At 35.8% G+C, this 122,066-nt stretch overlaps 1 long non-coding RNA gene across 1 annotated transcript; it reads left to right on the forward strand.

Moving 5' to 3' along the window:
• The first annotated feature begins 41,040 nt into the window (after positions 1 to 41,040).
• LOC124510044 (uncharacterized) lies at positions 41,041 to 120,035 on the forward strand. The gene is made up of 3 exons (XR_006961577.1): positions 41,041 to 41,211; positions 79,359 to 79,503; positions 119,046 to 120,035. It is a non-coding gene; the product is annotated as an uncharacterized LOC124510044 (long non-coding RNA).
• Positions 120,036 to 122,066: the final 2,031 nt, after the last annotated feature.

Here is a 122,066-nt window from a genome sequence, read left to right on the forward strand (position 1 = left end):
ACTGAATTTAATCTTCTTTTAAATGCAGCAAATGGGAGTGAAGGGCACTCATAGAAGAAGAGGGAATGATGAGGCATGTAAAGAGCTTTACAGGCCTTCCAGAAAACCCTTGGCTTTATTTCTTTTAAAGAAGTAAAGACAATCGTTGAGTTTTCTAATGTCCATGCAATGCTTGTAACTACTGTTTTTTGAGCCCCTGTCATGTAATCCTAATCAACACTGCAAGGGAAATGCTATTCCTATTTTACAGATGAAAAAACTCAAGCTTGAAGATTTTTCATGATTTGCAAATGTAATACATTAGATAAGGGACATCTCCAGGAAACAAAGCCGGTTTAACTGGGTTCAAAGCACATGCTTGGCCTTCTTCTCCATAATGTCTGTTTAAGAACTATTGTGTTTAAGTCTTTCAGGCTAACCTCGTCCGTGATGTTTTTCCAAACCTCATATTTTTTTCTTGTTTAGATTCTCTTAAGACATTACTCATTCAACACATAATGAATGATTGATCACCTGATACATGCTAGACACTGTGCTGGACCTGTTCTTCTGGCTTGGAAAATGCGTTCTATTTTTAATTCTCCGTAAGAAAATACTAAAGTTAACTTTTGTCGGTCGCAAATTCCTGTTCTTTCAGTATTTTTTGAAATATAGCAATATGAGATAATGAACATAATTTGAGAATACTCTGAATATTTATGACAAAGTCTAAAGAGTACATTTTACATTCCTAGTTGCCCAATTGTGATGCCATAAATCACAATTATATCAAATATTTTAGCCATAAAAAGGGATATATTTGTGTCTATAAGAAGGTAGCTTGTTTCTTCTAATAGAATGATCCTGACAATTTTATTATAAGCTTAGTTACATAAATGACTTTACCCCCCTTTTTCTGCTAATAAAATGCTTTTAGAAATAAATTACTTCAATTTGTGTGTAATGGATGAGGACATTAAGCACAATCTTGTGAACTGTTAATCATGCCTGCATGTCACTTATTTTTACCTAGGAATTATCTCATAAATTTTGAAATTGGGCACTGGCTACTAAGTTTAGCTATATTTCTCACTGTAAATCCATAATAAATGGATGTAGTATGCTAAATTAAATGATGAAAAATTGCTGCTTCTAAGGATCTCCTCTATCAACAGTTTTATAGTGTTTCATCCCAGTTGATACCCTGCTTAACCCAGAATCAAACTGGACTATGGATCTTGTTTCAATGAAGGAGACAGGACTGGTTGTAGGTATTTTTGTGTAGACAGAGGTTTAAAAACTATTGCAAGTATTGGAATAACGGGTGTTATGGGGGCCTTCCCAAAGTGATTGACAAAATACTGTGATTTACTGGATGAATTACTTCCAACAGAGCCAGGAAGGTGGGGAATCAGGAGGCTATGGACTACAGCTATTGAATGTGAAGATACACGGACTTTTTGCCATGATATGGGGATTAGAAAGCCAGAATCAGGTCCCAACCTCCACAACTGTTTAGGTCTTGGAAACAGAGTCTAGTCATTGCTGCTAAACTACCATTAACACCCAAGAAGATGGGCACTAGATTGATATGACAAAAATCCTGACCACCACTGTGGTCTCTCTCAACTTCCACAAAATTGACATTGGCATCTCCATGACTTGGCAACAGAAAACAGCCAAAACCATCAGTAAGTTGACTTCAGCCTCTTGGTGCATCTGAGTGGAGGAATCTAATTTTCACTACTAATACTGTTTTGTAGGGAGATGGGAAGGGTAAGTTTTATTCCATACTTTACAGAAAAGGCAAATACAGAGGGAGTGTTGAATACCAATTAACCCCATCTAGCAGAGATCCTGGTAACTAGTAAATCCTTCTAAGTAGTGAATGGAATAGTTTTTAAATAGCACTAATTAGAATAGTGTACTTATTGAAAAACAGTGTTATAAATTAGACAGGCTCCTTCAATGGCCCAGTCTCTGAGAAGTAGCCAAAAGTTTCTAAACTATTATATATGATTTGAAGAATGTGTGCTTTCATATACATAGGCTGGAATGTATTTAAAACCTTTAGGATTTTTTTGAAGATTTTTCTATTATACGTAAATGTTAGAATGGAAATAAGATCTTTTATTTTGTTTTAACTACAAAATATACGACTGTCTTGCTGCCAGGTTCTCTTCTGTCTCCCCATTTATTCCCCTTGCTTGAAATAACATTTATATATTTTGATTCCAAAATTAATATCTCCATCCCAAATCTCTCCTTTGCATATCAAATGTACAGGCCCAAATCATATTCAGCATTTCTTCTTATGTCATAGTCATGCCCTGAAAATAAAGATCTGATAATCTCACCAATTTAGGGTAAGAACCAGACCTATTCCTTTTATCTCAGTAACCATCTCAGTAAATGGTACCCCCTTCCATTCAATTGCAAAAGACAGACACCCTGAATTTCTCTCTTATACACTACATTAAACTCATCACCAATACACTATCCTCATCTGGCTAAAGGGTACTCTTGATTTACTATTCTAAACATACTTTTCCCCAAATTTTCCTCACCGCAATGAATGTGGAGCCAACTACATATGTTTGATTGCTCAGGTCAAAAGCTTAGGAGTCATCCCTGACACCTCTCTTTTTCTTATATCACGCATCCAATCCATCTGCACATCCAGAATGTTCTATCTCCAGAATATACTTCAAATCCCTTCATCATACCCAATTCTATGCCTTCTTCTAAGCATTCGTCATTTACCCCATGACCTAAAGAAATGGCCTCCAAACGTGTTTTCCATTTTCTGCTTTTGATCCCTCCAAACCATTCTCCATGCAGCCATTGCAAAGCCCTTGCCCCTACATGAACATTAAACTTAAAATCCATTAAATGGTCTTCGAAGCCTGGTATAATCCAACTTTGCCTACCTCTCTCATGCCTTCTCAGTCTTCTCTTCTCTTTCTCTACACCACAGTCACATTGGACTTGGAAAGTTCCTTAAAATGCATCCTTCTCTTTTCCAACTCCTTCTGTTCCCTTGATTTATGGCATCTAATCTTTCAGGGCCCAACCTTAACACTAGCTCCTCTTTGAGAACTTTCTTGACCTTCTTGTTTAAATTAGTTTCCGTCCCATTATTATATTCTTTTATTTCTTTCTGCTTAACTGTTCAGCATCTAGTTTCCTCATCTGACTTTATAAGTGCATATGGACAACTGCATAATATTAATCTTTTATCATTTATCCCTAGTGTCTATCATAGCAGCTAGAACAGAGTAACGACTCAATAATTATTTACCACAGTTTTTCTCTTTTTAAGTTTCTTCATTTATTTTGAGAGGGCATGAGTGGGGGAGGGGTGGAGAGAGAGAGAGAATCTCAAGCAGGTACCACGCTATCAATGCAGAGCCCACAATGGGGCTTGAACTCACAAAACTGAAATCCTGACCTGAGCCAAAATCAAGTGTCAAATGCTTACAGAACTGAGACACCCAGGGGCCCCCATCACAGTATTTTCTAAAATGAAATACCCACATCTGAAAGTATAAGCCTGATTTTCTATTGTTTTCTTAAGAATTAATATATCTATGTATATGCATGTGTGTGTGTATATATATATATGTACATTTATCATAAAATTCATCATAAAATTCATGCATGTTTACCAGAAATATAAAAATATTGATAAATAGAATAAACTAAAAATCACCTATAATCTCACCATCTAGAGATAACTTCCATCAAACATTATTGTCCTCACACATATACTTTAAGTACATCTTACAAAAATGAGATGACTTCAAATTGATTAATAAATGTTCACGCCTATCTAGAATATCTGTCAAAAAAGCAAGGAAGACACAAATGATAAAAGATAAGTTTAATTTCATCCATTTTAAGTAGCCAATATTTACTAAGATAAGTAACTTTATTAAATGCTTGTTATAGCAGGCATTGTGCTAAATGCTCTACAAACATGTTTCCCTTTAATCCTTAGAATTAACCCATGAAGTAGCTGTCCTTGATTATTCTTGTTTCGCTAGTGAAGAAATTGAGGCTTGGCGTATTGACGGAACTTGCTGAGATCACAGGGCAGGAATAAAAATGTTCATCTTCTTCCATGAATGCAACTTTTCACTTTTTGGACTAGACTTATCTAGAATGAATGTGATTCACATTTGCATTTTCTCAGGTGATAGGCATTTTAATCATCTAGAGTCTCAGAGTCTAGGTGTTCTTACAGAACTTATTTAGAAACTAAAGCAAGTTTTTAAAACAAAATTATTTCAGTCCCATTCAGTTAGTTAACATACAGTGTTATATTAGTTTCAAGTGTACCATATAGTAATTCAACACTTCAGCACATCACCCTGTGCTTGTCACAACATGTGCACTCCTTCACTGATTTCACCCACCCCCCTGCCCCTAGTAACCATCAGATTATTCTCAGTCGTTCAGAGTCTGAGGAACTGAAACAAGTTTTGGTCTCCTCTATGTCTCAATTCCCTCATCTGCAAACTGGCATGATGTTTTTTACACTTAAGTGTTACTGTGAAGGCAAAATGAGATAATACATGAGAGCCCCTAGAAATGGATAGAAGAACCACAAAATAGGGTTTTTATGTCAAAGGAAGGAAAAGGGAAAAAAAAAACCACATTCATTTGTGAGCCTGTGGTATAAAAAAAAATTGTCTTGAGAAACTTAAGTTAATTTTTTAATCCTCAAAACGACTCTGTTGGATATGTTTGAGTTGTTGCATTTTGATAGATGAGGAAATTGAAGCTTACAAAAGGAAACTGCACATAGTCAAAATGCTAACCAACAAGGCAGAATCAGTATTCTACACAGGCTCAGCTGACTCTAAGCTCTAGGGATGCCTGATGCTCTTTTGTTTATGAAAATGATTTGATGACAAATCCTAAAATTAATAATAATAATCAATAATACTTAATTTAAAAAATATCTGCCAATTAATTAACACTAACATGCATGCCCATAAACATGCATGCCTACCAGCCCCGCTCAGCCCCATTCATGTTTGTAAATTATGTATTTTGTTTATATACTTTTAAAGTCAAGCTATCTTGTAAGTCTTGCAGTATAAAATGTTTAAATTTTACATTTTAAAAAGTTATTTAAAAATGTATAAGTTTAGACTTACTCTACTTCAAGGAAAAAAAACACCCAATTTTGTGCAACACAGTTTCAGAGTTGTGAATATCACAAGGGCTGTGATGTGCCACACATACGTATAATTTGAAATCTTCCAAGAAGGGAGTATGACTTCATTGTAAATATTTTAAAACACTGTTCATACCAAAATGCAAGTATTATGACCTGGAATGCAAAATTAATATATATTTGAGAGCACAAGACTCTAAAGAACTTCTGGACTTCTGACTACCCAGTTGATTTTATGACCTGGAGAGAAAGGGGTACCCACTCACTTGCCTTCATGGTTAAGGCACTGAATTAGTCAGATTTCACAAGCTCACGCTGCATTACAAACAAGCTCAAAAACTCAGTGCTTTTCCGCAGTAGCTATTTATTGTTCACATTAGACACTGGCAGCTGCAGGTAGGCTGCTGTGTTTTTGCTTCTGGCTGTAAGGTTCAAGTTTGCTTTTCCCTTCACTTTCTGCTTTGGTAATTAGGCTGCAGGAGTAGCTTTGCTTAGCACATGGTAGAGGTATGTGACTTACTCTGCTTTGATAAACTCCTGCAGCCAGTGCCTGTGTATGAGGAGAATATCCCACCCGCTCCCATTCATTGGCCAAAACAAGCCACCAACACTGGTGGGAAAGAGATGCATAATTCTCTTGTAAGGAGAGGAGGGGGTGAAAAGTTGGGAAAAACAATTCAATCTCCTACAGGTACTTAGGAGGAAAATTTTTGGAAGTCATAACATACATTGTTTAATATTCACGGAAGCTGGTGAGACTTAATAAGAGATTAAGGAACAGAGTCTCAAGTATGTTTAGTGGCTTCCTAAATGCCAGGGTCTCCAACTGTCCATTTTCATAAGAATGTTCTTTCTAGTATACCATAGAGTAAATGGAATACTCATTTTTGTCTACCTTTTAGTACTTAGCACAGTTGCATGCCTATGATATTGGTTAGATTTGATAAAATATAGCTCATTCATTCATTTAGCCATCAAATATTTATTGACAGTTCATCTGTCAATAAAGTGAATGAAGTACTATGCTAGGTGCTGAGGATAAATCTGTGAATAAAAGAAAAGCACTCTGCTTTTGTTGAACTTTACATGAAGTGGGAAATATTCCATTTTTAAAATACAGGATTTTATCACTTTTTTAAACTCATATTTGAAATTTTCTGATGGATTTACATTAACATAAGTCTCTTTATCAATGGAAAGGAGTAGGAATGTTGTATACCATTGAATCGTAGGGAGTGATGAACTGGGATAAGAGCAGGATGTAGAATATGAGGCTTACGAAAAGAGCATCATGTTCTAGGATCCTTGGGGGTTCAGCCTTCAGAGTCATTTTCATAACTTATAGTATTTCCCCTGTCATTCTATCCCCTTCTATGTGAACCTTTAAAGTTTTAGTCTTTCCAGGAAAGGTGATTAGTATTTACTTTCAGATTCGTACACTTAAAATGGAAGATTAATGATCAATAAAGTAGTTAAATGTTGGTTGTGGTTTGCCTAGAAATGTCTTGTATGTCCTCAGGGAGGCAGCCTGAATCAATGGCTAAGAGCAAAGTGGAAACTCAGGTACTAATCACCACCTTGTTACTAAGGTGCCTTAGGGTCACTTGCTCCGTTGTGGAATCTTTAAATTGGGAAGTAAAGGATGGAGCATTTGTTAAAAGTTCTTAGGTACTATTGCTAAGGATTATAGGTAAAACAAATGGTCTTTGCGTGTTTCTACCTTTTTGTATGTCTTTTGCACTTTCTTTTCACCACACATTTGCTCTTTCTATATATTTCTTTGTACTGCCACTTGACCTCATACTTTTTTGTGGAGTCAAATTTTGGAAATAAATTACTCATGCTACTTGGTTCTGATGGTCATTAGTCAAACCAGTCATATTCAAAAATTTTACTAGGAATATTTCTAATAAATACTCAACTTAAGATAAAAATAATACAAAAAATTTTTCAAACTTTGAGTAATAAAATCACTTTTTATCTAAAAATCAAAATTTCAAGGAACTTTCAACTTAAGAGGATTTGGAGAAAGGGAGAGGGCAATAAGATTGTCTGAAATTTATTGCCGAAGTATCCCCTATGTCACCTGCATATATCTGCATCCATGCTCATCTTTCCCTCTTGTCTGAGAGGAAACATTTCCTCTCCCCCTACTCAAGGTCAAGTCCTCTTAGTGTTCATGCCATGCTGGCCAGCCCCTCCATTAACATTTCTTCTTTGCATGGGCCATTCTCCTCCTCTATAAGAAAATAAATGTAGGGGCGCCCAGGTGGCTCAGTCGGTTAAGTGTCTGACTTCGACTCAGGTCATGATCTCATGGTTCATGAGTTTGAGCCCCGTGATGGGCTCTGTGCTGACAGCTCAGAGCCTGGAGCCTGCTTCAGATTCTGTCTCCCTCTCTCTCTCTCTGCCCCTCCCACACTCGTGATCTGCCTGTCTTTCTCAAAAATAAATAAACATTATAAAAACAAGAAAAGAAATGCAATCAAATCACTATCATCTTTTTAAAAAATATCACATAAAACCAGGAAAATGTCAATACTGTCTATACTTCTATTCTCCGTATATTCCTTTTACAGCCAATCTTCCGTAACAGATCTTACCAATGTCAACAATGATCTGCTCCAGGGGCCTTCTCTGTTTCCCACATGGTGGAAAGCATAAGTGCGCAGGTATCCCCAGTATTAGAAGAGAGTACCTGACGTTGTCTTCCTGTAAGGTAGAAAGCTCTTGCTTTATATTTCACCTGAGAAATAAATGGAACTTTTGCATCATATTTGCACAGGTATCTATGTTTACTTAACTACAAAGATGATTCATACTTGTTATAGAATAGAAAAATGCTGTTAATATTATTTATCATGTCTTAAGATATATTTTGAAAACCAATTTTGAACACTCCACTGGATGCACACCTGAGTGGCTCAGTTGGTTGAATGTCTGACTTGGTTCAGGTCATGATATCACGCTTGTGAGTTCGAGCCCCACATGGGGCTCTGTGCTGACAGCTCAGAGCCTGGAGCCTGCTTCGGATTCTGTCTCCGTCTCTTTCTCTGCCCCTCCCCTGCTCATGCATGGTTTCTCTCTCTCTCTCTCTCTATCTCAAATATAAGTAAACATTAAAAAAAAAGTAAAAAAGTAAAAAAGTAAAAAAAAAAGCATTGTGGATCGAATTTTAAACATCCTTGGTGGCAGATTCTGTGCACCAAAGAGTATTAACGTGATTAATGCTGTTTAAGAATATAATTTGCTATTGGTTATTACTTAAGCTTTTTAAGTTCATCTTTCAAATTTTACTCCTATTTCTATATCTAGCTAATTTGAAGAGTAATTTAAATAGGGCCTCAATTGTTTGGTTTAATTTTTAGTCTTAATTAATTACACTCATCTAAACATTTTAAGCTCCATTTATGTTTATTATATTCTATTTCCTTTTAAAGTATTTCAAGGACACCTGGGTAGCTCAGTCAATTAAGCGCCTGACTCTTGATTTCATCTCAGGTCATGATCTCCTGGTTCATCAGAGTCAGATTCGAGCCCCATATGGGCTCTGCACTAACAGCACAGAACCTACTTGGGATTCTCTCTCTCTCTCTCTCTCTCTCTCTCTCTCTCTCTCTTTCCCTCTCTGTCTGGCCCTCCCCTGCTCTCTCTCTCTCTCTCTCAAAATAAATAAATATTAAAAAATAATAAAGTATTTCAATTGTGGAGTGCCTGGGTGGCTCAGTCAGTTGAGCATCTGACTCTTGGTTTCGGCTCAGGTTATGATCCCAGGGTTGTGGGATTGAGCCCTGAATCGGGCTCCATGCTGAGGGTGGAGCCTGCTTAAGATTCTGTCTCTCTGTCTTTCTGTCTCTCTCTCTCTCTCTCTCTCTCACTCTCCCTCCCCTTCTTCTCCTTTCACACACACGATCTCTCTTTAAAATTAAATAAAAAATCTTTAAAGTATTTGTTGTATAACCAGCAAACCACAAACAAAATCTATAAGCAGTGAATATTTTTTAAATATAATGAAAAAAGCCTATAAATGCGGTGAACCTTATGTTTTCTTAAATGTTTTTATATTAAATATGCACTAACACAATTTAATTTTAAAATCCTAAGTCTAAACCAATATTCAATGATACCTTTGAAACTGGTACCACAAGTTTGACTTGTTATAACAATAGGTTGAAAATTCTAAAATGGTATAAATACGTAAGAACATGTTTAGATTTTTTTCTTTTAATATTTTATTGCCAAAAGTTAACACCCTCAGTTGTACTATATTCAATTATTTCTAGGCTAACTGGTGAGGGGAAAAATTATTTCTACAGATACTGAATGCTCTCACCTAGAAGAACTAACAATGTAGCTTTAATGCTTCCCCAACCTTTATAACCTATCTGTTCTTTCTTCTTTGTTTACATGTATATATTTTAATTAATTTCTTGTTTCTTATCCTTTATTGTGTTTCTTTATCCATTCACAGTTTTCTTTATATTACTTATAATTTTTCTTACCAATATTATCTTACAGCCCTGATGGTGATTGCCTTTATAATTCTGTATTTATTTTCTGGAATATTGAAAGAGCATCTCAATAGAGTGAGAAAAAGCAAGCTATGAGATGGATTGAGAATGCAGGGCAGGATACACAATAGAAGAAAGCTGTTAGAAGTGATCTAGGAATCTGCCTAGGAGTTTCTGTTGTTTTGGTCCACATGTTAACTGTGCATGAGCAGAGGGAGATAATGTAAGGTCTGACAAAAGACAAGGGAGCTGTGAGCTGAACAGAGACCTTAGAGACCTCACCATGTTGGGAGGCGTAAGATTTCCAATGATCCAGAGTGTAGAGGACACATGGAACCATCCAAGCATTTAACTGGGTTCCCAGAATAGTTACATATTAGAAATAAGGCTACTGTAGTCCTAGGATGAAGTCTACTATAAAAAAACAACTGGCAAGCCTCAAAAAGATCAAGCTTATCTGCAAGTATAGTACCTGCCTTCCAGAACTAAATTCTTGGTGTCTTGAAAAGAAGACAATAATAGTCAGACTTCCAACAGTGTATCCGTAATACCTGCAAACAGTTTGAAATTACTAGACACGAGAAGAAATGGTAAAATGTGAGTCGCTAGCAGGCAATGGCTTTAAACCTTTTATTAAAATAAGTTTAAAATATAAAGAAGAAGATATACATAACAAGTGAAAAGATGAGGACTCTAAGTATAGTCATGGAAACTATAAAAATGAGCCAAATGCAAATCCTAGCACTGCAAAACACAATAACTGAAATGAAAAATTCACTAGGTGTGCTTAACAGCAGATTGACACTACAGAAGAAGAGATCACAATAGTAATTATGCAGTGCAGTAGTAATTATTCAAATTGAAACTCAGTGAGAAAAAAAGGCTAAAAAAAGAAAATGAGCAGAGCCTTAATAACCTGTGGGACAATAACAAGCAGTTTAACGTATATGAAATTGAATTCACAAAAGGGAAGAGAAGAGAGACTGGGGCAGAAAAAATTCAAAATATATAAAACATTCCACTTTTGGAATAGTAGTTGCAATAAAAGTCACTTACCACTTCCTCTCTTGTTCTGTCCATTTTTCTTGGAATATTGCCTCCCCTCCCCCTCAATAGAAAGCTTCCCCCTCTAGTTATTGTGGATAAAGAATTGCCAGAGAGTGTAATAGTTTTTCTTTTCCCTTCTTTCCCTTTCTCTTTTGTTTCTTATCATGTAGGGCCTCCTCTCTGGCTCATGTGATAATCTTTACCGAACTCCTGTTTTAATATGTCTAAGGCCAACATCCGACATGGCAACAGCAATTGAGGTTGCCATCTGATTAAATTTAAAATAGTCCATGACCCATTGCCATTTTCCAAAACTCATCTGCCTTTTGTGTTGGTTAAATTGGAGCATTCAAAGCCAATGTGACAGGAATCCCCACCTGTGCATTTTGCAAGTCTCTGATAGTGTCACTAATCCCTGTGATTTCCCTAGCTGCATAAAACTACTGTTGGTTTAATAGTTTGGTGAAGAGTGGGAGTTCCGGAAGCTTCCCTTTAGACTTGCATAATCAATCTATTGGTTGGAGAGCCAACATGAGGATTCTGCCAATTGCTGAAAATATCTATTTCAACTAAACACTGAGGAACTGAGGATGGGGCTATGAAATGAGTTTCAGGACCCAATGAGCTACTATAATGTGAGCTCAAATAAAAAGGCCATTATTAAAGGACCTTCAGAAGCACTGACATCTGACTGAGAGCCCATGGAGACATTCTGGATCCTCAGGAATCAAAACTACCTCAAATTCAGGGTCCTATAATATCTGAAATTTTTGATATTTTTGTTTTCCCAGTGCAAAATTGTGTGGTGACAAAAGCCAGTTTATTTGGGGGATAGTTGGTGGAAAATTTAGAATATGCACTTTGAATATTATTTCTGGGTCTTTCTTCAGGGTATTTAATTGAAGGAACCATGAATTGATCTGGAAATGGGGTGAGGGGTCAACAATTCTCTATTTTGGCATCTGATCCCGGGCTCTTTTACCAAGCGAATTTTTCCCTAATAAATTAAAAAAAAGAATATTTTTGTGGATTGCCTATTTCTTTCAACCCAAAAGGCCCTCTAATCAGTTATTCTATGCCAATGAGACCACTTTGGTGAGCAGGCTCATCCTGATGCCTATCCTGGTTACCAATCTCACCTGGTGTTAGTGTCTCACTGTCGCTACTTGGCATGATTGACCTCTGTCTTCATGTTGAAATCAACTACGGACTCTACCGTCAACATCTTTGGTATGTAAAACAAATTATTTTTCTAACATGATAATACACCCCTCTTGTCTCTTCTTTCTTTCTTTCTTTCTTTCTTTCTTTCTTTCTTTCTTTCTTTCTCTCTTTCTTTTTAGTGTCTGGATGAAGGAAAGGGTATCTAGGTCTTTTAAGAAGGAATACCTTCTAAAATCTTGGGTTTCTTTTCTACATTATTCAGGAAGTTTCTGGCATCTCAACTGTATTGGTCCACTTTTGAATCAAACCAAACTAGCAAACAATTCAAACTGGTCACAACTGCTTGTGCTATTATAAATAGATTCCCTGGTAAGTATATCAAAGTTTCTAAATGCAGCCTCCTTTAAAATTATTTCTCCCTTCTTTACTCTGTCAACTAAGAATTCATTCTCACATGTATTCCTCTAAGATTTCCCTATATAAATCAGCAAATTCTTGCATGTTTTTCCAAGAAGAGCTGGAGATCTGGCATTGCCTGTCTGCTTTAGTATCCATCCAAGTTCTTCTAGGTCTTCAAGTCATGGTTTATCAAAACCCCCAGATTCACACAAATATGTAGCTATAAATGGCAACCATGTTTATGCACACTGTTTTATGTGCTTTGTCTTGAAACCTAAGGACTGATGCTGTAGCCACTGCCAAATACACGGTCTGATGCAACATTTATAGCTTCCTCTTTATAGTTATCAATTAAATATTTGACCTTGTCGCTGTAAGGCATTTTAGAACCCATTATTCATCACTATATAAACAGTATAATCACCATTTCTAGTTTTCTTCATGTTTTTATCACCCCTGGTGTAACAAACGGTTTAATCCTGAGTTAAATTGCTGCAGCCTTTTCTTGCTCAGAAAGCAGAATCTTTCTGACCCGCAGAACAAGCTTTCAAAGTAGCTACTTCTCCCTTAACTCTCACTCTTTTCTTCATCTTATTTGAAAATATAAAATCCAACTTCACTTTTAAGACACATGAGTTTGTGTCATTTAGAGAAGGCCGTCCTTCTCCAAATCTCCATTACATCACATTCTTACCCTGTGCTCCAGTGCATACTTGCTGATTTAGGAAAGTACCATGCGCTTCCTTCTTCCTTACCTTTGAACATGCTGCCTCAGCTCTCTTGGGATGGTGGATGCCTGCTCACCTTTAATAATCTTACATAATGACATCCCCTGACCACCTTTTAATAGGCAAGCAGCATTGAACACACTCCTTTTAGGTAATGCCATGCTGTATTTCAATTATTTTGTTTATATCTTTGATCTCTCCCGGGTAAGTGCCTATAGTGCACTCGAAATATAGGTATAGAAGGAAATGGCTCAGAGGAAGTGGGTAAATAAGGATTAAGTAAACTTAAATAAGAAAATGAGGATTACACCTTTGTGAGATTTTAGCATTATTACAATAAACATTTTTTTTTTAAATTCAAGTAGAGCTTATTTAACTTCTGCTTACTTTCAAATTCTGAGATATGTTTTAGTCACTTCTGAAATCTAATTCAGTAGGGCACAAGAATGTTGGTAATGTCTTTTTATTATGATGGTTACTCTGTTTGGTATAGCCCCAGAGCCAGACTCCTTTTTCCGTGGAGGGCTTCAGGAAGTTGGCCTCTCTGTAATGCATAGAGGCTTTGTTGCTTTATGTGGGATAGCACATGTATCTATCCCCTTGTTGGCTGCTCCCTGTGGGATTTAGCCAATGCGGTCCACTGGGCAGAGATTGGAAACAGGAGCAGAAATCAGGGTGTTTTCTTGCCCTCTCTCTTCCTAATCCAGGCCACATTCCAGCAGTGGCTGGATCCTCCAAGATTACAGCTCTTGTCCAGTAGCCTTTACCCCTCCACATCAAAGTTCTCTGGGATGTTAACATAATGTCTTCTCTTTAACCCTTGAGGCCAAGGGTGATGAAGTCTTCTCACTTTTGCTAATCTCTGGCTGCTTCAACAAATATTGTTGGTTGTTTTAATTCTGCTCATATCATTTATTAGAGTCTTTTTAAACAATTTCAGTTATGTTCTGTTTCTAGCGTAAGCTGTCACTGACCGAGTTGCCAGTCTGCTTACTGGTTTGTGGTTCACCTTAGGCTAATAGAAAGGCTAATATAAGCCTTTACTTGTACTTCTTTAACACTAAAACACATTATTAATTTATCTCTTCGCTCCTAAAATGGGAGCAAATCTTAATGCAATTAATTTATTTATGACCTGGGGAGATATGAAAATAATTTATAACTCTTCCCCAAAAAATCATGACATCTTTCTCGGGATAGGCGAAAATGTAGATGAGGCTTTTTTCAAAATAATAAATCATAACTTTAGAATATATCTTTCAAAGCTTAAATTATGCTTCCTAAATTACTTTTTTTTCAGTGTTCAATTATGGCATATTTTCCAATTAAACATGATCAGTGAAAACTGTATATGCTCTATTACCCTTGTTGATGCTGATCAGTAGCAGGGTCAGTTAATATTCATGTTTAAAGGTTTATACCAGTAACTGTCTTTAATTTTAGAATATTAATAATTTCCAAAGCACATCAAAACTGTACTTTCTTTAACTGTACTTTCTTTCAAATAAGTGGGATTAGTGATCATTTGGAAACCACTCAGTACCTATGACCTGATAAAATGTACTGAACTTGGTTTTTGATCACTTAGATCAGGAAAGAAATTAATACAGTCAGTCCTTGCTTTTCATGGTAGTGTGGGACTGTAAACAGGACACACAAACAAAATGCACAAAACGATCCTAATAACCAATTGGATAATTGTGACTTTTCCATGATATTTAAAGTTTCTTTTTTCTAAAACATTAAGACCTCTTACTATTAGTGATTAACATATGGGGAAATGAAAATAGTAAAGTCAATATTTATTTAGAACACTGTAACGCAAAACATTAGAAATATTGATGAAGTGTTTAGCTTCATGGTAAACATCTTACGAAGAGTAGTTTAGATAGCGCGTGCCTCTTTCTTATAATGTAATGTATCACATAACATAATATACAGAGTGAGCATCTTTTCTATGACTTAGTGATTTGTCGTATTCCTTCCTCAGTTTGGATCCACCTCCTGCATTTTATCTTTTGCATGTTCAAAGTCATGAACTACCTCCAAGAATCCCTTTATTTTGCTGTTGTGGCCTCCTTGGGACATCTTTATCTTCTTTTGCCATCCTTCTCCTCCTTTTCAATTATGTTGATAAATTCATCCTCATGAAGCTCCTCTGGACGCATGGGTGGAGTCTCTTCCCATAGTCAGGTATTTCTTGTATTCTTCCATCTATTCAAATTTCACTGCAAGCATTATCAGTTTTCTTTTTTCTTTCTTTCTTTTTCTTTTTTAGTGAAATTCCATCTTTGTTGTCCAATTCCCTTTATTGCTTATTTGTTTCGTAAAATGTCACCTAGGTTTACCACTAGGAGACAAGGAGGCAACACCACTTCACACTTTCCTGTCTGTGTGTGAACAGGATAACAAGCGCACAGTGACCCATCACTGACAGACTCCGGAAGAGGTAGCAAACAGGTTTGGTCACTGGACATGATTCGCATCCATTGTTTACACGGGGATATTTGTGAACTAAAGAGCCAGCAGCAAAGAGTGTACTTTATGCAATCATTCACAGTGAATATGCTGTGGCAACTGAAATTTAAACCATGTCATTTGGAGGTGGGTGTTACATAACTAAACCACGGTAACTGAGACCGGTGCAGAGTGGAACCTTGAGGAATGAGGACTGCCTACATCAGTGTTTGAATTTTGATATGAGAAGACTCTTTTTCATTACTTAACACTGTTGAAGTCCTATTACCTACTGGATCTAGTTTGGTACAAAAGTCACAATGATTTGTGATTTCAGAGAAAATTTGTTCTGAAATGAAAACTAATTAATACCTTTTTCCTTCCTCCAACCAGATATTTTAGCAGGCTATACAACAGCTATTCCAGCAAATATTTTTAACCCCAGAACGAAAGACTGGCCTCATTTCCTCAATCCTTGTTTTGGACATTAATATAAATTTTATGTAGAAACTAGATGTGAAAATTGGAGGTAGTTTAGGATTTGCTCTCCAATCATACTTTATTCTGTTCCTTAACGATAATAAACTCAAACTAAAGTTGGAATTCTCAAGTCACTCACTAGAACCCAGAGAACAATTGCTTTCTAAATTCTGAATGGAGCAGAGAAATTTAGTAAGTTGTGAAATTAGAATCACATTCAGACTAGATTAAGCCAATTACTATTCTTTATTAGTTGGACATAAATTGTTTAAAATAAAAGCAAATTTCTAAATCAATTAAAGTATAAATGTATTAACCATACTTCCAAACATAATTTAAAACCAAAAGCCTAAATCAAGTATCAAAACATCAAAATCCAGGAACAGATGTTGTAATGACATTTTACTTACTGGAGTAAGACTATTAAATTTTATAGCTTCACATACGTCAGAAAGAAGTTGATTGCCTGAACCCTACTATTGTTGCTAGTGGTTTGTGTTCACGCACTAAAAAACCAAATGTTAATAGAAAGTTTCTTCCTCTGTTTATTAATTCATTCACTTGCTCACTCACTAATTCACTCATTTATTCATGTATTTATTCATTCCTTTAGTAAGTATTGCTAATGTTAACATCCCGTATGCTAAATACTGGAGATACAATAATTTCTTAAAAATCTGCAATTCTTTCCCTTAAGGGAGTTAATGCACTGAAGGATAGACAGATGTCTAGCAAGCAAATATATAGTAGGAAATATATTGTTTCTAACTCATGTGGGGAAAAAAGGGACAAAATGAGCTGAGAGAATAAAAGAGGGGAACAATTTAAATAGGATGGTCGGTAATGCCCCTCTGAGAAAGAGACATTTACACTTATGCTGAAACCTGAGGAAAAGATAGCACCTGCCTTACCAGTAGGGTGAAGTGCATTCTGCGCACATCAGAACCAAGTAAAATTACTGAGGTTAGATTTTAGTGCATCTACAAGTACGAAAGGCCAGTTGGCCAGAGGACAATAGGTAAGAGGTAGAAGGGAAAGTGGGTCAAGAAACTGTACATTAAGAACCTTGGAGTCATGGATTTTATTATATGTTCAAAAGGAATCCCTTGGAGGGGTTTCATAAGGAGCATGATATGAACTGATTTACCCTTACCTCATTAACTGGAGTGCATTGTAGGAGTAATCAAGAAGTGTAACAAGCATGTCCATAGTGAGGAAAGAGGGGACCGTGGAGTATAGCGCTATGTGATGTGCACTTGGGTCAATGTTGAGCTCCACATGCCAGTGTGATTTTAATAGGGACGATTCTAAAGCTGTTGAACTCAGAACTGGTGACAGTGACCCTGTGCTGAGTTCCTGGGTACAGCTTGCATCCTCGCGAGAAGGGAGAATCACTCAAGGTTTGGTTCCTCTTATTCATCTGTAGCTGCACATGGACCGTCAAATGTAACATTCTCTTACTGTGCTGCACCAGTTACAATCTATTACTGACTTCCGTTAGTGACGTCCCTGACTCTGATTTGTTGGCCTGTTCTTGTTTGTGTGCATGGATATGTGTGCCTCCTCCACTGCAGATCTTGCTTCCTGCAGCTGAGTCATGTCTCCCAGTTCCAAGTCCATCCCAGCCTAGTCTTCTTAACCCTTGCTAAACTCGGTCCCAAATATTAGAATTCACATGTTTTCCTGGATCCATTCAGAAGCGTCTGGGTAAGAAGTTCAGCTGTTGCCATTGAATGCTTGGGCACATTTGTGCTCCTTTCTCTGATTAGACCCCTTTAAAGAAAACGTAAACTAGCCTTGTCTATCTATCTGTTTATAGGTCAGTCTCCATTTCTCTCATTTTCTCTCTAAACTCTCCTTGATGATTTTATACTTTTCTGTAGCTTTAAATAACACATAAATATAGATTTTTCAATTTGTTATCTCCAGCCGAGATAATTCTAAGTGCCAGACTCATGCATCTCACTTGACATATCCTCATAAATGCCTCATAAGCATCTAAAAATTCACATGTTTATATTTGATCTTTCTCTCCCTCCAGTCTACCACTAAAAAAGCACCCACTTGCTCCCTCCTGAATGTTCTGTTTCAGAAATGACATCAACACAAGCCTGGAGGTTCGGAAGTCAGTTCTGACTCTTATTCACCTTCAGATCCATCAAAGAAAAATCTGAAAAATCTTTTGGTAGTATTGTCACAAATGATCTAGAATTTGTCCATTTTTATCCTTCTTACACCTACTGTCCCCATAATCTTCCATGGAATCTTACTTTGTCACAGTAACTTGCTAATTGATTTACCTGATTACACAGTTGCTTCCCTCCTATAAACCAAAGAAGAGACCTTACCTATGGTGCCTGATCTCCAGAGGCATAAGCAATCAAACACAGCAGGATTTCTATTTACATGGAATGCTTTCCTTTAGTTGATTCAAAATGTATTCAATGCTATAATTAATTCAGAAAGGAAGGAGCCACAAGGAGCCAAACTTGAAATTTCAACCATGTGGCCAGACATCCTGTGAGCCTATGAACATATAAACACTTTTACTTTTATTTTTTCCTTGAGTCTATCCAATACTGGCTGAAAGAGTTTCAAGCCTGAGCATAAAAATATCCTTATAATTATTGCATTTCAATTCTCACATTTGTTACATTTTTGTGTATTTTCAGAGCAGAAAGTGATAAAGTTGGGTATTTTCATTTCCTATGTTCATAGTTTGCGTGAACAACGTGAATCTCTAGATAAATAGCCAACATCAACAAAAAAAAAGATACCTTTTATCTGGAGGCATTATTTGTGAAGATACAGAAATCCAATTATTTATTCTTTACCTGTTAAGTCATAATCTAAGCCTAGTAAACTTAAAATCTTGCCATCAAAGCTACATTACTGTAAATAAACTTTTAAGGAACAAATTATATTTGATTAAAAAATGAGATAATAGGATTGTTTTATGGAGATAGAAGAAACAGACATGCATTCAAATAAGAACTTTAGAAGTCATCTCCCTCATCTGACACAATACAGGAAGCTGTTTGTTTGTTTCTTTCCCCTGGGGGTGGAGGCTGTTTTATTATTATTTTAAAACATGTGCAGTAGTTTTCAAACTTCTGCTTAAACTCCAAGTGACTTGATAATCATTACTGTTATAGTCCATTACATTTGCAAATCATTCAGATTACGGGAAAATCTATCACTCTCCCCCCCCCCCCCCCCAGAGTTTGGCCACTGACCTGCCCTTTAGAGCCATGTTGCAATCTGATTTCTCTTTCACGTGATCTCTCTCTTTTTCTTTAATGTTTATTTATTTTTGATATAGAGAGAGCATGAGTAGGGGAGGGGCAGAGAGGGAGACACAGAATCTGAAGAAGGCTCCAGGCTCAGAGCTGTCAGCACAGAGCCCAACGTGGGGCTTGAACCCGCAAACCGCAAGATCATGACCTGAGCCGAAGTCGGACACTTAACCGACTGAGCCACCCAGGCACCCCAACACATGAACTCTTTTGAGGAAAGCTCTTATTCTGTGTCTTATTGTGCAACTTTTTTTACTTCAACATAAGTTTTTGAGCTTCTTTTCAATCATTCCTCCTATGATTCTTCATCACTGTGTTCAACATTTTCTAGATATTTATTCTTGGCTACTATAAGAAATTCATATCAAATTTGCAAGTCTACAGTTTCCAGAATCCTTTCATGATCTACCCTTCAAAAAATTGTACAGGGGCGCCTGGGTGGCTCAACTGGTTAAGCATCTGGCTCTTGATTTCAGCTCAGGTCCTGATCTTACGGTTTGTGGGTTTTAGCCCTGCATAGGGATTTGCGCTGACAATGCAAAGCCTGTTTGGGATTCTCTCTCTCCCCAGCCCTCTCTCTGATCCTTCCTTGCTTGTGCTCTTTCTCAAAATAAATAAACTTAAAAAAATATTTTAAAAAAATCTGTTCAATTACATTTCTTCATTTGTATAGCAACATTTCCACCTTCTCTAATTTTTTCTAAAGTTTATGGAGTCATGTTTGAAAGTTATTTCAATGCCTTTGTGTATAATCCTTTTGATCATAAAAATTTGAACTTGTTTCAAACAAGAAGAAATTTCTTACTTCTGTCATAATGCGAGTTCCAATTCTCCTTTAATGGTATTCATCAGTCCTCTCCAGATTAAAGATTAAGTTTAGATGGATGAAAATCTGAAAAAGCAAACTGAAACAAAACACACACACACAAACACACACACACACACACACGCACAGCCCAAACCTTTCGACAGGATCACTGTCTACATGCCTTTTGCTCAGCTGAATGAAATGTAAAGTATCCAGACAATCATTTTTTCTATTATTTTATAAGTTGTTTTGCTAATTTGTTCTGCATGAAAATTACACAAGAAAGCTGCCATATTCCAAGTAAAGCTGATCCCATTATTATACATTGTTCTCTCTCCAGAAACAAGTGTATGATTTCATAAAATGCATAACCAGATTTTCAAGTAGTTTAAGTTAATCCATATTTGCATGGCCTCAACTGTATACCATTAACAGAGGAAAAGGGGAAAGGCTATGAAATACATATTAATCTGTAATTTATGACCCTTTCCCATCCTCCACATAATGAAAACCTGAGATTTATTTTCTTCCATAGTTGCAAGAGGTAAGGGAAGCGGCACCCCACAAGTGCAAGCTCACAGTGAATGTTTCACATCACTGGTTAGTAATGCTACATATTAAATTTAACCACCTCATCTTCTTGGTACAGTTACTACGTGATAGTTTCAACAGTTTCTTTTTTCTTCCCCGTGCTCATTATGGAACAGATATTACAAGGGCTAAAAGGGGTCATACATTAACTGGATGAGATCCAATTATGGGAAAAACCAGAGCAGTACTCTTGGGCAAACTGAAAGCTGTACTAAAGTGATCACATGACTACACATTAAAAAGCATGAAAATGTTCACTTTTTTCAAGATAATTTAATATATGTATGTCAGTAAAATTATGATTAAAGAATCCACTCAGTCAGCTATAGATATCAGGTGACTGAATTCCTAGAAAAAAGAATCCTTGCAATTAAAAAAAAAAAACCTTTTCATTTTCTATATTTGCTATAGAAATGCACATTTGGGAAATATATAATTATTTGAAAATAATTGAAGTATGGTTTTTTACTTTCCACCTATATTTAAAATATTTTAAAATTGAAGTTGCTATTGCTAGCTTTATAGGAAGACCATGTTTTCACAAAAACTGTTAGATAGCTGTATTCATAGAATTTGAATTTAAAAATCATATATTGTTTTGGATAATTGCCACTAGCTGAGTAGCAAATGATTATCGCCAAAAGTATATTGATATAAAGCTGTATCCACTTTTGGTAGCAGAAACCAAACATTATATTTTAGATTGGAAGATAACATATGTAGACACTATTATCTCAAGTATAACTTTTCTGAAGTAAATTATTATTTGAAAAAAAATCTCAGCAAGAGGTTAGTCAGAATCCTTTTATTACCTTTGATATTTCATAATTTTTTCCCAGAGTTTTATATACAATTAAACAAAACAAGTAGATATTTTCTGGCAGAAAAATGACACGTTTATTTTCAGTACTGCTTTTGTTATATGTCAGAGTACTATAAATAATACCAAAAAAAGTATCATAAAATTTACCTCCAAATTATTTCATTATAAACCTTTTTTTTTTTACAAGGAAATCAGGAAGTATTAGGTTGCAACTCCAAGACTGTTGGAAATACTACCTGGTATGATAAGTCAGTACCCATAGCCAGATGCACCAAAGCACTCGAATAAAGCATCTTAGAATAGATGCACCTGGAAAATAGCCAAGTGACGAGTGGAATTCTCAAGCAACACTAGGGAAATAAAGTAAACATGGGTCTGGTAGACTTGGTAACCACAAACTCATCCAAGAGTAGTCAGAGAAGATAAAGACATTCGATTACAAATGGAAATTCAGTTGGAGCAATCAGTATTATCAGCTACGTACACGGGCAGACTCACACTACCCTGAGGGTAGTGTCTGTTTTCGAAGAATGCGACACCCGGTTCTGATTCTGCTGGTTAACCTGAACACCTTTGCGTGAGCAAGGGCCCTTCTGGGTATGAAAAGTTGGCCACGTTCCACAGTGGGACTCATACCGTGTAGGGAAGGACACCTGCTCAGCCGTTCAGTTCTGGTTGAAATCACCTGTGACAGTGTACAACCACATTGCCCCCAGGTCCGTCGTTTTGGCTAAAATTAAACGCGAATAGCTGGAGAACATTACAATATGCTTCTAATTAGAACAATATTGTGATCTCTAGACAAAAGTGGCCCCAGAGGGGCAGTATCCTAACCTGGGTCATTGGCCTCCTCCCTAGGGGCAGTTATGTCATCACCTTTTAGAGTTTGGATTTAAGATCTAGGGATGGGGCAACGAGGGCAACAGATCTTGATTTTTTTGTCCCTTCATATTTTCTTGGTATTTCCTAACTGGGTGTCAGTGGGGTTAAGATCAATTTTAGCTTTTTGAACTCATATTTTAAAAGCCAGATAATTCTGAATTTTTTCTCTTTTGCTTTGTTTTATTCTCTCCATTCTTTTTGGTTATGAATGAGCTGGAGTCCCTGGGGTCTCCCCCGTGTTCCTCCTTCAGATATCCTCCTTTCTAGATGCTACTCAGGCTTTTCAAAAAAGCCTTACTTGGGTTTTTTGCAATAGAGGAACCCCGACAGTGTCTCAATTATACTAGTGCCTGTCACAACAAAGTAGAGCAAAGAGGAAGTGTGTCAGGCCATCATACTTTCCTCCTTTATAAGTTCTGTGTCTCTGTGCCCCTCACCACTGCTGTGTGTGAACTTCTGGTTTCTGGTTCTTCACGGGAGGAGCTTGGGGGTCACCACTCTATCCAAGCAAGAAATAAAAAAGCTGAACAGACTGAAAAGTCAACAACTCTTCTTGGACCTATAAGAGGTCCAAGGTAGGTCTACCTTCTGGGAGCTAGAGCTGGGGTAGGAAGCTCCATACTGCAATTGACGAATTGCTAGCAGCTCAGTGCAGACAACTTTGAGAATCAAAAACTCCAGGGGGACCTACTCATGCAGAGGGCCCTCAAAACATTGTGTGATTTAGGGGCGCCTGGGCGGCTCAGTCAGTTAAGTGTCTGACTTTGGCTTGGGTCATGATCTCACAGTTCATGGGTTCATGGGTTTGGGCCCCACACTGGGCTCTATGCTGACAGCTCAGAGCCTGGAGCTTGCTTCGGATTCTGTGACTCCCCTCTCTCTTCCCTTCCTCCACTCATGTTCTTTCTTTATCTCTCAAAAATAAATAAAACATTAAAAATTAAAAAAAAATATATATATATATATATATTTGTGCGATTTAACTCCTGGAGTTCCCCCAGGTTCCTACAGTGAATATGGAACAGAAATACCCTTAGACTTCTGGCAGAGGGAAGGGGAAAGGAAACCATTTGAGGTACATCAGTGTAACTTATTCTCAACAAGAACTGCCCTCATGGGAATCTGCTTAACCAGAGCTTAACCTGCTGGCGGTTATAGGTGCCTAACTGACCCGGGAAGTGAAATGAAAACCTCTAGCTCATTCTAGCCATCCTGTTTCACCTAAGTGCTGGGGAGGAAGAGGAAAAAAACAAAACAAAACAAATAAAACTCTTGTGAAGTTCACAGTCCAGAAGTACAGTTTCACTAAAAGGCTGAGACCTATTCAGAGGACCAGAGAAAGCTTTCTCTCCTCTCATACCTCACTACCACATTACTAAGGACCTATTCACAGACACAATTTATGTCCATTATGTCTGCTTGTCAAGAATAAAAAAAAATTACAAGGCATACCAAAGGCAAACAACACAATTTGAAGAGACAGAGCAAGCATTAGAAACAGGCATGGCAGGGATGTTAAAAGCAGACCAGGAATTTAAAACAACTATGATTAACAAGGGATCTAATGGATAAAGGAGACAGCATGTAAGAACAGACAATGGAAGCAGAGAGCTGAGATCCCAAGAAAGAACAAAAAATGCTAGAGACAAAAACATTGTAACAGAAACGAAGGATGCTTCTGATGGACTTGTTAGCAGACAGGACACAGGGGAGGGAAAATCTCTTCCCCAGGTGCTTAAAGACACATCAGGACAAACCTCCAGGAATAAAGAGCAAAGAGAAGAGTGAGGAAAACAGAAGACCCAAGGACTGTGGGACAGCTACAAAAGGTATAACGTATGCCTGATGGGGACACAGGAAAGAAGAGAAAGAAAGAAAGGAACAGGAGAAGTATTTGAGACAATGACTGAGAATTTCCCCCAAATTAATGTCAGACACCAAACCACAGATCTACAAAGCTCATAGAGCATGAAGCAGGATAAATGCAAACAAACAAACAAAAAACAAAAACAAAAAAAAAAAAACCTCAGCATATAATTTTCGGGTTACAGAACATCAAACATACAGAAAAAAATCCTGAAAGAAGGTAGAAGGGGAAAAGGCCCACCTTACTTATAGAAGAACAAAGATAAGAGTTACATCTACCTTCTTGGAAATCCTGCAGTCAAGAAAATAGTACAGTGAGATATTTAAAGCTTTGGGAGAACGAACGCATCAACCTAGAATTCTGTATGCTGCAAAATTATCTTTCAAAAGCGAAGGAGAAATAAAAACTCAGACAAACAAAAATTGAGGGAATTTGTTGCTAGTGGATCTGCTTTATAATAAATCATATAAATTTGCTTTATAAGATCTGCTTTTTAAGAAATCTTAGAACTTTCTAAAAGCAGTCCTTTAGAAAGAAGGAAAATGAGACGTCAGAAACTTAGATCTACAAAAAGAAAGGAAGAACATTGAAAACAGAACAAGTGAAGGCAAAATAAGCTTTCATTCTTATTTTTAATTAATCTAACACAACAGTTCAGAATAATTGCAACAAGTGTTCAGTATGTATGCTTCTGTATATATCTTATAATAAATGTGTATGATATATATGTATTTATCCATGTTTATGTTTACTTATATATAAGAGAAATGAGTGAGAGCAGTGATATGAAGGGAGAGGAATAAGGAAGTAGGATTATTTGGTTGTTACAAGGTACTCACACTATCCATGAAGTAGCACTGTGTTATTTGAAAGTGGACTTGGATTAGTTGTAAATGCATATTGAAAGCTCTAGGATAACCACTAAAAAAAGTAAAAAAAAAGATATTAATGATATGCTAAGAAAAAAATGGAATCATATAAAATGCCCGATTAAAGCCACGGAAGTCAGGAAAAGAGTGAGAGAAGCACTGTTGCTGGCAGGGAGTGTTTGGTTATTCCTCAGCTATCAGAAATGCACGGATTTTGTTGGCTCAAGTGACTCTATCCAATAATCTGGAAATTAATGACAGAACCCAATTTGTGAAACTCTGATGGGTGTACGTCTTCTGTCTTTACTGTCTGTGTCCTCAATAGCCCAGTGGTAAGGGGTACTTCTGCTTATTGGAAGTCCTGTTCCTAAAATTGGCCCAACTCCTTCCCATAGTAAATCTATGACTTCTGTCTTTACTGCAGGATTACCAGAATGTCTGTGTGGGCAGACTTCTGCAAAACTGCAGGATGGACCTAACAGTCCCTTACATGAGGAGGATTGGGCACGCTACATGGATGGAAGAGGGACATGTGACTCCTTCCTCTTAGATTCATGTGACTAGGACTTTACCTTAGAAAGAGGGAGAAGGTTCACAAGTGGCCTCATCCCTGCTCTTGTTAGCCTAGTTTTCTTTCCTCATTTTGTCTAGAATGGCTCACACATTCTGCTCACGGACTTGGGTGTTCCTCTTGTCATCTTTAGGGCAGTTGAGAGCTTCCCAGAGCTTCTCCAGTGCCTTTTCCATCTGCTTATATATCACCACTCTCTTCCTTAAGCAAAGAATTTCCTCTGCCACCTTCTCCATTGAAATAAACGAAAGCCAGACTTCAACTATCCCCTCCCATTCTCTCCCTTTCTAACCCACCTTTGGTTCAATTGATAAACTTGCTTTATCTCACTTATTCCCACATCTCCTATACCACCGTATGCCCCAGAGCAGATCATAGCATTTCCTGTCCTTGTTTTTTTCCTTACCCAGGCACTTGAATCTGTACTTTTTGCCCCGCCCATTCAAAGTATGGGCTGTATTGCTGCACATTCACCATGGTTGTATTGAGTTATCACAGAAAAAAGATGAATTCAACCAGTTGAGGCAATGTATTCATCACACAAAAACAAACGTTCATGTGTGGTTATGCAGGCAGTAGGGGGTATCTGGCCAGCTCAAGGGACCTCCAAGTTTCCTTGATTTAAATTTTTTATTTTAAACCAGTTCCAGGGGCCATTTAGTCAACATTTAATGTATGAATATCCACCATGTCACAATACTTAGGAACTCTTTAACTTAAGGCTTCTAATCAGAGGTAGAGTTTTCCAAGTAGAGACTACAATTTTTCATAGTAGGCCTGGCAATGTCTATACTGCTCTCACAACCACTCATCCTAATCCAAATCTTCTCCCTACATCAGTTTAATCCCCACATTGCCACCAGAGTTATTTCCCTAAAAATAAATCAGTAAATTTGGTTTAAATGTCCCATTTTTGCTCAAGGCTCCATGCCCTTCAGGCTCTACATAAACTGTTATAACCTTCTTCTCTTTGAATTTTTATTCTACAGACCTAACTCAGACATGTCACTTACATGAAACCTTCTGCTAACCTGCCTGGAAACTAGTCATTCTTCCCTCTGTGGTGTCTTTTCAGAAAAAAAAAAAAAAAGAATACAAAGTTTATTTATTGAGTTGTTTTGAGATGTAACTGTCTCTGCAAGGCTATATTTGGCCATACACATTTCTGGAAATTTTTATAGCATATAGATAATTACTCATAAAAACAGATAACTTGTAGGAAAATAAACCCTGAATGTAAGCAACCACAGTAAGCACATTTGCAGAAATCTGTTTTGAAAGTCTAGTGCAAATGTGAAAACTACCTAGTGGTTGGAATTGAAACCCTGCTGGATAGGCTTGTAGCAGCCAGTTGTACACATCTTCTTCTCATGTGTTCAGTGATGTCACATCAGCCACATTAGGTGCATTTACATCATGGAAATCAGCAAATGCTACAAATCAGGACTCTTTCCTACCTCCTCTGTACCCCTCCCCAAATCAAACATTTTTCAACACTCCACTGAGTAACGTTCCTTTTTACAAAACCATCCCGCATCTGTGGTTTGTAATCAAACCTTCTTTATTATCCTTATTTAAAAATTCTTAGTCTTATCATCAGATTTTATTTTAAAAAGCATGCTTTTGCTTACTAATACATTTCATGGCAGTATGAATTTATCTTTTGAGGTTATTTCCACAAACACTTGACTAGTTAAGCTCTATAGTTGACTCAATCAGCTTGATAAAATGATTCTGAATTTTAAAATCAATATTTTATATCGTTATTATGGGAGAATATTACATAAAAATACAAATGATGTCACCAAAGTTAAAAATTATTTATAAGAATGAATGATTTAAACAAACTATGAAGTATAATGTGATTCTTCTATTATATTTAGCTTGTTTTCATTTTTCCTTGATACTTACATTCTGTTCCTTGCGGCTTGTAGCCTCTGGTGTCTGCTGGCATTCCTTGGGTTCTGGCCACATCATTCCCGTCTCTACCTCCGTCATCATCGTACCTTCATGTGTGTGTGTGTGTGTCTTTTCTGCTTGTGTCAAATCTCCCTGTGCCTCTCTCTTATAAGGTGACTTATAAATGTGATTACATTATACCCACCTGGAAAATCTCAAGATATTACCCATCTCCAAATATTTAATTACATCTTTTACCATTTAAGGTAATATTTACAGGTTCCAGAGATGAGATTAGAACTCAATATCATCCCACTACATCATTGATCATATTTTAAAAACCACTAAGTATTTGTAAAAACCTATTCCAAGGGAGCCTAAGTGTTTCAACCATTTTTTTCAGAGGCTTGAACAAAGTTGTCTAGTATTGCCAAGCATTCACTGAACACTCAGGAGTGGCAAAAATAAAGACACAAACGATCTATCTTATTAATATTTATGGATTATTTTGGTTATTTTTGAACTTCATTCTATGCATGTCATTTTAAAGTTTATTATGTATGAAATACCTTGCTTTCCGCCCCCCCCCCTTCATAGGTATGGTACAATCCCGTGTTCATTTTTAAAGTTGGGTTGTTTATTCATGAACAAATATTTTTCAATACTCACCTTGTATTAAGTACTTTTTAATTTCTTACCTGAACATTTTATGACAGGTGTTACCAATGATGTATTTTTTCATAAGTCCCAGCATACATGAATCAATCTGATTTGCCAAGATTCCTTATAATCATGATTTGAATTATAACATTCCCATTGAAAATGTTTTTATTGAATGCCAAGTATGTCTACAGTGCTTTATCATCTTCTCAGAAAAAGAAAAAAAACCACAAGCTACTGTTAAGGAATTACAGAGTTTTAAAGGCAACAGAGAGAAGTGAACTAGTGCAGCAAGATCAAGACCTTCAGCCATTTCAGCTGGTTTAAAACAACGTATGAGAGTATTGATTCATATGATCTTATTCTGCCAGGGTTTCATGTTTACTACCTCCTGTATTACATGGAATTTAACAATGGAGAAATCATTCATGAGTTATAGATAGCTTAGAAGGGTGATGGGGGATGTTTTTGGATTCAGACTTGGTTGGTTTCTTGATTCTGGCTCATATGTGGACAAATCATAAAACTAAACAAATCATTACCTTGCTGTATTCATTTATACTAAATGAATAGACATAGTGAGCCTCCCAATATATGATAATGCCTACTAGAATAAATAAAATATGAGAAGACTTATATTATGTGGTTAGAGACTACATGTGCTTATGTGTATGGGATTTTTTTAATGACAATTATTTTTTGAGAGAATAAGAGAAGGCTTTAGGAAGGAAGGTCTTCAACTTTGAAAGATTGAGGAAAGGGATGAGGAGAAAACGCATTACACACACATACACACACACGAAGGAGGAATAAGATCAGGAGGAAGAGGATAAAGTTGTGGCAGATGAAACTAACATGGTATGTTTATATGACAGCTGGAAGCATCTCTGACTGCATTAGGGAGAATGTTAGGTAATACTAGGAAATAACGTTCCACAGCTAGAAGACACAGACACTATAGATCTTGAAAATCAGGGGGAAAAATTGGTTACATATGATGAGACAAGAGATAGAGAACCATTGAAGGTTTTTGAGCAGAAGAGTGACATAATGGAAATAGTTGATAATTTGCATATATAGTGAAAGAGTTTAAAGAATACTAATCAAATGAAATTGGGAACTGAGAAAAATATTTCTTCTGAAATAGACAATTTAATGGAAAATAGTGACAGTATCCAAGTAAATAACATAACAAGAAAAAGACTTTGCAGAATATTGATTTAATGCATCACTTAAGCAAGAGAATATCTCAAACCTGCATTATCTATGCTCTATTTCCTTGTACCTTGGACAGCTTATCTATTTACCTCCCTCCAAAGAACAGGCACATTTTTCTACATGAATTGTTTGCTTATGATGTATAGTATTTAACAGTATGATAAACTGCATCTCAAAGAGTATTCAGCACTTTTAGAAGTTATGTATTTGTTAATATGCCATGGGTTAGAATATCATAATAAAAATGACTAAAATTAAATTCAGACCAGCAGAGAATAACTGCCATCATCATCATCTGTTGAAAACATATCACTGCCAAAGAAATCACTTTCAATATGCACAAAAGTTTGTAAATTGCAATTTGACCTCATTGTATAAATTTCAATAGTCATCTGAAACATCAAAAGAACCCATTTAAAATAATTATGTTGATTCTAAATTGTACATTCAAATGATATGTTCAGTTCACAGATTGATGAAATGACAAGAACATATGCCATAAAACCAAGATGAAAAGTTGAAGTTAGTTATCAAGCCTGTTGTTAATTTTTAGATGCAGGTATGGAAAATCTACCTCTTTAAATTAAGAGGTCTAATCTGAAAAAAAAAAAGAGAAATTGTGTGGTTATATCTATGTAGTTACCATATTAGAGATAAAATTAGCCTTTATTACAAGGAAAACTCTGGAATTCTTTTAGGATAGGAAAATAAATGTCATTCCCCATTAGAATGAAGCAAATGCCTTATTTGGTCAAGGCAGCATGCATAATTTAATTAGATGCCTTAATATTCTGGAAAATGGCATGAAAGGGCAGCTCAAATATATTTAGCAGTTCTGAATTTTAGAGACACAGTAGCTAAAAGATGTGTATCCTTACAGAACACTTTATGATAGCATCATTTCTGCTCATGGGTGCAAAGGGTCTTAGTACATTTCTACTTCCCTGAAACAGCAGGGCACAATGGGAACAGGAATGAATGAATGTGAAAGTTGAGAGCCAGAGAGCTTTATGAATTTCATAACAAGGATCTGAAGAGATCAAGGTTTGCAGCAATCTGGAACTGGTAAGAGCTACAAAGGATGTGGCTTTAGGGAGCAGAGGGTAGAGAGAGGAAAGTCCTTGTAATTGAAATTCTTTGGGGGGATGAGAAGTTTGATCTCACTTTTGTTTTCATGAATATAAGCAAATAAGAAAAGTGATATCTTATTATTTATAAAACCCTGAATATTTTGACAAACCCTAATTTAGGGTTGGAAATCAGAATCGAATGAAATACATCAGTGTCATTTGAGTTTCCCTCCCCTGGGAGTTGATTTGACTCTAGTTCAATGAGAGAATCAGTAAACGTGAAATGATGGAGATGAACTCAAAACATTGATAAAAAGCTCTCTCAAAGAGCTTAATGAAAATCGTACCATTTACAGGCACTACAGAACACTCCAAATCAGAAGGAAAGAGTTGTAAGAGATACTTGCAGAGCAATGCTCTTAGTGTTGACTGGACTTTTACTTCCTTAATGTCAAGATTAGTTTTTATATTTTTGGATTATATATAATACATTACATATAATTCAATATATCAAAAGAAGCCTAGAAGTCAATGCCACATTTATTATTTTAGGTGCATTTCAATGATTCTATACCTTATCGCTTCCTGTGAGGTAAGAAAAGTCATTCTCCTCATTTTCATTTTCTCAACTAATGATAGTGCTGGGTAATAGTACGTTGTCAATAAATATTTATTGGCTGACTGATTTAATCTTACTATGCATATTATAAGTGGAGAAAATGTTTAGGCCTCATATGGTGCTTGAGGCAAACTTAAGGGCAATTTTGCAGTCACTCCATGGGACTTGAAGTGACTGATAAAAGGGATATGTGTTTTTCTATTCAAATGCCATTTATTACACAAGTTAGAAGGAAAGTGAGGTTAATTTACATATTATACGATGGTTGTGATCAGAAGTTGCACCACACCTGTACGGAATGGATGTCTGTTTCTGTAACCGAACTTTGTCTCGTCTGAATCAAAGGAACGTATGTCTTTGGGGGTTGAAGGAAAGATGGCAGGAAATCCGAGGGTCAGAACATAACCAACTCTTGGGACCGAGACCAGACTATGGCATTATAGAAAATTCAAGAACTGTACCGTCCACATCTGTAAGCTCCTGTGCATCACTCCTAATTCTTGCTGATGATTTGCTTTACTTCCTAGTCTATGGTATTGCTGAAAATGGACCCTCAATCCTGTATAGTCTATCGACTAACCCTAAAATCTTTTAGTCACAGGTTCAAATTCCTAGTTAGCTGGGCTTAGATGAAGTCCCATCTCTGGACCAACACGTGGTGGGCTAGGTAATAGGAGACAACTGCTCCAGTTGCAGTGTGTGGATGAAACGCTGTGATGAGACTTTCTAGAAAGTATCCAAGAGGCATTCCTGTCTACCTGTAGCTGCTGGCAGGAATTCTCTCAATAAGAAATACCTGACAGTGGGACTTAAATACCTTTTCTCCCTGCCATGCCTCCATATCCTCCCAGGTGTTCTTGGCTAGATATTGGCCACTGCATTTTTATTTGATCTAGTAGCTATCAACCTAAGGACCAGTCTACAATCATCTTAGTATGCTCCATCCATTCCTGCTTTCTTTTACTCATGCCCGGATCTGCAGCTCATATTCTAGCATGCTTCACAGCCGATTGTGCCCACTGTAGAGTCCTTTCTGTCCTCACTAAGAAGCATATTTTTATCACTTGCTTTCCATCCCATGAGCCCATTTCTAGTGCTAAAGCTCAACCCAGAAATTTCCAACATAACAATCATCTGTTAAAGCAGCCCAGTGATGTTACTATCCCCCCTCACCTCCCAAATCCGTACAAGTGGAAAAAATAATCCATTTGGGGAAGGCAGCAGAATGATTCCATTTTCTTTTTAACCTTTCTTTCAATAATTTTTATATAGACAAGAAGGATTTATATATTCAAAGTTTTATATAGACAAGAAGGATTTTTTTCCTGTTTTCAAAGTATTTTAAAATAATATTGAGAAGCACATCCAACAACCCATTTTTCTAACTGAAAATTTCATTGCTTATTCTGAAACTTTAAAATTTCAAGCTTCACTGATAAAACTTTCAGCATAAATTATTAATCCAATTTAATTTAAATTTTCATAAGTTATTAAAGAAGATTGCACGTGAGTAACCAATTTTCAGATTTGGTACGTTCTAATTCAAGACAGCGCTAATGTGCAGCCTTTGGGTATTAACTTTCCTTAAGTAAAGCATGAAATAATTTCTTTCATCCAAGACAAAATGTGCATGGCAGATGCTTTTCAAAGGGTTTAATTAATTATCTCAATTTTAGACCACCCAAGAGTTGGAAGTAGACTTGGAATTGAGTATATAGATACAACTCAAAAGTAATGTGATGTCTGGTAAGGCTAACAATTTTCATAATTGAAGATCTTAATAGATAATTTGGTGTGTCTGTGAAAGCCATGCACTTATGTAGGTTAAGAAACTAGAGTTGTGGAGTGAATTATTATTCTTTGTGACTTCTTTATTTTATTTTCTAGGGTCAATAAGATAATTTCTTAAAGTTAATTGCCTAGAAGGCACTTTCACTAAATACAGTTATCCATTCAGTCATTATCATAGCCTGAGGATTATTTTTGAAGATAAGTAAGAAATAACAGAAAAGAAATTTTCGTGAAAGAGTCCTAGGAAGACTAAATGAGCATTCTGTGGAAGTTTCCATAAATATTTACAACTCCCTAAATAGGGCTGAAAGTACTTCAACCTTGGCATTTCACTGCGTTACTACCATATGGATACTCAATTTATACCAAGGAAGCTAGAACAGCTTAAGTTACTCATATGTGTGATATTAGAAAAAACAAATGCCAAACCCAGAATGCAGTAGATAGCACATCACTTAATGGTGTTATTTAAGGATCATAAAATAATCTCACCTCTTACCAAAATGTTTCCTCTCCAAGTAGTCATTGCCTAAAATTTTCACCACTGGATATCCAAATGGATAAATATCTTACCTAATTATATTTATTCATGCAGGTGCTGTCTCGTGGAACAACACCACTGGAGAATGCTCTTTAACAAAATCAGTCCAACAATAAATTTCATATATTAAAAAAATAATAAATAAAATAAAAAATTAAATTAAAAAAAAGAAGATTAAAATAAATAAATAGATAAATCTTACTTCTTATAAGGGCACTAATCCCATCCATGAAGACTCCAGCCATATGACCTAATTACCTTCCAAACGCCCTATGTTTTAATATCATTACAGTGGGTGTTAAGGGTTTCAACATATGGATTTTGGGGGGACAGAAACATTTAGTCTGTAACTGCTATAAATTATATTGGGACTGCAGTAGATATATAGATTAATTTGTGGGGACTTGATAGCCTAAAAATTCATGAACATGGTATATCTCTTTAATTGCTTAAATCTTTAATTTCTCTCAGTAATGTTAATTAGTTTTTGGTACATAAGTCTTACACATCTTTCATTAGATTCCTCAAATATTTTGATTATTTTGGTGCTATCATAAATGATCTAAAATTTTATTTTCTACTTTTTGTTGCTTACTAGCCACAAATACAATTATTTTGTTTTATAAAAATATAATAATTCTTGTATATTGATTTTTCTTGTACTCAGCAACTTTGCTACATTTATTGTCAATTCTAAAAGTTTACAGATTCTTTTGTATGTTGTCGTTCCACAATCATGTAAACAATATCAGTTTTATCCATTTCTTTTCTATCCTTAGTGCTTTTTATTTCTTTTTGTTTGTTAATGTTTTGTTGTATCTGTTAGGGCAACCAGTAGAATATTGAATAGAAATAATGGAAGTGGGCATTTCTGACTTCAAATAAAGTTTTCAATATTTGTAAAAAAAATCAGTCCAGCAAAATGTTGAGCAAGCATTTCAGGAAAAAAATTATATTATTTTAAAATTTATTTTGGCATAAAAATATAACAAAAACTAGGCAAAAATTAGTTTTCATAGTTTTAAGTCCCCCCCCCCCAAAAAAATTCAAGGACTGAGATCATACCAGAGTGCAAATCTGGATTAAAGATGACTGTAATATCTCAAATGGAGAAATAGAGTAGCAGTACTCTGAGCAGGAGCTGTGGCATGGCTCAGCAGACATTTTATAGATTCTGCTTGGCTGCCGTGTGTCTGAGGATCAGATAAGAATGTTGTTCCCCTTTTTTAAAGGCATCACCTGGAGTTCAGCAACTGCATGAAACATCATACGCCAAGTGATAGCAAGGTGTGACAAAATGTGGAGGGTGAGGGAGAAAATGGACAGCTGAGGAGAAAGGGGGGAAAAGAAAATGAGAGAAACTCTCCCACTGGAGATAATTAGTAAGCCGTATTGAGTAGTTGGTCCCTAATGCTATGTTCTAATCTAATACTTCTAAGTGGCTTCCAGAGCCTTGGTAATAAAAGTGTCCTCAGCTGACCAGCATCATCAGCATCACAAGGGAGATTGCTAGACAGACATGCTGAATCTAAAACCATGCCCCCCACCTACGGAACCAGCTTTAAACCAAGTCCAAGGTAATTCATGGGCACATTAGTGTTAGAAAAGCATTGCCGTGTGGTAGGTAGATATAAACACTCAAAAGATGTACTGATAAGTGAAAGTAAGACTCTAATGAAATCATTGTTCTTTCACATAAATGTAATTGTGTTATATTAATCTGAGACAAGCTAATGATGATACCTTGTTTTGGTGACTTTTGTTCTAAAAATTAGAGTCTCTGTTTACAGATTGTATGCTGTCCACATAGCTGTTTCCTTCTGATTGGAAGAAACAGAAAATGCACTTTGCTTTTGATCATCGAAGGCATTAGAAGTCGGGAGATTTAAGACAACAGTAGGTCAGCCTACTTCTCTCGCTTGTTCACTTTATGCCAACACAGCCACATGAAAAGTGACAAGCCAAAATAGTGGGGTTTTTACTGTGTTCTACATTAATCATGTGCATATTTGGGAAATCCTCTATGTCTGGATATTAATTTTTACTTGTAGGAAATGTGAACATCACACTCAAGAGAGGGTAATAAACTGAGAAAAATCAAAAGCATTTCAGTCACTTAAAGGTAAACATCTAAGTTCATAAAAGGTTTGTCTTTTACGAAGTTCAAAAAAAAGAAAAAGAAAAAAAAGAGTAAGAAGCAAACTCTTCAGTATGTTTGGCCCAACTCCCTGAGATCTGACCACACATCCCAATATGTGCTCATTATAAATTCAGAACAGTTGAGAGACTTCCTGCTCAGATATCTCTCATTTTCGTCTGATCCCAATTTTCCCACCCAAGTCTCAGACCACCCATGACAAACAAACAAAATTACTACCAACAGCTAATTTTATAACAAAAAACATTTTGTATGTAAATGTGTGAAAAGCAGAAATTTCTATGTGTCCTTTATTTCAGAATACAAAGTTGAGGCCAAGTTAGAAGGCTTAACATAATCCAATAATTTAATACTTGCATATTTGAGCTACAGAACTCTTAACCTCCTGCCCTCGTATAGCCCACATCTCATGACATCATACCTTGTGTTGCGAGTGCAGAGACATGGTACTGATTCTATGTTGCATTGTTTCTATAAATCATGTAATTTTCCACATCTTAGTCTCTCTGTACATAGTCAAGGGGATAGCAATACTTTTCTCACTGAGTCATTGTAAATATCAAATATAACAGTGGGCCTTAAAGAGCTTTGAAATATAAGATATATCAAGTACATATCAAGTACTGTACATATAAAAGACAGTTACTGGTAAATGTGTTTCTTAAAGACATTTTAGGATTTATAATATGGTATGTATTCTGGGATTATTTAATAATATGCAATTTAGAAGGTCCAATTCTTCCATCAATGACATTTCATTCTTTAATAGATTTTCCTTCCGAAAGTTGAAAGTATAAATTGAGCTTTTTAATGTAGAAAGAGTATCTTTATTTTTTGTAAATATTTATTTATTTATTTTTGAGAGACAGAGAAAGCCAGGAGAGACAGAGAGTTCCAAGCAGGCTCTATGCTGTCAGCACAGAGCCTGACATGGGGTTTGAACTCATGAACCTTGAGATCATGACCTGAGCCGAAATCAAGAGTCAGATTCTTAACTGACTGAGCCACCCAGGCACCCTAGAAAGAGTATCTTTATGTAACAAAAATATAGATATACTCTTTTTATTTATTTACTGGACTTAAATAATTATAAAAGCACATAGATACAAATTTTAAAGAATCAGCAAAACATATAAACACAAAACTAATTTATTGGTGTTATTTTAATTTTATTTCCATCACCACTGCATTGGACATTTTATTCAGTTTCATTTTCTCAACCAGTCCTTTGCAGCTGAACATACTGAATGGCTGTTATATAGGATATTTGGAATTTTTTAGCTCAAAGTGTGAACAATAAACACAACAAACTTCAGAAAACAAGGCTCATATTCAGGTGGGGAGAGACATGTGGCAGACAAGTACATTTGGAAAATGATATATTTTCTGATGATAATAAGTTCAATGGGCAAAAAACAAATCCAGGCAATAAATTAGATTGGATAATAGGTGGGTGTCATTCTATGAAGAAAAGTTTGCCTGAGCAGTAACATGTGAAGAGAAACAGATGATGAGGGAGCCAACAGGTAAAGATCTAGGACAAAGGTGTTCCAGGCAGTGGGGACAATGAATCAAACAGCTTGAGGAAAGTCTGATATATATATATATATATATATATATATATATATATATATGGCAAGGACACAAGCCAGATTGCATAAGTAGAGAAGTGAGAAAAAAGAAACTACAAACAGTGAATGTCACTAAATCATTTAAGAGGTTTACCCAGGAAAGACACAATACAGGATGGGGGACCTGGTACCTAAGGCAAGGATTTTTAAATATAGAAGACCCTTGAGCATCTTAAAATGCTAGTAAAAAAACTTTGTAGGCAAGGAGCTGCTGACAATTTGAGAAAGGTAGAGACATTTAAGAAAAGTTTTCTGAAAAGAGCAGGAGGAGTTATCTAGGAACACTGTAATTGATTTGCCTTAGGTAGGTTGAAAAACTTTTCCATTGTAATGGGAAAGAATAAGAAAAGGATGAATCTACATTTTGGCAAGTTAGTTAGTTCCTCTAAGGATGGGAAGGCAATGCAATCTAGGGAGAAAGAGTAGAGAGAGAAAAAAAGAGTGGATAGCATTGTGGAAAATGAGAAAAGCTGAGTGAGCAACCATAAGTTTTATACAGCATTGAGTAGTCAAATCTGGAGACTCTGAACTTATAGTCACGTCTTTTATAGATGGATTTGATTTTTATCTAGCATCTCTTGGAAGCCCAGAATAGAGGAGATTATCCTCTGTATTTACCCTAAATTGGATTTTGCCTGGTGGAACTGATGGGACATCAAAAGGCAAACCAGGCAAGAAAGTTGGGTATCTTGACCAGATGTGGTATGATGTCATGAAATATGGCTATACTAGGGCAAGGCGTATGAAAGGAAAGGGAATGGAACATGGAAGAGAACGATAGATAAAGAGACAATGGAGGAGCCAGAGAATTGGAGGTATCAGAAAAGGTTGAAAAAGAGGTGTAGAAGGGTGGAAATGGTAGATAGAGAGTAGGTGACTTGACTTTGCAGTATTAACAGTACACTTTTCCAATCTACAGTTTGTGTGGAGTGATTGTGGTGGGAGTGGAGGCGGCCCCATCATCAGAATTGAGATCAGTGAAGTCAGATATTAGAGTGTTGATTAGATTGCCTGTATGAACATTGAACTCAACCAGGGTGATGGCAGAACTAGAGATGAAGGGGGAATCTGAGACCCAGAAGCCTTGTGTCCAGTGAATAAGGACTGAAGACAACAAGGAGGAGTTAGGTAACTGTGTGCCAATCTTGCAACCATTAGTTTAAATCAGTGTAAGTATCCTGTATGATTAATTTAGACCAAAATTGGTGAGAATCTGTGGTCTCAAAATAGTTTCCCTATTTGTCCTCCAGTGTCTGATTCATTTATTTGGACTTTATTTTAAAATATTCTTTTTAACACACTAGCATTATTTATCAGATTTTTTTTGTGATCTGTTGGCCACCAGTGAATAGGTCACTGCAAAACAAACAAACAAACAGCAAAAATTAGTGTCATCTCTACTATGATAGGAATTAAGAGGGATTAAAAATAGTGAAATACAATTCAGCCCTTGAAATATTTAACTATAGTAGAGAAACTTAACAAAAATAGGATAACATAATATTATCACTTGAGTGTTGTATGAGAAGACAGAACTAGCAAAATTCTGGATGGGTGGCAACAATTTATGGGAAACTAAGCACCACTCAATGAAAAAACATATTCAAAAAAGAAGAGGACTAAAAATTATCTTCTAATTCTACTTAGGACCTGCATAACCTATTCTAGCTACAACACACTCTAGGAGATAGCAGTGTGTACTTTAGAATGCATAGGTGGTGAGGATGCAGTCATATTTCCTTCAGGAATTGCCTCCAGTCTACAAATAGGCCACATGGAGATGAGGAGGAGTGAATGCAAGTTCCTTAGGCTGGAGGAGGGACACATTCAAAAAACTCCAGGAGGACTCTTGATATTTCCCTAGCAGAAATGGAATTTTTGATGTCATTTTGGAAAGGATCCATGACTTGTCTGATCCTATTAATTCATGGGTTTCAAGCTCCAAACCAGTTGCAGGACTCCTTAAACTCCAGACTAATGTTCTGGGAAAATGCATTCCTTCAACAAATATGGAAGCTTCTATTGTTACAAGATGCTATGGAGGGGCTCTCTTGTGAGGCCCAAAGAAAATATGGCTCCATGCCTGCTACGCTAATGCCTATCTATAGTCACATTAGGGTCACTTTTAATGGTATGGTCTAGGTCTGATCTAAGCACACTTACATGACTGTATATTCTCTGTTTATGCCGAAACATTCAAATGTATTATACCAGAAAGAAAAAGGAAGGAAGGAAGGAAGGAAGGAAGGAAGGAAGGAAGGAAGGAAGGAAGGGAAGAAGGAAGGAAAGGAGGAAGGGAAAAAAGATCATCTTATTCAACATCATGATGACAATCTCTATACAATGCGTAGTAAAATGGATGAGAATTGGTTTGAATCAAGTGCCACCAACTACCAACTTTATGACACTGGGTAGTATAAACCCCATTTTCTCATCTACAAAGTGGGGATAACAGAATAACTAACCTATTAATAGTTGTAAGGATTGAGCAAGATGATGTGAAGTGCTGTGCACATTACCTCGCATACACAAAAGGAAGATACCTATAAGAGATAACCATTATTGTTTTAGAAGGGAACATATCTATTTGAAAAACAAGGACATGAAATCAGTCAAATATGGGTTCAAAACATGGTAGCAAATTATCTGTCTTTGCCACAGAGAAACGAAAGTAATAAAAGGGACTCTATGGATTGTTGTAATGATTGAATTAAACAAGAGTGATTATGTCTCGGTAGGCACACAAGAAAGAGCGAACTCCTATTCACTTCGCTATCCATTTATTTTGCGTAACTCTGCGGATCAGTGTGAATGGATAGAGTTAGTATTTGTCAGAGACCGCCTTCCTCACCTTCAACCCTAGAAATATGGGATTTGATCATCTCTTGGGTAACTTGTACCCCTAAATCTTTACAAATGCACCAGTGATTTTTAGGAATCGGGTGAATGAAATCATCCTGAAGTGACTGAAAAATAAATTCTGGCTGTCAGTATTATTACAGTTTTGCATTACCGTAAGTGCTAAATTAAAGAATGACTTTAGAAAAATTATACTTCCTCTCCAGCCCTGCTTAGCTGAAGCCCTTACTTTGATTTCTTTGACATTGTTGCCTTTTAATGTTTTCCAGAGTTATTTTTCCCCCTGCTTTCAGCAGCAACTCAAAAAAGTTAATTCTATTTCTGGGTCACTATTGAATAATTTAGTCTGCTAGTTTAGAACTGCATAAAGCTTGTGTATCAAAATAAAATCTGAAAATTCATGATTGACAAAAAGAAAATGATTTTGTGCTTCCAAATGTGATTGAGTTCCACAAAGGAATGAGATGAGAATTTACTTTCTGTCACCTCCAAAGTTAACTGGGAAAACACACACACACACACACACACACACACACACACACACACGTTTTTCTGACAGGCAACCAGGCAAATCACAGACAAAACTGCAGGGCAGGGGGATAAAAAGGAAAGAAAAATCTTGAAAAAGCTGAGCTTCCAGTCTCCTCCCACTGGTTTCTGTGAAGGATGACTTCAGTCCCTTTCTTAACTAATTCTGTCACTGTAAAATCCTACAGTCATTCTTCCACACATAAAGGACAAATAAACTCAAGAGGAGGATCCAGATGCTTTCAGTTTTAACTATTCACCAATGGTGGAAAAGGCAGAATGCCTAAGCTATGTCTTGGTGGCCAATAGGATGGCTGTGTATCTCCCACATGACTCGCTGCCTCTGTCTTTCACATGGGCTGTAATTTAGTTCAATTCAGAACTGCAGATAGTACAGCTTTCACAGGAGCAAGGATGCCTGAGCACAAGTGGCTGAGTTCCGAGTGACTTTATGAAGCACTTTCCTACCTCCCTCCGTCATGAAAACGGGGATTCTGCACCTGCATCAGGGACAGTCTGGCAAAAGCCTCTGCTATGCCTCCGGGGACAAGGAACTAGCACAAATAACCATTTTGAAATTGTAAGTATACATTTCTTTCCGTCAAGTGTACTGATTAAAATAGTTTTATGTCATAAGCATCAAATATTTGAAGATTTTTTTTTAGGGTACTCTTTTATACGTGTACGGAAAGGTATTCAGCAGGCAGGAAAATGTTTCAGGGACAATTGTTGCATGCTTTATTACGTTAAAGATAAAGAATTAAAAATAAAAGTCAGGCATTCCAAAGAGTAGCTGCAGGAAGCTGCACCCCGGAACATTGCTCCAGTATGCTGCTTTGTTCATAAGAAAAAATGAAGGCACACACATATGTACTTACTTCACTTCTTTTCATTCTTTATGTCTAATCAGATCTGATCTGTCCCCAAGAAAAATAAAAGACAAACTTTGCTGACTCCACTGACAAGGGTACCATAGACTTTCCAGACATCTGACAGTTATTATAATTAGCTATGAAAGACTGCTAAGACACTTGGGGGCAAATAGCTCTGAAATTCTGAACAATGGCTTCAAGCCAGAGCTTTCTTTTTATTTATGCTTTTTAACTACCACTTTTCATTTCATAATAATGATAGAGACTGAACTGGTTTCAGCATTTTAGTCCACAAAATGTGAAATAAAGTCCCGGCAGAAGTGAAAGGTGACCGTGTAAAGTGGTCAGTGTAAAGACAGAAGGAAAAGACAGCTTTCTGTATCAGGATCCAGCCTTCCATGTATAAAGATTTTTTTTTTTTGAAATTCCTAATAGGGTGGAGTGAGGATGTGGGGGTGGGGAGGAAGCATGCGGAAGCCTCTTTATAGAAGAATGCTTGAAGAATAAAATAATTTGGGATTTCTTCTTACTAGAAGGCAAAAGATATGCTTAGCATCTCACATTCTTGGTAAGGTTTTTTTGATGGAGTTTCAAACAGAAGCGACGTACAAACCAGTTTTTTTTTATTTATTTATAAAATAATTGGAAACAAATGGGGGAGAATGATCCTGTATTATTGCTTTCTTTTTACATTCAGCTAGGGTAATCTAGCAATGCATTATGCCTTTACTTCTAGAATCATCCAAATTCTTAAAAAGTTATAAGCTAAGTCTCATAAGAAATTAAAAGGCAAATCAAATCGACGTGATTGTGACTGATGAAGATTTTGAACGACAAAGCCTCCAACAAAAAGAGAGTTTGTAAGAAAACATTGCCCTCCTTATTTTTAAAAGAGAGTATCAACTCCATCAATTATTGAAAGGAATTATTCAAAGGCTCCAGACATAACTAATTATGGCTTAAAGAGATCTTCCAGAGCAGAGCTTGCGTTCTAATTATAAAAGTCCAAGACGGTAGGATTCATTTTTTAAAGAGGACTTGGACACAAATTTTCGCATAATCTTTTTAAAATACACCATTTTTTTTCTTTGTCTGCTCTCATGTTATCTACACCTCCCCCACCGCCGCCCACTGTGTGCTGAGACACCTGAAGGCTAGACATAATGATCAACAGAGCTCCAGCCTGTCTGGACTCCAGCCAGGTTTTTTTCCCCCCTCTACAATCAAGGAGCTTGCACGCAATGCATGCCGAGCCTATTCCGCTGCTATGTGCAGATCCGGGATGGAAGTCTTACACATACTGCGGAAAGATTAAAGACAACAATATCCCCTTTCTTTTACCCCAGACAGCCTCAATTTTTAACCCTTTCATTACCTTTACAACCAAGACGTCTTATCCTTTCAAAGGCAGGTCTCAAGGGACCCTGCAAGTCCTGCATCATATTATACAGATACACATGCCTCATTTGGTATAGAAATCTCATCTCAGCAGACCCATCGGGGGGATATTTTAGGATTAACAGTGTGCTAACTAAACAAAACATAATTTGCCTGTGCGGGAAATGCATTTTTGAATGAACTTAAGCTGTAAGAAATCTGGAAAAAGTCAAAGGTCTGTGGAAAGATTCTTGCAAACCTTGCAGAAGGTTATAGCATTTCTGATGATGCTGTTCTTTAAGGCTCTCTGGTCTCTCTCTCTCTCTCTCCCCCCCCCCTCTCTCTCTCACACACACACACACACACACACACACACTCAAGAGACACACTCAGCCAGGCAATTATATCATTATATCACAGAGAAACCCGGGTTTGCTGGTGATGTCATCACATATAAAATTTCGCCTTTGTGGGCAACATTTTCAATCACCTAATCGCCAATGTCTGTTGGGTGTGTGCCCATAGGAAGTTCACATGTTTGTGGGGTTAACCAACACCCACAGGAAAGGACTATTTTATTTGTAGCTATCTCTTTCTTGAAGATGTGTTTGTGGGGCAGCATGGGCATGTTTATAAAGATATATGTAGTCAGGCAGAGTTTTTTCGTTCTGGGAAGCGTTACTAATATGCTGGTTGAACGTTTCAGAGGTGTTTGAATTTCAATGATATGAATAGGAGGTAAAACTCCAGAACATTTTGCAATCACTTGGATAAAAATGTTATAATGCTGATAGATGTTATGACTTGGTGATTCTTATTTGCCATTTAAATTTTTGCAAATATTAAATCGTTTCACTCTCAACTTATTGGTTAAAGAATATATGCAAATGATTTAAATATAATGCTTATTTCATGTGCTCTGGGTTAGATGTTAATTTGGTTAAAATTTTGTGGGCCGGTGTAGAGCTTATATCTGTTTTCAAGTTTATTTTGTGGGTTTTACACTAGACAGTTATCCACCAAAGGAGTGTCCAGATTGTTAATAATGTGTGTATTTACTTGTACTATTTTATTTTACTCAAATAGAACAAAGTTGAATAATTTTACTGAAACATATTGCCATATCTGAGACATCAATACAGAACAACTTTGCATACATAATGTTTCTTCATTACTAAGTTTTTATATGTAATTTAAATTAATCTCTATTATTCTAGAATGGCCAGGTATACTTAACCAGTTCTTATATGCCAAACATTCGATAAATTCTGTTTTAAATTTTGGAAGTTGAACTTAATACTCCCTTCTTGCACACTTGGAAAAGGATTAATTTTGAAAGGATTTGTAAGACACATGTATATGAACAGCACTATTTATACACCAACATACAAATTAATGAGATGAACCTTGCCGATGTATTGTGTGATTGTTTTAAAACAAGAGAAAAAGTGTTTTGTTCTTTTTTTGCTTTCATGTTACTTTTGTTGAGAAAAGTATATAGCTCAAAGAATGGACACATTTTGTACTTAGAAAAAACAAGCCACACAAGTTAGGTGACATTCTGTGGGGTAAAGACTCCAGTGTGAACTAATAAATAACTTTTTTGAGAAATTTTTGGGCCTGACTCCATAATTTTTACATAAATAGTTTTTCCAGCGTATAGTGGAGTTCTTGCCTGAGGATGAGTTAAGAATTGTTTTATCAAACATAAAAAATTAAAAATTGTTGGATTTAAATTTCACCTACTTTCTAAAAACAAAACATGACATTGCCCACTGGGAATACAGGTTACTAAAGAGGCATCTTTCAAAGAGAAGAAGATAATGGACTTGATTGAAATAGTTGAACTACGTAACGCCAATTCAAGAACAAATGGTTTTTCAGAGCATAAAGGAGAAAGAACAATTTACTATAGTACAGTTTATTCTTCTTACACAATAGTAATGATTTATTTGAAATGGCAGAACAAACATAGTAAATATACAAAAACAACCAATGATATCTTATGTCAGAGATCTGTCAAGATTGTTGTGTTTCATATATGAGAATATTCTTAATTCAATTATTTTTCTGAAGACTTTAGTGAAAACCTACACTCTTGCTTAGCATATATGTTGATATTATAATCATGTATTCTTGCACGTGTGTAGATACAGTATATATAAAATGTATTTGAAGAGAGTCTGATGACCAAATATAATTGTTGGTATTTTATTATAACCAGAGTTATTTTTAAATGCTGTTGCATTAGGATATTAACATATTTTAACACAATGAAATTTACATGGGGAGGTCAACTAGCTATGTCTATGCTAGCAGAAGGGCATAGTCAGATAATGGCCAAATTAATGTGTTGATGATGTAATTATTGCAAACGCCTCATATCAAACTATATTTCAATCATGTCCAAATAGAGACGACTCTAATGTGGCAAGAGGTATACAATGTTATTTAAAGAAACTTTGTTTCTTTACATTATGAAGATGGTTTCTAAAAGTAGACTCACACTCAGTTTCTCTTATGAAAAGACAGATTGGGTTTTTAAAAAAAAAAAAAAAAACAAAACTTAGCCTTTAGGCTTTGAGGCCTGAAGTTATTTTGAGTGGATGTCTGAGCACCGCAAAGAGAATGCCCAGGAACCTCAAGTCACAATGAGAAAAGAAGGAAAATTGGTTTGGCTGCTTCATGCCTCAGATTTTATTCTGTCAAATCTACCTGCAGACAGCCCTCAAAATTAATTTGAGTGAAAACTATCCAAGTTATTTTCACAATTTTCGAAAGACCCACGGTCCTGTTGATATCCCATTAAGGAATAGTATTCTAAGAGTGATTGAATGTTCCACTGCCTGAAACTCAGTCAAGCTCAGTGAGGCGCTGGGGTCAAATGGGCTCATGAATCACAGATAGGAAATGATCTGTGTATTGCATATTTGGAGGTTTAAAAAGAAACATTTGGGATATTTTACCGTAAACAGATTTGGGGTTGGTTTTTGGCACATCTTTTTAAACACCAAGTCTGCAGTTCAGCTGAAATAACTTTTTATATGTATAGCTAAGACCAGATGGCCACGTGCTCCTTTCTTATTTAGATGAGACTTTTCCTTTCAATAACATCTTTCTTCCTGACCTGCTTAAAAATTCCAGCGAATGAAATCAGCTCAGGATTTTCAATTCTAATTGACCATGTGCAAAGGAAGGGCCAGTGGAGAAATCAGTGGAGGCATTGTGAGGCTCACTGCCTCAGTTTTGTCTTTGTGTTTTCCCCTTACTAGTCAATCTAAACTAATTGAAAACATTTAATATTTAGTCATATTAATATAGCTACAAGATTATTGCTCAATGCAAATTATTTGAGTCGGGTGTTTCTGCCATTTCATAAGTAATCAACAAAAGTTATCACACATCTCCATAGTCTCTCAACTACCTGGTAAGCAATTTATGGGTTAAAAAAACATTACAACATTGGCATAATGATTGAATTAAGATGAAAGAATTATGATACTAAACTTATTTGAACACATCATTATTATTGAAACACATATATACTGTTAAATTTACCTTGAAAGTATCTACTATATAAAATTCCTGGTCCATTACATGTGAAGTCATTATATTTATAATTTTTTTTTTCTGGAGATTTCATTTGGACTTGGATTTGTAAAGATACCAAACATTGAAGATGATCTATAGGGTCAATGGCTAAGTAGCAAATCATATATGCTGGTAAAGTGGGCATGTGAATTTTTAGGGTGTTTTTCTTCTTGACAAGTTCTTGACTCAAATAATTTTCTTCATAGTTTATTACTTCAAAAAGTCAAAGATGTTCCCTTTTTAAAAATGTAATTTTAGAATGGCAAAAGTGTTAGATGAAAACAAATTATCCTCCTGATACAGACATTATTTTGACTAATAAAGACAGAAACCCGTACCAAAGGTGCAGATTTTTAAAATACATGCTAGAGATAAGAAAAACTCTGAATTAATTATCATTGTTATTGAGAAAACACTGGCCTCACAGCAACACTGTCTCAAATTTGGAATTCCTTGCTCATTCTTATCCAGGTAACCTTTTATCCACTAGTTATCAAAAATGGGATGCCTAATCAAAAGCCACACTAGTGCAATTGTTTGAAAAATGCTTTTTATGAGTGATAAGATCAAAACGAATTTCTTTGCGTCAAAAGTACACAAAAATTGACATGCGGTTGGTCATGGGATTCACATCTATGAAGGCATGTTCTATGCCACCAACGTATAAAGTCAATTCTTTATGCACCTTGTAAAACTTAAATTTCTGAGATTTTCATATACGTATATTATATACATATATATATATGAGTCAATTTGTATTAACAAAATATTAAAACTCCCATTGCATCAAATATATGTGTTAGTTAAGGTGTCTCATATTTTATAAATTTTCCTCCTGATTTGTGAATCATAAAAATCAATTAGAAAAAATATATATGGCAGGGATTTAGCACATTTTTGTTCTACTACCCGAAATGAATAAAATATATTTAGGGACTTGAGACATCAAAATATAAACAGAAAACCTAAGAAACACAAAGTCTAAAAATTATACATATTTTTAGCTTAGTTTTACTTTTAAAAATAACAGATTCCAAATGAAAGTGAATGTGGCTCTTATGTAGGAGATAATGGATAATGGGATCTTGAGAAAAATAGTGAAAATTATATTGGCGGAGTAATTTCAGATGGTTGAAGCTAAGATGGTCAAAACAGATAGGTAAAAACAAGGAATACAACTGGGAGTTACTCCCACTTTCTCTTCTTCCATGTTATTCTGAAAAATAGACCTCGATTCTGCAGGATCATAGATAATCACGCATTTTAAATGAGCTTTACTCTTTTTATTTATATGGGGTCATGATTGAGACTTGCTACTCTGTTTTCCTGTATATCCTAACTCTTTAGATGAAGAGCACAGGAGAAACTATAATCAGTTTTGGGAGCTTTGCAGCTGTGTAAGATGTCTGCCCCTCACTATATCCCCTCTGCTGTTCTGTAAGCCTGTGATCAGTCAGAAACAGAGATCCTTGAGAAACCCAGGCCCCTTTAATTCTCTGGGGGCACCATTTGTATCTGTTTTCACGTTCCTTCTGAAGAATCTTTCCCCAGACTATAGCACACATCTGAACACTTGCTTCCCACCCAGTTTGCTATGTTCACAGCCATTTCTGCTTAGGTAAGACTTTGCCTCATCCTTAATTATGCAGCTACGGTTCACACTCAGAGCTGTATTTTTTTTTAATTTTATATTTTTAAACTGTGAAGGAAGTGGGGCCAACCGGGTCTACGTGACCTCAAAAGAATAAGTGTAGGAGCAGACGCAGATGTCTTTGGCATTCTGAAGGTCTGCAGTGTGGTAAACAGAATAACAAGATTGCACTGAATTTGATTGGACAGCTCTCACTTCCAGCAAGTGGACTATGCCCACTTTGGAGTGGAAGTTTTCTCTTAAGTAATGCACTTGTGGTGGACTCTTCATTCCTGCAACTCATACTTGATTTGGTGTATTTCCTGCAGGGAAATTTACTGTTTTAATTTAAAGGGCCTAACCTCTCCCTCAGCAAATGCTGAATAGGACAACGGTATGAAAAGAGATTATGTCCATAACATATGAGAGAGCAAACTGCACCAGGTGATCCAAAACGAGGCGAATATGTCAAAAAGTTGATTCGAGTTAATTATATGTTTATCATGCATATGGGTTATCTAGTAATCTGTAGGTAAATGCAACCTCTCTGTGTGATGGGAAACCAGAACTGAACCAAAATTCTATTTAAGGTTTTAAGTATTATGTTTATTGTTTGGAAGCATTCGTAAAAGAGACATATTTCACTGATTTGTACAGTCGTCTGATTGCTTTGGTACTATCAGCCATCGCTAGGATATTCGTCCACGTTAAATGGGAGAAAATGCCAATGCTCTGGTTGTTGTAAGCACTTCACAATGTGTTCCCCTCACCCTGAAAGGACGTAAAGATTTAAGCTGACAACAGTGACCGGGAAGAAATTCGTTCTTTGGTTAGTCTGAGGACAGAAAAGGGTTAATTTTTCAAATCTCTGTGAAGAGGTGGGGAACAAGCCCTGGAAGATAAAAATCAAACCAAAGCCTAAGCTGCTAGTGATTTGGTTGTATTTATGGATTATACTACATCTTGAAAAGAAGAAAATCAGAGCTGTAAGATGACGCTGCAGGGGTCGTCTGGACTTTTCACTGACTCTAAAGTCTGTGTAGTCAATGCTTATTAAGGCCTGGATTTGACCTTTGCTCTCCTCACTCCTCCCTGTCCCAGGTGCAACATTTTTGCAAGTGCTTTACCATTATTGGACACTATGTGCAAGCTTCAAATTGTGAATGAACAGAGTGCTCTTAGCATAAAAAGCAATCCAGTAGTCACCATGCCCGCGTTTAAAAAAAAAAAAAACAACGTTAAGATCTGTAAACTTACATCCACTTTCTTTTATAATTAATAAACAATGACTGTAGGTGTTCTTCGAGGTATAACGAAGCACAACTGACATTTAAACCAGCTTGGTACGTTTGCTGTTATGGTGAAGTTTTTTTACGATAAATTTTTGTAAGAATATTTAAGATAGTGATTTCTATCTAAACAATTTATCTTTGAAGTTAACATAGAAAAACATATATAATGATTTTGTTTAAATTTTTACATAGACACTCTTATAATACCTGAAGCTCTTATGGTCTAGGTTTTGTTTTTGGTTTTGTCTGTTTTCCTAGAGGATGAATTTTACTTCTAAAAACTGCATTAGCTAAGAGAAGAGGACAGAAATGCCTTAGTATTCGCTCCTGGGATATAGTATAACTTGTTTACTTCAACATTTCTATGAAGTATATTTCTGTATTTGCACAGTGTTTGATAACTATAAGAGAAAATCCATTTATACTATTCATTAATCGATATTTTGAATAAAATAGCCAGGTTTATGCCTCTGGAATGATAGCTAACATGCTTAAAGCATATAAAATGACTCAAAATTAATTATATAAACATAAAAGGAGAAAATAGAACTATTCACCTATAGAATACACTAAAAAATTTACACTTTTATTTTATCTTTCTGCTGAGTGTTTTGTTTAATTGACAATTCTTTAAATGGCATAAATTTACTGTTGAAAACCCCAGCCCCCTTTCCATTTTTTGATGTCCCTGTGGATTTGGAAGTAATCACTATTTTTTACTTGCTAGGCTATCTTTTATATATTCATTTTTAATCACCTAGTTATGTACCACAAGCAGTACAAAATGGATGAAATATCAAATATGAAGTTCCTAAATTCGCTGCTTCTAAATTTACCTTAAAATTATTGAGAATTTTTCAAGTGAACATATTTGTTGGAAATAGCATTTATCCATTTGTAGTTAAAAAACTGTAATGATGATTTAATATAAAGACTTAACAGATTTCTTTACCCCACGTCGACTAACTCCCTTGGTTGCAGAAATTGAGAAAATGGCTGTCTCCCTTTTATTCAAACTCTGTAGAATCGAGTCCTGCACACTTTACTATTTTCACTTTACATAAAGGATTGGCAATATGGTTAAAGCTTTATACTTTAACACGACCTCTATTGCTCTCATTGTATTGTTTTTATAAAGGAGCATGCATTATAGACAACTTCATGCATGGATGTTAATTTTCATACTTTACACTTATAGCATCTCATAAGGATGCTTATTTTAAAATATTCTAAGGAGCCACAAAGTTATGTTTGGTTTGATTTGATAAGAAAATATCAACAGTATCATAGGTAAAGAAATGAGCATTGACTTTAGGATTGTTCTTTGTCTCTTCATGTGGAGCCAGATTTCCCTCTAAAGAGGAGCAAATGCATTTCTGAAAAATGGATTGAAACTGAGATCCTTATTTGGAGACAGTGTTGCTACAGATTTGCATAAACTATTTGGTAATGCCTTGCCATATAGACCTTTTAATGCTACGTACCCCCCTGTGAGGGCATCAGAGTGGAAATCTGCTTCCAAATTTTAATGGTGTGTGTTCCCTTAAACATAACCTTCAGAGAAAAAATTTCAGAATTACATTAGGGTGAGTTTAAATATATTTTTCCCTGTAGATCCCTTACTAATTATTTAGGTAGCGGTGTATCAAGAGATACCTAAAGTCAATTTAAAACCATAAGAGACTCTTAAATACAGAGAACAAACTGAGGGTTGATGCGGGTGGAGGGGGAGAGGGGCAAATGAGTGATGGGCATTGAGGAGGGCATTTGTTGGAATGACCACTGGGTGTTGTATGTAAGCGATGAATCATGGGAATCTACCCCCAAAACCAAGAGCACACTGTACTCACTGTATGTTAGCCAACTTGACAATAAATTATATTTAAAATAATAATAAATACATACATACATATATACATAAATATTGGGACAGACACGTACACGCACAAAATTAAGTCAAGATCTTAGTGCCTAAAGGGAAAACATGCAAAGAAGTCCCTAGGTTAGATAACTTGAGCTTGCTCTCCAACCAAACTCAGTTTTTTGAACTTTCATTTATGAACTACATGTTATTTCAAGATTGGACCATATTAACCACTAGTAAATATTTACTTCAGGCAGTATGTAGGCTAAGATAGTTTAAAGATGGTAAGAGATGAGTACGTAGGATTCCATCTTTTTTTCTGGCTCAAGCCAGAGTATCCTGTAAGCTTCAATAAATGTGACCTTTAATATTTTATGTTAGGGGTAAATAATAATAATAATTATGATAATAATAATCATAATACAATGATTTTGACTGCACCATTTCTTAAAAGAATAAATTGCTATACAGTGTATTTAAAATTTATCTCTTCTATAATTTTTGTACAGCAAAGTGATTCTAAGATATCACTCTATTTCTATAAAATGAATTCAAGAGTATGGAAAACTGTTTTTTTTAAGTTTATTTATTTATTTTGAGAGAGAGAGAGAGAGAGACAGAGAGAGAGAGAGAGAGAGAGAGAGAATGAGTGGGGAAGGGGCAGAGAAAGGGAGAGAGAGATAATCCCAAGCAGGCTCTGCACTTAGCCGGATGCAGGGCTCTATCTCATGACAGTGAGATCATGACATGAGCCAAAATCAAGTGTCGGATGCTTAACCAACTGAAACACTCAAACACCCCGGGAAAACTGATTTTTAAAAGCTCTTTTCCTATAACATGGCCCAAAGAACAGCAAACATATTTACTAAATATCTATGGAACTTTTTTTCTTTTCTCTCTCTCAGCTGCCTATCATCTTCCTTAGCCTTTTAGCTGCCAATATCCTTTTCCTCCAGATAACTTCTTTTTTTTTTTAATTTCTTTAAATGTTTACTTATTTTTGAGAGAGAGGGAGAGAGAGAGAGACAGTGTGAGCAGGGAGGGGCAGAGAGAGAGGGAGACACAGAATTTGAATCAGGCTCCAGGCTCTGAGCTGTCAGCACAGAGCCCAATGCGGTGCTCGAACCCACTAACTGAAATCATGACCTGAGCTTAACGGACTGAGCCACCCAGGCACCCCTCCTTCCAAATAATTTCGTAGTCAGTGCCATTCATTGAGGTCTTTTTTATTCTCATTTCTCCAGAACTCTGGTCAATTTATTAACATCTCTCAGTATTTTGATGTCAGTTTCTCATTAGAGTCACACAGCAAATAGAAAGAACACTAGGTATGGAGTAAGAAGATATGTTACTAAATAACTGAGTGACTCCTCTGGGACCTCAATTTCCCTGTCAGTAGTTTAGGGAATTAGGGACACAAGACCTCCAAGGTCCCAGGACATACCTCTGCATGATTAGCTGAAATTGAGACTATTAACAGATTAATGAATTCTGTGCTTGCAAAATAATCTCAATATGGTATACATGTGCCAAGTGGTCCAGCCTATTGGAAACACAGTCATATTTACACTTTCTCAAAACTATTCCTTTTAAATGTTTAATTTTCACTTGTTAAATCCCTTTGTATGTAAACTTTGATTCTTGAATGTGCCTTCTGATGGATATTCTTCATGTGAATCTGCTAATATCCTGCATGAAGTATCATATGTAAAATCATATAGTGTAAGGAAAGCCTAGATAATTCAGACAGTGCATTTTACTGTTGAGCCAAGTCAAGTCAGGAAACAACATGGTCACTTTTTCATAAAAATTTTTTTAAGTAGACTAGTCTTTACAAACTCCATAATAATCTGGAACCACTGGGTTGTACAACCAAAGAAGGAATTCACTGAAGGGTAGATCTTAACTGTTATTACTGCAATCATGTGATATGACTGTGGGGGTTTCCCAGATGCTGATCTAGACTTTAGTACTAAGAGTTACAAAATAGACATCTTCAAAGTATTACCAAAGTTGTATTTCAAGTTAGCACTACCACTATTTTTATTATAGGGAAGTTGATCATTGAAAGACTGTTGAGGAACTCTGACAACATTTTTACCCTGGATTTTAGCAATGCAAATTTGTTCAAGTTTCTTGTTTACGAACAACTTAAGCAAGTTATAAATTCTCTTGCTAATTTAGGCTATGCTTTAGGTTTAAACTAGTTTATGACTGTGGTGTATGTATATTGAACTCCCACAGGGGTTAAATATACAGAACCGAATTTTCAGATTCAAATGTCAGAAGCAAAGGTAATACTAAAAGTCCAAAAATCAAGAGTACAGCATGAGTGATGGGAGTCCATGGAAGAAAATATGTCAAGTGCGTTAACTAATAAACATAAAGTGAATTACAAAAATGCACTTGAAATATAAAGAGCTATAATTATATTGAGTTTTTTTCTACTAAAGTCTATGTAAGAGATTTAATTTACTCTTTTAGGAAATTGTGATCAACAATCTAACAGCTATTCAGATTGTGTCATCAATCAGACAATTACAGATTAATTTCTTAAGCTTATTTGTCCACCAAAATGATCTCTGCCTTCAGAATATTGTAAAAACACAAAAGAGATCCAAATTAAAGTGCCTGGTAGATATCCACAGAATAAAAAAATCAAGTGTTATCAAATTATCTATAATATGAAATTGTAGAAATGTCTGTGATTTCCTTTATCCTTCTTTTAAAAAATATTTTGGGACACCTGGGTGGCTCAGTTGGTTAGATGTCTGACTTCAGTTGAGGTCATGATCTTACAAGCCTCATATAGGGCTCTGTGTTGACAGCTCAGAGCCTGGAGCCTGCTTTGGATTCTGTGTCTCCTTCTCTCTCTGCCCCTCCCCTGCTCATGATCTGTCTCTTTCCGTGTCTCAAAAATAAATAAATGTTTAAAAAGTTTTTTTAAATAATAAAAATATCATTTTATCCAAATAGTCATATAAGCTTAATCTTTAGAAAGAAGGAATGAAGAAGAAAAATAAAAGTATCATATTAAATCTAGAAAGTAGTTTCTTAATTTAAAATGTGAAGTTAATGATTTAATGAAAATCATGTCCACTTTCAGAAATATTTACTTATATCAGGTTTGAATTTTCTCTATCGTTATGTAAAGCCGTGACACATTATACATGTGCGCATGTTGGCACACAATACATTATTAACGATCACATTTGGACTTGGTAGGGAAAAGTTTAATTCCATAATTGCTGTCAATGCTAAGTTGATTTTATGCATCTGAATTTCCATTATACCTATTTCTGAAATGGGATGTTAAACAAAAGGAAGTAGGAAACATCAGTGCCTGAATAACACGTATAAAATGAAATGCAACATTTTTTTATGATCACAATGTGGATTTCTTTTCTTTTAACTTGAGAAATTTATTTATTAGAGTCAAATCTCAAAAACTCAAGACTTTATCTGGTTTGTGAAATAATATTATTTTCACTGTTGCCAGTAGACAACAGAAACCGAGCCTTGAAAAAAGAAGTGAGTAATCCAGATTCAGGGAGTAAATTATCTAGAATGATAAGGTAGAATTCTTTCAGTTTCTCAGGTGTCTCTCTAAAAATGACTGGATAAAAGAAAACATATAGAGATGAAAGCACAACATTTCCATTTGCCTAATAACATCAGTTCTGATAAAAGTCCTGGTAAAGATAAAGCTGAGTCAATTTGCTTTAATGAAAGGCATCAAACCTCCTACAGAAGCACTTAAAGCCTTTGTTATTCAGCTCTTCATTTGTGAACAGTCTAACACATACCCCATACATCCCATGACACTAAGCATGTTTATTAAGTGTTTACAGCCTCTTAAATCATGGTACTATGTACAGTGTGCATCTAATTCCTATTAAAATTTCCGTGATGTGAGTCCCATTATCATCCCTTCTTTGGAAGTGAAGAAATTTAGAAACAGGATGGCCAAGTCAGTAAGCCCGAGCTGCCACAATGCCTGTCATGGTGGAGTAGCATTTGAACCCAAAGACCAGACATCACATGTGCATCTAACTGCTTTTCTTCCATTATTGTCCTAAACTATGGAATAATAAGTGATGGTGGTGGTGGGGAGGGGGGGAACATCAATGTAATAAAGCATTTTATAAATGCAAGATGGTATTAATTCTAGAAAGGATGCCTGCCCGATCTCACATTATCATGGGTAATCAATTCTTAGATGTGCAGGTCAAATCTCTCTAATGAGTTCCATTACAAGGAAGATTGAGACAGAACATATATTAGCACCATGGAAAAGCCCATTTATTTTACTTATTTATTTAAAATTCCTCTATACTGAGTTCTCTTGAAAGTCACTATAATAGGATTTGACCTGTGTGGATAATACACCTTTTATTTTCATACCAATTATATTTGTTTTATGAAATCAATTTGTTCTCAGTCATATTTCCCTGTGGCTCATCAGTTTCTTGTTTTTATCTGCTTTACCTAATCAACAATTATATTCTGCTATTCCATCTAAATAGCACTAATGCTGTTTCAGACAAAAATGTATATCAGTAATGGTTGCAAACTAAAAAAAAAAATTAATCTCAAAGCACTTTAGTAAATTCACTGAACTTGGCTTTAAGACAATTTACAGTAGCACAGAAGTCCAGTCTGTAATGGCCTTCGTCCAAATGAATGTAGCCACCAGTGATCCTTACAAAAGGACAAAATTACACCCACAGACAGTGCTATCAAATTGTTACAGTGTGGCCATTTAATAATCAATCTAAAATGTTTACTGAATGTTAGCTCTAGGGAAGATATTGGACATCAACATAGTTCTTGTTCTCATGCTTTAAAAAAGAAAATCTGTAAACAATCTCAATCTTGGATCAGGGTTAATGGAGTCTGTCAAGAAATAAAAATATGTACTTAGAAATTCTAAAATCTCACACCTCTCATTTTTTTTTCTGTCGTTTTCTAAAATTTCTATAAACAGCTAAAATTTGGTTTAGTTGGAGGCTTGGCTGGACTCACAAGACTTTCTCTCTCATGATTTTTTAAGTGTTATTCAACTGGATGTTTCTAGATGTGAAACTCTGACTCAAATCAACTTCTCTCTTGGAGAAGAAATGTCAGTCATTGCCCGAAAATTTTCTTGTTGCTTCTCAGCTTTCTAAAAAAAAAAAAAGTTCTTGATTTCACGGCAGGTAGTGAAACTCATTACAGAAACTCATTCATTCCATAAACAACAGTAGAGCATTTTTTAAAAATACGCTACATCTGAAAGAGTGTTTACTATATGTATTTTTAATTCACTTGAAAATATCTTTGAAGGTACTCACTATTTTAAAAGATGTATCTAGTGTGTCTATGTGTAATTTCAGCCTACTATGGTAAAACTTGTGAAAGGTCAAAGGCAACATCCTAGCAAGGGACTGGAGGCTATTTTGGCATTTTCCTGTCTGCAATATTGCTCTAAATTCTGAGAAGTTCTACAATAAATTTGAAATTGTCTTCTAAATTTATGTTGACCATCCTGAAGAAGTTCCATTAATTTGTCTCTGGGAAATAACCACTCTAATCAGTCTTTCAAGTGGTACTGAGTAGTTATTACAAAAGTCTCTTAGAAAACTCTTATTAGAAAGTTTTCTATTTAAATACTTGTTCATAATTTCCATTCAGTTTTCTCTTAAACATTCATATTCATAAGTGATTTTCAAATCATTCGATGAAATATCCATGTGTTATCATGAGTTTGTTACCAAGTACATAAAGAGTCAAGTTAAACTAACATGGTGTCCATGAAAAGTAGAAAGAAAAAGAGATGTTGACCAAATTGCATAGATTCTGGTCATAGCGAAAAGATAGAGCCTGGATCACTGTGCTACTTTAGTTCAATGCCTATTTATCAAGCTCTTGTTAATATAAATACTAGGCTACACAGGTAAGAAGGTATCCAAAACATGAGAAAAACTTATTCTCCATCCTCAAAGTGTTCATAATCAAGTTGGTTAAAAATAAAAGTGCTGAAAGTAATTAACTTTTATTCAAATATATGCTAAAGTTAAGAGACAACGATCTTTCTGCATGGTTGTAGGAAATTTTATCATAAAATCTTAAATGTGAAGATAGCAACCTCTTAAGTATGCACAATCCAAAACAAGCAGAAATTGCAAAGAATTGCATTTTCTTTAAAAAAAAATTTAATGTTTATTCATTTTTGAGAGACAGAGCACCAGTGGTGGAGGGGCAGAGAGAGAGAGAGAGAGAGAGAGAGAATCTGAAACAGGCTCCAAGCTCTGAGCTGTCGGCACAGAGCCCAATGCGGGGCTTGAACTCACTAAGTGTGAGGTTATGACCTGAGCTGAAGTCAGATGCTCAACTGGCTGAGCCACCCAGGAGCCCCAAAGAATTACATTTTCAAAATTATCCTTCTTTCAATAATTTTCAGATAATGGATGTTCACAATAAAGACCAGAGAAATATCCTAAACTCAGAATTATAAAAGTAAACATTGGATTATATACAGTTTAATTTTGGGATAACGTCTATGTTTTAATACCTACAATATTTGAAAATGGCAATCTAAGGATTAATCAAATGTATCAGTTCATTTTCAGAAAAAAAGAGACAGATCTGTATTAATGTTCCTTGTTTTGTGTAATTTGAAAGAGTATTTTTAATCAGATAACTACCACTTGTTCTGATAGTGATGTCAGGTCATTATTATTTGACTATAATCCCATTCTCCCCAGTTATGAGAACATGTACATATTTTGAAAGGAAACACTAAGCAGGATACCTTCAATGTGATCAAACAAGTACCTTCTGCTGGAGGACATTTGTTCCAATAAATCTACAGGCATTTGGAAGAACTCAGATACATTTCAAGTAACACTTTGGATCTTAAAATTCATTCGTGTTATTCTCTGTGTTCTCGGGGTCACATTCATCAAATCAGTGATATCATTGAGGATGTAGATGGCACAGCATTAGCACAGTGGGCATAAGCATTGACCACATGTTTTGGGTCAACTTAGTCCTACCTGTAGCTGCTTCAAGAATCTTCAAAATTAGAGCTGGTCTATTACTTTTTAAAAATTTGTTTTAAGTTTATGTATTTGTTTTGAAAGAAATGTAAACAGCACAAGTGGGGAAGGGTCAGAGAGAGAGAGGGAAAGACAGAATCCTAAGCAAGCTCCACACTGCCAGTGCAGAGCCTGATGTGGGACTCGAACCCATGAAACCTTGAGATCATGACCTGAGCCAAAACCAAGAGTCAGACGCTTAAATGACCGAGCCACCCTGGCGCCCCAGAGCTAGTCTATTCGTATGGCTTAAATGTGTTATAGTATGTAATCTTTACAGCAGACTTGAAAACCAAAAAAGAAAAAAAAATGTGGTCTCAAAGTCATTTCAGAGCAGTGCAATTGATGGAATACCATAATGCTTAGGGAGCTAGAGAGATGGAAACAAAATATTCCCATCAAACTGTAATTTCTAGAATAATTTGGAGTCTCATAACAAGAGTAGCTCATGGGATCATTGATTATAGAGCCATTGGTCCAATTTACAAGTGAGTTCTTGCCACTTGTCATCTTGAAACTTGGGCCTTTATTTCTTAGATCCTAATATGAATCCTCATATTATTTCTGTCCCACTCAACATCACCGTGATGACCTTTCTACTCCTTTCTTTATGCAAGGAAAATGAGGAGGGGCTTATTTTGATGCTGACTCATCCCCAATTAACCTTCAGAAGATTTGAGCCAGATGACAGAATCCTCCTTTCTAGGAAGGGCCATATCAACATCAGGGGTTTTGATTCATTCTGGAGAGGGACCTGGAGGGATCTATGCCAAATGGAACTGCTAAACAGATTTTAAGCTAAGATAGGTTGCAGGATGGCATAGAATGGTTCCACGAAGAAAAGAAAATGTCAGGAAAATAGCGAGGGAACATATTGCGAAGACTACAGGGAGGCCATGGGACACTACACTCTGACCGGGGAATCGGCATGAAACTTGTGAGGCATTCAGAAGCAACGGCCACATTTCTCGTTTGGTCATAGAGACTCAGGTGCACGGGGCTACTTCCAAAGAGATTTCAAGTGTCACGAATGGTAGCCCCTGCCATTCTGCTCTCACCTCTCATTTTTGTGGGAATGACACTCTGGTGTAGGATTCCAAGCACCTATGATAACAGCTACCATGTGCTCCCCCAGAAAGGCCCTCTCTTTCTGTTTACTCAGGTCGTGGTCTCTAGTGAGCCTGTCAGTATGAATATTGTTCTTTGTCAGCCGCCTCTGAAATGCTGACTGTGACATACATGTGGTCTCAGAATGTGTCCTTTGGTTTACTACTGTGTCTTTTTGCCCCCAATGCAGCCACTTTCAAGAGTTTTGACTAAATTGTCATCGCTTTCATATGGTTAAGCATTCTGATGCTAGAGTGGCATCCTACCTCTACTGACACCTCTATGGTTCCAATTGCTGAGAAAGTAAATGAGAAGGGAGACTTTTACTTAGCTCTTAGCTTTCACGGGTTTTCTCAATGGAGAGAAATGCTCCCTCTAAATTATTAGGAACACCCAAGAAAAGAATAAAGAAATCATCATACGGTAACAGGGCAGGCATCATACTCTATCTTGGCTCTTTGTATGTCTAAAAGCAGTAAAGAATTAAGAGGTTTGTAACAGCAGTACACATCAGTTCTGAAAAATAGCAAAGCCTGTGGTAAAACTTAAAAAAAAAGAAAATTGTTAAAGCGATTTGTTTTGGGTCAAATTTACATAATCTAATAGAGCAAAAGAAGGCATAATACAGGTGTTTGCCATCAAAAGTTTTCATTTGTATTCGCTGGACTTATCCTAACATAGGTACAGGTTATGATTTCACCTCAGAGAAAATGAAGTGTCAACACAACTAATTGAAGATATTGAGTTAAGGCTTTTTTTAAGAGAAAAATAAGAATATGTCACATTGGGCCCTATTACACACACAGTTCTGAGTCAAAATTAAAAAAGAACAGGGATTATCATAATAGCAGTATGACATATAGGTAAATATATGCTGGTAGTGCTTTGTTTCCTGCAGAGGACAAGGATTTTGTTTGTCTCAAACAATGCTTGCATAGTTCAGATTCTCGAGGCACTCAATAAATAGTACCCTTCTTTCCTGCTCAAGTTCTGAAATAAAAAAAGTAAGACAGATGGAGAGAGGATATCACCTTTATTACTGCTGCAGCTAATCATTTTGAAAAAAAAATATGGCTTATACCTTTGAGCATGCGGGCTGAACATTATGGCATGGAGGTCATCCAAGAGTATATACATTCTGCAGGCAGACCAGTTCTTCAGGGAGAGAAACAGAGAGAACAAAAGACAGACAGAAACACACACACACACGCACACCCACACACACACAGATGCATGTATGCTGGCTCACATACCCAGTTTGTCCTTCCAAACTTTCCAATTAACTGCCTGTCGGAGTAGAATGAATAAGAGTGAAGGTGTGCCGGTAGAGTCACTGCCCACAGAAAATGAAGAGCAAGAGAAGGAACCTTTCCCCATAAAGATATACACAAAAGAAATAAAAGGAAGTAGAATATACAGAAAAAAATAATAAAATATAGCTTTAGATTAAAAAAAATCCCATCTTCAATGATCTAAATTAATATTCTTTTTTATTTAAAATTTTTTTAATGTTTATTTATTTTTGAGAGAGAGAGAGTGTGTGAGTGGGGGAAGAGCAGAAAGAGAGGGAGACACAGCATCAGAAGCAGGCTCCAGGCTCTGAGCTGTCAGCACAGAGCCCCACGCGGGGCTCAAACCCACAAACCGTGAGATTGTGACCTGAGCTGAAGTCGGACAGCTAACGACTGAGCCACCCAGGCGCCCCTAAATTAATATTCTTAAAAACAGCTAACAAATAACATATGTGTGTGTGTGTGTGTGTGTGTGTGTGTGTAGAGAGAGAGAGAGAGAGTCAAAAGGAAAAAAAATTCTCCATAAGGAAGAGTTGTGACCAAAGGTTGAAGTGATGGCCAAAAATCTCCTTTTAGAGCTGTAGGTAAAGAGCCCGTGGAGATTTGCACCAAAGGCATATTCCCTTTATTTTCCCCAGGACTAAGATATAGGGTTCCAAACTGTAAAGGGCAGAGTAAATTGATCCTTCGCCCAAGGCCGCCCGAAGAAAATTGCTTCTCAACCTTCTGTCCACTTTTCTACCAACCATTCAACTCTGGTTTCACTATCAAATTAAACATGCTTTTAAATAAAGGATTCCATTCAATGTTTCTACAAAGGCTCCTTCTAAAAGCACCTCACTATCCTAATAATTAAAATAAGAGGGCATTGCAAATATCTAGAAAAAAAGTATTTTGTCATATGAAAAATTTTGTTGCCTGAGATTCGTGTTTGATAAAAATTCTTCCACAAATACTTAAAATTGTAATCACAGGAAGAGAACTTCTCTAACCAAGTCATTTCACCATGCAGAATGAATTAATTTTTGCAGATACTGGAAACCATTTTGCTCAAAATATTGATGGAGGCATGGAATTCTCTCATTTTTCTCCCTCACTGTCTTCTGTTCTCAGCCTTTCCACTGATATCAACTCTTTGCCTCCTGGAGCAGCTAACAGCAGGATGTGGCATACAAGAGAAATAACCTTCACAGTTGCTGCCTTTCAGCACAGACGTTCTAGAGATGTAATAGTGACTCTCAGAATAGCCGGTCTTGAATGTTGGAATAATTCTAGTAGAAAGGTGAAGCCAACGCATCCAACTGATCTCTACTGACCTAGTTCTAAAATTATTCCAAGAGGGAGTCTGTGACAGGATTTGCCAAGGAGTTATACAGCAAAACCTACCTGAAGAGGCTAACTGGTGTTTAGATAGCTATTTTTTCTAATTTTTTAACATTTATTTATTTTTGAGAGAGAGTCACACACAGAGCACAAGCACGGGGGGGCAGAGAGAGGGAGACACAGAATCCGAAGCAGGCCCCAGGCTCCGAGCTGTCAGCACAGAGCCTGCCAGGAGGCTCAAACCCACGAACTGTGAGATCATGACCTGAGCTGAAGTGAGCCACCCAGACGCCCCTAGATAGCTATTTTTAAGACATCCAACCTTTCTGTATCAGTGGTGTTCTCCATACAAACAACCAGTAGTGTGCATCAGCACATGCACATGCGTGCATGTGTGTGTGTGTGTGTGTGTAGATAGAAGGAAAGAGAGGGGCGCCTGGGTGGCGCAGTCGGTTAAGCGTCCGACTTCAGCCAGGTCACGATCTCGCGGTCCGTGAGTTCGAGCCCCGCATCAGGCTCTGGGCTGATGGCTCAGAGCCTGGAGCCTGCTTCCGATTCTGTGTCTCCCTCTCTCTCTGCCCCTGCCCCGTTCATGCTCTGTCTCTCTCTGTCCCAAAAATAAATAAACGTTGAAAAAAAAAAAAAAAAAGAAGGAAAGAGAAAGACTGACTTTAAGGAATTGCTCATGCAATTGAGAAGGGTAACAAGTCCAAACTCTGTAATATAGTCTAACAGGCTGGAGACCAAGAGAGGAGTCGCAATTTCAGTTGAAGGCAGTCTGCTACCTAATTCCCACAAAACACCTTGGGTTTACAGAGGCATTTATTCAATAGGTACATGTGGAGTTCTTTATTCTGGAAGTCCCATGTAGCCTTATGTAAACACCTGGCTCATTCACGCAACCATGAAGCACTTGCTATGCATCAGGTAATCAGTGGTCACTCAGTCTTTCCAGGATTATGAACAGAGAGTATGGCAGGATCAAATCTGCATTTTGGAAGAATAACTCAGGCATCAGTTCAGATGAGGTAACATCATATTTGCCAAAAATAAAGTAATGATCCAAACATGAACTATAACTTGTGTTTGTCCCAAACAGTTTATTCTCTAAACAAAATACTAAAAACACACAGCCGTTTATTTTCTTCTTTATTGTGTCCTCATTTACACATTTGGAGCACATGCTGAAGTCAGTGTAGGTAATTTCAGGCTAGATATAATTTTATTCTTGGAAGTATAAAAAGCAAATGCAGCCCACGTAAGGAAGGACTCTAGCTTGTTAATCCTAAGAGCATGTGCCTGGCTGCTAAAGGGGCTGATGGTACCTTGGGCCTCCCAATGCCCGTGTAACTGCTCTGCCTTGCTCAATATCCACTTTGTACAGGAACATTGACAGTTTGCATTTGAAAATGATGCTATATAAAGTGTAAGATGCTTTCAGATGTGGAAAGTGCACAATGCTGACATTCTAACTGGAAGTAATATTCTCTTCCTTTGCCACTTATTTGCTAGTAATGCGATGGAACATGAAAGTTATACTGAAATTATAAATCGTTTGTTCTCACTAGAAATACAAAAATGGAAGAACGGTATTACCCTAAGTCCTCCCAACAAGTTTGCCATATTTGTATTCATTGGGTATACAAAACAGGGAAACAACCTCCATGTGCCTATGAAGGCAGGCATCTTGCCACATAAGCAAATACCTGATCACTTACGATGTAACCTAATATATGTGGCACATTTCCTAATGGCTTGAAAATTTATATTATTTTTTCTTTTTTTTTTCTTCAAGTGCTCAAAGCTAAATATGAGTACATTACCTGTGATAATGTATCATTATTGCGTACAGAATTCTCTCATCTACTGTGATCATTGAAAATTTATTTTTGCTTCAAAATATAAAACTAGGAAAAACAATGGAGATGTTTTAGTTTTTGAAATGAATATTTTCAAGTGTATACACAAGTGCATTTAAATTTAGGCCTTACTGTATATTGGAGTTAGTATATTTTTATACAGAGAACTTAAGTGTATAAACAGTCATAGTCCAAGATTTCCCATTATTATGGGAAGCTATTGTTTTCTTTTCCATATACCTCCCTAGTTTGCTTGTGCTATTTCCTCCTATTGAAATGATTTTTCCCCGCTCTTCTCTGAATGTCCAAATGTGGCCCAACTCAAATGCCACCTTCTCCAATACGCCTCCCTATCTATCACTGCTGGACTTAATCTCTTCTTTAAACTCTAATAACCTTTCAGCTCTATCCCTTTCAGGGCACTTAACACTTTGTTTCTTGTGTTATTGTCTTTCATCCTTAGAAGACCAATCCTTGAAGGCAGGATCTCAATCACTCAGCAGAGTGCTCTTAATCTAGTAGGTGCAAAGTGAATATTTGTTGAAATACTGAATGGGTGGGTAAAGGACTTAGAAAAACTCCTGCGGAAATCTGAGAATTGGTTCTAAGAATGAAATAGCTCTAGCAATTTTAAGAGTACTAAATTTTCTCTGTCTAAATTGTGATAATCAAATAGTTGCAATTTCTGTATAAGCTGAACATAAAAACCTTAGAAATTGAGGGAATCAGGTAGGAGTTGTATCATTTTATCGTATAGATTGCATTTAATTCTCATGACTACAAATCTGTGATCAGTAATGGCCAGCATGGAACACAATGGTGACTTCTCCAGATTTTAATGAGAGTATACCCTAAGTGTTAATCATTAAAAAGTACAGATAAAGAACTCGTCAAAGAATAAACCTTGAGAAATCAGTGAATCACATAAACAGACATACTACAGCAAGATTAGAAGAGGTGACTGGGGTGTGCAAAAATAGATGTAATCTGAAGAGATTTTTATGGCTTATATACCTCTAAAACTGATTGCTAGTCATTAGTTCTGTTATTCCATATGTATTACGCACCTATATTTTAAGTCTGACACTCCTTTAGTTACTGAAAAGACAACGATAAGCAAACAAATTCTCTGCTTACAGTAAATACATGTATAAAATCAGTAAGGTGACAGGCAAGAAGTGTGGTATGAAATTTTATAAAAAGCTCTCAGGGAAGACCTCTATGATAAGATCATATTTGAGCTAAGGTTTGAATAAAAAAGTAGTGGGAACAATATGAATATTCAAAGAAAGCTTTTGAGACCAGGCCACAGCAAGTGCAAATGCCCTGGGGAAGGAATGTGCGTAAGGTGCTTGAGGAAGAGTAAGGTGACCATTAGAGTTAAAACAGAGTGAACAAGGGAACAGTGGCAGGAGATAATGTGAAGGTATGGGGTGGGGGAGATTCTGCAGAGCCCTTGCAAGACCTGGTTAAGCTTTGGACTCTTATTCTGAGCAGTGGACTTAATGTGATTTGGCTCTAGACTTAAAAGGTCCACTATGATTTCTGGGTGAAGAGCATGTTAGGCTAGGTTGGTGGTGATGTGTAAGGATAAAGGATGGAGACCAGTCAGGACATTATGGTGATAATCCAGGCAAGAGATGCAGGTGTCTTGTATGAAGACGGTAGCAGTGGGGTGGTGAGGAATGGCTGGATTCTGGATATATTTTAAGATAGTACCAAGGTCAAATTATTCATTCAGATTTTTACTAAGTAGAATTCTACCAGATGTTGATTAAAGAAAAGTCCCTTTTCTAAGAGACCCCATGATATCGTATTTATCATGGCAATTATTTTCCCACTTACTCTTTGGGGGGGGGGGCTCATCCGTTAGGATGAATCCCACTTCTCAAAGATTCCTGGTGACATGCTTTGTGTCAGAAGTGAAGCCAGATCCCAGATCCCAGAGCTCCAAAGCTACTGTTCTTTCCACTTTTCACATTTTCCCAGGTTTTTTCTGCATAACCAGGAAGAGTTTTGAGCTAAAAGGTCATATGTAAAATATTTTTGGCATTAAGAAAAATTCTGAATATTAACTACATGGTTAGTTTCATAAAAAATCATGAGCATTTTATGGGGCGCCTGGGTGGCTCAGTTAGTTGAGCGTCCGACTTCAGCTCAGGTCATGATCTCACAGCTTGTGAGTTCCAGCCCCATGTCAGGCTCTGTGCTGACAGCTCGGAGCCTGGAGCCCACTTCAGATTCTGTGCCTGCCTCTCTCTCTGCCCCAACCCACTCACATTCTGTCTCTGTCTCTCTCAAAAATAAATAAACATTAAAAAAAAATTTTTAAAAAGTCATGAGCATTTTATTTTCAAAAGATTATTGTAGTGATTTTTTAAAATTAATTAATTTATTTTGAGAGGAGGGGAGGGGCAGAGAGAAGGAGAGACAGAATCCCAAGCGGGCTCCGTGCTGCCAGTGCAGAGCCAGACAGGGGGTTCAAACTCACAAACCGTGAGATCATGACCTGAGCAGAGATCAAGATGGGATGCTTAACCAACTGAGCCACCCAGGGGCTCCTGTATGATTTTTTTATCAACATTTTGAATTTGATAGGCCTCAAACAATAATGCAATAATTCATATTTGAGTGATTTTTAACTCTATGTGGGAGAATGCTGACATTTGATTAGTGATATTTTCTTTGTTGCCTTGTTTTTAAATATGTGTGTTTAAAAATTAAATGTTATTAAAAGCAGGCCTGAAGATACCATTTAACAAACTATTTTTAAACGTAAAAATTTAAGGTTCTCTCTATTGACTAATTCATAATTAGTCAATATTGACATATTGACTATGGACATAATTCTTTATTGTGAAATGTTAGCCAAAGACCTGTCTATTTTAATTCTAAAAAATTTCTCAATCATCTATTCATTTACTTTAAAATATTAACTAATCAGCTAACAGGTTTTATTGTAATGGTAGTACATTTTGCTGGACCATTAAGGGTCTACCCAGTTCGTTTTTTCCTGTTCTTGAATAAGGATTGAAGCAATTAAGACTCTTGAAGAGTCTTAGTTGCTATTATATTTAGACTGCTAAAGCATGATGCAAATGTCCGTATTTTAATCAGGAAATATGGACATTGACATTAAAAAATCTTCCCCCTCACATTCTTATGAGTCATTTTTCCTCCATAAGAATCCTTTCTGCATATTTCTACTAGACCCACACCTGACTCAAATAAACTCTCAGCCTCTTGAGTCAAGCATTCATTTCTCTCTCTTCCCCATCTCATTCCTCTGAAAATTCAAAGAGAATTTAATGCATTGTGCATCTACAGATGGTCCCTAAAATGCTTGCCATCCAGGCTAGAAGATAGGAAGAATAACAGAGAATTGGACACAGCCCTTGCTTTCTGAAGACTTGACTCCTAAGTAATTGTTTTAAATGATCTGAGGAAAATCCCGCCATTAGCCTTGAGAAGCTAAATAATATCTGGTGACTCCTACCAGTTGCTTCTTCTTAAAGAGGGCAAAAAGGCATTTTGTTCAGTATCCAAAGAGAATTTTTATTTGGAGAATTCTCCAAAGAGGATTTTTAACCTCTTTCTGTCCCATCAAAGATAAGTTTCATCATCTCTCTTAAGATAGTTTCCCTTTGGATCCCTCTTTTTATTTTTTTTTCCTCAATGATTGTGCTAATTAATCTTTGACCATAGGAGAATTTGCAGATGTGAGTATAGAAGATGTGGAGCATAAGAAATAGGAAACATCAACCATCTTCTACCAGGGCTACTCATTCCATGCATATTTACTGGACTGAGAATATATTAAAATACAGAAAGGAACAGTGTTTAAACATGTATAGTCACCAAGGGCATTCAAGATGGCACTCTATATTTGTTATGTAGAGTATCGTTGGGTCCAAGGATGCTTCCAATGCAAATCTTTCATGTTCCCATACAGATGTTAACAGGAACAAGTGATTTTTCCTGTCTTAGGAGATGCTATAATGGATGCATGTAGATTCACTATAAGTAGGATAGAATAATTTATTCTCTTAGAGCCACTGATGCTCAACCCTATCTTTCTAAAAATTGGTTTGATTGAAAGCCAGGCATGCTTAAACCCTGATTGCATATTTTAGATGTTTTCAAAAGATTATGTAAGAGTAGAAATTGGAGTGTATTATCCTCTGTGTCTTCTATTTAACGTTCTGTTCTGTTTTCAATGAGCATACTAAGTATGATGAAAGAGTATAATGAAATAGCTATTTGGTAGTTTTGTTAGGTTCCAGGGCCCAAAATTTTCTAATCCCATTAACAAAAAAATACATTGCCCCTCAAAACCACAAATATCTCAAATATTTAAGTTTCTGAAACTAATAATTAGCATTAGGAATATTTTCTCATAGAGCCTTACAACATAACCAAATAATTCTTCTTGAAATTATACATGGAAATGTAGTAACAAAATATAAAAAATAAGGAAGTTTTCTTTTCATACTGTATTGACAATAAATTTCATAATCTACATGTTAACTTTGTAAGAGCTAATTATTAAAAAAAAGATATTGCTGCATTATATATAATTAACATTGTACGCTATGCTGAAAGAAAAATAAATGTTGAATGGTTTTGCTTCAGAAGCATTGTTAAAAGAAGAATTTTTATTTTCTGAAATTGTAATTTAAACTCGTGTAGCAAGTTTGGCTTGATCACTATATGCGGCCGTGGAATTTACAAGAGAAAGTGCAAGGCATACCAGAAAGAAAAAAAATCTGTGGTTTTCCTATTCAATACACCCCTTTCCTAGATGTGCAAACGGCTGTTGGTTCTATTCCCATCCTGTGAAATGTGGACCACAAGGAAGAAATCCGGGCTGCCAAATAAAAGGGCACGCCCCCTGTTTATATGAGCAATAAATACTTATTTAGGGAACGAAAAAAAAAAAAACAGAAACAAGCAGAGCTGATTTGTGTCCCATTCTCTGTGCACAATTTGACATGCCTATTCATCACTCTTCAATAAAAGTGAGCCGAAAACTTCAGGGATATTGTATCCCATGCAGAATAGAAATGTAGGATTGAACAGCATCGGTCCCCAAAAGTTGTGCACACATTGTTCCAGTTTCCTTTCATGGAGAATTTATGTACCATGTTTTTAAAGTTTCAATAAACCTTTTATCTGGAAGCAAATAAAATTTAACAAAATTCGTAATGCATCCTTAGGTTTTCTAAGCAATCTTTAAGTAAATCACAGCCTCTTAAAACTTCAGGAATTCTCTTTAAGCAATGTCATTCAAATTTTTCATTTACATTTAAAAACTGCAAATTATACTTTAAAGTTATTTTTATTCTTAAGTTCCCACAGATTTTGTAAAGCAGAACTAGATCAGCTTCCGCATATATTTTGGATGTAATATATTGTACCTGTTAAGCTACCAAGACAAACTTTATGCTTTTGCTTTCTAAAATTAAAACTTATACACACAGTTTCCCTTCTAGCAAAGCAAATTTGGTTTTCTTTGAAGGAGTACTACACAAAACTGGTAGGAAAAGAAAATGAAAGAAGAATAATATTAATTAATGGCAGTAATAGTTTGCCATTTGCCCTGATTGTAAGGCAAAAAATAGAAAGGGTGATGTTTATATCTTAGACATGTTCTATTGTTCATTACAGAAGAATCAGCATTCCTGGTATTTATAGACCACGTACATGTCCAGTCCTGATCTATATTTATACTACAAATAAAATTTTAATTGTTACTCCAACGTAAGTGCCACCAAAACCACCATTTATTCATGCTTGGGTATTTAAAAACTGGTCTTCAATCTCAATAGTTTCTGCTGCTAGCACATTATTAACCAAATAACATGTTTTCCATCAATAGGTTTGGTATATTGCAGGTTGCATTGTTTAGAAGGATGACAATAACAGGAAATATATTGAAATGTGCTAACTCAAGCACACAAAAATGCAAGACAAAAAGAGCTGCAGAAACCTGGTTGAAGTTTGGAAGAATCTCCTCGTTTTGAGAAGTGTGGAATAGTTTTTAGAGTTTTGTTTGATGATAACAATGAAGCTCAAAGGGGAGCAGGGTGGGGGGTATTGAAACTGCTACATTCCCTGTTAGAGAGTTGGACCAATACCCCAACTGTTTCCTAGCTCTTCAGTCAATGGTGTAAATGGAAATTGCCCACCTTGCACCTGACAGTCATAGCATAAATTTCCAGCTTATATTGGGAATTTGCTAGGTGCCGGGTAGACCACAGGAGCTACTAATGATGTTAGAAGGCAAGAGTCATCATGCAGTGAAGAAATAATTTTGCCGGCTTCCATTCATATCCAAGTTGTACCTATTTGAAATACCCTTTAGAGAAAATTTACAAAGGGCTAAGTATATAAATACACACGTACATAAATAAAAATAAAAAAGGGAAAGGCAGAAGTCAGGTGATAGATTTTCAGTGTTTCCTGGGGCAGTTTCCTAAAACACAAATGAAAACTAGAAAACAGTGCCATCAAACAAGAAACCATCAAACCTAGATTTATGTGATGGACAAACAGAAGAGTGAAATTCATATGCCGTACACAAGCCACTTGAACCCAAAGGTGTCACCATTAGAAAATTTACACAAGTCTAACTTTGCTTTACCTGTTTTAGCTCTTAGATCAAAATATTGTTCCAAGCCCAATGTAATACTGAGATTCATGTCCATTATATTTTTTTCTTTCCAGACTGCATTTTTAGGAAACGAAATTGTAGTTAGTACTTTCCTACATAAGCAAGATGATTTACTGACTCTGTGGCAATTATGTGCAGAGCTCATTGTTATTCTCTTGATAAATGCACCGAAATTTCCCCATCAGGTTCATCTAAAAACTAGTACATCGCGCTCTGATGGAGTCAAAGGAAAGAGGGGAGGTATCCTTGCCAGGCATTGGTGACCCTATTCAACCCACCTGAGAAATAAGTGTAACCAGATCTTGAGTGGCTCTGGGATCATTTCACTGAACAATGTAACTCGTATCATCTATATCATCTTTAGGAAGAACCATTTCCAAGAACAACTTTAAATACTCTGACATGAGTGCATACAATAATGAGTCTGCCTGTGAAGACAAATATTTTTAAGTGTATCTTCATTGCTTCCATATAAATTTATGGTTAATAATTAATAGATTTTAGCTTATACTTAAAGTCTTTCAAGAAAATCCTTTACCTAAGAATTTTGGAAAAATATTTTATGTATTTCAAAGCATCAATTTGCAAATGGCATAATCCTAGGACTAAACCTGCTGGGCTTTACTTTTCTTTAAGGATCTAACAAAAGAGAAGTGTGATGACATTTCTTGTAATTTAGGATTTATTAATTTATGTTTTTCTTACAAAAATTATTCTGAATAACTGCCATATTCTTCATAATCAATGTGTGTAGTTCATCCCCTACTTCAAAAAAATCCAAATAAGTATGCTTTAAATTTAATCATTTAAAATTTTACACACTTTTCTTGCTCTTCTACAAACTTATTACATTTTACAGCTTAGAAAATATTTTACTTGCACTTTCAATTAACAAAGATTTATCCTTATATTTTTCCAATTCATTTTTTCTTTAAATTAAAGATATTCATTTTGTGGGTTTCAAAATCCACAATGACTAAAAGATTCTGGAGATAAAGTGGGTCACATTTACTTTTCCTTATCCACACATATATATAATATGAAAATTCACATTTATTTTTAATTAGACTTACTCTGCTTTAAATTTATACTTATTGCAGATTTTGCTAGTTCAGTTACATGTATGTATATTACACATGGACAAATACCACTGCCCCTAGTACCCAGAATACATTCTATTCTCATTGCTCTAGTGTTCAGATGTGACTTACTAGGAGCTCACCAGGAAAACACATAGCTCTGGCTGTGTAACACAGTTTAGATTTCTCCTTATTACACTAGAATCATCAAAACACATCCTTTAATTTGCAATGTAGTTCATCATAAAACAAAAACATTTCCTCACTTTTGCCATAATTTTTTATTTCCCTATTCATCCTCTAAAACCAGAAATAAACATTTGCTAAAGCTTCATTTTGCACTTAGCAGTTCTTGGATGGATAATTACCTTTAAAATGTAGTAAGACAGTGTCGCTTAAAGGATTGCCATTTATACCTAAAAATTAACTGCAAATTAAGTGGCTACTGATGTAAAAAAAGAAAAAAAGAATTAGACAAACAAATTCAAATCGAATTCAGTGTTTCTAAGAAGCAGGGAAACCACATATCACATCAATTTGCTGCTTCCGAGGTCAGTACTAAGATCAGAGAGCCCCACTGTATGATACAATTGGAAGATAAAGACACATTACTTCCCAGGGAAGCTTTGTCTGAAGCTTTAGCACAAGTGGGTCAAGTTCCCAGTGATCCTTTGCGCCTGTCTAATTAATGACTGTTGCATTTAGTTTGCCTGAGACTTTATGATTATATACCCCCTCCCACTCCAAATAAAACAATCTTACACACACCAAAATTATCCTATTAAGTGTTCTCATTTCCAGAGTTTGCAGTAAGAATAGGCTTTAAAAATCTCATAATAATGGTAAAAAAAAAAAAAAGATTGTCCCTCTTCATATTTATTTGATTGTCTAGAAATTCTGTTTTCCAGAAATAAGGCTTTTCTGCCTAAATGTTAAGCACACAAATAACCTGAGATCACTTCAAATACTAACCAGTGGGAGAAAGGATTACACTCTACAAGCGTGTGTTTGAATGGTCAGAAATTGACTTGAAATGTAAAATTAATGATCATTTACTCTGGAGTTTTATGTGAGTATTGCATAAGTCCGTGGTAATGGAGCCACTGTGGTGTAACCGTACAATGATGCATTGTTTCATTTCCCACGTTTCTGTGTATATGTTACTGTTTTCAGTTTCATTTGTCAGCAAATGTCTGTTTACCCTGCTTCCTGTTATTAATTATGGGAAACAGGTTTTCTTGAAATATATTAGAGACTCTTTTAACTCTTGTCCAGACACTTCCAAGGCAAGATATTGATGATTCCTTTAATGTCTGTACAAAGCCGGAAACTGAGTTAAAATACATTGTTGTCTCACATAGCTTACAACTTCTTATCTCTCCCAGAAAAAAAAAAAAAAAAGGACAAAAAATAATAAACAAATCACAGCAGCTTCTATTCCTAAGACTAGACACTGAGATAACAGAGTTGGATACTTTCTTCATTGGCCACAACAATTAATTAACATTTCACACTGTGAATTCTGAACTCAACCCACAAAAATGTTTCAATGATCAACTCATAGTCAAGTGCTAAAACACAATAAGATATATTCTAACGTAAGTGAATCCATAAAGAGACAAAAATACTGATCATATTATTGGTGTATTACAAAGCTTTTTATGTAGAAACATATGGTCAGTCCATCTAGCTCTGTGTCTTTGAAATAGGAGCAAATATACTTGCATGCATTAAAATCATAAAGGAGCCAAAACATCTGGAAGTTTTAGAAGAAAAGCAAAATAGTTATGGGAGGAAAGTCCAGATTAAAAAATGCAGATGTTTAATTGGGCTGTCAGTTATGTTACGAGGAAATAAGGGCAGAAATAACCAGAAGCCACTGGTGGAAAATTAAAATAGTTTCATGAGCCATTGCCAAGCTAAAAGCAATGAAATCGGTAACATAATATGGACAGGGGCTTTCTAAACTGAGATCTGAAAATGTTACCATGTGCAATTTTGTAAATTAGCCATCTCCCAAAAAAAATCTTTTTCATTAAAGCACAATAAAAGTTTTTCAGACTCTCCTTTCTCTCTTCAGTCATTAACATCGGGCAGTTATTTGGAGTTTGGCTTTCATCAATGACAAGCTCTCCCCCCACTCTCCTCACCCCGTTTGTGAGACCCTCTAATACTGCTGAGTGGCCAGAAATTACAGATGCAAGAAAAGCTGACAAATGACTGCCAGGCCCCTCCCCCAGTGCCTCGATAGTCAAAGCCCCTGCCAGAACATGCCTGAGAGCAGTACACGGAGAGACAAAGACACAAAGATTCCATTTTCTCAGTGAAAATAGATTTCATGTGTAAAACACTAGTGAGAAAAAATTGAAAGCTGACACATATGTGCAATTTTAGAGAGGCAGGGCTGAATATTTCAAGAAGATTGAAATTGCATTTGATTGCATCAAAGCCTAACAAATGTTGTTTAACCTAAAAGTCTTTTCAGTCTGTAAAAAGACATTCAGTGGCAAGATATTTTATTTTTTTAAGCACATGGTTAAAAAAGAAAAAAGAATCTTGAGCTCAGTAGAGAGATGTTGATTACATACTACTGTTGCATAAAGAATTAACACTGGCTCACATCACTGGGTCTACAAAATAAAGGGGGAAAGTTAAAAAAAAAAAACCTATTGAATCAAAGGGTTCAGAAAGATAATATTAAATCCTTATGAGTATGTTTCCTATAAAAAGAATCCCCTCCCAGCAGCCCCAGGGTATCATTACTGGAGAGGCAGCGAGTGGTTTATTAGAGATTCAAACCTTGGCATCTGAGCCTTGCCAAGCATGCAAGTTTTAGCTTGTGAGCCCAGGGCCCTTGGCTTACACAGTCCCTTCTGACATCTAACAGTGAGGGCCGTCTGGTTGGTCTCCACACGCCAGGCAGTGTGTGGGTGCAGGGGCTCCGCCTGGGAGACAAAGGAAGATCATCACTTGCTATGGAAGGTCATGCTTTGTGTTTTTCTTCCTACCTAGATTCATACAGGCCAGGGTAACATTTAGAGATGAAAAGAGAAATATGTGAAAAAGGAAGAAATAACAAAATGAATCAGGGAATCCATCCATAACGTATCTTCAAGTGATATTATAAATAAATACACAGAGAAAGAGGGGAAGAGAGAGAGAGAGAGAGAAAGAGAAAGAGAGAGAGAAATGGAGAGAAAGAGAGAGAGGTCAAAGGTTTGATTTAAAATAATCTTTTCAGGGGCGCCTGGGTGGCTCGGTCGGTTAAGCGCCAACTTCTGCTCAGGTCATGTTCTTGCACTCTGTGAGGAGCATGGAGCCTGTTTCAGATTCTGTGTCTCCCTCTCTCCCTCTCTCTGCTCCTTCCCCGCTCATTCTCTCTCTCTCTCTCTCTCTCTCTCTCTCTCCTCTCTCTCTCTTTTTCAAAAGTAAAATAAACATCTAAAATTTAAAAAAATAATAATCTTTTCAGGGCTGCTTGGGTGGTTCAGTCGGTTAAGTGTCCGACTTCAATTCAGGTCATGATCTCCTGGTTTGTGGGTTCAAGCTCCATGCCGGGCTCTGTGCTGACAGCTCCGAGCCTGGAGCCTGTTTTGGATTCTGTGTCTCCCTCTTTCTCTACCCCTCCTCTGTTTGCTCTCTGTGTCTCTCAAAAATAAATAAACATGAAAAAAATTGAAAAAAAATCTTTTCATGCAAGGAAGGGATTTCTCCCACCTGCCTTCTTAGATTTTTAACTTTGGTTTGTGTTTGTAACTCTTTAACTTCATATACCATGCAAAGCAAATTCAGTATATGAAAAGTGACTGAGGTCATTTTTGTTTATTTTTTAAAAGTTTGTATTGAAGTATAATTGATATGCAATATTCTGTTAGGTTCAGGTGTACATCATAGTCATTTGCTATGTTTAGTTACTGTCACCATAGAAAGTTATTACAATGTTATTGACTATATTCCCGATGCTGTACATTATATACCCATGACTTACTTATTTTGTAACTGTAAATTTGTGTCTCTTAATCCCCTTCACTATTTTTACAAACCTCCTAAACCCTCCTCACTCTGGTACCCAATAGCTTATTTCCTGCATCAGTGAGTCTATTTCTGTTTTTTTTATTTGCTTTGTTTTTTTAGATTCACACATACGTGAAATCATACAGTATTTGTCTTTCTTTACCTGACTTATTTCACTTTGCATAATACCCTGAAGGTCCATCCATGTTGTCACAAATGGCAAGATTCCATTCTTTTTATGGCTGAGTAATATTTTATTGTACATATACACCGCATCTTCTTTATCTGTTCATTTATGGATGGACACAAGTTTCTTCGATATTTTGGCTATTGTAAATAATGTTGCAAGGAAGAAAGAGTTACATGTATATATATTTTAATTGGTGCTTTTATTTTCTTAGATACTTACTCAGAAATGGAATTGCTGGATCATATGGTATATATGTTTTTTAATTTTTTGACGAATCTCCGTGCTGTTGACCAGCGTGGCTCTACCAATTTACATTTTTACCAACAGTGTATGAGGGTTTCCTTTTCTCCGCATCCTCACCAACACTTGTTATTTTTTGTCTTCTTGATGATAGCCATTCTGACAGGTGTGAGGTGATGTCTCATTGTGGCTTTGATTTGCATTTCCCTGATAATTAGTGATGTTGAGCATCTTTTTGTGTGTCTGCTGGGTATCTGTATGTCTTCTTTGGAATAATGTTCTGTTTAGGTCCTCTGACCTTTTTAAAATCAGGTTGTGGGAGGTTTATATTAAGCTGTGTACATTCTTTATAATTTTGAATATTAACCTCTTATCACATGTATGATTTGCAAATATCTTCTTCCAATCAGTAGGTTGCTCTTTTGTTTTGTTGATGGTTTCCTTAGCTGTGTAAAAAATGTTTTAGTTTGATGTCATCCCATTGGTTTATTTTAGCTTTTTTTTTTTGCCCTTGTCTGAGGAGACTGGTTGCCCCCAAATATTTCTAAGACCGATGTCCAAGAGCTCACTGCTTACGTTTTCTTCTCTCTCAAATTGGGCCTGCTTGCAATCCTGACCCAATCCATTCAATAGCATGCTGTCCTTCATAGATAGGCTCAATATTTGCCGAATAGTTGGAATTTACTTAATATGTGTTGAAAGTGTTAGACCATTAACAGGTTAAAATGTAGTTAATACCAGCTGTCAAGGGTTATAGACCAAAGAAGTGTGCTGGGAATATTTTAATTAAAAAAAATTACAATAAAGTTTTTAAAAATTGAGGACACATTTTGTACTCTGCCACTCCCTTTGAAGCCCCTATAGTTCTTAAATCCCTTTCATCAATAGGAATATCAGGGAGAGAGAGAGAGAGAGAGAGAGGAAGAGAGAGAGAGAGAGAGAGAGAGGGAGAGAGAGAGGAAACTAATTACTTCATAGTCTCATAAAAGACGGCTGGGGGGAAATGAGGATATTAGGTAATTCCTATGACCACTAAAATGCTTTGCACAAACTCTTTATTCCCACAATATTCATATCAGGATGCATTCTAGCTATCCTTTCCCATCAAATGAAAATACTAGACAGTATTTTGAACAAGATATTTATAACATTAATAAAACTGATATTTCAATTAGGATATTAAAAATAATCTAAGAGTTAAAAGTGTTCACCTATTTGCCATCAAAAAGGAGTGGAATATATATTTGGGCGTTTGGGAGCATAATTTATTATGCATATTCAACCCTCTGTAATTTTAGTGAGTTTCTGAGTCTCAGTTTCCCTGTGTATAATATGAGGAATTTTGTCAGTCATAGGAAATTGGGGATTAATCTTCTAAGCCGCTGTTGGCTCCAAAGTGCTAACATGCAGTGTGCTTAGTGGGACGGGAGTACAAAACTTTTACTGTGTTTTTATTTATTTGTTACTGTTTATTTTTGAGAGAGAGAGCGAGAGCGAGAGAGTGAGAGCTTGTGCATATGAGCAGGGGGAGGGGAAGAGAGAGGGGGAGAAAGAGAATCTCAAAACAAGCTCCACATTGAGTATGGAGCCCTACGTGGGGCTTGAACCCACCAACTGTGAGATCGTGACCTGAGCTGAAATCAAGAATAGGGCACCTAGGGGCACCTGGGTGGCTCATTCAGTTGGGCATCAGACTTTGGCTCAGGTCATGATCTCACAGCTTGTGTGTTCCAGCCCGTGTCTGTGCTGGAAGCTGGGAGCCTGGAGCTTACTTCAGATTCTGTGTCTCCTTCTCTCTCTGCCCCGCCCCCACTCGCACTCTATCTCTCCCTCAAGAATAAGTAAACATTAAAAGTAAAAAAAAAAAAAAAAAAAAAAAAAGAATAGGGCACTTAACCTACTGAACCACCCAGGCACCCACTGTTGTATTTCAATTTTTAAGGTTTAATATGAAGAGAAACCTCATGTCATTAATAGAGATAGGAAGCCCCCGGTGAATTCAGTAAAATAAATCAGGCAAAAACTATGTAATTGCCACACCACAGACCGGTTAATTGATGTCTTGGTACACATTTCAGAATGTTTCTGTAACTTGGAATCTGATACTCTGTGATTTCAAATTTCTTGAAGTACATGTCACATATTTACATTAACTTTCTCCCCCCGGTAGTCATTTTTCTGCTAAGTGGATATGCACAGAGTAGCTGAGTGAGCCAAAATGAATCAGCATAAGGTCCAAAACTCTGAACAGAAAGAACTAGTTATCTTAGGCCCCGCCCCTCCCTGCCAAGCCCACCGCCTCAGAAGACTTGGGAATAGCAGTGGAGGATGTGCGAAGTGGTTCAATACACGTCCTAGCGGTCCCAGCCCAGGACAGTGTCATCCACACCTCTTAAGTTGTGCTTCCTCAGTCCCCAGCGCATGACCTCAGGTGCCGATGAACCCAGAAGAAAATTATGAAAATGAAGCATGTTGTTATATGGAGGATATTGGGGAAACTATTGATAATCTTTTAACAGAAATCTATTCTTGAAGACAGAATATGTATGTCTAACCTGAAAAGGTCAACAAACTTATTAATTCTAAACAGTGTTTCCCAGAATAATTTTTTAACCAAATAACAGGATTCCCTAATTCAGTAGTAAAAAGGAAAATAATACAAGTTCTTGTCCTCATTTAACCTGATTGAAAGGGAGAACACCACTTTGCTTCGTCAGATTCAATATTTGCCTTTTGGAAAATTCAACTGCTATCATAGACTAGAATAATGATATAAAATAGCATTATATTATTTAGACAAATTAGTCTCTTTAGAGAAATTAGATGATGAAAACAAAGCAAAGATATTTAATATGTCTGGGAATAAAATCTAGATTATCTATCAATTGTACTAATAGTAGGTAATATTATAAAAACCTTTTGAAACATGGAGATTACATCCAAAGGAAAATGAACCCTTATAATTAATTAGCATATTGAAGGTAGCCAAAAGTGTTTGTTTTATATTTTCAGGGGTTTCTGGTTTTTACTTGACATTTTATGGGGAAACCCAGACAATGGTTTCTAGGGCCAAATTAGTAGCCTTAGAAAAGAAAAAAAAAAAAAAACTTAGGCTATGAAAAGTTGGTAGATCTCTGTGGATTGTTGGATTGGAAAACATCCCCATAAGAGGATAAAAATCAATTTTAGCTAATTTGCTTAGCATGGCTTGAGTTTCACATAATATTTCTTTTTGTTTTGTACAGGGATCTTGGCAAAATTAGCAACAAATCCATAAAGGAAACTGAAAGCAATTGGATCTCCATCTTCAGTGGAGTCCCACAAAAGTTGGAGAAATACGTTGTCTCTAAAGAGGATACAGCTGTACCCTAAAATTAGGACATAATTAAGGTATGAAATTTCTTTTAGTTCATTTCTTTAGTTTGGTTGCAATGCTTTGTTCTTTCCATTACAGATAATTTTTTCTTTTTTTTCCCCTCAGTCTCTCTCTCTCTCTTCCTTTTCTTCCTCTCATTAGCAAATGTCTTTTATAATTGATCTTGTTTACTGTCCTTTCATCAAATATATGCCACATCACTCAGGCGAGCCATCTGACAGGGCACCTAAATACACATTAGAAAGTACTGGGAGCCATGCGTCACTTTGACTGTCTCATCAGGGCAGTTATAATAAGCATCTTGATGCCACTGAAGGCAATGCTGTATTCATATAATAGCCTTCATTTTTACCATTTTTAAATATAAAAGTAAACCTTGAAGCATTTGAAGGACCTAACTAAACAACACACATGTGGAAACAGACCAGGGAACCTTTGAAAAAAAATCTCTATGTAAAATCTGTAAAGAATCTTAGCAGTTTTTCAAAAAGACCTCCAGATACATGATGCCTGTGAATAAGACACATGACCACCTTAATTATGAGAATCATTATTGTAGGCCCTCTGGGCCATTTTTGCTCCCAGCAGGATTTTTCTTTCCTCATCCAGAGTTTCCGGGGATGTCTACTATTCTCTGTGTGTAAAGCACATTTAAGTGGTCCCACAAAGCTGCACTAATTAAACACACACACACACACACACCAATAACAACCAAAAAAAAAAATACAAAACACTTTGTCAAGTGGTCAGACAGACTGGAACTAGAGGATTATAGGTAAGAGGGATAAAATGAAGGGTTGAAAGCCATAATTTCTATTTTTGTGGTGGTAACCGCATCAGCTGTTGGAGTCAGGCAGTTTAAAGATATGGCTACTTAAGCATAGAGTCTGGGAAGAATGCCCTTCAAAATGTAACAGTAAATCAGGCCTTCAGTGGTAAAGATGCAGTAAATTGGGGATTCCTTGCTGGATCCCTTTTCCAGTTGTCCCGGCTTCTTTCCTCTTTCCCACACCCGTGTCTTCCACTTCCCATTTGATTCCATGCCTATCTTTGACAATTCCATCTATTACTTTCTTTCATATATATATATATATATATATATGTATGTATTTATATGTATTTATATTTTATATTTATATGTATTTATACATATTTATATTATTTATATGTATTTATATTTATATGCATTTATATTTTTTATTTATATATTTATATATGTTTTTAAGCCTTCTATTTTAACCTTAGTTGCTTGGCCTTTAACTACCAATCCCATTCTCTGTGCTGCTAGAAAACAGAGAACATGTTATAAAAGGAGACACTGCATCTCAAAGGGTTCCTTCATTTGGCCAGAGACTAGTTCATTCTTGAACATGATGTGGCTTTAGATTTTCAGAAAAACCCCCTTCCTTGGGGTGGTTTTGAAGAACATGTAGGTACATATGGGTGTCAGGCAATCAAATTTGTAGATGCAGTAATTTGAAGAATGAATTATTATAGTGACAGGATAGCCCATAAAATGATAAGAAATATAGAGGTCTTTCTAGCTTACATAATACTGACTATGATCTTGAGAGTTTCATTCCATAATTTGGCTTTATCCTTATTTTTATTGGAATTAACAGAATCAGAGAGTTGGTAGAAAGCATAGAAATTTTGTAATACAGCTCTCATATTGAAATGAAGAAAATGAAACCCAGAAAATAATCTGTTCTAAGTCATTCTGTTTGTCTATAAATGTCATTGGTTTAATTTTAGTTTTGCATATATTTAGACAAAGAAAATATTTTCCCAGAAACTGGTTACAAATCTTTGAGATGAGATATAACCATTAAAATACATATGCAGTAAAATAAAACTATCATTCAGTAGTCGATAACATACATTGAAATTGCCTGGGGATATTATTCATATAATAAAACTTACTTTCATTGTTAATATATTATCTGACTTCTATGTATGTATAATATGTAAGCCAGCTCAAATTATCTATATAAATGAACATTATTTTTGTATACAAATATAATCCCCTTTTGATATTTTTATGTTCTGATTATATATTACTCACAGTTTTGTAATTTTAACCAGAAAAAAAAAAAAAAGGATTGCCCAGAAGAAAAGAAGGTAAGTTATTTCATAAGTTGGGTTGGAAATTCAGAAGTTCTTTTTCCATTACTAACATTGTGTTCTTAAAAAAATAAGACAAATTCTCATTTTTTCACTTATAAGTATTCCTATAAGAATTGGCAGAAGTGGGGGTGAGGAGGAAATCCACTGTAGACAGTTAGACCTTATTATTAGAAGCAGTTGGTGGTATCCTGTAGAAAAAATAGTATATTCTTGAAGACATAACTACTTAATGTTTAAAAAAACCCTAAGGTATCATGCATACAAAAAACATTTATAAAACAAAGCTTTTAAATTTTTAATTATACCCCTAAGCTGACTTTCTAGTTCTCTAGGATATCAAGGCATAAAAAAAGAAAGAAAGAAAGACAGACAGACAGACAGACAGAAAGAAAGACAGAAAGAAAGAAAGAAAGAAAGAAAGAAAGAAAGAAAGAAAGAAAGAAAGATTTACTCAGATTAGTGTTGGAAACATCACATAGAAATATGTGTGGTGATGTTACTGGAAATGAGTATTTTTGTAAAGTAAACAAGTAGACTGTCTGAGCTTTAAAAAGCCTGCCACGCTGCCTTAAGGTTAAAAATGCAAGTCTAGATATATCTAAGAAATTGTACTGTTTAACTTTTTAGTTCTAAGTATGTTTTGATGCAAATAATTAAAAGATGCCTATGTCTTCAGTTAACAATGAACATTTTGCTGAAGTGGTAATACTTAGGTTGTTTTCAGTTTCCATAATTAAATGCTACTTGCTACTTATTTAGGGTGTATGTTTCAGTCCCAGAACACCGAGGACAGATCTAAGTGACATCAAATTTTAAAAAAAAAGTTACACAAAAATTTTGTGGTAGCTTTCAGGTTTAATTTTAACTTGTGTTTTAGGGACTTCAGATTTAGTTAAACAGCATCACGATCTGTATTGTCTCTATGATTGTCATACTTTAAGTAATGATATATAAAATATGGAGCACTATAGTATAATGAATGCAGACTTAGGAAATATTGCATTCTCTTAGCCAAAAAAGTGGGGGAAATCAGAACAAATGAGGATGAACGTGATTAATTTTCCTAGCTCTTTCATAAACTCATCTGTAAGAATTGGGTTTGATATGTCTTGTCTTAATGGTGTATGAAGAAACCCACGGCTGACATCAGAGTTTGTAGGTATGTGGTATGTGTATTCTTAATAATGATATCTATGATCAAACACTGCAGAGATCATTAGGCTTGACATAAAACTACCTCTTCTAGAATCTTCAGGGACAAGGAAATTCAGCTGTGTGTCATGCCCCCCTTGCGTAGATAGTGGCAACGGATCTAACTCAATGAAAATTCAAATCAGAATGCACGAAAACACAATATTCCCAATCTGCTATTTATATTGCCAGATAAATTACATATGCACGACATTTTTCCATTGTTAATTTTTATGTTGCACAATTATACTAAATTTTGAATGGCGTCTTTAGCAAAAGAAGCCAAGAAACATCCTTTGGCTAACAAAGGAAAAAGCCATCACATATGCTGGAGGGAACTTCTTCAGAACCATTGTAGGGGTTGCTGAACTACACAGTGAAAGATGTTTATGAATCAAAAATGGATTTCATTTAGAAACTGAGCTGTGCTTTAGTATTTATCAGCTCCATAAAACACTTGATTTATAGTGCTCAGTCATAAAAGAAATGTAGAAAGAGAAGAAATGTAAACGAAAATCTTGTTAGAAGCAGTATTTATATAGATTGTGAAGTGACTGCTCATTTTTTCAAGTTGAAGTCCCATTTTAAGTAAATAACATTTTTAGGACAAGAATTGGTTAACAAAATTGAACATTCACACAAGGCAATGTGCCATATAACTCAAAACACCAGTGCCAAAATATTAGCTTGTAAGAGGGGATTCAGTGCTGGTCTGTAATAATTAGCCATGGTTTCTCCACCGAGAAGAAAAGCTCTCTTCAGATCTTAAGGGCTAGTGTGGATGTGGACATTTTAAGTATAAGAAAAGGAAATTTAATTCATGTTCCATAGTTATATGGCTATGATGGAAGGCTTTGATTTCTCAAGTGGGTATCATGGAAATGATAATAACTATGATGAAATTATATTGTCTAAATAGGACTTAATTTCTTTCTAGGCCAGGGTTCCTCAACAGAGGCACTACTGATGTTTTGAACCAGATAATTCTTTGGCATGGGGGATTGTACATTGTAGCATTTTTAATCAGCATCCTTGGCTCTACTCACCAGATGCTAGTAGCATCCCTCTCTCACCACAATATTACTAGGCAATGCCCTTGGTTGAGAACCACATGTCTAGACATTTCTTATTTCTTCTCTTATCTCGATGGAAAAGGAGTTATGTTGGTTTTGTATTATTTTTAATAGACATTTTCTGTAGAGAACTCTTATGTACTAAGTGAAGAAGCAGTCTATAATGAAATGTTTCTGCAGGATATAAAAATATAGGAATCTCAATGGTACATTCATTGCTTGAAATATTAATTTAAAAAAAAATTTGGTAATGTTTCTTCATTTTTGAGAGAGAGAGAGAGAGAGAACGAGCTGGGGAGGGGCAGAGAGAGAGGGAGACACAGAATCCCAAGCAGGCTCCAGGCTCTGAGCTGTCAGCACAGAGCCTGATGTGGGGTTCGAACTCACAAAGGGTGAGATCATGACTTGAGGCAAAGTGGGACGTTTAACCAACTGAACCACCCAGGTGCCCCTGAAATATTAAATATCATGTTAAAAATACATGAATTTGAATGGATATTGAATGTGAGCTCATACTTCGTACCATAGCTGAAAACTTGCGATGTAAGCCATGTAAATTAATAAAAAATATGTTTGCCTTTGATTGGACATGAAAATTAATTCTGTGTATTATAGTTAAATATAGCAATACATTTTCAGAGGGGAATCATCATCTAAATGGACTGATAATCATGTATCTAAAATGTGAATTCATCAATTATTTTTTTAACTAACAGCAATGAGATGGTATAGAAGTTATTAACTTGATATGTCTTTGGTATTTGAGGGGTTTTGGTGGAAATACATCAATAGAAGAGGAAAAAAATAACCTGCATGGAAGTCTAAGAAGCACTTCCTCAAAAAGAAATATTCAGGAAGCAAGGAATCCTGTTTTAGTCCATAGGAAAAAAATATGTTGATGGTATTGATCCATTGGTCTTCTGAAAACTGTGGAAGTCATGAAACCACGAAGTCTTAGCTTGGTTCAGCTTTAACAAAAAGCCACATGAATGATTTCAATACATTAAATGACATTTTATTTAGCTTTTGTATACAATGATAAATGTATTATGAGTGTGTGTGGCCTCTCCCGTGAGTTCTTGAAAACACTGGGATGATTTGCCCTTCCTTCTTAATGGCACTCATGAACTTTTTCAAAAGCTCTTTAAGATCACTGACCTAAAGACCTTATACTAGATGATGTGGAGGCATTAAAATTTAAATATACCAATACTTACTTTTTATTACATTTTTCAGACTTGAGATTTAAAAAAATCTCTGGATCTATGGAAGATAAAATAACAAGTTTGCCTTTTACAGACCTTGAGTTCTACACTAAGAATAGATATGGGCTGAGTTCCTTTCTAGTATGAATTGGATTATCACTGAACATATAGCCATGAATCTATAATGCCAAGAGTTAGACACAAAACTTGGAAGGGCTTATAGCTCCAACTTGTAGTAATGAAATTAGAAGATACAGTTATGCTTATAGCTTTTTTTTTCTTTATGAAAATCTCAGAGTAATGATGCTTTATTTCTGTATGTGCCATTTCCCTGGTAACATATAAGAGGAAAAGTGGATATGAGGACTTAGCATTGCTAGTGAATTTTAAAAGTAATAAAGCATTTTTATAAAAAAAAATATGTAGAAATTGAAAATACAATTTCCTTTACCAGTGCACTATGTCACCATTTCTTGCAATTTAATTACTAAAGAATGATTTTGATGATCACACATTTTCTAGGTCAAAAGTTCCAAAACTTTTACTATATCAGAACTACTTGGAAGGTGTGTTAAAATATAGTTTGCTGAGTTTCCTGCCCAGGATTTCTGACTGAATCGTTGAGGCCTGAGAACCTGGTAATTTCTTGCAGATAATCCAGGTAATCCAGGACCAAAAAGGCCACTGCTCCAGAGACACGTATAATTTCAAGTACAGTTTCTTAGTGTGACTTGATGCCTTCCTCTTTATGGAAAATTGAAAAGGCTGCAAAATATAAATACATTAAAAGAGTTGTATAAATTTTAGTTTATTCATTTGCAATAGACCAAATTAGCTTTGTCACTGGGAAGAATGATTTATGAGAGTGGATGTTTTCAATGTCTATTTATTTTTGAGAGAGAGAGACAGAGTGCAAGTGGGGGAGGGGCAGAGAGAGAGGGAGACACAGAATCCCAAGCAGGCTCCAGGTTCTGAGCCGTCAGCACAGAGCCCAGCGCAGGGTCGAACTCTGGAACAGCGAGATCATGACCTGAGCTGAAGTTGGTTGCTTAACCGACTGAGCCACTCAGAGTGGAGGTTTTTAGTAAAATAGCCTAGAGAGTGGAGGTTTTTAGTAAAATAGCCTTCACATTGCATTGAAAGACAGGAAACCTTAAAAGGAAAAGACAGCCAATAAACCACTCCCAAACAAAGATTTAAATTAGCTAAGAACATTAAAAAAAATAAAATAAAAGTTTGCTTACAAGTAAAGTTTCATTTTCCCACACTAGCAAACACTTAGTTATCATTATAATATATCAAACATAGTATCAATCATATTTTTTTTCCTTAGTCATCCTTTTTCCACCTTCCAGGAAAGAATTAATCATTCTCACCACTCAGTGTCCACCGTCCCAAAGTATGCAATAGCTCTTGTCCTTATAAATTTTATAGCTTAAATGTACAGCAAGGCCCTATTAATTCAATACTTTTATTTAAATTTTGACAAGGTCCTACTATATTTAAGATGTCATTAAACTACAGAACATCAGGGGCACCTAGGTGGTTCAGTTGGTTAAGCTCTGACTTCACTCAGGTCATGACCTCATGGTTTGTGGGTTCAAGCCCTGCGTCAGGCTCTGAACTGACAGTGTGGAGCCTGCTTGGGATTCTTTCTCTCTGCCCCTCTTCAACTTGCTCTTTCTCTCTCTCTCAAAACAAATGAGCTTAAAAAATTTAAACTACGGAACATCTAATACATTGAATAAAGTATTCAGGATTCAAAAAAAAAAATCCTCTCCAAAGGTATTTAGAGCTATCACCTATGGCTATAATGGTTGTGCCCTGCAGAAGTCTGGGAGGGACCATTGATATGGATGATGATGTAAATGGTACTCTCTGGAATTGTGCAATCAGGTGTTCCTTAGTCAGAAGTAATAGGGCAGGTTTAATAATGCAGACATAATGTTCTTGTCTTAATTCCAAAATTCTACAGAATGGGGGAGACGTGGCTTAAGAATTGCACGTGTGATTTATTTCTATTTAGTTGACTGCTATTAGCTCAGTGTGAGTCAATAGTAACATACAACTGCCCACAAAAACCATGAAAAACTTAGTGTTTCGGTGGGTTGGGTTTCTGAGGGAAAAGAAAAGTGTCTTATCTTCCCAGCTGGTAGAATGAATCCAGAAGTGACCATTTCTCAGACACTATTTTCCATCCTGCCTTCTTTGTAGGTAAACCAAGGCACCAACTGTTAATGTTCATTTACAAAGAACCCTAATGACCTACACTCAGCACGATAATTGAGAACGTTAGACAGAAAAGCATGAAATTGTTAAGCTGAATTTTTTCAATTAATCCCAATGACCTGTGAACAAATATGTACTGGTTTTGCCAGTGAAATATGCCAAAATTGTGGAGGCTTTAATAGAAACATGACAACACAGCAGGGGAGGCTGAGAAGGGAGTTATTTTAGCTGAATACTGGAAAATCATCACCCAGTTTCCTCTGCTCAATCACTAATAATCACAGGCAGCCATAAGAGAGTTGTTGATTGATTAATCTGTGTGCAAACATTTTATTGTTTTCTCAATGCAGTGCACAATCTGTAGTTCAGGAACACTTACGGTTAAAACTTGTTTGGTTCTATGCCTTGTAAGACCGACTTTATCTGGTAACACCTATTAACCCTTACAGATGCTTTGTAAAACAAGCAATATAATGCTTTGAGAGTTCTCACCCTTTGTTTCTCCCACATTTTGATAATCCTGGCCCATCCTTTCCTCCGAAGCAAGATGTGGAGACACTTGTACATGAAGACCTAGTTTCTAATGTGCATATCCAAAGCACTGACATTGATGCTGTATCCATGGTTTTCAAAGGGGAGGGTAATCTGTGATAACAAAATTGTATCCCTTCCTTCCTGCAATTACCTCACTATCCTTACAGCCTTGACATCTGGAAACCCACTGCTACAGTAGCAGCTGTGATTCCTGTTCTACAGCAGGAAGTTAACTACACATTCCAAAGTGCCCTAATTGTTTTGATATTTTCTGGCTGCTTAAGAATTTTGGGTGTTGGAGAACACACTATTTTGCACCAACCACGTTTTGGAACCAGACACCAAAGTATATCTTGTCACAATCTAAACCACTTAGAAGTGATGAAGGCTGTCGTTCTCTTCACAATATATAACTGTACGTTGTGATCAGATTCCGGATTTGGCCACGTTAAACACAGCGCACTTTAGTAGAGAATTAAACCTGATTTTGTTCATAATCACTGTATTTTCCATAGTTTATGTGATGGTTTCACCTCTGCCACAATTTTCTCAAGTAATCAGCGTGGAAGAAGGCTTATCCAAAGACGTGTTCTTATATAAATATTTGGAAGAGGATTGATTAATTTAAGTTAAAAATTGATTCCCATAGTATTGTGAGAATCATGGTGCTTTACATTTGCTCACATAGTGCCCCAGTTAACAGAGATTTGCAGATACTTATCGATTTGCTAGAAACCAAGAGATCTCCAAAAGAAGTGCACAATTATTAAGCGTTGGGCGAACACACTTGTATTTTGGCTTCATTAAATGTCCAAAACTATTTTGTGTTTTGAGCCAATGAAATCTATATATTGTTTATTCAGAATGCTTTTATTCCTTAGAAAGAATCGAAAGGAATATCTTCTGTGTCATTTTACTGTTAATTTAACATTAAAATGGCTACAAATAATAGTTGTCTTTATTATAAAAGAATTAGTACTTTTTTATTCATCAGATGAAGAATGAAATGGATTTTAGTAACACCCTACAATTACCTTATTAATCGAAATTATCACCAGTGATCTCTTAAAGCTAAACTCATTGGCTGCAAAACAGGTTGAGGATTGCTGTGATTCTAAGCATAACTCTGAACATAAAATATATCGATATATGACTTTTATTTAAATTACAAATTTTATTAAGATTTGCCTCTTTCCTATATTTCCTCCAGAATATGACGCTACCTCCCATGGTATATTTTTATTTGCGTTAATCTCCAATGTAGTCTTTCTTTTTGCTTAATTGCTTCTTCTGGAATTTTACACTCAGAAGTGATTAAATTCCAATCTCAATCTCTCTCTCTCTCTCTCTTTCGTAATTAAATAGTTGATATTAAATAATTATTTATGCTGTCTATTCTAGTGACTACAATCTCTGATATTCCCTTGTGGTTAGAAATGTTTTTATACTGTATTTATAATATATTTTCTGTGATATTGATTCTATGGATGCTTAAGCATCTTGTCAGTTTTATCCAACTGTTCTGATGATAACCAGTAGATTTTGTGCCTTCTCCTACTATTTTAATACTCCAATGTATACTGAGTGGTTAAACAGCCATAAAAGCAATATTTGTTTGCATAGCTATTGGTTTGTTTATCTTCACTGCTCCAGAAAATCTTGCTAAGCAATCTGCCTGGGGCTGATACTTGTAACCATTAGCAATTATGGATTCCAGAAAATTGTTGACATGAATTTTTTTAAAAACCATTTCAAGGGGCGCCTGGGTGGCGCAGTCGGTTAAGTGTCCGACTTCAGCCAGGTCACGATCTCGCGGTCTGTGAGTTCGAGCCCCGCGTCGGGCTCTGGGCTGATGGCTCAGAGCCAGGAGCCTGTTTCCCATTCTGTGTCTCCCTCTCTCTCTGCCCCTCCCCCGTTCATGCTCTGTCTCTCTCTGTCCCAAAAATAAATAAACGTTGAAAAAAAAAATTAAAAAAAAAATAAATAAAAACCATTTCAAAATCAGATACAAAATACGCAGTGTTTTCCTAGGATAGTTTTCTTTTGTTGCCATTCACACTCTTGCCCTTCTTGCTATCTTCACCGTACTTCACTTTTCGTAAACCTGCACCCAGTAATAGGAAATTCTCTATCAACCTTGGGTTCTTCCTTGACATTCATAGGCAGATGCATTATTTGCCAAAATTAATAAAGCAGAATTACTTTTATATGATGGTGTGTTTACACACCATTTATGTTTTGCAGGGCTTTGGGTAAAATAGTGATGTACTTTTCATCGTCAAGGAATCCATCTACACAAAAGAGGCATGCGGGTGCACCAGCTAGCAGGTGGGGATCTGTCATCTGACAGCCATATTGAGCTCTGGGGGAGACACAGAAAAGAGTGCATGGGGTACTCTCTCAGGGAGGTTACACTCTAGAGTCTGTACTAATAATATGCCCCCGGTGGGCAACAAGAAAAGCTACGCAATGACTTTTCAACAGAAACCTCTCCACTAGTCCTCACACTGGGACAGTGTGGACAAAAGAAGCCCCCATTTCTGCTGAATGCAAACCACTCTCTGAAATATTTAGAACAGCATTAATGAAGAGTTCAATTATAGGCTTTGTTTTTTATTTTGTTTGCTTGTTGACGGATGTTTTGCAGAAAAGCCTGATGCATTTGAATTGTTTTACTTGGAGCATGATTTGCGCCAGAAATAGCACTGAATACGATTTTTCCTTTTTCTTTCATTTTTAAAATAACTTCTATTTTTCTAAAAAAAAAACCTGTCAATCAAAAAGTTGACTTCTAGAATTTTGTTATGTCACGATATAACAAAAGGTATCAAGGAAGAAATAAATAAAAGAATCACTATTTATGCATAAGATGCTTCACCTTTAAACTATATCAAACCTGACTTTAGTAGTTGATTATCAAGATTTTAGTGGTTTATTGTCAGGATGGTATAAATTTGACAGCATAAAAATGTGATTTTTTTTGACCACTAAAAATCTGCTTCAATCATCCCAAAATTTTCACCCAGAAGAGAAACTGGAAATAGTTCCTAAGCATGAGAATAGAAAATAGAAAAAAAAATGACATTTATGTAATATTAGATTCAATCTTGGCAAAAATACTCTTTTTTAAGTTTCTTTTAATGTTTATTCGGTTTTGAGAGAGAAAGAGAGACAGAGTATGAGCAGGGGAGGGGCAGGGAGAGAAGGAGACACAGAATCAGAAGCAGGCTCCAGGCTCTGAGCTTTCAGCACAGAGCCTGACGCAGGATTGAACTCACCAACCGCAGGAAGGTGACCTGAGCTGAAGTTGGATTGAGCCACACACCTGCTTCTGGGCAAAAATATCTATTTTTAATTAATTATTTCTCATTATTTAAAATAAAAAGAGAACCAAAATATAAATACTTAAGACCTAAAGTTTACTTTAGGTTCCGGGAACTATCACTGGCACATTGTGGTCTAAAAATAATATTTATTTTTGACATGAATTTATTTACAATGAGCTACCAAGACTATGTACAAATCACAATGAGTGATTACTTTTGTCAGATTTTCCAAAGAATAAGATACAATGAATCTATTATGAAAATCTCCCACATCATACTTTTCCTTAAAATGTAACATACACATTAAAGCCCCCCAAATTGTTAACATATCACAAGTTTTACAACAATTAAGAGTCTTACTCAGCAGAGAATTCACTGTGATTTTGCAAATGACTGTAGCATAAATTTTGTTATAGATTATTAGCTACTGATTTTCCTCACGGAGGTCAAACGTGTGTTTATGTTCTGCTGAGTCTTATATGCAAAATATGTCCTTACTCTTTAAGAAGAAAAATGTATAGAAGAAACTACAATGTACTTAATTCCTAAGATACAATTGCCAGTAAACTGTACACATCAAGACATTTGGAATTAGAGTCTAGTCACTTTAAACCCAGATGTGTGTATTTTGAGCACATTTTTTGAGCCCTACATAGTCATAAAGTAACCTAAAATAACAATGAAAGAAAACTGAGCTCTGCTGATAAAATACACTTTACTTTTTATGTGGTGTTAACAAAATGACTTAGATGGAAAATGAAATCTGTCTTAGCTTAAGACAGAAGCACAAAGACATTTCCCTTCTGGACAGCAGACTTTGGCATTGAAAGATCAAAGGAACAATTTTATCTGCATTGTGACTACAGACCCAAAAATTTTACAGTATTCCTGTCTCCATGCTAGAGCTTATGTGTCTTTAATGGCATTTAAATTATAGCCCTTCTGCAGTCAAGCAGTCAAAACACCACGTCATCTGATGAGACACCATATTATAATCTGTCAGTATGTCTCATTTAAAAATTCTCCTATACTGTACTTGTCCTCATTTTTCTCTTTTGCTAGAAAAATTGAGCAAATTGTTTTTTAAACTGGGTTTATGAGTTGACCTAATCAAGCTAGATAAAAGGCATACTTTGGTTTATGTTATTTTAATTTAATTAATTTAGACCAATTTGTAACTTTTTTCTTCCTTTTTATTATGATAACCCCTCACCATATTTTTTGGTTGTTTGTTTTTAGGGTTTTAATCTTACATGTGAAATGATATATGGTTTACTATATACAAATATTAAATGAAAATAAAGAATGAGGGTCCATTAGAGAATAATAGCTAACATATTTTTTTCTTAAAGCAAAGTATTTTATGTTAAGCTAAAATATAATAGAGTGACTATTATATATAAATGAAAGGAGCTGTTGTCTGAATTTTTGTGTAGCACACAATATGGATGGTGTTTCAAATGTCACTGGAGAGACAAGTTTTGAATGTGTAGCTTTAAGGTAATGTTTATTATAGTTATTAATAATCAAAACTTTCTGCAAATGACTATTTCACTTAGAATATTCCTGCTGACAGGTAAATAAAATGTAACATTTTCTACAAAAACAGTAATTTTTTCTCAAAAATATAAAAATTTTAAGAATTTTATTAAAAAGATAGCAGGAATATGTAATCAATTATCTTATACCTTAATTAATGCTATACAATATTTTATATATTTACAGAAATAAATTGATTCTGAGGTTTCCAAACAATTTTGAACTTTTATTGCTAATATTTTTTTCATGTGGAAAATTACAGAAGCGTATGCTATCTGCTGCATATTGAGTAGGAATTAAGGGAATCACCAGACATACAAGAGGTTTGAAGAGTTAGGTCTCTTTCCCAACCTGGAAATGCCACAGAAGCTTCCATATTTTACTTACATGAGGAATTGCACAAGATGCTTACTGAGCATGGGACAAAGTAATACATCACTTTTTCACGGAATCAGGAATGGATGTCTCTACGCTTAGCTGACATTTGACAAGAACTCTGGACAAGCATTTTATTTTCAGAATTTGGTGTAGGCTAAATGGAGTCATTTGGTACAATATTTTGATTTAAAATATGTATTTTTTCTTAGGTAGCAAAAAATAGTGATTTTTAGGGGTGAAAGAAAAGAGTAAAATAAAAATGTTTCCATGTATGGAAAACAGTTGACTTTATATCCCCATTCTCTTCTACTCTGAAACCCAAGATATATCCTAGAATTATTCTGGGAGTCTATTAATTGATAAATACAAAAAATTATATGCAACATAATGAATACCTATAAATCTACTACCCAATTAAAGAACTAGAATGGTACCCAAACTAGAACAGTACAAGCAGTATTCTCTCTCTCTTCTTCCCCGGAAGTTACAGTTATCAAGGCCATTGTATACAGTTGTACAAAATGTGTACTTTACAAATATGCAAGATGTGTACTTTCATATCCATCTGGGCCTGATATGAATGACGTCCTTTGAAGTATGCAGTGTAACCTACACATATTCCTACAATGGCTTTGCCACTTTTGTGGCTTGTTTTGTTATTATCTTTTCATATATGTAAGATAATTGTGCTTGTTTAAAACTTTGCAAAAATGACAACATTTTCTATAGAAAATGTTCATAGAACTAGCTTTTTTCACTTAAAATTATGTTGTTAAGGGTAATCTACATTGTTGCATATAATTATATGTTTGTTTACTTCACTGCTGTATAGTATTCAATTATGCAAATACCCTCAATTTATTTCTCTATTCTCTTCTTTGACATTTGAGTTACTGTCTGCTTTTCAATTGTATATGCTGTTGCCATAAATATCTGTGTATACGTCCTTTGTTGCACATGGGCAAGAAATGTTCTAATAGACAAGAATAGAAATTTCTGAGTCTTAAAACTTTTGGATAGAGCAAAGGCGTATGTGAAAAGTAAAACTTAAAAGTTTTACACTGATGAGTGTATATAGAGAATATTATGATACTTGGCTGTACTTTGTATGAATACTCTTTATGTATAGGCATCAGTTTCATTCATAGGTAGCTATTTGGGTGTTCTATAAAATGCCTGCCTTGCTAATCAATCAATTATTCTAGTCCAAATCCATTATCTAGAAGAGGAAGCAAATCCAAAAGCCATTTTGATTATCTTAATATGGATTAAATTAATTTATTTTAAACTCAGAAAATGGGGATTAGAATGAGATGATTCAATCAAAGCAAAAATGATCAATTTTACTCCCCTTTCCACATCCCATTCAAATTATTTTTGGAAATACTGAATACACACCAAAAACTGAAGAATGTGATTATAATTCTAAGTATAAGGAGGCAGAAAACTATACAGACAGTTAGGGGTGCCTGGGTGGCTCAGTTGGTTAAGCGACTGACTACAGCTCAGGTCATGATCCTGTAGTCTGTGAATTCAAGCCCCGCGTCAGGCTCTGTGCTGACAGCTCAGAGCCTGGAGTCCTGCTTCCGATTCTGTGTCTTCCCCTCTCTCTGCTCCTTCCTTGCTCACTTTCTGTGTCTCTCTGTCTCTCAATAATAAATAAACGTTAAAAAATATAAAAAATATATAGACAGTTAATAGATGGGAGATACCTTATGGCATAAAATGTATATAACGTAAAACTTAGATGACATTTAAGTGTACATTTCAGTGGCATCAAATGCATTCCCATCATTGAGCAGCCATCACCACTGTCCATTTCCAGAACTTTTTTCATCCTCCTAAACTGAAACTCTATACCCATTAAACAACAACCCTCCATGCCATCCTCCCCCAGCCCTGTCAATCGCCATTCTACTCTGTCTCTATGAATTTGACTACTCCAGGTACCGCAAGTGGAATCATATGTGTTTGTCCTTCTGTGATTGACTTATTTTTCTTAGCATATTCAAGGTTCATCAGTGTTATAACAGAACCTCCTCACCTTTTAAAGCTGAATAATATTCCACTGTATGTACACACCACATTTTGTTAATTCATCCATCTACTGATGGACAGTAGGTTGCTCCTACCTTTTGGTCTTTCGCATGCTACTTACATTAATAATGGAATACTAATCTGCAAAATGCTTTCTTATACTTTATTAATATTTGCCAGCACTCACAATGTGATGATTACTTGGTAGATGAGTACATATGTAGATAGAAAGATTGATAGATGATAGATAGGTACATAGGTAGATGTATCAATTGAAAGATTGATAGATGATAGATAGGTACATAGGTAGATAGAAAAATAGATAGTGGGTAGATAAATAGATAGATAATAGAGAAACATATAACTAGTCATTCTGGCTCAACTTTTTTATACCCATTTTATAGAAGGGGAAACTGAGATTTTGAAAGGTTCTTCAATTAGCAAGTGGCAAAAGTCAAAGTTCAAACTTGGTCTTCTTAGTACCAAAGCCCGTTTTAACTGTTACAGATTCTGTCTTCCCTTAGCTAAGCTAATGCTCACCACAATACCATGAAGTCCATTGGGAAGTTGAGAGCTATTCATTTTCTCATGAGGAACGGAGCTCTGAGACATTAAATCATTTGTTTAAGATTTCATAGCTGATAGGTGATACAGCAAAAAGGTCTTCTGTTCCATCCTTTACATTTCTTTCTCCACCCCCTTAACCTATGCAGCCCATGACTGGCATTAGTTTTTGTTGAAATTAACGTATTATATCCCAAAAGTTAAAGTCTGGGCCACCTACCTTAAATATACATTTTTAAAAATAGGCAAAGTATGTAACTTGTCCTATGCCATACTACTTTTCAGTGGAAGGAGCATCTTATTTTAGATTTGTTGAGGTTTTTTTTTTTTTAGTTTATTTATTTATTTTGAGAGACAGAGAGAGCACAAGCATGGGAGGATCAGAGAGAGAGCAAGAGAGAGAGAAAAAGAGAGAATCCCAAGCAGGCTCCACACTGCCAGCACAGAGCCTGATGCAGGGCTCAAACTCACGAACCATGAGATCATGACCTGTGCCGAAGTCAAACGCTTAACAGACTCAGACACCCAGGTGCCCCAGATTTGTTGGTTAAGGTCCATTGTATGAATTTGTTTTTCACATTTATTTGTTTATTTTGAGAGAGAGAGAGAGAGAGAGACAGTGAGTGAGCAGGGAGGAGCAGAGAGATAGAGGGAGAGAGAGAGAATCCCAAACAGGCTCCACACTGTCAGTGCAGAGCCTGACGCAAGGCTCAAACTCACAAACTGCGAGATTATGACCTGAGCTTAAACCAAGAGTTAGATGCCCAACAGACTGAGCCATCCAGGCATTATCTGGACTTTTATTTCATCACACTTAGGAAGAATTACTGTGAGAAATTTTATTAAATATAAATTTAGGGTACATTTATGCTTTGGTAGTATTAAAAATACTTTTAAGCTTTGATGCAAATCCTACTAGTCCTGAGCTGATATGATAGGTGTTTCAAAACTGGATCCTTCAAAGGGTTCCCACAAAACTTGTCTTCACAGGTAACTCTGTATAACTGACACTATTCAGGATCTTCCAATGTGCTAGTTTTTAATCCATGGAAAAAATCAGTGATTACTGCTAGAACTATTTGTAACTTCGCTATCTTTGAATTTTAGTAAATAGAAATGTTATTTGTGCATTAACACACAGGGAGGGAGGTATCCCCTAAAGGTCCTTACTCATTATTTTGAGTTAATCCAGTTTTTTGTCAAAGAACTGGGCTATAATTTCCACACATTCATATGCAAATGAAGAAGTACAAATGTAATGAATTTACCTTCTTTTTATATAGCCTAAAAATCCCCCTCTAGTCATTTTATCAAAATATCTGTGTCCTTTTCATTGTAACGTCTTTTCAAAAAGAAGGGAGAGAAGCTCATTGTAAATGTTAAAATACAAAACTATATGAATGAAGTGCTTTTTTTTTTCCTGAATCCAGACCCAAACCCTCTTAGGTTTCTATTAAGAAAACAGATATTACATCATCTTATTACAAGTGTGTTCGTTATTACCTCTCCCACTGCTGGGTTTCATTTCCACCTAGAGACATCTGTATATGAATCCTAACAGTAATGCCTATGCTATAACAAGTCAAAGTTCACATGGCCCCTCTTTCCTGGAGAATGTATTATTATTATTATTATTATTATGTTTAAAAAATTTTTTTAATGTTTACTTATTTTTGAGAGAGACAGAGACAGAATGTGAGTGGGTTAGGGGCAGAGAGAGAGGGAGACACAGAATCCGAAGCAGGCTCCAGGCTCTGAGCTGTCAGCACAGAGCCCAACGCAGGGCTTGAACTTACGAGCTGTGAGATCATGACCTGAGCTAAAGTCGGACGCTCAACCAACTGAGCCACCCAGGCGCCCCTGAATTATTATTATTTAATGAATTATTAAAGTAATCTCTACTTTTATCCAATTGATTTCACTTCCTCCACATTTTGATTTCATTAGCATAAAACAGAACAGGTCTTAATGATTACTTAAAACTAAAATCAAGGAAAGGAAAAAAAATATTTTGTTGGTAAGAGATGGTTGGTAATCATATTAAAATGTTTTCAGATGCAAGCAAAGTAGATATACTAGAGAAAGATGGAAACATACCTCTGTTTACACTGTCAATATAGACACTACTTTAAAAATACAAACATTCTGAAATATTTGTATAACACATTTAATTTCCAAAGGAGAATAGTTATGTGTTCTTGTTTTTCCCCATTTAAATAGATTTTTTTCCCACACAAAGTATAAATAGTTGTCTTCCAGACATCAACTTTACAAAAAGCCTGCCATCGACAGCTAATATGGTTATGCATGGTTGGAAGAGGTAGGTTCTGATCCCCAGGAGATACTTTACTCGACTCCATTTGTTTTCAAGTTTGTGAAGTGGCCCTTCCTTTATAATGGTACTCTTTCAGTCCTTTCCAAATATTCGCTGTACAAAGGTACACAAAAAATGAAACCCAGAATGTGTTTCCAACTTTGAGCAATTTGAAGGTGTGGCATATTCTAAATATATACATATACATATATATATATATGTGTGTGTGTGTGTGTGTGTATATATATATGTGTGTGTGTATATATATATATATATATATGGACAGATGAGTAAAAGAAGACATTAATTAAAACAAAATATGGATGGTAGTCAAGAAGGCAGAGAAAGGGAAATAATATGGGGAACTAATGGGGGGTTTCTGTGGTCACTGCTTAGGAAATATCAGGATCTACTGGGAAGGGGAACATAAAGTTTACAGATGACCTATTAGTTTACTGCTATAAAGCTCACTACTTAAAGCAAGGCAGTAATACTGTTTAAAAAATATATACAAAGTATGTTACAGAAATATAGATACATGTGATATACACATAAACGCATCAAAACCATCAGTGCAACAATCCCTTTTTTCTCAGAAACAATGACTAAGATATACATGAATGCCATTTTCTGGACCCAGTGTATTAATTAGTAAGCACTGTAGTAATTTCTAGAACTTGGTCACTCTTCATGGTGATAACTTGGTTTGGCTTAGGCTTTATTGATACAATATGTGTTAACTACTTAGATATGAAAGTGGCTGGAATTTTCTAATACAATCAAAGTCCAGCGTACCTATGCTTTTTTTTTTTTTTGTATCTGTGTTATATGTATTCTTTTCTTTTTGATTTATCTGTCCAGAAATGGATTTCTACTAAACTTTCTTAGGTGTATTTTACAAGCTATTGCTGAAAAATACATATTAATTTTGTATTGGCCTATACTGTAGATGTACTAATGTGCTAATGGCCATGTGAATTATATACAACAACTCCAGGAGACAAACACGATCTCCGGTTACAAGTGAAGGGCGCACATGGGGTATCCAACATGTGAGTCATCAAGAAATGCAATACTGTGCAAATACTGGCAAATCACATAGCCTGTAAAGGCAGCTTTTGAGCTTTTCACACAGATGGCTGTTGTGAAGCATAACAAGGAGTAAGGAAGAGGAGGACGTAGGGGAAAGGAAGGGAGGGGAAAATAACATGGTGGTGGGGGGCTCTCTGGAAGCAGTTTTCATTGTTCCTTAATTTCTTGACCACTGAACCAACCACAGAAGGGAAACTTGCAACCCTTTTTTTTTATAATTACCATTCTCATATATACATAATGCCACTTGAAAATTCAAAAATTGATCTTTTCAATTTAGAATGATTCCTTTAAGTTGTACACTCTCTACACTATAAGGTGATTTGGGGTGTAAGTTTCTGTGTTGCTTATTTAATGTTGTCCTCCACTCTGTGATAAGCTACATGAGAGCATGGACCATATGACTCACAGTTTACAACTACCTGGTGCAGGAAAGAAAGAAGGGAGGAAGGAAGGTCTTCTAATGGTATTTTAACATCTGTGAAATGTATTCACTTTTTAAAGCTCAGTCTCTTCCTTGTCCTCATCTTGAAACAATTCATGTCAAAGAAAGCATCTTAGCACACACAAACACACACACACACACAAATAGTAATTATTGATGTAGCCCATAATGTAGATGTACCAGTGGTCATATGGAAATATATACAACAACGCTGGCAATTCTGTGTAGAAACTGCCTGTACATTCAACTACCTGTAAAATAGGGTCCAAACTCCTTATTAAGATGCTGAAAGCTCTTCATACTCATAAACTGAGCATCTTCAAACATCCTCTTGGCCTCTGTCCTCACCCTGTGATCCAGCCATATTGGCCTAATATCTGTACACTATTTCCCTAACACATAAATTGTTAAACCCTGTTGCCTTCTCTTCAAAACTCTTCAAAACTTTTGGAATGCCTCTGTTTGTAAACTTTGCTTTGCAGGTAATTTCTACTCACCTCTTAGTGAACAAGAATTGTTCAAAACTTCCCAGAGCATTTTCAGGGACTTTATACTTAGAGAAAAGAGAACATTAAAACAGAAAAGCATTTAGGGACTTTCTAGCCCAGCTGTTCCATTTTGCAGCTGAGGAAACTGAGACACAGTGAGAGGATACTGCCCCAGATCACACACTAATGAATGATATGGCCGAGACTACCTACTGGTCCCTTGCCAATCTCTTCAGTGGTGATCACAACTGCCTCCAATTCAGACAATTCTGGAATTAACCTTGAGAAAAGTGTTAATCTTTCTGAGTCTAAATTTAAAATTGGAAATGAATAGGTAATCCAAATAGTTCCTTTCTTTCTTTTCATAGTCTTTTATGGTTCTAAGTTCAGCCATTTAATCTACGTGCCACTTAGACTTTCTAACTTTCAAAGAGAACTGGGTTATAGCAGCAGAAGACAGTAGTTAGCACATAGACTGTAGGGTTAGGGGGTTTTGTTGTTGTTTTTTTTTTTGTTGTTGTTGTTTGTTTGTTTTTGGTTCGACTCTTAATCCACCTGGGTACTTTGGGCAGGTTACTTAACTGCTGTGCCCTGGATTTCTCATTTGCAAACAGAGAGCAATTAGCTAATCCATTCAAACATGCTTAGTTATAGCTTTCTGTTCTAGGCTTTGGGGGTTTGGCAGGGAACCACACAGAGAGAAGCCCTGCCCTAATAAAGCTGCCACTCCAGAGGAGAGATAATCTACTGAAAACTATTCCTGCCCTTATCTTCCTCCAGCCCAGAGTGTTCTTTCTTCGGCCTGGGGTTTCCTTTCTGCAGCTGTCTTAAGGGCTAGCTTCATCCCAGCATTCAGGTTCTTATTTACAAATCACTTTCACTGTCCACCTGCTTTACATTTCAATCCCACTCTTGTCCAGTAGTTCAATTCCCTTTCCTCCTCTATTTTTAAAATTAATGATTCCTTATTGCTAACATACCATATATATATATATATATATGTATACACACACACATATATATATACATATATATATATATGTATATATATAATTTATTTGCCTAGTTTTGCCTTACTCAAATATAAACTCCACAAAGGCAGGGGCTTTTGTCTACTTTATTCTCTGCTACATCCCAAGACCCTAGGCCCATCTTAGTATGGGCCTAGTGTGGGCCTGGTATCTATCAGGTATTCATTATCTATTTATCAATAGCTGCATTAATATCTAGCCTAACTTCCTATGGTGACATATGCAATTAAGCAAAATAAAACACAGTAAGTGTGCAGAGAGATCCGGGCACTATTTTAGAGAGAGTAGTGAGGGAAGGCCTTACTAAGAGGGTAACCTTTGACAAGACACATGAAGGAACTGAGAAAAATAAGCCATGGGAATAACTGATGGTCCAACATTCCAGAGAGCAAGAACAGCCTACACAAAGGTCCTGAGGCTAATTCATATTTGACATGCTCTATTAATGACAAGGAGACACAAGTGACTAGGGCAGAGTGAGCAAGGAGAAGAGAAGTAGGAGACAAAGTGAGAGAGACCATTTAGACCATTCATGTAGCCCCCAGTGAGGACTGTGGATCTGATGACAAGAGAGTCAACCAAATTGAGGTGCAGAGATATGCTGAGAGTTGAAGCAAAATCTTTGATGTATACACGTATTCAATACAAGTTATTTGCTGTATCCCAGGGATGGATTCACACTTATAAGTTACAAATGAAGACAACGTAAAGAACAAAGAAATGAACATTCAATTCCTTCCCAATTTCTACCCTTTATGACAACAACAACAACAAAACACACAGAAGGCAACTTAGGATAGAAAGGAAAGGGACATGTGGAAAGTTTTATATATATATATATATATATATATATATATATATATATATATACTGGGTCTATATATATACCAGGTGGGTTATAGCTTTATTTTTAAAAAGGCGTATCACATGTAGCAGTCACACTCATAGAGCCTGAAACATTTTAGTTCTAGTCGGTGTTGTGGATTTTTCTACACTTACATTACACTCTTATAATATACAGCTGTATTTTGTCAAATAATCAGTTAATGAAATGACAATAGTTTTCCATCACAGAATTTGTTTATCCCAAACTACTGTTTGATCTCACAAACACACCAAAACATTACCAGCCAGACCATTAACCTCTTTAAAATATCCTCCCTTGGAGGAAATGATTTTTTACTGTTGGTAATGTCAGTCCAATTTCAGTATATGTTAATATGCATCCTAAAGCAAGAAAGTATGTGGTAACACTAAAAGCTGTGCTTTACTATATGCCTTATTGATCAAGATTTTCTATTAATTAGTTTTTACCCTCAGCACATTCTCTGGAATTTTCAATAAATCTGATGGCATTTATGAAGAGATAATTTTCAAATCGCATAATACTTAATTCATTGTCAAGGTGGCAACAGATTCAGTGTAACACCAAAGCATGTTCTTTCAACCTCGCCAGAGAAAGAAGAAACGGCTTTCTTAAAAGACTCAAACTCAGAGTCTTTGGGGGTTTTTTAAATTAAGGGCCATACTTATACTTCATTATTTAGTCCAATTCTTGTGTAATAGCAAGCATCTAATACATTTAGCAGATTATATTTGTCAAGCTATAAAAGCATATGCTATATTTAGTTCCAACAAGATTTGTAGAAATCAGTTGAGATAATTCACATAGAGTTAGTAGAACACATAGGCTTTTAATTATTTTCCTTTTGTCCAAAGGGCACAGCAATTGGGCAGACTGCCTACTATACATTATAAATTAATTCCATTTGTCCTGAAACCTTGTTCATTATTTCAGTACTTTGAATTTTGGCTGCCTTAATTAATCTCTGTGTTATAATTCAGGCGCTTGAACCTCTAGAAGGGCTGCGTTCTCCCAGCCTATAATCACACCCTCAGACAGCCAAGTGCTACGAACAATGGCTCCTTCAGCCTCTCGGCTGTACCTCGGCTTCCGTGGAGACAGACTTTCTGTCTCTGATTTGTGTGCTGAGGCCTCCTTGAGAGAAATGCCTGGGTGAGGAAATGCACAGCCTTAAGGCAGATTACTTGCCTTGGTCTTTGGTGCTATCACCTGAACGCTGTCACTTGAGCACTGGTGGAGAGCTAAAGAGGAGCCTTAGAATGGCCCCTGAAAGACACAACCCCCGCCCCCATCGGCCGCTTCAGGTTACATCTGCTTTTGAAAAAATCCAAGTGCTGTGAAACTGTTGTTCTCAGGGATCTTGCTGCCAAGGAGCCTGGAGCAAAGGGACGTGGGTAGGTGCACCCTGCCTCCTCTGACTCTTCAGAGTAAAGGGTCAGAAGTTTCCATCTCGCAATTCATTCTCAGAGTTCTCTCACTGCATGTAAGTCCTTTTCAAATGAATGGAAAAGTATTTTTAACTTCAGTTGTTGTTCACATAGAATGGGAAAAAAATGTGTTTCATCTGACCTCTTCTGATTAGTTTCCTTCTACTTCATATAATGATGCAGAGAAATGCCTTACAATGAATTCTGTGTTCAAACAAACAGACAACAATTTACTTGTCACCTAGTGCTTCATTTATTTCTGGAAAATCTATTTCGTAAATCTTGTCAAGAAATCATAGAGAAAAGCTGGCACATTGTTTTGCTTATTGATTCTTCTGGTGATTGTACAGGTAAGAAGAGGGCCATGACTCTGTCACAGAAAAGGACAGGAGTCCAGGATGGCTCTTGATGCCTGATGTTATAGAGGACTGCAGACCTCTGAAATGAGTTTTGTTCTTGGTCAGACAAAGCTACAGAAAAATTGTTATTTTCCCATTTTTATGGACATCCCCCTTTTCTCCTATTCTGTTTTTCTATATCTTTAGAAGAGTTTTATATTTTAAGAATCCAATTATCTATATTTTGGTGTGTTTAGATTGGGTTGATGGGAAAAGGCAAGAGACAAAGCATAAATAGCAAAATGCAAACTAGTGTAATATAACAGCTAACCCATAACCTAAATATCGATATTAATAATACAGATTGGTAAATGTCTCTCACAATATATTTTCAAATTATCTCCCATATAGAGCTAGTAGACCTTGAGCTTTATAGTATTTTTTTTTAGAAAATCAATAGAATAATGGGAAAATATACAGGGAAAATTCAATTTTAAGGTCCATTGTATAATTCTGTGGGTACTGTATTCTTTTGTTTCCAAGTTATGCCTCACCCTTCTTTATTTCAAATGTTGAAAACTAATGTAACTATTTTTTGAAGAAGAAGAAGAAGAAGAAGAAGAAGAAGAAGAAGGGGAGGAAGGAGGAGGAGGTGGAGGAGGGAAGGAGGTGGGAGGGGAGAGGGGAGGAAGAAAGAGGGAGAGGAAGAAGGAGAAGAGGAGGAAGAAAGAAGACAAAGTATCCAAGGATTTAAGAATTAGATAAAAAAGTGTTTTATTATTATTATTATTATTATTATTATTATTATTTTCTTTTTTGAGAGAGAGACACAGAATCTGAAGAAGGCTCCAGGCACCGAGCTGCTAGCACAGACCCCAATGCAGGGCTCGAACCCATGAACCATGAGATCATGACCTGCATCGAAGTTGGACGCATAACCGACTCAGACACCCAGGCTCCCTGATAAAAAGTTTTTATTTATTATAAAACATAAAGCATTCAACTTCTTGCCCCAAAGAAAAATACCAAAGGAACAAGTCCATTAAATATCCTTGCTCTTCTAAAGCAAAGTGAATGGAAGTTGGTTTTATGACATTTTGAGGTCAAATGTATTTCCTAGTGGCTTTTGGGAGATGGGAGGGAAGGGCTGAAGGGAGAGACTGGCTGTCCATGTGGCATGTGACACCAGTGTGATGACACTAATGTGAAGGAACTGCAAAGTTCTAGATTCTTTTTTTTTATTTTTTTTAAAGTTTATTTACTCTTGAGAGACAGAGAGAGAGACAGAGCATGAGCAGGGGAGGGGCAGAGAGAGAGGGGGACACAGAATCTGAAGCAGGCTCCAGGCTCTGAGCTGTCAGCACAGAGCCCGACGCGGGGCTCGAACTTAGGAACCGTGAGGTCATGACCTGAGCCGTAGTCAGACGGAGCCATGCAGGCGCCCCAAGGTTCTAGATTCTTAAATGCGTTTTTTTTTTTAAAAGAAGGGCTTAAAAAACAATTTGAGTAGGAGATAAATGATATTAGAATTAAAGATGATAAAACTCTAGGTGTTATCTTTTGATAAAAAGATATTTTATGAGACTGTATGTTTGTGTTTTTAAGCGAATATGAGATCACCCAAATTTATACTCACTTTCAGCTAAAAATCTATAATCAAAGAAGCAGTACATTTCTGTTTACTTAAAGTATAATATATATTGTATATGATGTCAAGTCCTCATATTAGTTTTCTCTGAAATTAAATCATAGACTTTTATAATTTTAAATTTTATGAAGGAAAGCCAAGATAAAGCACTTTTAAAAGGATTTTTTGTTTTCCTTTTTGTTAAGATAAAGTTGTTGTTAGAACATGCCAGTTAAACATCTTTCCTTTTCCTCCCTCCCTCCCTCCCTCCTTCTTTCCCTTCCTTCCTTTCTTTTTGGTTTTGTGTTTCATTTTAGTAAGAAAAATTTTAAGTTATGGTAACTTTACATGGAAAAAATATTTTTATTTATTTGTATTTGAGGCTTTTGCATGCAATTACTAAATTAGTAGTAGAAGTAGATTGTTAGAATTTGATGTTTCCTTCTAAATATAAGAAAAAATGGGTTGTTCTTGTTTGGGATTTTGAACTTCAGTTTCCTGCAGACTTTCTTTATGTTTGTACAGTCTTGTCACAGCTACCTGAGCCCACTCTACTGAGAATTCTAAAACAAACTTTGTAAAACCATAAAGTAAGAAAATTGATGCAGCCTCCAAATTCAGCCTTGTTCTTGCAGAAAGATATTTGAAAACAGCTCTGGCATATATTTTTATGCACCAAGTTCTGAAATCGTTAAAAATATAAAAACAAAGGAATGAGCGCTGAGCAAATACTTTATAGACATGTACAAAAGCATGAAAATAAGTCAGCTTGAAGCAAATTACCGATCTTTAGTCTCTGGAATATTCCTGCAAATGGAAATGTTCTGTTGCACTTCAAATAATTGTGAAGACTCAACTTTATGAAGCTTTCATTAAGTATAGAACTTTGAACAAAATGTGTCTTTCTTGCATGCATCTCAAACAGTGTGTTTACCACTCTCTTTATACTAGTTGTTGTTGAAGAGAGAGATGGAAAACACACTGTTTATAACGATGCAAATATACTGAATTTCAGGAGACATCTGTATGAATTTCTCTGTGTGCTACATATATATATATTTTTTATTCCATTATTTCTCCTAAAGTATTCCAAATTTGTGATAATAGGATGTACTCTAATTTTAGATTTTACTATCCATTCCAATAAGATATCTTTAGCAACTATAGAAGCTTATGAAAACTGTACTTTCAATGTAATATTGGTTTTAACTAAAATAAAAGTTTTATTTAAAGACCGTAGGAAAATTGAAGCCCCTTCCCATTCCTTCTGCCATGTGCCTCAGGCTATTTCCCATAATAGAAAGGAAACCTTATTTTTTATCTTTTGTTTCCAACTGGCCTTTTATTTTTGTTTTTTGATACTTATTTTGTATCCCAAAGAAAAGATAATATTTCTTTGGAGTGCCTTCCAGTATTTTCAGTGTGGGATGGGAAAACTGGTAAGCTTAAAAGTGCTCATGGAAAGATATTTCATGAAGCTAATCTTGTTTATTAGAGTTAGAGTCTTGTACTTTGTACCCATAGAATTGTGTGCTTTTATGGTTGTTTTTAAGTCAGTATAAGCAAACATTTTATATCATTCAGGTGATCTTAACAAAACTGGGCAGAGTATGGAATTGAGAGTGTGAAACAACCTATTTTTAAATGAATATTGAGGTCAAAAACTCCATTTTGTTAACCTAAAACAACAAAAAGAATTGAAGGGACTCTTTGACAAGTTATTGCCAAAATTATTTTTTTTGCCAGAAAATAAAAGCTGAAAATAGACTGAAGCATAATATATTTTTATAGCTCTCTCTCCAGAATGACAGAATTTTCTGTAAATCTCATTATATAAAATACGCCTTCCCTGTGGTAAGTATGAGGTATGGGGAGAAGCTAATTGGATTGCTCAAATTAGTCAATATGTTTGAGACTATTTTGGGGACTAGAAACTATAGTTACCCTTTTGGGTAACTATGTAATACAATTTGTTGCTTTCTTGTGAGAACTCTTCTTTTGAGCAACAAGGAGATATCCAGGGTAAACATGAAGAAATGCAATTTTTTTCACTGTTGCTGATACACTTAATTTTTTTATTTTTTTAATATAACTTATTGTCAGGTTGGCTAACATACAGTGTAGACAGTGTGCTCTTGGTGTTGGGGGTAGATTCCCATGATACAACACCCAGTGCTCATCCCAGCAAGTGCCCCCCTTAATGCCCATCACCCATTTTCCCCTCTCCCCCAATCCCTGCCTCCCCCTGCCTGGGTCATCAACCCTCAGTTTGTTCTCAAGAGTCTCTTATGGTTTTTCTCCCTCCCTCTTTGTTTGTAACTATTTTCTTTTCTCCTTTTCCCCCATAGTCTTCTGTTAACTTTCTCAAGTTCCACTTATGAGTGAGAACATATTTTGGGGATGATATGATGACTGCAGATGACCACAAAGTCAATAGGCATCTCAAAGAGAAAACTGTACTGAAAGATAAAGAGTGGTACTATGACAATGGAAAGATTATCAACTTTTCAGACATACATGTAAGCTGAATTTAATAAAAGCAAAAGAAATGTTAGAGAAAGAACACTTTAGAATAACTTAACTTGTGATTTGTTAAGGTCTTTCTAATGGTATCTTCTGGAGAAATATCTTCTAGCTAAAATGATTTTAATTAAAAGAAAACCCCAAAAGGATGAATATTTTCCTTTAAGAATATTATAATTGATAGCATCTTAACTATTAGTAAATAACTTTCTGTGTTTCTTTAAAACAGCTGTGGATGTGTGCCTGGGTGGCTCAGTTGGTTAAGCTTCCTTTTGGCCTAGGTCATGATCTCACCGTTCCTGAGTTTGAGCCCCACGACAGGCTCTGTGCTAACAGCTCACAGACTGGATCCTGTTTCAGATTCTGTGTCTCCCTCTCTCTCTCTCTCTCTCTGCCCGTCCCCAACTCGCCCTCTATCTCTATCTCTCAAAAAATAAATACATATTAAAAAATTTTTAAACACCTTTGGAATAAATATTCCACTCACTGAGATTTTTTAAATAAACATCAGTATTTATGTTAATGTGAATGATTCTTGGATAAACACAGTCCTATATACACCTCAGAACTCCATTGACCCCTTGGAGTTAACTGTGTTGGAAGATGGCACCACAGACCAGGGAATCTGCTCAGCAGTCACAACTTTTTGAGCATTGTCTTTAAATCTAACCCCACTTATTCTTTATTTTATTTTTCTTGTGGCTTAAACAACATAAATTTATTTTCTCACGATACTGGAGGCTGGAAGACTTGATCAAGGTGTTACCCAGTAGTTTCTTCTGAGTCTTTTCTCCTTGGCTTGTAAATGGCTGACTGCTTCCTCTGTGTGTGTGTGTGTGTGTGTGTGTGTGTGTGTGTGTGTGTGTGTTTTAAATGCAAGTTAGTTGACATGGAGTAATCATTGGTTTCAGGAGTAGAATTTAGTGATTTATCACTTACATATAACACCCCGTGCTCACCCAACAAGTACCCTCCTTAATGCCCATCACCCATTTAGTCCATTTCCCCGACCCAACACCCCTCAGTTTGTTCTCTGTATTTAAGGGTCTCTTATGGTCTGCTGCCCTCTGTTTTTATCTGACTTTTCCTTCCCTTCCCTTATGTTCATCTGTTTTGTTTCTTACATTCCACATATGAATGAAATAATATGATAATTACCTTTCTCTGGATGACTAATTTCACTTAGCGTAATATATTCTAGTTCTATCTATGTTGTTGCAAATGACAAGATTTCATTCTTTTTGATCACCGAGTAATATTCCAGCATGTATATGCACCACATCTTCATTTTCCATTAAGCCCCATTTTTTAAATATTGAAAGAGGAAGACAGTTCTCCACCGTTTGAGTGTGATTCAATTTTTAAGACTAGGTGGAAAACCCATAATGTTACAATATTTTGTGCATAAAGTAGTTTGGTCATTGACTCACAAAGACTAGAATAAAACAACAAATCTAATTTTCATCTGTGCTGAACAAAATATTTCTGAACTTCATTTTGGTGAACAGAACCAGATTAGCTGGATATTTTTCTTGAACACCCATCTAGAGAGAATACTAAAAAAGTAATGAAATGGGAAAATAAGTTTTATCGTATGTCAAGGAGGGAACAGTATGTGGTTAATATGTTTAGATAGAGGGCATGAAACTCACTTATACTGAAGGTATGTTTTGGTAAGAACAGATGAAGGTAAGAAGAACTTTGGTCTAACCAGAGCAGATCACTACCTCTTTGCTTTCCTTTATACAGTTTTTCACTACACAAAACTTGGGAACAGTTAAAGAATAGGTTTGAAAGAGTCCCCCAAATATTATACTGTCCATAGTATCCACATGTCTTGTTCAAATTAGATAATATATAAATGTTTTCAAAAATGAAAATATTAACAGAAGAAGTATACCTTCTCTCAAGAGGTATTTTACGGCTAGAAAAATGGTTATGATTGCAAGGTTTACAAATATGATTTTCTTTGTTCATGTCATTTGAAGAAAATATATGGTCCATTGCACAGAAGAGTAAAATTCTTAATTTTATGTGTACTTTATTAAAGAAAAAGAAAAACATTATTTGTCTGAAATTTAGCCCTGTGCAATGCTTTATATCAAGGATCCTGGTGGTGGCCAAGATCTCTGATGAGCATTAACCTGTTTGAATTTTTCCATGTCAGAATCTTTGAGGATGATTAGCTTCTGTGACTTAGATTGTAGATCCCAGACCATCCAAATGCCTAGGGCCCCAACATGGAAGTTAGCTGCTCTACACTGCTTTATATAAAGTCAGAAAAATGAGGGATAGACAGGACGTAGACTGTGTCTGACTGAGCAGCTAGATATAGATGTGTGCCAGAGAATTAAGGAAGAGGCAACAAGTGCACACTGAACACCTACTGCATTCAAGGAAATACATTAGGTCCTCAGGGTCCGAAGATGATTAAGAAACAATCCCTGACCTCAAGGATCTCACTGTCTGGTGGGGGGAAATAGACAAAGAAAGAGAGAATACAAAAAGTACTACCGTAAAATTATTTGTAAACCTATTTTTAATTTTTAGAGTCCATTTTACAGAGAAAATATATGAAGTATAGATACTAGAATTCTGTGTCTTCTTGGTGTACATGTTTTTAATCCATTATATTTCCCCATTCTCCCGTCATTTTAAAGTTCAACAGGAAACATCAGATGTCCTTTAGAAGTCTGAGTATATATATGGAACATTATATTGTCTTATTGTACAATTAAAATAATTCTTAGTTAATAATTATGTAACAAAAAAAGTGTTAAAAATAGATGCTAAGTGGGGTGCCTAGGTGGCTCAGTTGGTTAAGAGTTTGACTTCGGCTTAGGTCATGATCTCACAGTTTGTGAGTTCGAACTCCACGTCAGGCTCTGTGCTGACAGCTCAGAGCCTGGAGCCTGCTTCAGATTCTGTGTCTTCCTCTCTCTCAGACTGTCCCCTGCTCACACTCTCTCTTGCTTTCTCAAAAATAAATAAAACATTTAAAAAATAATAATAATAAAATAAAATAAATAGATGCTAAGTAATTATATACAGAGAATTTGATAAGGAGGTGAGGTGGGCAGTAACCATAGAATTCTGTCACTGTCTGATTGCTTGTCTGATATCATTCAATGCTTTTGAGTCTCAGTGAGTATATAATTTAATATTTTTTAGAGAATAAATATTTTTCTTTATTCTACGGTTATATGATGTGTTTGTTTATTTGTACAATAATCATCATCTGTTTTATAAAGTGTTTAAGGTGCTTGTGGGTATATCTATAGTCTTATGTCTGAAATTCTTTGACTTCTAAGCCTGTTTTTCCCCCCAAACCCGTGCCCTTATAGACTCTTACGCAGAAGAAATGTAACAGTATTTGCATCTGTGTAACTTACTCATCGCTAGCTTCATGATTGGAATGTTGCAGCTGTTTTAACAGCTTCCAGGCAACACTAAAAACCAGTTTTAAGACGGGAAACTGGGGAGAGTAGTGTATTTAATTGGAGTTTCAGAGGGGATATATATAAAAAATTGACTTTGATCCAAGATTAAATGATTAATACCTTCACTGATTAAAAATTATAAGCTACAAAGCCACTTAATTATTAATAGTAAATAACTGTTAAAAACAATTCCAAAGACATGTCATTGTGTCAGTTTCCCTCAGTATTAATCTCTAATAACCATTTATGATTAATACAGGAGAGACGTTGCTCATAAATTAAGTCCAAAAAGGATAATTTCAAAAAGTATACTACAATTACATCATATCTTTACCAGAAACTAAGAGTTTGATAGCAGGATTAGTGGTGGTGGGAGGGTGTCTTCTCCGAGTTGCAAATTCATAAAGATAGCTTAAATCAAATCACAATTTTCCACTAACCTAATAACATCAAAGATGGCTTACTTCCATTTCTGATAGACTTTCATATATTTCATGGTACTTTTCTGCAAATTTAAGCCATTCAATTTTCTGCAAATATGTAAATATAAAACGAAAGCAGCCCCAAAGTGAAGATTTGAAGATTTGGATGGAAGGAAACTTTCTTACCATGAGGTCACTTTCTCATCTCTCTCTCTCTCTCAATCTCAAAATGTATTTTAACATATAATAATTTCCATGTGACTTTTTTGAAGAATAAATAGTTATAAAGAATATAATTAGTAATATAAACTTATCAACATATCTGGATTATTGCTACATTTTTAATAAGGAAGATTCTTACATTGGTACAAACATAAAGCAATTCTGAAAGAGGTTTTTGTCTTTTCTCTCTTAGTTATGATTTCAGTGATTGAGTTGCCATGTGGTCCTATTGTTCAAGAAACAAACTAATCTATTAATATTTCCTAGGAGAGAAAAATACTGTGAAGTTTTAACTGAATATTGGAGTTTTATCTGTTTATTCTTTTAAAATGTAGAGTGGAGGAAATGTTAATTAAGCCCTGTAGGAATTGTTCTCTTTGACTAAGAAAAATTAAAAAAATAGAGTAAAAACTCTAAAAATCACAGAATCTCAGGTCTTGACAAGGTCATTTTTCAGGGTTCACATCAATGCATAAATCCTTTAGACAATTAATCCAAATATGTCATATGGCATATATTTGATGAATAACTTGTGCTAAAGCATTTCATTTTCATAAGATTTATTGAGCAATCTGATACTTAACTGTAAGGGACTCTTGACTTTTGGCCGGAATCCTTTCTCAGCCCAAAAGTCACCTGTGGAGAGAACATAGCAACCTGCTGGTTATATTTGGTAAGGTTCTTACACATCCAATTTTACTTTAGATTATTCATTCTTAAAGGATAAATTCTTATAAAGGTGGTTTTGATGGAGTAAAACAAAATCCATGTAATGCATATCAGAACTCAATATCAGAAATTTTTAGAATCTTCTATATTTTCCAAATACAGTATTTTACATAATATAGGAGCCATAAGAAATAAACTTTTATTAGAGATGCAGCTTTGTAGTTAAAATTGTCAAATTCTGCTAATCTCAATTTTTAAATCTCTATGTAGAACAGAAACCTAGAAAGGTATTATAGCTACATTTAGACCATAAATTCTTTTTTTAATTTTCTATATTTATTCTATTTATTCCATTGTACTTTTGTTCTGTTTTCTTTTTTTTCAATTTTCTCAGATTGTACTTTGTAATACATTTCTAGTTTACAATATTTCATCCCCCTTCTACTATCTAATCATTCAAACATTTTTATTTTTTTACTACCAAGTCAGTGTTTACTAAAAACTCATGGGAAATAAAATGGTATTATATACATTGTTTCACACAGATTGATGTAAAAAACATTTGGTATCCTGTTGATTGAAAGAACAGATGCCTGTATAATTTATGAAGCCAGAAATACCTTCACAATATCTTCCAAAAATAGTAAGGTATTTTAATAACAAAGTTAGTGGGGAATGAAGTCAAAAAGCTTGGAAGAATTTAAATTGTAAGCTGAATTTTGAAAGGAACCTAGACAATTTTAAAGATGTTACCAATATTCAAAAAAATATTATTGTAATCATTCATGTATAATGTAACAAAATAAATCACAAATTAATATTTGATTGTTTCACATGAAAAATAAAAAAGCCTGGCATCTTGGGGGGATTATGCATCTCTGGTCTCCTCCACTGACAAATTTTAAGCAAGAGGTCTGCCTCTTTTCAAAAACTGATATGTTTTTCCTAGAAAAATATTTATTTTCTGTAATACATCCGTTACTCTTAATTTTCCACAATTAATTTACATGATTAATAATATCGGCATGCTAAGATAAGTTGTATAACTAACATGGTATGTTTACTGGGGGTTAATTCTCAAATTATTTTAAATATCAGTCAATATGTCCATTCTTTACAAACTGAGGGATTAATCAGCCATTCCTGCAAGTCTTAGATCAAGGGCACTATATTTCCTTGCCAAAAATAAACACTGCTGACCATGGCGTTGACACAGTTTGTGACAGTCATGATGGTTATCCTGTTGTCACGATGAATCTTCATTATGAAAAAAAAAATTTAGTTTCACCTACAACTTGAATTTTTCATTTTATTCAGTTCACTCCAAATTTCACGTTATCATTGTGCCTTTACTATAAAAAAGAGGTTTGATTCTAGTAAAAAAAAAAAGACATTCTCCGGTAAATTGTTTATTTACATAATTAATTACTCATAAAGGGATAGTTTAAAAGCCCAATATAATTTAATTACAAAATATGCCCATGAGTTTTGGAAAAATGTAGTAATGTATATATTTTCTTTTCTTTTTTTCATTTGCTTCAGAAAGAAGGTTAAATTTCATAGCAAAGAAATACTGAACTATTTTTCCATAGACAAACCTTCAAACATTACAAAATATGAAGATTTGATGAATGTTTAAAGATACAGTGATACTTAAACACAAATCTGATTCTATGCATAGCCAATTACATACTGATTTAATTTAAAATAATTTAGGACATCAGCTCAAAAACAAGAAACTATATTGAAAGATGAAAAATCGTCCTGAATACACTGTAGTCCCCACACCATGCTCATGTTGGAGATTAAGACAGGGATGCATTAGGTTAGTCAAGGGTTCCCAACTTCAGGAGAGCTTACGATTAATTGTCACTTTTAAAGTAGACATCAATCCTCTTTAAAACTAACCTACGAGGTAAGGAAGTAACACAGAGAATGCTGATCTTACTGGGAATGTTATTATGCTGCTTTTTTTTTTTTAGATCATATATCTTGAGGCTATTAAGAAAAGAAATCTAACATTTCTCTCTTTTTCATCTTAGAAGTGGGAAAGCAGCTGTTTTAAGGGGAAGAAGCATTAGAATCTTAGAAGACCTAGATAGAAATCTCTATCCCTTAACTAAAAAGGAATGTTATGCTACCCTTTGCAGAATATCTATTATAAAAGACTATTTGTAAATAAGTTAAACTAGTGTAGTGAGGATGACTTTATTATCTAGATTTTATGTACGAAATTAAAGCTCGGAGAATTATGTAACCAAACCCAGTGAGGGGCAAATCCCAGTCCATTGACCCGATTCTTTTGCTTTTTGGTTATCATACTGTGCCGTCCAATAAAGTATGTCTTTCAAACTGCTGCAATTCACATACAAGGCAAGCCTTTATAGATATATAAACATAGTTCGTATACATTCTCTGCAAAAGCAACAAGAAAAAAGTTTTAATCCAGCTTGTGATAATAAATCGTTACTATAAGGAAAGTAAGAAACACGAAAAATATCACTAATTTTAGACTTTTATTAAAAGTGACATTCGTGTTGGAGTTATGCGGATTCTTTTTTTTAACCTTCTTTTCTAGATTAAACTTTGGTTTGAGATAGTATATAGTCTTTAAATAAACACACAATATTTATGTATGAACACTTCCAAGAACAAATACCACAAAGATGGCTAGTCTATAGATTTCCAAATCTTCCCAGAAAATAAAATTTTCTTATAAAATTATAAGGGCTCAATAAGTGTTAGTTGGACTGATTTGTCTGTGAAAAATATTTTAAAATCATTCACAGTTTATTTTGGAACATACATACTATATGGGTTACTTATATATAAATCCGGTTAATATGTATATTAAAAGGCAATCATTTTTTATTCAATTGTTAGTAACATTGCCAAATAGTACAAAGGTTGTGCTGGAAATGTTTCTCTTCTCCAAAGCAAATTCGTAAGACATTTTACAAAGTGAGTAGTAGTGTCGAATTATTTCCAGTTTTTCGGGGGGAAGGAAAACCAGAAATGTTCAGGCCCTTTGCTGCCACCGGGGGTAAGGGCTATCAGGAATTAGAAAGCTGTTGGAAAACAGAATTATAGGCCCCTCTGGGGTGTCAGTATTTCAGTAGTAAAGATGTTTAATCTGAGCCAAGTTCTGGCTTGACTTGCCCTGAGTTTTCTGCTTTCTCAGGGAAGAACCAGGTCCAAGTATTCAACTTGGCTCTCTGTGCATTGAGTCAGTTTCTGACCTCTTTGATGCTTTCACTCTTCCTGCCGAAGTGACCAGAAGTCCCAACAATTGCAATTATAATTACCAAGAATGAGCATTTCTGCAACAGGCACTTTACCTGTATAATTGGTAAGGTGAAAACATGAGTGCTAAAACATTTTATGAGATTTCGTATCCTGAATAGAGAAAGAAATCTTCCGAGAAAAAGGATAGGAACACGGAAAAGGAATCTAGCCCCCAGCCCCCTGCAAAATAACACATAAACCGACATCTCATTCGTTATGGGTGTCAGAAATAGTGTTATTTTCTTCAAGGGGAACCGGGAGGGAACTGCAATGGCTATTTTTCTAATGCAACATTTTTACTTGTTACGTTTTGAAAAGATTCGTTTCCATAGACAGAAAATACAACTGATTAAAATATGAATCTATTCATGGCTCTATGCTGTCCCTAAAATGTTCAAACCAACGAGAATTAATAAAACTCGTGTGGTAGCAAAAATCTCATTCTCTTTCATTTGTCCAGATCAATGCCCACATGCTCAATTTAGGTCAAGGCATCGGGCAGAGGAAAGGACTGGAGGCTGACAGTGAGATGCTCTATTTCACACACTTGCCCTCTGGAAGGACTGGCAGAGGCAGTCACTTAAATTAAATACAGGTCATCAGACAAGATATATAATCTATTCTTAAAACAGACAACTTCAGCATCCCAAATCCCTATGGCCTTTTACTGAGGCACATCACACTACTTCTTCCTGTTCCTCTGTCAATTCATGTTAGGGTTTGCTGTGTTTAAAAGTGGTATTTCATGTATTCTGTGACCCTCTTGCTCAAAGCAAAGAAATTGCTTTGGTTTATTTATGACCTCCTAACCTCAAGCAAAACTGAAATTTTTAATGTTCTCACAAGCCTCCAGATGAGAAATAAAGGCTAAAATAAATCTGGCCTTGTGCAAGTTGGTCTTATTCTGTCCACCCAGCCCTCCAAAATCATGAGAAGATGGGTAGAAATATATTGATCCATAAGTGACCTAATGCTGTGTCTCCTTTCATTCAAGGAAAACTATGCAAGAATGCAGATTGCTACCATCAACTTAGAATCCAGGAATTATGAACAAAGTGTTCTAAAAACAAATGACACTGCCCATTTTCTTCCAGAAAATGTAAAATTTGGTGCTGTTGAATCTCACTATTTTAAAGATCAATGTTTTATAGCCAAGGTTTAAGTCATGAAAATAAAGATGTGGAAGACGGAGAATTAGAAGATATGAGATAATAATTAGAAGCACACGTGAATTAGCAGAAAATTAAGTTGACCAGCAAGTAGAACACTTTTTCCATATGGCACAAAAATAATCTAAACTGTTGGACCCTAAAATTTATTCTCTTGCCTGACAGTAGGGAACCTGCAAGCAAGAACACAGACATCGTATTTCCAGTCTTGGAACATTTACACAGCTCATAGATGAAATTGTACTTTCCGCAAACTATAACCATATGAAGCATGCATCTAATTTATCTTAGGGAAAGAAGAAATTAATCACTGTACTTATCATTGCTATTTTATGTGTGTATGACAAGATATCTAATGTAATTTCTTATTGTTATAAGTGAATCATTTTTATAGTCAGAAATCTTAAGTTTAAGCTAATTGTATTATGTAAAGTACTTATGGGAAAATATTTTAGAAAACAAATAAAAACATAGCAATGCATCACAAGTAATTTTAACTGCCTTAGAGTTTTGCGTAAGCCCAACACGTATTTTGTGTTAATGCAAAATACATAATTTAGAGTCTTTTATCATAGAATCCCTATTATACAAATATTAGCAGATGTAGCAAGAGAGGGATAGGCATGACTGAAAATGGTTGTATGTTGACCTCACACTAATATCACAATACACAGGCAACAGAACGGGAGTGATATGCCTTCAGTTGTAATTGATAATGCAAACAAATGAATCCCCAATCCCTTCACAATACTCTTTCCAGCAGCAACACAGAAATACTTACTGATAAAGCATTCTCCTAAAAAGTTTTATTCTGTAGGAAAAATTTGGTTATTTCAAAAGAATTAAACATTGCCAAAGTTCAAATTAATCACTGCTTTATATTTTAACATTGTGACCTCAGTACATATTCCCAGTAGATCACTAATCCCTCTTCCCCTAAAAAATCAGTTTCCACATAAACATTTTATCTAGAAGGCATTAAACAATCTGTGGCTATAAAATGTTCTACGTGAGTGAAATATTAGAATGTATAATCATTCAGAGTAGATCCCTCACTTACATTTCAGCAGCAATTGCCTTGGTTGAACAGACCGTAGTCACCTTCAAAGCAGTATTCCAAGTTGTGGTGGGGCGTCTCACCCACAGATATTTGTAACCACACGGGGTGCCAGTTAAGTGCATGAAGTGGTGATTTCTATCTTGGTTTTGATACATCCAAAGCGACTTTTTTTTAAAATTGATGATAGAAAACTATTGAAAGTGATTCTAAAAATGTATTCTACCGGGTTTGCAATAATTTAAAAATAAGCATAAGTCACAAAGCACTCTTAGACAAAGGGAATACGAAAAGAGCCAAACAAAGGTGTTAGGATTTCCATCTCCTAAGTAATTAGAAATGAATGGTGTTGGAGCATACCTGGATGGTTTCACCTTTCACAGTTTTAATGTAGTTTTGTGCCATAAGCTAAGAAAAATGTGTTGAGCTGGTCTCTTCACTTATTTTTTGCTCGGTAGTTTCTAAATAAGTATTTTTAAGAAATTGCAGTAAGTTTTGTAACCTTATTTTAGAAAAAAAATATTACAGATAAAAGGATAACGCTAACATTAATCTAACATTAATGTGATTTTTGGAAATTTAAGAAAATTTGGTTAAATCTATGTAACCTAAATACCTCATATGTAAACATGATACTATAAGCATAGCAATATTTAAATTATAAGATATTGTTTTGATTTGATACTTCAAGCTACTTTGAATAACAAATTCTCACTGTCATTAAGAGTGAGATAATTTCTCTGGAACTAAGCCAAGATAGGCATTTTTTTTTAGCTCAATGAAACAGATCCTTTCCTCTCACACAGTGTGATGTGGAGGTTTGCCAAACTCTTGGTTGGAAGAATCCCATTCTTCTTGCAGATTTTTAAAAAATGGCTTAAAATGCATAAAATGTATGACTCAAGTTACTCTATTGTTTCTGTCTCCCACCCCCTTCAGACACTTATAGACACTATAAAGTCAGCAGGATTCGGGGTTGAGGTTGCTTCAGTGAACATTCAACGCTGTCGGTGAGTTTGGAATTAAAATCAAAACCATCGACCGTTGATTGTACCCTATGGCTAACCATCATCTACTACAGCATGGCCGTCAGCGTCTGCTGAAGACAGGAAACCAAAGCAGGACAGACCAGGATGTTCTCTTCCCTGCGCAGAGATTATTTTTTAAAAGGTCACAATCAACATTCATTGCTGTCGGTGGGTTGAACTGTGTGGACAAGCTCACTGAACAATGAATGCAACTGTGGCCCCGCTTTTTGCCAGCACAATCAAGGGATCTTCCATCTTTGAAAGACGTATTGAACGTAGTAATGTTTTTCTTTAACTTTTCCAATCTGCAGCACCTTCAGGCTTATGTATTCAGTTTTTACCATCTGGTCAGATTTAAATGAAAAAGGCACTGGTTTAAATGAGAATGATGCTTCGCTACATCTCTGAATGGTACAAACAGCACTTTTTAAATAAAGGTAACCCATTTTATTCGTGGAATCTAGACGATAACCATGCAAGTTAGCACACCTTCCTACTGTCGAGGTGTGGGTGGAAAAGAAGACAGGAGGAAGCACATCAGCACCCATGGCATCTGCCACCCATGCCCTTAAAAATATCATTCTATCTTTTATTAGATGTCCTGGTCAGATGAGGACAGAAACGCCAGGTAATTTTATATTTCTGCTGCTCTGGATGGGGACTGACTCAAACAATCCTTTCTCTTGTTACGGATTTGTCAAGGAGGGGGAAAATGCATGACTAACTATGTAACTATCAGAATACTTGTGCTAGTCATATGGTAGATTTCTGTGTCTAATTAAATCTAACTTTAAGATAAACCTTTAACCACTTGTCTGTGTTTTGCCTTCCAAATTGCTTACCTGTATTATTAGACTTACAACTGGGGACTATGAATTGCTTCATATTACTCATCTGACGTTTCCACAAAAAGACTCTGGATGTCATGGTTTTTCTGAACTAGTTTGGCTGTATGTTTTTGTATTGAACAAATGTCATTCAATTCTACCACGGCAGTGGTAAGATTATCATTTGAAATAACAGTTACTGGGGCGCTTGGTTAAGCATCCAACTCTTGGTTTCAGCTCAGGTCGTGATCTCACAGTTTGTGAATGGGAGCCCTGCCTTGAGCTCTGTGCTGACAGTGTGGACCCTGCTTGGGACTCTCTCTCTCCCTCCCTCTCTCTGCCCCTCCCCTGCTTTCTCATTCTCTCTCTCTCTCTCTCTAAATAAATAAATAAACTTACAAAATATTTCAAAATAATATGTTATTTGCAATCATAGTAATTAAAATAATATAAATACTTCGAGAGTGCCTACATTTGGAATATTTGGAAGGCTTGAATACTCATATTTTAAAATCCGTCAGATACATTATTTGTTTCATCCCTTACCCTTTTCAATTCTATTTTCCATCAAGTCTCATTGCAGAAACCCATTCCTGGGACCCTGCTCCAGATCTCATCATGACCATAAAATATTTCACCACATCCAAGATTGAAACTGTGATATCTCACTCCCTTCCTATCATTTCCTGCCAGTCTAGTTTCTCACTGTCTTATCCACAACTGTCTTTTCAGTTTTAGTGTTGCTGGAAAAAAAAATTCCCATAATCATATGGATGTGTGTTAGTACATATCCATGGGCTTCCAAATTCCTTGGTCCCCCAACTCTGACCTAGCAACCTCCCACCCCACTCCCCCATTGTCAGCCCAAATGTCTGCCTCCTTCATCAACTGCTTCTCTCCTCCATTCCATTTCCAACAAATGAACTCACTTCTGGTTTTCACTGAGTAGCTTTAGTGTCCATCTAATTACTCCCTACAATTCCTCAGTCACAGTTTACAAACCTATAGGCTTCTGCCCCATAGTTATCTTATTTCCTCCTGCTTGGTTCAGTACCTGCCTTCCTCCATGGTATCCCTCTCCTCATTCATTGTATTGGCGCTTTCCATTTAACATGTGACAAGTTTTAGTTTTCTCTTTTCTCAAACAAAAATCAAAAGAAGTTTAAGAAAAATCTTCTCTGTGCTTGCTTTATCCCATTTGTTATCTCCTCTTTAAAGCTGAGACTTTGAAAATAGTGTACAGGACTGTCAGAGTTGTTGGCTTCCTATTTTCACCTCAACTCTCTGTAATTTGTCTTCTTCTCCCATTCATCTCTCCCACTTGTGTATGATATTATTCTACTGAAACTGCTCTTGACCAAATCACCAGTAATCTCCATATTGCCAAACACAAACCTTCTTTCCTGCTTAGACTCCCTCTGATGTCTGTCACTACTGACACTTCCTTCTTTTTTAAGCTCCAATCTCCATTGACTTTTGTGACCCTATTCTCATTTGAATTTCTTTCTGTCTTTATAAAAGTGATGTCCTTTTTTCTTTTTTAGAGGCCTATCTTAGTTTGCTTAGTCTACCATTATGTTCCCTTGTTATTGTTCAGAGTTTCTTCTCTTCTCATGCTTCACAGTCTTTGAAGGAATCTCAGCACATGCATGATGTTTATATCTACTTAGAGGTGCTGACGCTCAAATCTTTACCTCCCGTCTAGATATTCCAAATCTGCATATCTAATTGTCTTCTGCTCTTCCCATAGACACAGGCCCATCCATGACCACAGCAAACTCATCGTCTTTTCCCCAAGGGATAACAACACCCTTCCTCTACTTAATAGCCAGCAATCTGTATATCATTGCATCTCATGCCTTTTCCTTTTTGTTCTCGTCTGCACATATGAGCACAATGTCTTAAAATGCTCATTTCTTATTATCCTGCTAAGATTCCAGTTTTTCTGTGTACTTCTACTACATAGTTTAGAAACTCATACTTCTTCCTTGGACCATTCTAATAGTGTCCTAACTAATTCCTGTCTACAGTCAAACATCTGTTCAGTATTTTCTCCACAGTACTTTTTTAATTAAAAACTTGATTATGTTGTGGAACTCTTTAAT

This window comes from Lynx rufus, unplaced genomic scaffold (genome assembly GCF_022079265.1).
Source record: "Lynx rufus isolate CCGP_SWC_20201006 ecotype Redwood Valley unplaced genomic scaffold, mLynRuf1.p SCAF_15, whole genome shotgun sequence".
Lineage (NCBI taxonomy): Eukaryota > Metazoa > Chordata > Mammalia > Carnivora > Felidae > Lynx > Lynx rufus.